Source organism: Lagenorhynchus albirostris, chromosome 4 (assembly GCF_949774975.1).
Source record: "Lagenorhynchus albirostris chromosome 4, mLagAlb1.1, whole genome shotgun sequence".
NCBI lineage: Eukaryota > Metazoa > Chordata > Mammalia > Artiodactyla > Delphinidae > Lagenorhynchus > Lagenorhynchus albirostris.
This window is the reverse complement of record NC_083098.1, coordinates 114425022-114569200: the sequence shown is the minus strand read 5'-3', so window position 1 is coordinate 114569200 and position 144179 is coordinate 114425022. Positions and strand designations below refer to the sequence as shown.

The 144179-nt window shown below is 37.4% G+C and overlaps 1 protein-coding gene and 1 pseudogene across 8 annotated transcripts; both read left to right on the top strand.

Annotated features, from left to right (window-relative positions):
* Positions 1–53810: 53810 nt before the first annotated feature.
* Positions 53811–138480, top strand: PPA2 (inorganic pyrophosphatase 2). Of its 8 annotated transcripts, XM_060148544.1 has the most exons (14): positions 53869–54002; positions 54638–54828; positions 70344–70408; positions 74324–74368; positions 78676–78729; positions 80174–80293; positions 87727–87813; positions 95191–95317; positions 115332–115459; positions 117079–117164; positions 123199–123252; positions 124911–124980; positions 137171–137207; positions 138275–138480. In XM_060148544.1, the coding sequence occupies exons 2-14, from the start codon at positions 54702–54704 to the stop codon at positions 138301–138303; spliced, it is 1029 nt and encodes a 342-aa protein (XP_060004527.1). In that variant the 5' UTR covers positions 53869–54002; positions 54638–54701; the 3' UTR covers positions 138304–138480. The 8 variants fall into 8 exon arrangements, with proteins under 8 accessions (XP_060004523.1, XP_060004524.1, XP_060004528.1 ...); XM_060148540.1 differs by lacking the exon at positions 54638–54828 and having other exon boundaries at positions 53811–54002; XM_060148548.1 differs by lacking the exons at positions 53869–54002; positions 54638–54828 and adding an exon at positions 72016–72114.
* LOC132519442 (26S proteasome regulatory subunit 8-like) lies at positions 59268–60492 on the top strand (annotated as a pseudogene).
* Positions 138481–144179: the final 5699 nt, after the last annotated feature.

Here is a 144179-nt window from a genome sequence, read left to right as displayed (position 1 = left end):
CCTTCAATGCAGTGCTGAGTTTGCATCTTTGATTTTTCTATTGTCTGTGCTGTTTTACAGCTGTGTAGATGCAAAGGTTAACTTGTAGCTATTTGTCTGGTACAGGTGAAAGTAATTTCTGTCCAGTATAATGGAATCCCAAAGTATAGTTTATTGCTCTGTAGGATGTTAACCAGTTCTGGACCTAACCCAGCAATCTTATCCTAAATTTCCTTTATTAAATGAACTCTGAAGTATTCTTTGGACCAGTTTTAAATATTCCTCTTCCCTTATTAATTAATGAGTTAAATAAAATCCTTGACATACATCCATTTTACATTTGCATGACAGCTATGATTTACCCTTTTGACAAATACACTTGAACAAGAAGTCAAGGATGGCTGTAATTACTGCTTCTATTCATCATATACTAGAAGACCTAAATAAGCAACTAGTAAAATAAATAATATGTCTGAGTATTAGAACAGAAGATTTAAAAAATGCTGTGATTTTCAGATATGGTTGTCTATATAGACAATCCAAAAGAATTCAAAGGACAACTATTAAAGCAAATATGTGAATTTAACTAGCTTGCTGAAGACAGAAAAGCTAATAGTCTTCCTATACGTTTAGCAACATTCATTATAAAATTTAACTTGAAAAGATACAAATTACAAAAGCAACAACAGCCAAAAATGTACCTAGGAATAAACTTAATAGAAGGTGTGCAAGATCCCTTTGGAGAAAATTCCAGAATATTATCGAAAGATATGATAGAAGACCTAACAATTATATTATGCCAATAAATACGAATGGTCAAATCAGAAAGCTGCCTATTCTGTGAATTACTCTGTAAGTTAAATTAAGTTTCATTAAAATTCTGTAGAATAATTTTTGTGGAAATTGATTTTAATATTTATAGGGAATAATAAAGCATCCAGAATAGCCAAGACAATTTTGAGGACTTGTCTTATCGGATATGAAGAGGATATCATAAAATTTAAAAGACAATGTGACATTGGCTCAGAGACAAGCAAACAGATTATTGGAATAAAATAGGAATTCCAGAAACAGATGGAAGCATATAAGGAATTTGGTATGTCATAGAGGAAGCATTACAAATCAAGGAGAAAAGTGTTAGTGTAATTGGTTTATTATATGAAAAAAATAATTTCCCTAATTTACATCTTAAGAAAAAAATAAATTTCAGATGGATTAAATATTTAAAATTGAAAAAACAGCACTTTAAAATTAGTTTTGTTTGTTTGTTTGTTTTTTGTTTATTTATTTATTTTGCGGTACGTGGGCCTCTCACTGCTGTGGCCTCTCCCGTTGCGGAGCACAGGCTCCAGACGCACAGGCTCAGTGGCCATGGCTCACGGGCCCAGCCGCTCCGCGGCATGTGGGATCTTCCCAGACTGGGGCACGAACCTGTGTCCCCTGCATCGGCAGGTGGACTCTCAACCACTGCGCCACCAGGGAAGCCCTATTGTGTTTTTTAAAAATGAGAATATATTTATTACATTGGGGTAGGGAAGGAATTTTAAACTAAAACCCAAAAAAGGAAAAAAACTGCTCTACAATGAAGAACATCTAAATAGTAAAATTTACCATAAACATACCTGAAAGATAATTGTCAGACAAGGAAAGACATTCATGACATAAAAAATGAAGGATTAGTATCAAACATATATGATAAATTATTACATACAAAGAAGAAAAAAAAATTTTAAATCCACCCCCCCAACCCAGAGTTGGCAATAGGCAATGGATTTGAGCAGATGAGTCGTTGAAGTGTAAGAAAACATACTGATCATTAAATACATAAAACGATCATAATGTCAATAGTTATCTGGGCAAAAATATTAAAATGATAATAAAGAATCATTTCACATCCAACAGATTAGCAGAAAGGTAAAACTTCTAATAATTCCAAGTGTTAACAATGATGTGGATGAATGATTACTCTTTTAGATTATTGGTGAAAGTACAAATTGGTACAACTACTTTGGAAAACAATTTTATAATACATAAAAATTTGAAAGTTTGCAGCCATTTTGGAAAGAAGGGAGTTTGGCAATATCCAGTACACTTGAAAATGTGCATACCCTGTGACTATCAATTTCTTGTTTAGGCCTGTTATCATAGAAGAGCTCTCAGAGAAGACATAAACAAAGATGTTCACTGAAGTATCATTTAATAATGAAAACTGGAACCAATGCAAATCTCCACTAATAGGTGACTGCATAAATAAGATGTGGTATCTTCCTTTGATGAAAAACTATGCAGCAGTTAAAATGAATGAGCTATCTATATGGATTAACACTGGTAAATGTCAAGAACACATATGCTGAGTGTCAAAAAATAGGTTGCCTAATATTATATATAGTATAATGTTTTTGCATACATTTTTAAAACTATACAAAAGAATATTATCCTAAAAACTTGGTCTGCCTAACATGGCAGGTAATGATAATTTTTTTGGATAAAAAGAGAGAAAAATTAGGGAATATGCACTACAAATATACATGGATTTATGTGGTTTTCTGTATTGTTTATTATAAAAAGAATCAATGAATGAAGAAAAACAGTGCATAGTAAGTGGAAGAAATCAACTAATATAAGGTCCCTTGACAGCATAATTACTTCTTACACATTCAGCAAATACCTGAGGCGTCTAAACCCTACTGGCACTATACTGACTGAGTATAAATTGGTATACCAGGTAGATACAATTGCTGCTTAAAATTTAAAAAGGATACAGACTAGTGAATTGATAATCACAATACCACAAGAAAAGTGCAGACATAGAGAAGTACATAGTACTAATGCAGGTATGTGAGAGGACCACTGTGCTGGTCAAGGTGTCTTTGGGTGTAAGTAACAGAAAAAAGCTTACACAATTACAAGGATGTATTGGTTTAAATAACTGGTAAGTTTAAAGATAGATCAGCATAGGTTTGAATCAGCAACTAAAAAACATCATCCAAGAACACGTTTCCCTTCCTCAGTTCTACAATTCCCCAGGGGTCAGCTCAGCTTCACTCTACTGTTGGCTCCCTCTTGTGGTGCCACATGGTTACCAAATACTCCAAGTTCAATGTTTCTCCAGTTCATGACCAGGGAGAGAAACAGAAGGCTTTTTTTTTTTTTAATTGGAGTATAATTGCTTTACAATGGTGTGTTAGTTTCTGCTTTATAACAAAGTGAATCAGTTATACATATACATATGTTCCCATATCTCTTCTCTTGCGTCTCCCTCCCTCCCACCCTCCCTATCCCACCCCTCTAGTGGTCACAAAGCACGGAGCTGATCTCCCTGTGCTATGCGGCTGCTTCCCACTAGCTATCTATTTTACGTTTGGTAGTGTATATATGTCCATGCCACTGTCTCACTTTGTCACAACTTACCCTTCTTCCTCCCCATATCATCAAGTCCATTCAGAGAGGGTGTGGAGAAAAGGGAACCCTCTTGCACTGTTGGTGGGAATGTAAATTGATACAGCCACTATGGAGAACAGTATGGACGTTCCTTAAAAAACTAAAAATAGAACTACCATACGACCCAGCAATCCCACTACTGGGCATATACCCTGAGAAAACCATAATTCAAAAAGAAAAAAAAATATATATATGGTTATGATAAAAAAAAAAAAGAGTCATGTACCATGTTCATTGCAGCTCTATTTACAATAGCCAGGACACGGAAGCAACCTAAGTGTCCATCATTGGATGAATGGATAAAGAAGATGTGGCACATATATACAATGGAATATTACTCAGCCATAAAAAGAAACGAAATTGAGCTATTTGTAATGAGGTGGATGGACCTAGAGTCTGTCATACAGAGTGAAGTAAGTCAGAAAGAGAAAAACAAATACCGTATGCTAACACATATATATGGAATCTAAGAAAAACAAAAAAAAGGTCATGAAGAACCTAGGGGTAAGATGGGAATAAAGACACAGATCTACTACAGAAGGCTTTTTGTAAGAAATGAGGACGCTTCTTTCTTTAGAAGCCTCCAGAAATCTCTTTATCACAGTGCCTGTGTACTGCTGTATTCCCAGCACTGGGTAAAGTGGAGGCCCTTGATTAAAATTGTTCAATTGACCTGAATCTCCACAGATAATAAATTCACAAAACACTTGCAGGATATCAAAAAACCCAATATTTGTTAAGAACAAAATACTTTTATATTCATAAATATTAGCAAATATATGCTAATTTATTCATAAGTTTTCTAAATTGGCACCTTTTTTTAATAGAAATATTGTCTATTTCTCCAATGATGCTTTTAAAGTATTTCTCTATTTTGAAAGTTATAATCACAAATTACATATTCTGCTATTATGTTACTTGGATTTTTATAGTGATTTACTAGAGAATAAATGTGTAAGCAAGATTCTTTTAAAATATGAACTTACAATGAAAAATGAAAAGAATAAGATGCTAGGGGGAAATATGGTTAAATAATTTTATAACTCAGTTGGTAAAATTCTACCTAGGCCTGACATAAAAATCAAAAATTATAAAAGAGATAAATTTAACTACCTAGAACTTAAAATCTGTGTATAAAAAATAACCTAAAGAAGGTAGATATAGAAGCAATGAATTGGGAATTAATATTTTAACATAGGGACTTCCCTGGTGGTCCAGTGGTAAAGAATCCACCTTACAATGCAGGGGATGCAGGTTCGATCCCTGGTCAGGGAATTAAGATCCCACATGCCACAGGGCAACTAAGCCCTTGTTCCACAACTACTGAGCTCACGCGCATCAACTAGAGCCCACATGCCGCAAACTACAGAGCCCACACGCCCTGGAGCCCATGCACCACAACTAGAGAGAGAAAACCTGCATGCCACAGCTAAAGAGAAGGCCGCGCACCACAACAAAAAAAAGTTCCTGCATGACTCAAAGAAGATCCTGCATAGGCAGCCAAAAATAAATTAAATAAATAGTAATTAATTAAAAAAATATTTTAACATATGTGATTGACAGGTTAATTGCCATAAATTACAAGGAATTCTACAAATCAATACCAAGTAATCAAACAAAATAAGGAAAAGGCAAAATTCATTTTAAAAAAATCCAAAGAAAAAGTGCAAACAACCACCAAACATATGAAAAGAAGTTCCAGCTGACTATTAATGAAAGAAATGTGAATTCAAACAATGAGATATTTTTCTTGGAAAAAGATTAAAAGATTAAAGATTAAAAGATTAAAATCAGTGATGATCTTGGTGGACCATTTTAGGAGATGGGAGTGTAAGTTAGTATAACTTTATCAAAAGAAATTTGAAACAATCTATTTATTTATTTATTTTTAACATCCATATTGGGGTATAATTGCTTTACAATGGTGTGTTAGTTTCTGCTTTATAACAAAGTGAATCAGTTATACATATACATATGTTCCCATATCTCTTCCCTCTTGCGTCTCCCTCCCTCCCACCCTCCCTATCACACCCCTGCAGGCGGTCACAAAGCACCAAGCCGATATCCCTGTGCCATGCAGCTGCTTCCCACTAGCTATCTACCTTACGTTTGTTAGTGTGTATATGTCCATGACTCTCTCCTCCCTGTCACAGCTCACCCTTCCCCCTCCCCATATCCTCAAGTCTGTTCTCCAGTAGATCTGTGTCTTTATTCCTGTCTTACCCCTAGGTTCTTCATGACATTTTTTTTTCTTCTTAAATTCCATATATATGTTAGCATATGGTATTTGTCTTTTTCTTTCTGACTTACTTCACTCTGTATGACAGACTCTAGGTCTATCCACCTCATTACGAATAGCTCAATTTCGTTTCTTTTTATGGCTGAGTAATATTCCATTGTATATATGTGCCACATCTTCTTTATCCATTCATCCGATGATGGGCTTTTAGGTTGTTCCCATCTCCGGGCTATTGTAAATAGAGCTGCGATGAACATTGTGTTACATGACTCTTTTTGAATTTTGGTTTTCTCAGGGTATATGCCCAGTAGTGGGATTGCTGGGTCATATGGTAGTTCTATTTGTAGTTTTTTAAGAAACCTCCATACTGTTCTCCATAGTGGCTGAACCAATTCACATTCCCACCAGCAGTGCAAGAGTGTTCCCTTTTCTCCACAACCTCTCCAGCATTTATTGTTTCTAGATTTTTTGATGATGGCCATTCTGACTGGTGTGAGATGATATCTCATTGTAGTTTTGATTTGCATTTCTCTAATGATTAATGATGTTGAGCATTCTTTCATGTGTTTGTTGGCAGTCTGTATATCTTCTTTGGAGAAATGTCTATTTAGGTCTTCTGCCCATTTTTGGATTGGATTGTTTGTTCTTTTGTTTTTGAGCTGCATGAGCTGCTTGTAAATTTTGGAGATTAATCCTTTGTCAGTTGCTTCATTTGCAAATATTTTCTCCCTTTCTGAGGGTTGTCTTTTGGTCTTGTTTATGGTTTCCTTTGCTGTGCAAAAGCTTTGAAGTTTCATTAGGTCCCATTTGTTTATTTTTGTTTTTATTTCCATTTCTCTAGGAGGTGGATCAGAAAGGATCTTGCTGTGATTTATGTCATAGAGCGTTCTGCCTATGTTTTCCTCTAAGAGTTTGATAGTTTCTGGCCTTACATTTAGGTCTTTAATCCATTTTGAGCTTATTTTTGTGTATGGTGTTAGGGAGCAACCTAATCTCATACTTTTACATGTATCTGTCCAGTTTTCCCAACACCAATTATTGAAGAGGCTGTCCTTTCTCCACTGTACATTCCTGCCACCTTTATCAAAGATAAGATGTCCATATATGCGTGGGTATATCTCTGGGCTTTCTATCCTGTTCCATTGATCTATCTTTCTGTTTTTGTGCCAGTACCATACTGTCTTGATTACTGCAGCTTTGTAGTATAATTTGAAGTCAGGGAGCCTGATTCTTCCAGCTCCGTTTTTCATTCTCAAGATTGCTTTGGCTATTCGGGGTCTTTTGTGTTTCCATACAAATTGTGAAGTTTTTTCTTCTAGTTCTGTGAAAATTGCCAGTGGTAGTTTGATAGGGATTGCATTGAATCTGTAGATTGCTTTGGGTAGTAGAGTCATTTTCACAATGTTGATTCTTCCAATCCAAGAACATGGTATATCTCTCCATCTATTTGTATCATCTTTAATTTCTTTCATCAGTGCCTAATATTCTGCATACAGGTCTTTTGTCTCCTTAGGTATGTTTATTCCTAGATATTTTTTTCTTTTTTGTTGCAATGGTAAATGGGAGTGTTTTCTTGATTTCACTTTCAGATGTTTCATCATTAGTGTATAGGAATGCCAGAGATGTCTGTGCATTAATTGTTTATCCTGCAACTTTACCAAACTCATTGATTAGCTCTAGTAGTTTTCTGGTAGCATCTTTAGGATTCTCTATGTATAGTATCATGTCATCTGCAAACAGTGACAGCTTTACTTCTTCTTTTCCGATTTGGATTCCTTTTATTTCCTTTTCTTCTCTGATTGCTGTGGCTAAAACTTCCAAAACTATGTTGAATAAGAGTGGTGAGAGTGGGCAACCTTGTCTTGTTCCTGATCTTAGTGGAAATGCTTTCAGTTTTTCACCATTGAGGATGATGTTGGCTGTGGGTTTGTCATATATGGCCTTTATTATGTTGAGGAAAGTTCCCTCTATGCCTACTTCCTGCAGGGTTTTTATCATAAATGGGTGTTGAATTTTGTCAAAAGCTTTCTCTGCATCTATTGAGATGATCATATGGTTTTTCTCCTTCAATTTGTTAATATGGTTTATCACATTGATTGATTTGCATATAGTAAAGAATCCTTGCATTCCTGGAATAAACCCCACTTGATCATGGTGTATGATCCTTTTAATGTGCTGTTGGATTCTGTTTGCTAGTATTTTGTTGAGGATTTTTACATCTATGTTCATCAGTGATATTGGCCTGTAGTTTTCTTTCTTTGTGACATCCTTGTCTAGTTTTGGTATCAAGGTTGATGGTGGCCTCGTAGAATGAATTTGGGAGTGTTCCTCCCTCTGTTATATTTTGGAAGAGTTTGAGAAGGATAGGTGTTAGCTCTTCTCTAAATGTTTGATAGAATTCGCCTGTGAAGCCATCTGGTCCTGGGCTTTTGTTTGTTGGAAGATTTTTTAATCACAGTTTCAATTTCAGTGCTTGTGATTGGTCTGTTCATATTTTCTATTTCTTCCTGATTCAGTCTTGGCAGGTTGTGCATTTCTAAGAATTTGTCCATTTCTTCCAGGTTGTCCATTTTTTTGGCATAGAGTTGCTTGTAGTAATCTCTCATGATCTTTTTTATTTCTGCAGTGTCAGTTGTTACTTCTCCTGTTTCATTTCTAATTCTATTGATTTGAGTCTTCTCCCTTTTTTTCTTGATGAGTCTGGCTAATGGTTTATCAATTTTATTTATCTTCTCAAAGAACCAGCTTTTAGTTTTATTGATCTTTGCTATTGTTTCCTTCATTTCTTTTTCATTTATTTCTGATCTGATTTTTATGATTTCTTTCCTTCTGCTAACTTTGGGTTTTTTCTTGTTCTTCTTTCTCTAATTGCTTGAGGTGCAAGGTTAAATTGTTTATTCGAGATGTTTCCTGCTTCTTAAGGTGGGCTTGTATTGCTATAAACTTCCCTCTTAGAAGTGCTTTTGCTGCATCCCATAGGTTTTGGGTCATTGTGTCTCCATTGTCATTTGTTTCTAGGTATTTTTTGATTTCCTCTTTGATTTCTTCAGTGATCACTTAGTTATTAAGTAGTGTATTGTTTAGCCTCCATGTGTTTGTATTTTTTACAGATCTTTTCCTGTAATTGATATCCAGTCTCATGGCGTTGTGGTCGGAAAAGATACTTGATACAATTTCAATTTTCTTAAATTTACCAAGGCTTGATTTGTGACCCAAGATATGATGTATCCTGGAGAATGTTCCATGAGCACTTGAGAAAAATGTGTATCCTGTTGTTTTTGGATGGAGCATCCTATAAATATCAAGTAAGTCCATCTTGTTTAATGTATCATTTAAAACTTGTGTTTCCTTTATTTTCATGTTGGATGATCTGTCCATTGGTGAAAGTGGGGTGTTAAAGTCCCCTACTATGAATGTGTTACTGTCGATTTTCCCTTTTATGGCTGTTAGTATTTGCCTTATGTATTGAGGTGCTCTTATGTTGGGTGCATAAATATTTACAATTGTTATATCTTCATCTTGAATCAATCCCTTGATCATTATGTACTGTCCTTCTTTGTCTCTTGTAATAGCCTTTATTTTAAAGTCTATTTTGTCTGATATGAAAATTGCTACTCCAGCTTTCTTTTGGTTTCCATTTGCATGGAATATCTTTTTCCATCCCCTCACTTTCAGTCTGTATGTGTTTCTAGGTCTGAAGTGGGTCTCTTGCAGACCACATATATATTGGTCTTGTTTTTGTATCCATTCAGCCAATCTGTGTCTTTTGGTGGGAGCATTTAATCCATTTACATTTAAGGTAATTATCAATATGTATGTTCCTATTCCCATTTTCTAAATTGTTTTGGGTTCATTATTGTAGGTCTTTTCCTTCTGTTGTGTTTCTTGCCTAGAGAAGTTCCTTTAGCATTTGTTGTAAAGCTGGTTTGGTGGTGCTGAATTCTCTCAGCTTTTGCTTGTCTGTAAAGGTTTTAATTTCCCCATCAAATCTGAATGAGATCCTTGCTTGTTAGAGTAATCTTGGTTGCAGGTTTTTCTCCTTCATCACTTTAAATATGTCCTGCCACTCCCTTCTGGCTTGCAAAGTTTCTGCTGAAAGATCAGCTGTTAACCTTATGGGGATTCCCTTGTGTGTTATTTGTTGTTTTTCCCTTGCTGCTTTTAATATGCTTCTTTGTATTTAATTTTTGACAGTTTGATTAATATGTGTCTTTGCATGTTTCTCCTTGGATTTATCCTGTGTGGGACTCTCTGTGCTTCCTGGACTTGACTAACTCTTTCCTTTCCCATATTAGGGAAGTTTTCAACTATAATCTCTTCAAATATTTTTTCAGTCCCTTTCTTTTTCTCTTCTTCTTCTGGAACCCCTATAATTCGAATGTTGGTGCATTTAATGTTGTCCCAGAGGTCTCTGAGACTGTCCTCAGTTCTTTTCATTCTTTTTTCTTTATTCTGCTCTGCAGTAGTTATTTCCACTATTTTATCTTCTAGGTCACTTATCCGTTCTTCTGCCTCAGTTATTCTGCTATTGATCCCATCTAGAGTACTTTTAATTTCATTTATTGTGTTGTTCATCATTGCTTGTTTCATCTTTAGTTCTTCTAGGTCCTTGTTAAATGTTTCTTGCATTTTGTCTATTCTGTTTCCAAGATTTTGGATCATGTTTACTATCATTATTCTGAATTCTTTTTCAGGTAGACTGCCAATTTCCTCTTCACTTGTTAGGTCTGGTGGGTTTTTATCTCGCTCCTTCATCTGCTGTGTGTTTTTCTGTCTTCTCATTTTGCTTATCTTACGGTGTTTGGGGTCTCCTTTTTGCTGGCTGCAGGTTCGTAGTTCCTGTTGTTTTTGGTGTCTGTCCCCAGTGGCTCAGGTTGGTTCAGTGGGTGGTGTAGGCTTCCTGGTGGAGGGGACTAGTGCCTGTGTTCTGCTGGATGAAGCTGGATCTTGTCTTTCTGGTGGGCAGGTCCACATCTGGTGGTGTGTTTTTGGGTGTCTGTGGACTTATTATGATTTTAGGCAGTCTGTCTGCTAATGGGTGGGGTTGTGTTCCTGTTTTGCTAGTTGTTTGGCATAGGGTGTCCAGCACTGTAGCTTGCTGGTCGTTGAGTGAAGCTCTGTGTTGGTGTTTAGATGGAGGTCTCTGGGAGATTTTCGCCATTTGATATTATGTGGAGCTGGGAGGTCTCTTGTTGACCAGTGTCCTGAAGTTGGCTCTCCCCCCTCAGAGGCAGAGCACTGACTCGTGGCTGGAGCACCAAGAGCCTTTCATCCACCCAGCTCAGAATAAAAGGGAGAAAATGTAGAAAGAAAGAATTAGTAGAAGTAGGAAGAAAGAAAGAAAGAAAGAAAGAAAGAAAGAAAGAAAGAAAGAAAGGAAGGAAGGAAGGAAGGAAGAAAGAAAGAAAGAAAGAAAGAAAGGAAGAAAGAAAGGAAGGAAGGAAGGAAGGAAGGAAGGAAGGAAGGAAGAAAGAAAGAAGAAAAGAAGGAAAGAAGGAAAGAAAGAAAGAAAGAAAGGAGGGAGGGAGGGACGGTGGGAGGAAGGAAGGAAGGAAGTAAGGAGGGAAGGAAGGAAAAAAGAAATAAAGAAAGAAGATGAAGTAAAATAAAATAAAGTAAAATATAATAAAGTTATTAAATTAAAAATAATTATTAAGAAAAAAAACGGACGGATAGAACCTTAGGACAAATGGTGGAAGCAAAGCTATACAGACAAAATCTCATACAGAAGCATACGCATACTCACTCACAAAAAGAGGAAAAGGGGAAAAAAATCATAAATCTTGCTCTCAAAGTCCACCTCCTCAATTTGGGATGATTTGTTGTCTAAAGGAGGGAAGGAAGGAAAGAAAGAAAGAGAGAAAGAAGATAAAGTCAAATAAAATAAAGTTATTAAAATTAATTATTAAGAAAAAAATTAAAAAAAAAAACACGGACGGATAGAACCCTAGGACAAATGGTGGAAACAAAGCTATATGGACAAAATCTCACACAGAAGCATACACATACACACTCACAAAAAGAGGAAAAGGGGAAAAAATCATAAATCTTGCTCTCAAAGTTCACCTCCTCAATTTGGGATGATTTGTTGTCTATTCATGTATTCCACAGATGCAGGGTACATCAAGTTGATTGTGGAGCTTTAATCCACTGCTTCTGCGGCTGCTGGGAGAGATTTCCCTTTCTCTTCTTTGTTCGCACGGAACCCAGGGCTCGGCTTTGGATTTGGCCCCGCCTCTGCGTGTAGGGCGCCGGGAGGGCGTCTATTCTTCACTGAGACAGGACGGGGTTAAAGGAGCCGCTGATTCGGGGGCGCAGGCTCACTCAGGCCAGGGGGAGGGAGGGGCATGGAGTGCGGGGTGAGCCTGCGGCGGCAGAGGCCGGCGGCACGTTGCACCAGCCTTAGGCTCACCGTGCGTTCTCCCTGGGAAGTTGTCCCTGGATCCCGGGAACCTGGTAGTTGCGGGCTGCACAGGCTCCCCGGAAGGGAGTTGTGGATAGTGACTTGTGCTCGCACACAGGCTTCTTGGTGGCGGCAGCAGCAGCCTTAGCGTCTCCTGCCGGTCTCTGGAGTCTGCGCTTTTAGCCACGGCTTGTGCCCGTCTCTGGAGCTCCTTTAAGCAGCGATCTTAATCCCCTCTCCTCGCGCACCAGGAAACAAAGAGGGAAGAAAAAGTCTCTTGCCTCTTCGGCAGCTCCAGACCTTTTCCCAGACTCCCTCCCGGCTAGCCGTTGCGCACTAACCCCCTGCAGGCTGTGTTCACGCCGCCAACCCCAGTCCTCTCTCTGCGCTCCGACCAAATCCTGAGCTTCAGCTCGCAGCCCCGCCCGCCCCGTCGGGTGAGCAGACAAGCCTCTCGGGCTGGTGAGTGCCGGTCGGCACCGACACTCTGTGCGGGAATCACCCCGCTTTGCCCTCCGCCCCGGTTACTGCGCTACTCCTGTGCGGCTCCGAAGCTCCCCCGCTCCGCCACCCACAGTCTCCACCCGCGAAGGGGCTTCCTAGTGTGTGGAAACCTTTCATCCTTCACAGCTCCCTCCCACTGGTGCAGGTCTCTTCATTATCCTTTTGTCTCTGTTTTTTCTTTTTTTCTTTTTCCCTACCCAGGTACGTGGGGAGTTTCTTGCCTTTTGGGAGGTCTGAGGTCTTCTGCCAGTGTTCAGTAGGTGTTCTGTAGGAGTTGTTCCACGTGTAGATGTATTTCTGGTGTATCTGTGGGGAGGAAGGTGATCTCCGCGTCTTACTCTTCTGCCATCTTCCCCTCGTCCCTGTTTGCTAGCATTTTACACACAGTAGAATTTCTTTCAATATTGTAGTCAATCCTCTGAAATCCCTGGTGCTGATTTATCAACTAAGTTTACGTAGTGTTCTAAATCCTTTCTTATCATTTCAACAATCTTCACAGCATCTTTACCAGGAGTAGGGTCCATCTGAAGAAGCCACTTTTTTTTGCTCATGTGTAAGAAACAACTCCTCATCTGTTCAAGTTTTATCATGAGATTGTAGCAATTCAGTCACATTTTCAGGCTCCACTTCTATTTCTCTTGACGTTTCCACCACATCTGCAGTTCCTTCATCCCTGAAAGTCTTGAACCCCTCAAAGTCATCCATGAAGGTTAGCATCAACTTCTTCCAAACTCCTGTTAGTGTTGATATTTTGACCTCTTCCCATGAATCATGAATGTTCTTAACGGCATCTAGAATAATGAATCCTTTCCAAAATGTTTTTAATTTACATTGTCCAGATCCATCAGAGGAGTTGCTATCTATGTCAGCTACAGCCTTATGAAGTGTATTTCCTAAATAATAAGACTTAAAAGTTAAAATTACTCCTTGATCCATGGGCTGCAGAATGGATGTTGTGTTAGCAGGCATGAAAACAACCTTAATCTCATTGTACATCTCCATCAGAGTTTTTGGGTGACCAAGTACATTGTCAATGAGCAGTAACGATGAGCCCCAAAACAATTATAATAGTAACATCAAAGATCACTGATCACAAATCACCAAAAAAAAAATACAATAATAATGAAAAAGTTGGAAATATTGCAAGAATTACCAAAATATGACAAAGAGACATGAAGTAAGCACATGCTGTTGGAAAAATGGTGCTGATAGACTCGGTTGACGCAGTGTTGCCACAAACCTTCGATTTGTAGAGAACACAGTATCTACAGAGAGCAGTAAGGTGAAACATAATAAAATGAGGTATCCCTGTAATAGTAAATGATAAGAAAATCTTTGTTAAACTAAAATCTGTGGGTATTACACTTAGATTGCCTGTGATTGTTCAAAAGTAGGAAAAAATGTGGGGATACATTGTGATGTATTGCTCAAGTTGATACTTAGATTGTAACCATATAATGCTTATATCTTACAGTAAAGACCCGCAGTCAAGAACAAATCACAACTATATAGCAATTTTCAGTAATTGAAAGGTCAGAATCTTTCATTTCATTTCAAAGTCAGAGCCCAAAACACCAAGACTGATAATTCCTGAAATTATTCTTTGGAATTCCAAGAGAAATACTATGTTTACATACTGTACATAAAATAATTTACTAAAGTTAGTAATTTCCACTCTTTGTTCTCATAAGAGGTTAGGCTGAGCAAAGAGTCACCAATTTTATTATTTTATTGAATAGAAATTTAAAAAATGGAAATTGTTGCAGCAATTGCTGCTGTTATGAATTAAGCCAGCTCTTATTTTTAACAGACCCTCTAGATTTCTGAGACACCTTCCTAATCTGGATACATCATACTCTCTCCCTGTCTTCTCTATCATAGCAGCTTTTGTTAACAAAGCAAAACTTGGGTCCACTTGCTCAATGCACAGCAAAGCCAATCTACTGATACCAGATTGCAGTGAAGGAAAGTATAGCATTAATTGCAAGGCAACCAATGTGAGGCCAAGGAAGGAGAATGGGCAGCTCACGCTCAAAGGATCCAAACCCCTGGATGGCTTTCAGAGAAGGGTTTTTAAAGGCAAGGTGAGGGAGAGGGTCGCAGGGTGACTGATCAACCCATGCACATTATTCATATTGGTTGACGGTGAGGTAACCCAGTGGTAGCTCAGGAGTCAACATCAACAACCTTCTGGTTCCAACCGGTCTGGGGTCTGTGTGCTGGTATTTAGCATGCAGTTAATTTCTTCCACCTGGCAGGGGTTTCAGTATCTGCAAAACAACTCAAGGTTAGGGTTCAGGATATTCTCTATAGCCCTTGAGGGGAAACGAAAGGTCCTTGACTTTGTTTTATGGCTAAACTATTATTATTTTGTCTTGCTTGACTATTTTCCTTTGTTTCTCCATTTTCTCACTTCTCTGATTAAATTTGCTCTTTGGAACTCAGGGAAGGCCTAGGATGCTGGAGATTTTTTACAAACAAGAGGCAGGGGACACCAGTGAGAGGTGTCTGTCCCTGGGAAGACCCCTCAGTGGAAACACAAGATAGTGTTTGGGAGTGGTAGGAAATGAGACCAGAGGGGCAAGGCTGGACCAAGTCGTGAGGCTGAAGGATCTAACCATGCTGAGGAGCTTGGACTTTATAGTGAGAGTTTATGTTTTGGAAAAGAAAAGGAGGAGAAGAAAAAGAAGAGAAGGGGAAGAAGAGAAAAGGGATTCTTGTTTGTCTGATAATGCATTCTAAGTGCTATCCAATTTCTCTTCCTCTTTTGGCTGCCAAACTTCTCAAATGAGTCCTCTATACTGAGACCTATATAATAGGATGTCAAAGTAGGATAGTTGCTATTTTCTCAACTTTGGGTGAGGCTCTAAACTTGAGAACAAAATGTTTTATTATCCATAAATTATAAAAAGAGGTGACTAGAAAGAGACAGCCTAAAAATTAATCAGGTAAATTCATCCTTAGCTTACATTGAAGATACTTTAAGGAGAGGCTTGAAAATTAATAGAAATGGGTGAGTAGAACTTCCTTAGTGAGAGAATCATGAGAGAATGAATATACAAATGAACAGTGACTAGATCATATATGTCAAAAGAACTCTCACCCACATCCTCTGAAGCAACCAGCTGTGAAAGCCAAACTACAACCTCTGTAGCAATCAGCCAGAACAGTTAGGACTTGATCCGTGACTGCCAGCTTCCTAATTTTTGACCTTACTTCCAACTCAGAACCAGCCAGAAAAAAAAAAAAAAGCCAAATATGCTTCTCAAACCCATCACATAAGTTGCTCCGCTTCTAGTTAGAGCTCCTCTGACTTCCCCACACCAACAATCTCCAAGCAAACCTGAAGGCATTCCTCTCTCTATACTCTGGAGCTTTCCTACTCCCCTGCCTGCCTTTGATTCTCTGCTAAATGCAAGTGCTGGTGATGACTTCCTTATTACAAAAGGCTCTGAACAAATAGCTTCAGTTCTCATTAAGGTGGTCTTTATTGATTTTCAGAGTGCTACGACATTTCTTCTCCCCTCTGCCTGGGCGACAGGACAGTGGCACTTCCCCCTTACCGATAGTCAAAGACTCAGGGACCAATATGCTATTCAGTTCCAGCAAATGTCTAAAGGGGAGGTTGGTTGAAGGGACCTGTGATGGCTGAAGAAAAACAGCACAGCTATGATGGCACCATTTGGTAGGGCAGGGATGTATGCAAATATCACATAGACCAAATGTGGATCACTTAGGCTATCTTGAAAAGGACCCTCCCAAGATGACTTCCCGGGAAAGTGAGTTGACCCCAACAGAAGGTCTCTTAAAAACCCACAAAAGCACCCAGTGAGAGAAATCATCAACTTTTTGGTGGACCAATAGCAAAAACCATACAAGCGAAATAACAGTTTCTGTCTTTATTTCTTTTCCCTCCCGCAATACCATATTTAGAAAATCCGTGGGTAGAATAGTGAGTAGGAGAGGAAGTAATGAAATTTTCTTTTACCCTCAAATTTGATTATTTCAAATAGTATTTTTATTGGAATATTATTTCTTTATGCCAACACTTATTTTTGTTTTGCTGAGGCTTCTGAAAGAGTTGCTGAGAAAACTACCCTGCATCTCCTCTGCCGTGGGCCATGACACTCTTCTTGGCTAAATTATGAGTAAAGAAGTTTTCTATAAAATATTAAAAGCTTAATATTAGAGATAAATTTGACCAATCTGCTTTCTCCCATTGTGTTGTTCTAATGCAATTAAACAATGCATTGTGAAGTTGCTTTGAGGAGACCACAAATTAACTTGCAATTTTGAACAAAGCCCTGTGATTGCTCATCAGGCCACTGTTATACCCACCCATTAACCTCTACTGACTCCAGAAGAGAGAGGAGAAAAAACCAAAACAAAACAAAAAACTTCACTGGCGTTCCATCGGGAACTTTAGATCAGGGAGCCCTACAGTGCTTCTCATCTCACTGACCTGACATCACCACCCCAAAGACAGGCCTCTCTGCACTTCTTCCTGAATTCATCCCCCCATTCTTGTCTTTCCAACCACTCAGTGGGCTGTGAATAAGAGCCATGGTAAAGAGTAGGAAATGCTGGCAGTGAGGGGAGGGGTTTCTATTTTCCATAGAGTAATCAGGGGTGGCCTCACTGGAAAGGTGATAATTGAACAGAAAACTTCAAGAATTCAGAGAATAAGCTATGTGGATGGGGGCGGGGTGGGGAGGATGATAACATTTAAGTCAGAACAAGTGCGATGGATATGAGGACATGGGCTTGAGGATTCTAGCAATAGCAACGGACAAACACACTGGAATGAAGTAAGTGAGACAGGAATTATGAAGAAAAAGAGCTAATGAAGTAAGAGGTAGTGTGTATGTGTGTATGGGGGTGGTAGGATTGTATCATGTAGGGCTTTGTAGGGCATTGCGAGAACTTTGGCTTTTATTCTGTGTGAGATGAGAAGCCAGTGGAGGATGTTGAACAGAGGAGTGATTTCTCTTCTCTTGTTCAAAGAGAAAGGATGACTCTTGCTGTTCTCCTGATAGAGGAGTAGTGGTAGGTAAGGACTGATGAAAAGGAGACTATTATAACGATAGAGCAAGAACTGGGTGGTGGCTGGTTCCGGGTAGGTAGTGACAAGGAGTTGAATTATGCATATATGTTGATACAAGCAGTAGGATTTGCTGGAGGATTGAATATGCGGAATGGGAGGGAAAAAAAGGAATCAAAGATGATTCCAAAGTATTGTCTTAGGCAACTGGTGGGCCACTTACTGAGAAAGAACTGAGAACACGTGGGGGGTGAAGTAGGAGTCGGTAGTTGGCAGTCCATATGGGGGGTAGAAACAAAGATCTAACATTCACAATAAGGAGGTAGACACTGCCCAAAGGTTCAGGAAGGATCCATAGGGTACACGCTTTTAAGCTATGCTTTAATATATGGATGAGGTTTTCACAGAGGAGAGAGAAAGAAGAGTATCCTGTTTCTTAAGCCAGAAAAGCCATGGGAAAGCATGGGCCATTATTTGGAATCGTGATCATTGTGGTTTGGTTGCAACATATGATACACGTAGGAAATTGCAGAGATAGTTTTGAGAAAGCGGGATGGAGCAAGATGGTGATGGCCTTGCATGCTTAGTTTAGGAATTTGGACCTGACTTGCTAGGCAACTGGGATATGCTGCAGAATTTTAAGCAAAGGAGGGAAATTATAATATTAATCTCTACTTTAAGATGTCAGTGGAATGTGGGATGGATTGGGGGGGCAGGTAAGGGAATGGAGTTGAAAGCAGGAAAGTAATGAAGCCGTTGTGATGGACAGTTTCTATTTGCCCTTCCAGGTTCACTCTCTATCCTTCTTCAACCTGCATTGTGCCCCTGGAGTCTGACTGTTACAGACTATTTATATAGGTTACCTTTACCCTCTAATTTATGATTAATTTGTCCAATAGGAAACACAGCAGGAGAAAAGAGAGCAGGTGTAGAGTGAGGCCAGAGTCACTCACTCCCTGCCATGCGTGTCTGCTTGAAGACACAGCTCCTGTCAGGAGGCCCTATTCTACAGCAACCTGGGGTCCAAAAACTGCTCTCTTCCTTTTTTAAAATTTTTTTATTGAAATATAGTTGATTCACAATGTTTTGTCAGTTTCAGGTGTACAGAAAAGTGATTCAGTTATACATACATATGTACAAATATACTGTTCTTTTTCAGATTCTTTTGCATTATAGGTTATTACAAGATATTGAATATCATTCCCTGTGCTATACAGTAGGACCTTGTTGGTCATCTATTTTATTTTTGGTGATGTGTATATTTTAATCCCCAACTCCTAATTTATCCCTCCCCCCCACACCTTTCCCCTTTGGTAACCATAAGGTTGTTTTCTAAGTCTGTGAGTCTATTTCTGTTTTGTAAATAAGTTCATATGTGTCATTTTTTAAGATTCCACATATGATATTTGTCTTTCTCTGTCTGACTTACTTCACTCAGTATGATAATCTCTAGGTCCATCCATGCTGCTGCAAATGGCATTATTTCATTCTTCTTTATGGCTGAGTAATATTCTGTTGTGTATATATACCACCTCTTCTTTATCCATTCATCTGTCTGTGGCTCTCTTCCTTGACTCCTTAGGCCTAGAGACCAAACAGGTTTCTTTGCAGTTGGCAAATGTGTTATAATGTTCCTTAACCCTGCTCACACTCTTGTAAAAAGTCCCTTCACCAAACTGTCCTTAGTAACCCTATTCAAGCCTGCCATTCATTTGTCACTAAAACTGTATCTGTGTGCCACAGAAAAAACTCCAATCATGGTATTTAAAACTTGGTATTTTACTTTTTTTTTAAATGACATCCAGGGCTAGTGTGGTACTTTTTTGGTCATGCTGTATCTTAGATTGTATAATTCTTCACCACACTAACACTGGGTACAACCATGGGAACACTGCTCATCACTCCCACTCTACATCCTACAGGCAGCAGGAAGGAGAAAAAAAGGGGTCCACTTCCCAACAACTTCAAGAAGTCTTACAGGAAGTCTCCTTCAACACTTTTGTTTCCATCTCTTTGGCCAAACTTCATCACGTGGCTCTGCCTACCTACAAGTGAGACTGCAAAATGATTTTTCTAGCTGGGCATGTTGCAGCTTTGAATAAATTTGGAGTTTTGTCATTAAGAAAGAAGTAGAAAATGGTATTGTATAGGTAATTACAAGCCTCAATTCTGGTTAAATAATCCAAAAAATTGAATAGGTAACAAGGGCCAGAGAATGTGTTGAGGGAAAGGTGAAGTAGTGATGGATACTGTGAAAGATGTACAAGATATTAATGTTGGAATGGCCCTGATTAACATCCTCTTTATTTGACAATATTTTACTTAAGCCCTTTGATCTAATAAAATATTATTTATCTGAATACACAACTCTCTAAAATCTTCTTGTTGACGCCTTTTATAGAGTATAACCAAGAAAAAAGAAATGGACTTAAGTCTGAAGAGAAGTGACTAGAAAACAAAAGAATATTGGCAATTTCCATTTCTACAACTTTGGTAATGTTAAATGATTCTGGAGCCATACCAAAGGATACAATGGCAGAATTTCCATTGACCTAAATAACCTCCTGAAAATAAAGTGGTCAAAAAATTAAAACTGTTGAATTATGATCATCACACACATACTTTTTGCAAAGCATGCCACTCAAAAGGAGAAAAGTTCAGTGTTACTGATAAACATGAACAACTGTTGATGTGTTAAAGGTCTAAACCTGTGGGACATAAGCTTCCTTGATGAGCTGAATCTTAGGAAAAGTAATACCTTAATTTTGTCTCTCAAACTTTAATTAACACACAACATGTTCCAGGATCTTATGTTTTTTTATTAGTCTGTAGAAAGTACAGAAGAACTATATTTCTTCTCTCTCTGAGAGTTTATATTCCTTGAGATATGAAACTGTACCTCTGAAAGCTGTGTGCATTTTATGTACAATATACTTGCAGATATTTGCAACACATTTATCTTTCCAAAGCCCTCATGGCTGAGTTAGTCACTAACAGAACGTTGCTCTGAATGTCATTATATAGAAAACAATTCCCACCTTTAAATACATTGTAATTTATGCAGTTGTTCTTGATTTCCAAACTAAGAAACAAATTTAGAACTACGTGAAAAATGTAAACTGAATTTTTCATTGAAATATATATGTTAACACCATCATGGTGACCATCTTTTTGAATGAAGTGATAAACATATATTCTGATTTAGTCCAGCAAGTGCTAGATTTGGTATTGGGAATCTTACATCTGTTCTTCCCAAGGAAACCCATTGTCTCTTAATTTTTATCACCATTAACTTGTAATTTGCTAAATATAAGCTAGTCACATTGTTCTTCATTTGTAAAAAAATAATTAGCATTCTAGGGTGGGGGGAAGGGATAATTAGGGAGTTTGGGATTGACATGTACCCACTGCTATATTTAAGATGGATAACCAGCGAGGATCTACCATATAGCACAGGGAGCTCTGCTCAATGTTATGTGGCACCCTGGATGTGAGGGGAGTTTGGGGGAGAATAGATACATATATATGCATGGCTGAGTCATTTTGCTGTGCACCTGAAACTATCACAACATTGATAATCGGCTATACTCCAGTATAAGAGAGTTTAAAAAAATTAACATTCTAGTTTGTCTTCCCTTTGCTATCCATCATGCTCTGTGGAGCCATTAGAAAATATACATTTATGAAACACGTCATGGCTTGTAAACCTAGAATTCTGTTTGTAATTCAATTCCCTCTCCACAGTTTACCTTGTGTTATTTATTTAACCAATATTTACCAGATTCAAAATTTTTTAAGACGTTTCCTAACTAGCCATGTCAGTCTCTGTGCTAGGAGCTAGGTGTTTAACCTTGAGCTTTATGTGTTGATTAGCTCTCTATAAATTTGTGGTTGATTATATGTCTTTTGATGCCCAGGAGTTTTGTCTATGGAGAGGAACAACCCAAAGTATTTTTACTTCATTTGATTTTCAGCTTACTAAATTCATAATTTTACTTACTAGACTCGTATAGTCATATTGATGGTAAATTTGGTTAACTAAATTTACTTTAAAAAGATAAACATCAATTCCATGTTAAGCATGACTGAACACCTTAAACAGAAAATAGAATATGTATAAATACAAGAATTATACAACTTATTATTACATATACCTTTACATGTATTCTAAAATAGTAACATTATAAGGTTGGTTAACATCTTCAATATTCCTAGTGTTGTTGTATAATATTTTTACTCTACTTAATTTGATATGTGCCTAAGGTTTTAGTAATACTATGTTTAAATAGTGTTTCCCGGGGTGATAAATCTTTCCTGATTAAAAAAAGAAAAAAGACTTTTCCTAACTAGCCATGGTCACAGGATCTAGGTTATCAATCAGTTGATTATTGGATGGAGATTTTGGATATAGAATTTAGCTGTTTCTCTCAAGCAGATTAAAAATCAAGATAATTACTATCAGGCTATTTCCTTTTATGGTTAAGTTTTGCAACCATTTGTCTTTTAATAAATGATGTATTTTGAAAGTTAGTAATTTCATCTATGTCTTGTCATCATAATATATTGACCTGGTCTGTTAGCATTATTACAACATTTTTTATTCCTTAACTAGGATCTTATTATCATTTGTAGAACCACATAACAGTTTCATCTCTTAAGAGATGCAAGAACAGGAACATACATTTCTCTTTAAGACATTTTGCTAATTCAAATACTTTTGAACACTCCTACTTTGTTATAATGTGCTCGTTTCTATTAGAACGATTTTCTACTTGATATTACATGTGGCTATGAGGGTTGATTAGTTCTCCCTGTTATTGATACCATTGTACCATTTTACATTTCCTGCAGCAATGTATGAGAATTTATGAGAATTTAACTCACATCCTCTCCAATACTTAAAGTTGTCAGACTTTTTAATTTTAGCCATTTACTGGGTATTGTAGTGGTACTTAATTGTGGTTTTCATTTGCATTTTCCTGATGACTAATGACATTAAGCATCTTTTCATGTGTTCATTAGTTATTTGTATATCTTCTTTTTAAAGTATTTGTCCATGTTTATTGGGTTGTTGTTCAATTTACTATTAATAAGTTGCAAATGTCCTTTATTTCAAATTCACATCTTTGTCAAATACATGTAACATGAATATATTCTTCACTCTGTGGCTTACCTTTTCATTTTCTTGACAGTGTTTATCAAAGAGCCAACATTTTTTTTGTGTGAACACCAATTAATCAATTTTTGTGACTCATGACATCCCAGAGTAAACAAAATTTGTTCCTATGTTTTCTACTAAAATTTTAAGTTTTATTTCTTAAGTTTAAGTGTATGTTTAAGTCTAACTTTGACATTTGGTATGAAGTAAGGGTCCAGGCTCTTTTTTTTTCATATGTATATCCAACTGTTTGGGCACCATTTTTTAAAAGACTGTCCTTTCCCCATTCAATTACCTTAATACCTTTGTTGAAAACCAAATTGTCATATATATGTGGGTCTATTTCTGAACTTTCCATTCTGTTCCATTGATCTGTGTGTCTATTCTTTCACCAATAGCTCACCCTTGGTTAACTTTTTTTATAATAAATCTTAGTCCTCTAACTTTATTCTTTTACAAAATTACTCGATTATTCTAGGTCCTTTGCATTTCCATACAGATTTTATAATCAGTGTGTCAGTTACTGCCAAAACAACATGTTGGGATTTGATTTGGATTAGTTTAATTTATAAATTAATCTAGATACTGGGAGAATTGCCATTTTAACAGTGTTGGATCTTCCAACAAATGAACATCATATATTCCTCCATTTATTCAGGTCTTTTAAAATTTGTCTCTGCAATGTTCTGTGGTTTTCAGTAAAAATATATGCAAGCACATATTTTGTTATATTTATTCCCTAAAAATTTCATGGTTTTTGATACTATTGTAATAGAAATATTTTATGATTTATATTTCCAATTGTTTGTTGTCAATATATAGAAACGTAATTGATTTATTTCATGTTAGCTCTGATTTGGGGACCTTGCTAAAGTCACTCATTAGCAAGTAATTTTTTTTTTAGATTCTTTAAGATTTTGTATGTAGATGATCAGCTTTCTAATAAATAGAGTTTTTATTTCTTTCTTTGCAATCTCTGTGGTCTTGCTTAATGCACTGGCTAGGATCTCCAGTAAATGTTGAAAAGGAGTAGAGAGGGACTTCCCTGGTGGTCCAGTGGTTAAGACTCTGTGCTCCCAATGCAGGGGACCCCGGGGGTCAACCCCTGGTCAGAGAACTAGATCCCGCATGCCGCAACTAAAGATCCCACGAGCCACAAATAAGACCTGGTGCAGCCAAATAAATAAATAAAATTTTTTTTTAAAAGAAAGAAAGAAAAGGAGTAGAGAAAGTGAAGACATTCTTGTCATGTTCCTGATCTTCAAGGGAAAGTGTTGAATCTTCATTGATGCCCTTTATCAGGTTGAGAAAGTTTCCTCAGCTCAGTGAGATCTCTGCTTTGCTTGCGATCCCCCTATCAGTACAAACAAGTGGAATGTCTTCAGGCAAAAAGCCAGGTAATTGTAGGGCTCATCTCATTTGTTTCTCTTTTATATCAGAGATAATAGTTCCACTGTTCCTGTTATCCCATGTCTGAAAACACTTTTTCTTATATTTTATCCAGTTTTCTAGTTATTTATTGTGGGCTGGCAAATCTGGTCTGAGTTATTACATTATGGTCCCATATTCAGAGGAAATAGATAAACATCCATATATTAATACTGTCTGTTTATTTAAATCAATAAAATTAAAAACAGCTCTGTATATTCATAATTTTTGTTGTGACTTTTATTATACACTTCAATTAATTTTTTAATTTTTTGTTTTTTAAATTTTTTATAGAAGTATAGTTGATTTACAATATTATATTAGTTTTGGGTATACAGCATAGTGATTCAATATTTTTATAGATTATATACCATTTAAAGTTATAAAATAATGGCTATATTTCCCTATGCTATACAGTATAAGTATATCCTTGTTGCTTACCTATTTTATACATAGTCGTTTGTATCTCTTAGTCCCCTACCCCTATCTTGACCCTCCCTTCCTTCTCTCTCCCCACTTGTATCCACTAGATTGTTTTCTATATTTGTGAGTCTGTTTCTGTTTTGTTATATGCATTAATTTGTTTTACTTTTAGATTCCACATATAAGTAATAACATACAGTATTTGTCTTTCTCTGTCTGACTTATTTCACTAAGCAAAATACTCTCTAGGTCCATCCATGTTGTTGCAAATGACAGAATTTCATTCTTTTTAATGGCTGAGTAATATTCCATTACGTGTGTGTGTGTGTGTGTGTGTGTGTGTGTGTGTGTGTGTGTGTAGCACATCTTCTTTATCCACAAATCTGTTGATGGACACTTGTGTTGCTTCTATGTCTTGGCTGTTGTAAACTATGCTGCTATGAACATTGGGATTCATGTATCTTTTTGCATTAGTGTTTTCAATTTTTTTTCCAGATATATAGACAGGAATGGAGTTTCTAGATAATATGGTAGTTTTAGTTTTCTGAGGAATCTCCATACTCTTTTCCATAGTGGCTGCACCAGTTTACATTCCCACCAACTATATAAAAGGGTTCCTTTTTTCTATATCCTCGTCAACATTTGTTATTTGTAGACTTTTTATGATGGCCATTCTGACTTGTGGGAGGTGATATCTCATTGTGGTTTTGATTTGTATTTCTCTAATAATTAGTGATGTTGAGCATCCTTTCATGAGCCTGCACTTCAATTAATTTTTAACTTTTGAATATCTATTCAATATATCTATTATAAATTGAAGGCTTTTGAGTAACTCAATCTCTTCAGTTAAAAATAATCCTACAATGCATAGAACAACCCCTTTGTAAACACAAAGAATTAAATTCCAGGAAGTTTTGGGTTATCCTACTGATGGGCTGACTAAGCTTCGGTAACATTGGAGAAAGTCCTCAGAAAGAAAAGCCAAGAGACCAGAATCCTGAGATAGAAAGCTGTTAGTTTATAGGAAAAGCGTCCCATATAGCTTGTCAGCCCAATGGTTCTGTCTCAATAGCTTCCTCTAAAGTTGAACTTCCATGCAGCTTGGGACTGTGTCTTCTTCTTGTCTGGATTTCAGCAGATCTAAGCACAGTGCTTTACACACTGTAGTGCCCAGTACTTTTTACTGAATGAAATTGCAAAACTTTATAATGCATAGTAAAACATCATTTTATAAGAAAACAAATTTTAAATGAATTGCATAATCAAATTTTCCCTTTTGGTAATTTAGATCATGAAAATCAATATTTTCAGTCAGTCATCCATATAACAGTTACTGGGCACTTCCTATAGGGCAACAGATATCTGTCCATTATGACAGAAGTTGCCTCAAAGTATCTATTCTCCCCTTCTTTTTGGCAATAGAACCCTGTAATTTTTGTTTGCACCTTGTTATTTAGCTAAAAGACTGTATTTCAGTCTCCTTTGCATCCAGGTATGTTAATTTGACTTAGTTCTGGCCTATAAAATCTCAGCAGAGATTCTGTGGAAATTCTAGGAAGTCTCCTTAAAAGAGAGAGCATGTACCATTCTTCCTTTTATTCCCCAGTCTTCTTCCTGTCTTTGATGCAGAAGCTCTCCTAGCAATTTTAAGCCATTAAGACAAGGGTCATATCCTGAGGATGGTAGAGTCATGCACAGGAAAGAGCCTAATGACCACAGAGAATCACTAAATGATTAGTGTGAATTGCCTGACTCTAGACTGCATTTACTGAAGAAAGTAAAATTCACTTTTGATTAAGCCATTGTTATTTGAGTTTTTCTATTATATGCATATGAATCAAATTGCAGCCAATTCAATTTGAAAAAAATATTTGAATATTCTACCTTTGCTGATCTTTTATGAGACTGTATTAATCTGATTTTTCACTGTGATAGTACTGTATAACAGATAGCCCTCAATATCTCAGTGGCTTAAAACAGCAAAGACTTTTCTTGCTTATGAGTTGGCATGTGGGCTGCTATTCATCTGATCCTGGACATGATGATGTTTGGCTGGGCTTGCCTGGACTCTAGACTCCAGCTGTGCTCCACATGCTGTCATCATCTGGGTCCAGTGGCTGCCCATTTCTAATGATGCAATGGCAGAAGTGCAAGAGGATAAACCAAATCAGGCAAACACATTTAAAGTTTAAGCTCATATTTTATTGGCAAGTCACATAGCCAAGCTCAACGTCAATGTGATGGAAGAATATACTTCCACCTACTCTACTGAGAGGAATTACAATGACACCTAGTCATGTTGTGTGGATGAATAACTTTTCAACAGGAAGAGAGTAAAGAATCTGTTATGGAGAACTTGGAAAAGTTATAGAGATCTTAGAAAGGTTACTTTGACCTCTCTGTGTCTCAGTTTTTTCATTTGTGAAACAAAGTGTCAGGTTAGATGATCTATACCCTTTAGTTTTAAAGGTTTGTGGCCATAATTCTAGATCATCTTGTTTTCTTCTTGGTTCTTGGGAGACAGAGATATACCAAAGCATAATACTAAAGAAGACTTTTTATTTAAGTATAGATTAGGGTTATTGAACTTTAATATAAATGAAGGAACATAAAGCAGATATCAGCAGGTATATCAGGGATTTTTCTCCGTGAAATATTTCATTCTCTTCATCTCATCCTACCCTTAAAATAATAAAGGGCAGGGCTTCCCTGGTGGCGCAGTGGTTGAGAATACGCCTGCCTATGCAGGGGATGCGGGTTCGTGCCCCGGTCTGGGAAGATCCCACATGCCGTGGAGCGGCTGGGCCCGTGAGCCATGGCCGCTGAGCCTGCGTGTCCAGAGCCTGTGCTCTGCAACAGAAGAGGCCACAACAGTGAGAGGCCCGCATACCACAAAAATAATAATAATAATAAAGGGCACAGTCCATATAAATGTTCAGATTCAGATGGTAAAGTTTTGTTATCAGAAGGTCATTAACATCACGTATCTTGATGACCATATCTGGCTTGAGGGTATGGATATGCTGAGAATCTTCTAAATTGGGACCAGGAGTGGAAGTCCATAGGGAGGAGGAATCATAACCTTTCTATGTTTTCTTTTTTGCTCACTGCCCAATACAGAAGACTCTTTTCCTTTTTGAAATGACTGTTTAAAGAGTACTTAGTTCAGTTAAATCGTAACAATAAGCTGGAAAGAATTGATGACATCTGAGCACAAATTAGCCCCAAAGTCATTCCCCAATGATTATGAATATTTTTTCTAATATTTAATATTCTACTTTAACAGAAATTCTTAATGCAAAGACCACAGACACTTAGGTCAGTGAACAACCTAAAGTTTTAAGCAAATTTATATATATTGTGCACTTGGTGGGGGAAAGGGTCTATAGCTTTCATCAGATTCTGAAATGGGTCTGTGACTCAAAAAGGACTGACCCCCATTGACACTAAAACAAGCCATAGACACCCCTGATTTCTCTCCTTTGGGCTTCTTTCTGGCATTAAGAATCATATATGGTCTTAAAATATTAAATTCATTCATCGCTAAAGTTTTGTTGAGTCTGCTATGTGTCAGACTGTTTGAAGCACCAAGAATCTGGTGCCTAAATGTCTCCTCTGGGGATAGCAAGCCTTACAGCAAAGCGGCTGGTTTCAGTAACATGGGGAGATGCTGAAAGTTGCATGTCAAGTTTTTGATCTCCCATCAACAGAAAGGAGAAAATAGCATTATAAATGTGCAAAAAGTTGAGAGACTCCTGCAGGGAAACACAAGACAAGGTTTTATGGAACATTGTTTGGAAAAATCAGTCTCATTTGGAGCAACAGTATTAATCACTTGTGAACTCTGGCTACTTACTCAGCCCTAAGTAGTCAGAATGAAGAGATCTGATTTTTATAAATATTGGTGGCTCCCCCTCCCTGCCTCTAGAAGTCTCCTGATTAGCAGAAATCAATGAGGGAGATAACATTCCTGGCTTTCAGATTGCAAAATCAAGCAGAGCTGTTGGAAGGCACCGACCAGTTCATATTTGTGGAACTACATTTGATACAGACGTAATTCTATCCCTACCTCTCTCCACCTCCCTCATCCTCTACCCCCTTCTACAAAATAAGTCCACATCCCTACAAGCAGAGTTGCAGAGACTGAGGACAAATAATTTCCTTTATCCTTGGTCAGTAGGCTCCTCAGACAGGCTTGGGGCTCTGGAAAGAGAATATAAACATTTATTTTCTTCCCACAGACATTCCTGGCTGAGAAACAAAAATCAAAATATTGCTGAGATCTCTGAGGAGAAAAATGCATATCTATTAGTTTTGTTTTGGGTGATGATTGGTGTCTTGGTGCTTTTGGGCTGCTGTAGCAAAATACCACAGACTGGGTGGCTTACAAACAACAGATATTTATCTCTCACCGTTCTGGAGGCTGGAAGTCCAAGATCAAGGTGCAGCAGGGTTGGGTTCTGGTGACAGCCCTCTTCCTGGTTCATAGCCAGTGCCTTCTCACTGTGTTCTCACATGGTGGGAGGGGATAGGGAGCTCTCTGGAGTCTTTTTTTATTAGGGCATTAATCCCATTCATGAGGGCTCCACACGCATGACCTAATCACCTCCCAAAGCCCCCACTTCCTAATATCATCACATCAGGCATTAGGATTTCAACATATGAATTTAGGGGAGACACAAAAATTCAGATCACAGTGAACAAAAACTTTTGGAAGAGTGCACATCATCTTGAGAACTCTTCCGAGAAATTAAAGTCCCTAAACAATGAAGTGGTGAAAGGGCTGAAATGAAGAATGACTTCAACATTATTAAGGAGAAAACCTCAGAAGGCAAATCATTCTCCTCGTTTGAAACAAGTTGCTGATTATAGACGGAGGACCTTAGGATTCATGTTAGATTAGACAGTGCAGGTGGTCAGATATGTGAGTGCGGTCCCTGACTTCACTAAGGCTAATAGGTGTGACAGGGGAAAAAATGTGGGGTTCTGAACACTCTGAACCTTGACACTGCTTGTTTGACTCAATGACAGCCACTTGCTTTCTAGGAAGTCAGGACTCGATTGCAAGTGACAGAAATGTAACTCAAGCTAGAGTAATAAAGAGGATGTGTTGGCAGGGTACTGATGAAGCTCCCAAAGCCAATATAAGATGAACAACCACCTCTTGGAAAGTTGGGGATTAGAGGAGCTCTAGGAATTTCAATAACTGGAACAAAGGGCTCAATCTGTGCCTCTCGCTGTTTCTGCTGCTCATGTTTGCGGACATGTTTCTTCATATTGTGGAGTGGTGGGGTATGACCCTGGACTCGCATATTTATTACTTACTGCTCCAGTTTTTTTTGTTTTTTTGTTTTTTTTTTTGCGGTACGTGGGCCTCTCACTGTTGTGGCCTCTCCCGTTGCGGAGCACAGGCTCCGGATGCGCAGGCTCAGCGGCCATGGCTCACGGGCCCAGACGCTCCGCAGCATGTGGGATCTTCCCGGACCGGGGCACGAACCCGTGTCCCCTGCATCGGCAGGCGGAATCCCAACCAGTGCGCCACCAGGGAAGCCCACTGCTCCAGTTTTAACAATGTCAGGGAAGGACTCTGGCCTGCTTGAGTCATGAGCCCATGTTTGGCTTCTTGTAACCCTGGAGACAAGATCACATAACTTGCATTGGACCATATGCTAGAGTGAGAGGGGGGACAGAAGAATCAGTCCCCCAGAGAAAAGGAGCATGAGACACTGACGACTGGGAAGATCATTGTGAACCAGATAATCACCCCAATTAGTGTCTACTCCATCTATTTCCTGAAGATCCTCTATAAGTTTCTCTGACTGGAAGAAACTTACCGTTCCATGCTAACGTAATTCTAATAGGAAGGAAGGGCAGAAAAATCTTTCAAGGTTCTAAATGAACAGCTGAAGATATAATCCCTACAAAACCTGAGTTTCAGACTATCCCCAAATTGGCTCTCAGAGAAAAGTCCTATCCAACTCATAGTGAAAGGAGAAGGGCAGAAAAGTTGGGTCCTGGGTCACCAAAGTTCTGAATATTACATTATCTTCTCTTCACCCACCTCTTGGAGAGAACTAGACAAGGTGACCAAGATTTCCTCAGGGGAAGGTGATATTTAAAAACTGCTTGTTATTTATAACATCTGTTTTTCTAAGAGGGGATAGGAGTGAAGTCTGATAATTTGAGGACCTTTTGTTTACTTGCTACTGTTTGGAGTATAGAAGTTTATCACTTGGGAATTTTCCCCACAATTTTTTAAGTTGGAAAAAGGGCAAGTTTCTTTCTTTAATTTTTTTCTGAGTATGTTATGTAGAAAGATACATCTTCTAGTATATGATCTGTTTTATTGCAATATGTATAATTTACCTTCTAAGTCGTGTACAGAGAGCTTAGTGTGATTTATTTAAGTAGAATAGACACAAGACACTATTTGCTAATTTCATTTGTTTCTGTGATAAAAGGTACATCAGGTCTGTATTAGTCAGGGTTCTCCAGAGAAACAGAACCAATAGGGTACAGATATATATATATATATAGATTTTTTTATGAGGGACTGGCTCATATGATTATGGAGGCTAAGAGGTCTCGCGATCTGCCATCTGCAAGCTGGTGGTTTGGTTCCAGTCTCAACCCAAAGACCTGAGAATTCTGATGCTGATGGCTTAAGCCCCAGTCAGAATCGGAAGGCCCATCCAAAGGCAGGAGAAGATAAAGTTCCAGCTCAAACAGAGAAAGCGTATTCACCCTTCCTCTGCCTTTTTGTTCTATTCAGGTCTTCAGCAGATTTGTTGATGCCCACCTGCACTGGTGAGACCATCCTCTTTACCCAGTCTACTGATTCAAATGTTAATCTCTTCCCAAAGTGCCTTCACAGACACATGGAGGAATAATGTTTTACCAGCTATCTGGTCATCCCTTAGCCCTAGTCAAGTTGATACATAAAAGTTACTATCACAAGGCCTGTAAAGGGAATTTTAGCCAACGGTGTCTCAGAAAAAAAGAAAAATCCCAAGGTTTCACTGACTTGTTCAAATCATACATTATCATGAAAGGTCTATTAATGTGCTATATAACACTTGAGCGGAAGGTGAATGCCAGTAGAAACTAATATTAGGCTGCTTTGCAATCATGGGTTATAAATTAGGCATATGGATATTAGACAATGTACTCAGTGATGATTATTGACAACATTGAATCATTCAAAAGATGCTAATATATGTTCTGCTTTTACCATAAACTAGCCACTGTGCCAAATGATTTGCATGTAAAGTAGCCATCGAAGGAATTCTTTTACCACTACTCCCACCTTTTCTGGGTCTAGTGCCTCTTTCTAATGGAATCTACTTTTCTCTTGTACATACTGCCATGTAGTATGTACAAGAGCTGCCATCTTACAGACCATGCCCATTGGCCACAGTTGGTTTGTTCAAGGTAAGTCACCTGACTCAAGAACATCCAATTAAAGCCCATCACTGAGAGTTCTGAATTTAGGAGCAGAGAGAATATGGCAGTGGGGAGCACAAAATCTCAAACTCAGGAGCAATTAGCAGCCATGGTTCTGTTTTCCAGAGAAGCTGGTAAGGAAGAAGAAAACTGATATGTCAAGAAAAATGGGCGGAAAATTTGGGTAAAGAGCAAGAGTCCTTGACTTATTCCAAGACATGAGCTTCAATTGTTTTCAAGGACCAGCTGTGTCCTTGTGGCTCAGTTGTTCAATATTTCCTTCTACTATATGAGATATCTTGTCAACTAATTTCCATTTTTGCTTAGATTAGTTTGAGTTGTAGTCCTGTTACTTGTAACAAAAGCATGGAACTAACACTGTGGATTATCTCATTTAATTCTCTCCATAATCCTATGTGGTAGGTCCTATTATTTCCTTTTTATAGATGAGGAAACTGAGTTTAGAGAGGTTTAAATCTTGCCCAGGTTAAGCAGCTTGTGAACAGCATAGACAGGAGTCACACCCCAGGTAACTCCAGACACACTTTCTAAAACACAGGATTAGTGAATTATGGCTGTAAGATAGGAAGGCTGATTTTTCAAAAAAAAATTAGACCTTATACATAATAGTACATATTTTTCTTTTTTGCTTGTCTTGAGAGGATATATATTTTCCAAAAAAAGGTTGGTGTATCAATTAACCACTCCTGCAAAACAAATCACCCCAAAACTCTATGGTTTAAAACAACAATAATCAATTTTCCACGCTTCTGCTGGTAGGCAGATATACTCTGTCTGGAGAACCACAAAAACATGTGAGAGAAGGCATGGATACAGGGAGGGATAAAGAATTTGGAGCAGTTCATGCAATCTACCATGCAGACAGTTATCACAACTGTTTTGGATTTTCCAAATGATAGTGTTCTGGTTAATGATTACTCTGGATTAGGAACTGAGAAAAAGTTTCTCATGCAGTTGCAGTCAGATGATGGCTAGGGTTGGAACAGAGGGAGTGTTGAAGCCGATGGTGGCTGGCTGGGTATCTTGCTCTCATGGCCTGACCATGTAGTCTTACTATAAGACTTAGTTTGAGTTCCTTACTGCATGGTGGCCTCAGGGCACATGGACTGCTTACTTTAAAAGCAAGACTTCAATAGCAGATATTCTAGCTCGTAGCCTTGGAAGGCAATGTAACTTTACTTCTGCCACTGTATTCTATTAGCTACAAGTGCATCACAGCTTGTCTGGATTCAAAGGAAGGATAATTCTCTATTTCAACTTCACTTCTTGACAGGGCAGTAGCAAGCTTCTAGAGCATGTGAGGTAACAGATATTGTTGGTGATTTTTATATTTTGGAATATATCATCTACCACAGGCATTATGATATAGCAGAAAATTGGACTTGTGCTGTAGTTCTGGTTTGGCACGTATTAGCCATGTAACTTTAGACATATACTCTGATCTTCCAGTGTTGGCCAATAGTAAACATCACATAATATTTATCAAATGAATGAATGAATGACTTCTTCAGCATTCAGTTTCTTCCCCTGTTTGGGATTAATACCTAAAGAAAGTCATAAAGAATAAATGAGAAGAGAGACTTGAAGATGTTTTGAAAATTTGAAAGGACAACTGTCTATGGGTATTCTTGTCTTTTTTCTTCAGTGCCTATGACATTCTCTTTGGAATATTCTCAATAATGACAAATTTTTGTCCTCTGAATAATTTGGCTTTTGAAAAGAGTCATTTGAAGCAGGGAAAGGACTTATGATTTCACTGAGTAATAGCATTTTGGGGTCTAAAATGAGATACCATCGTGATATGATAAGACTGATATTTTCAAAGTAGCTGGTAACCTGGTCTGAATGACTTTTCTAAGAAAAGATTACTGTAAGTGTTTTAAGCAAAGGCAGGGGAATTGAAATAACCATATGATGGCTGCAAATAAGGGAAAATGTTCATTTGAATGTTTGTTTTAAAATAGGATTAGGGCTTCCCTGGTGGAGCAGTGGTTGAGAGTCCGCCTGCCGACGCAGGGCACATGGGTTCGTGCCCCGGTCTGGGAAAATCCCACATGCCGCGGAGCGGCTGGGCCCGTGAGCCATGGCCGCTGAGCCTGCGCGTCCGGAGCCTGTGCTCCACAACGGGAGAGGCCACAACAGTGAGAGGCCCACGTACCGCAAATAATAATAATAATAATAGAATAATAATAATTAAAAAAATAAAAAAATAAAAATAAGATTAAAAGTTTATCATCATCACTCTTGTCCAGTGTCTGAGGAAAGACTCAAGCTTCCTTTCTCAGATGGGGAAATTTGAATTTTACTGGTGATCAGTTTTAAAAAAAAAGCCAATAGGAATTAAGTGAAATAATTGTATTTGCAGGTAAGGACCAGCTGTAGATTTCCAAAAGTTACATAAAAAGCACCTTAGTTCAGTCACCTCTATATTCATCTTCTTAAGGTTAAATTACCTTGCTATTCTTACTTATATGTGCTTTTTTCTTTTTGTAATCTTGGTGATAATGAATGGGAAGTTATTTTTAAGTATTACTTCTAAAGGTTTTTTTTTTCTACTTATAAAAAGCAAATTGTTTCTCAGTCACTAAAGCAAAAATAATTAATAAGAAGGAAAATTATTTCAGCAAATAGGGCTAATCAGTTACCAGCAGTTTTTTTCTTAAAGACATATGGTAGTAGTTGGCTTTCTCTAGGGAAACCTTATTTATCCATGATTAAAGTGGATAGCACTGTGCCATTAAAGTCAGCCAAGAAAAGCGTGAGCAGACTACTTAGGTAATTTTGATATTATTTTCACTTAGAGTAAAGTTTAAAAAAAATGTTTTAAGAGAGAGAAAATGTAAAAGAAAAAGATTTTAGAATAAAATTATATATAATAAATATTATTCTATATGTTATATATATTTTATAATAGTATAGATATATTTTATAAGCATACATAATAAAATTAGGTGAAAGCTTTTAAAAGTATATATACTAGGATCATGCACTGGATTAACAGTCTAGCTGATTGCGTACGGTCCTAAAAAGATCACCAAAGAACATTGCATGCTCATTTCTTCTCAAACCTGAAAGGTAGTGAACAGCTATCAGAGATTTTTTGGTGGCTTATAGTCTTCCTGACTTTATGGGAAAGACCTACACTTAAGTTCAGTTACCCACTCCCCTTTGCCCTCTCTCAGATGAGGCCAAACTCAGTCCTAAACAGTTCAGACAGCCCACAGGCCATTTTTGACTGAGCCACTGGCTGGTCCAGAAGACAAGGAGGATATTTTTGACATTAGCCTGAAAGAAAGTTATAAGCCCTGAGTGGTCTTATTTGAGAAGGGCTGGGGAACACAGGACCCACGAGTGGCTCTGATAAATGATGCTGGTTTCCATGGCATGAATAGGATGTATAATTGCTGCTGCCTTGTTCCAGGTCCTTAGAGAGTACAGATGCTAAACTCAAGTAGATCTCTCCTTGAGGGGCTTCTAATGTGAGACACAGATGGGGCTGCAGAGAGTAATTTATTCCACAAAATTTATAACTCTGATTGTCTTTTAATTTAATGAAGTCATTCTTCTTTGTGTTAGAGGTATTAGTATTTATCTTGTTTGCAATGGAAAAGTCCCTTATCTTAAAGAATACAATATTGTCTCTATGAGAAGAAAAATTTTTTGAAGTAGCTTAGAAGGCAAGTCAAGAAAGATACGATAAACTAGCTTCAGAAGTATCTTCCTCAACCACAAAGTCTGTTCAAATGTGCTGCATCACACCAAGCACCACTGAGCAGATGTTACACAACTTTGATATTTTGTAACAAAAGAGATACTTTTTCAATAACAGGAAAATAACTGAAACCTGCTTAAACATAGCAGCAGATATTGGTTTTCCTAATTAAAAGTTAAAGAGATATAACATTTAGTTTTTTAAAAAAGTACACAATCATTTTAATTTTTTATTAATTGGTGCTCAAAGATATAGATCACTACTGTTCTATGGCCTCCAAATTATAGCCCCACTCATTTTCCTAACTTTTTTTCCCATGTTACATTTTGCCTCATTCTTCCTCAGCTGCACAGTTCTTAGTTCCTTTCTTCCCCTCCATGTCCAGTCATCTTTGTCCTTCTTTCTCTCAGACTCTCCTGTCTTTCTGTGTGCTGGATTTGTTCTTTTCTTCCCCTCCATGTCCAGTCATCTTTGTCCTTCTTTCTCTCAGACTCTCCTGTCTTTCTGTGTGCTGGATTTGTTCTTTTCTTCCCCTCCATGTCCAGTCATCTTTGTCCTTCTTTCTCTCAGACTCTCCTGTCTTTCTGTGTGCTGGATTTGTTCTTTCTCCTCCACTCTGGAAATCTTTTCCTATTTCAGCTTCTCTACCTTTCCTAGAGGAAAGGACCACAGGAGAGCCTTGTGTTTTCCACCATTTTTGCTGCCATTCCCACTGTTCCCATTGTTTCTTGCTTGGATTCTTCCATTGGTCTCCTAATCAGACCCCTAGATGCTATACTTGCACCCCTCTAGTTGATTGGTCACACTCCAACCAAGGTGATAGCTATAAAACAAATTGAATCACGGCATCTCCTGCTTAAAACACCTCATTGGGTTCCCACTGTATTTAAGATAAATTCCGAAATCTTTAAAATGACCCATAAGGCTCTTCATGATCTGTTTACTACTCTCCTCTGTTACCCGCTGTGATCCATCCAGTGTGGGCTGCTTTTTGTCCTATCTTCCTCCCTTGCTTTCTTTCTGCCTAATTTTTTTTTTTTGGAAGGGGAGGGAGTCAGAGTGATGGTTATTCTTAATGTCTTAGGCTTATTAAAAAAAGAGAGAGAGAAAGAGAGAGATACTGTCCACATAGGGGTTGGATGAAGCTCTGAAAATTGTTAGCTATTGGAGGGCTCAGAAAACGCTTACTATAGTGGGAGGCATTACTTTTGCTGCAAGATCATCTAAAGCCTTTTAAAAATACTAAAATAATACATGCTATTGTAACAAAAACGACTACTACTACTGCTACTCAGAAATAAGCTTCAGAGGTGTCTTTCCAGATCTTTCTCTGCATTTATTAACGTATACATAAACACAGGTAAGTTATTTCTTGGACAAACAAACAAAATTATAACTTCTCACCCCAAAATAGCTGAACCTCAGGATAGAAGGCTAGAAATTGAGATATATTTATGATGAACCCCTATAAAATTTTCTGCTTGCTTTTCCTGTGGACTGTAGAGACAGTTAAATGAATCAGTCCATTTAACAGTTTAATTTTCCTCTTCCCCCTGCCCCAACCTAGTGTGGAAATTCACCTTGGTTACTGCAAACTCTGATACACTATCTAACAGGGATGCTCCTTCACTGAGGAAGGTGTATCACGTTGAGAGGGACCATTGTTCAGGAATCCCGGGGTAAGCAGCAGTGTAACTAACCACACCTTCATCTACTATGGGTATTATCATCATTAAACTCTTGACAATGCAATGCACAACCAAACAAAAAGCCTTCTCATTCTAGTTTGCATTTTCCTTGTTGCTAACAATGGCTGAGCATGTTTTTATACATTTGTTGATAACTTGTGATTTTTCTGTGAATTGCCTACTTTTGTCTTCTACTCTATTGGTTATTGGGTTGTCTTCTATTGATTTGTAAAAGCTTGTTATAACATTGAATATTGTGATGGATGTGGAGATGTCCGCCCCCCCCCAGAACCCCCCTTCAAGGAGGGGTTTGTTGCCTCAGCTGCAGAAAGTACTATTGGCAGAGAGCCTTCAGCTGTCAGGTCCTTCAGGGATGCCGTCAGCTGCAAAGCCACCTAGCTCAAAGACACACTCTCACCATAGTAGCTTACACCCAAAGACTGACGTGATGGACGGAAGGTTATAAAGGTCCAGCCATTCTGGCCCACTAGGAGACAATCCTGACAGGCCAGTTTACCTCTAGATCTCCCTGTGTGGTCAACCAGAGCTGTTTGGGTCTGTGTTGCAACTGGACTTTTCCCTTGGCCCAATCCTGAATCCTTCCCCTGCCTTCACAGGGATTGATCTTAAGGGCACTTCCTAATAAATACTATGTCTCAGGTTCTACTTCCTGGAGAATCTATCCTGCCAAAAATATATATTTCATATATTGTGGCAAATGTTTTCTCAGAAAATGTTTTTCAGACAAATGTTGCCTCAGGACCTTTGCACATTCTCTTCCTTACGTCACTTTACCCTTGGCTCTCTCCTACTTACCCTTTAGGTACCAACTAAAATGTCACATCCTTACCAAGTCCTTCCCTGATCTTCAACCTAAATCAAGTCTCCCTATTATTTTCTGTCATAGCTTCCTATATTTTCCTTCATAGCACTTATCTCAGCTTTTAGTCCTATTAATAGGCTTATGTGATTATTTGTTTATGCCCGAATTCTTCACCAGACTCTAAACACCATAAGGGCAATGATTTTCCTAGTTTTTCCATTCTTCATCCAGTTACTATCATAGTTCCTGACACATGGTACATCTTTAGTAAATATTAGTTAATGAATGAAGGAGGGAGAGAAAGGACGAGTTCTCTTTCTAAAAACATTATTTTCAAACAAGGAAAAATCCACAGCTACTGAGTTTCTAATACAAGAATCATCAACTGAAATCATGAAACTATTCTGCATTCTTTTATTAGGCCATGAATTCTTTTGTGGTGTGAGCATGAGGTTTGATGTAAATTAATCCTGTTCCTATTTTCTTGCAATAGGTAACTTTAAATTTATTTCAAGGAATTGCCTTTGGAACCCAGGGTTCTTTTGAATCCAATCGGAAAACCGTTATTCCATATAATTAGAATAGCATAAAAGAGGAAAAAAATAAAGAAGTTCTATGGTTAAGCCATTTAAAAACAAAATTAATTCCCACTGCTCAAGGCCTAAAGGGAAAATCTAGAAAGAGGACAGAGAAAATGGGTTGTCTCATTAGATTTTGTTCAGGACCTATTATTACTAATTTAGTAGCTCAGCCTTGAATTGCATTAGAGTATTACTATGATTACTAGATTTATAATATTACAAGGGATTTATAATGTGTCATTTGGAACTGAAATTTCTCATGATTATTTTAGCCTAGAAGCAGTAATAATACTTAATCAAGCAAAACTTTCTATTTCTTCATGCCATTTAACAATGCGTAGTTAAAGCACATGTGATTCTTGTATGATGGATAAATTTTATTACATCCAATTTAGTAAATAGCCAGAAAGACTGAAAGTTTAATACCGATGTATTCTGCACATCACTGGGACTTGGTTAAAAACAACTTGATTGTCTTCTACTCTATTTTTAAGAGGTGTATGGGCCTCAGGACATGGACTTATTTTCACATATATATGATCATTCAGAAAAGAATTTCTACATGTTAACAACAGCAACTTTTTTTTTTCAGACAAAGGGGAATAAAACTAATTTCTCATCTTTCAACCAATTATGTCTCTACTTCCTGGGTGAGTCTGCTTCTTGGGCCATTTGTTTCATCAAAACTTGGATCAATATCTTTTGTAAAATAGGAAAGAAAAACGTTAAAAAGAAATGAGGACAGACAGATGTCTCATCTGCTCTTCAGTCATGACAGTTTTAAAGAGGAATCCAATATAACAACATACTTTTTTTTCTTTGTCCTCTATTCTTCTATCCAGCTCTTCTTAACCACTTCTACCAACTTACTCCTAAGGGCAAAGGGGAGAGAATATATGCCCCTTCCCTTTACTAGATGTTTACCGCCAGCAATTCTGAGGTAGAATTTAGGGGGTCAGTGAACTTGGATTTTTAAAAAAATATTATGTCTTTATTTTCACTTACTTTAATTAAAATTTAGCATTTATGAATGTAGGCAACAAACCCTATAGTAGTGTTAGTATTATATATGATTTTTGCTTCCAATAGAAATGGTATATAATTGTTATATTATTTTCGGATATCGCAGGTATCTCTAAATATCATTTATATCTGTCACTACTTCAAAATTAGGGTAGTTACTAGATCTATTTCACTTAATGCTTCTGTGAAGAAGCATGTATCTTATTAGATCACGATGTTTTTTCTATAATATTTTTGTAAATACATTTCAGTGTAATTGGTTTTCTTTGTAGCTATGTATTTTATTTTATGCGTTTACAAACATAATTTTGAGAAGAGTTTCATAGGCCTCATAGGTGGCTAGTGGGGTCCATTGAACAAAAATGGTCAGGCACCTCTAAAGCATTTATTTTCAAACCTATTAGACCTAACTTTTCCCTTTTTGAAAATTGAGGTAAAATTGACACAATATACATTTAACCATTTTAAAGTGTACAGTTCAGTGGCATGTCATGCAGACAAAATATTGTGCAACCATCACCTCTTTCGTTTCGAAATATTTTCATCACTACAGAAGAACACCACTTACCCTTTGAGTAATCACTCCCCATTCCTCCCTCCCCCAATCTCCTGACAACCACTAATCTTTTTTCTATCTCTAAGGATTTGCCTACTCTGGATATATCATATAAAAGGAATCATACAACACAAGACCTTTTGTGTCTGATGTCTTTCACTTAGCATCAATGCTTTTGATGTCCAACTCGTAGAATATTTCAGAACTTCATTCCTTTTTATGGCTGAATAATATCCATTTGTATGTATATACCACAACTTGTTTATCCAACTCAACAACAAAAAGACAAATAACTTATTCAAACAATGGGTAATGGACTTGAATAGACATTTTTCCAGAGATCTACAAATGGCCAAAAAAAAAAAACCACAACCCACAGGAAAAGATGTTCAACTTCATGGTCATTAAAGAAATACAAATAAAACCCACAATGAGATACCACTACACACCCACTAGGATGGCTCTAATAATTTTTTTAAAAAACAGGAAATAATTATGACAAGGATGTAGAAAAATAGGAATCCCTGTACATTGCCGGTGGGAATGTAAAACGGTGCAATTGTTATGGAAAACAGCTTGGTGATTCCTCAAAAAGTTAAATATAGAATTGCCATATGACCCAGGAGAAATGAAAACATGCCTACACAGAAACTTACATAGGAATGTTTGCAGCAGTGTTATCTGTAATAGCCAAGAGATGGAAATAATCTAAATGTCTATCAATGGGTGAATGGATAAACTTAACTTCCCTTTTAATAAGAAATCTTTTGTAACAGCATCTTTACTTTCTTGAAATGAAATTGATAGATAATAAAGCTTATTACACTGATAATTTTCAAAAAATCAATGTAATGCCTATCATATAAAAGACATAAAAGAAAAGTAGTTTGTAATAAAATTATGCATATTTCAATATGCAAATACTCAGGTACCAGTACTTGAGACTTACTAAGTAGTCCTATGTTTGCATCCACATATAGACTCACTGTGAATTAGGAGTTATAAGTGCAGACTGATACAGTATTAGAGATTTGAATATCACAAACCTATTAAAACAATGCAAAAAGCACTTTGTGTTATATACAAAATGACCTTAGTTTTTAGGCGGAGATAATTTTGGATAAAAAAAACAGATTTGCAGATTTTGCACCTACTTGAATGTCTGATGGGAGATTTGAGAGCAATGAAGGACATAAGACAATACTTTCTTGGGTAGGCCTATCTAAGTGTTGTAGGATGGTCAGCACCCCTGGGCCCTATACACTAAATGGCAGTAATGCACCTCAATCTTTGTGACATCAGAAAACACCCTGACAATTTCAAAAATGCCTCCCTGGGGGCAGTACTACCCCTTTGAGAACATGTGACCCAAAGTTTACTCCTTGAATCTTGAAGTTTCTCTGAAGATTCATATTTTATCCTTAAAATTGAACGCATATCTGCATTCTATGATACGGTATAAGTGTGCCTGTTTAAATATATACGTAACTCTCATGTATCTGAACTGCATGGAAGCCAGTCTCAGTATATTTCATCTTCCTTAAAACACTAACTTAACTCTGAAAGTGTTAATGAGTAATATAGATGTCCCTGTATCCTTCAAAGGACGTCTCAGGAAAGAGGTACACTTCACCACATATGGCAAAACTTCTTTAAAATCCGTTTTAAGACTCTCTCCTCTTTCCACAAAGTCCCTCTGTCTCCCCAGATGTCTATCCTTCAGCTTTTCTAGCCAGGCTGGCTTCAGATCTTTTCACAGTTCTCTCTAAATGTTTCACCTTAACATGCTCCGCCAAACAGAACAAATATTAGACAATAAAAGCCAGTGACCAAGTTTCCTGGTCCCTCCCTCCAAATGGACACAGACTCTGCAAGGAAGTTATGATCATATTTCTCTTTTTGTCTCTTTACAGTAGAACAAGGAGTTCTGGCATTTGAGTTTTTGTTTTAAAGGCTTCTGGGCTTTAGGAAGGGACCTATGGAAACACATGGGCCCTCGGATCTGCTCTCTGCAGCCCTGGCCCTGGCTTCCTCCTAAAGTGGCCCTGATTCTGATTGTGCAAACTGTTGTGGTGTTGACAGTCCCAGTGCCTTCCTCCAAGTAGCTGCTTAACAATTGCTTTACAACAAATTGATTTGTTCTCAGGGACTCTTCTGAGAGTGTAGAGTTAGGAAAAGAACTGTGAAACAGTGTCACTTTAGAAAATAAAACTTACTATTTGTGTTTAGGCATCCTGAGGTCTAAACCACCAAAACTGAGGTTCAGAGACCCACACATTGCTCTTGGTCAGGTGGTTAGATGTGTCACACAAGATGGAAATCTCTTTTTCACTTCAACCAAATATATAGGATACTTTCTTTATTCAAGATACCCAGAGCTATGTTCTAATATTTACATGTCTACAGGTACTATCTCCACTTTTTCATATTCTTCCCTCATCTCACTCCAAACGGCTTCCTCCACCTTCACAGGGTTATCAATGACCTCCTTGTCAAATATGAAGGTCAATTCTCATAACAAATCAGAATGAGAGAATCCAGAAGAGAGCATTAAATAAGACACTTTTTAATTAGAAATTAAAACTTTTAAAGAAAATCAAATATTTCAGTTGTTTCATCTGTAAAAGTGCAAGCAAGAAGAGTAGTAATTTTATGTTGTACACCTGAAACAATACCTCAATACATGTTTTAATTAAAAATAGATTGAAAAATAAAAAGAGAAGAGTAGCAATTTTACAAGAAGTGGCAAAAAAGTTCACTTATGATCTTTGCAAAAACTAAGTGAAAGAGTTTTAATTAAAAGAGAAGCCATTTTTAAAATAATAAACTACGGTAATAAAAATTAACTAATAAATGAAATGTTAATAAGCACAATGAATACACAAATTCATGAAAAATATAATTCTAACTTAAAATTCTGGCTCTTGCAAGAGAAGACAAACATCTTTATGTAAATTATGTCAATTAATTTATAGTAATTAAGTCACAGTTACAAGATCTGATCCAATTCAAACTAGTTAACCTCTCTCTGTTCCATGGCTACAAACAACATCCTCTGGTTATTAATGTTAACAAGATAGACAAGATTTTTAACAATTGGTGGAAACAAGCTTTTACTCACAAAAATCTGAAAGCAGAAATCTTACCAAGATGACTCTATAGTCATCATGCAACTTTATTTAGAGAGGATAGTACTTACATCTACCTAGGCAGTGGTCAGGATTTTGATCAACACCAATGTCTGGAGGTAAGTGATACAGGGCTTTCCTATATGAGGGAGCCACCTTATTTCTATCCTGTTGCTCTGATGTATTCAATCTCCATTGCTGAGGTAACCTTCACAGTTCAAAGTGACTGCTACAGCTCCAAGCATGGCATCTTCACTCTACCTAGCAAGAAAGAAGAAATAAAAGAAGGATATATCCTTCTCTTAACAACACATCCCAGAAATTGCATACACCACATATACTTGCATCCCATTGAGCAGCACTTAGGTGACTGTCCGTCACTAACTATAAACTAGCAGTCTTTTTTCAGGGTGGTCATAAGCCCAGATGAAAATTAGGAGCCATACTACTACAGAAAAAATGGAAACTGAATATTGGAGAATAACCAGCAGTCTGCCATAAATGTCATTTTCTTTTCCTATATCCAACTTCCCTGGAAATGTTGGTGAAAGGTTCACATATTTCTACTCCAGTTGTGAACAAGGTTCACATTCTTGGGCACCTGAGTTCTTTCAGCATCTCCAATTATTTCATGACATTTAAAATTAGGAGACTGGTCTACCCAAGTTCCCAAAAAGATCTCTAGGAGATATCATCACTAGTTAGTTAGACTCCCTCCTTAGATCGTAGATCCTAAGATGTTTTTGTCAACAGTAGTGGCTTTGTAATGTGTCAACCTGATTAGGCTACAAACTATAAGGCAGACTCTCCCATAAAAAAGAGGGAAATTTCTTTTGTGCATATACCATGATGGTTGTATCATTTTATTGTTTCCTGACGTAGAAAAAAAGCTTAATTGTTCTTTTAACCTTTGAAATTCAGATGTTTCAACAAGACAAAATCCTATTAAGATAAAGTTGTGGGCTAATTTCTAATGATCTATATATTCCTAGAATGAGACCAAACATTCCAGGTGTCTGATTCTTAGACATATTATTGCTCCATAGCATTAAACACAATGACTTTCTTCTTTAAAAAAAAAAAAATGAGGTATAGTTGATGTAGAATATTATATAATTTTCAGTTGTACAGCATAGTGACTCACAATCTTTAAAGGATATAGTCCATTTGTAGTTATTATGAACTATTGGCTATATTCCCTGTGTTGTACAATACATCCTTGTAGCTTATTTTATACATAGTAGTTTGCGTCGCCTAATCCCCTACCCCTATCATGCCCTTCCCGTCTTCCCCCTTCCCGCTGGTAACGACAAATTTGTTTTCTAGATCTGTGAGTTTCTTTTTTGCTATATTCACTACTTTGTTGTATATTTTAGACTCCACGTACAAGTGATATCATACAGTATTTGTCTTTCTCTGTCTGACTTATTTCACTTAGCGTAATGCCCTCCAAGTCCATCCATGTTGTTGCAAATGGCAAAATGTCATTCTTTTTTATGGCTGAGTAGTGTTAAAGTAGCTTTCTTTAGAAAATGATGAAGAGAAGAATTTTCCCCAGAGAATTCTTCCTCAAATTAACACCATAAAGTTTCCTAATACTTGTAGTTACCCATTGGGAGAATCCAGCATATAGTTCTAAGGGCCCTCTTGCCAATGGCTTTCCTTAACTCTGGCAACAGATTTATCCATAACTGCCAACAAGTTATGTGCATCCTGATTTGAGAAAACCGGCAAACGTATTAAGCATTTTTAGAATACGAAATGTTTACTCAAAATGAAATATTGACACTCGTTATTTTGTAAATTACATTTTAGAGTGTTACCTAGTTTATCTTGCATTCAGAAAAGTAAGTAAGGAATTTTATTAAATAAGTTTTCACTTATTGTTAATCATTTAAGTCCTCATCTTTCATTCCCTACAATTTACTGAAGTATTTAAGAATCAGATTTAAGAGTGTGTTATAGCAATAAGAAGAAATAATAGGTAAACCAGGTTAAAGTTCTTTAAAGATTTTCAATGTGCATTTCCGAAGGTAATATTTATTACATAATATTTAATTATTTCTAATTTAGCCCAATGATGGGCTTGCATCATTGACATCCCCTGCTATTGTCAGGCAGCAAGTCTCAATTCTAGGAGTTTACAAGTTGGAGAGTAAAGACAAATACACACGAAACCATTAAATAACATTGCCAGAGTTTATATTGATAAAACACGCCAGAGGTTCTTGAATAGAGGATTGATTCTATAAACTGATGGTTTAGGAAAACGTTTAGAATAGCACGCAGGAGGAACCAGAATAGGAAGTAAAAGACAAGGTGTGTCTAGATATTGACAATGACGCAAGTATCAGGTGATAAGGACCCAGACGTTCGTCCTGGCAGTGGATATAGAAAGGAATGTTGGATTCGAAAAAATTTACAAAATTTGATGCCTGATTGGAAGTAATGGAATAATGAGAGAAGAGTCAAAAAAAATCACTCAATTTTCTCTACAGAAGAACAACAACAGCAACAAAAGAAAACAACATGTGATGTTATTCTCAGATAAAAGGAAAGAAAAGTGGGAGATTAACTTGGAGATAAAATGATAAATTTGCCTTGGGACATGTTGAGTTTGAAACAGTGCAGACAGCTCTTATTGAAGATGGAATTCTTTTCACTGGTTGGATTCTCTGAAGAGCAGACTTTGAGATCAAGTGTGGTATGTACAGTGTTTACTAGGTTGCACCCTTGGGACTGGTACGTGGAAGTGAAGGCAAGAAAGTGATACTGGGTAGAGGGAGAAGTTGAGCTGTGATGCAGGCCCAGCAACAAGTTCAGCTGACCCTGCAGGACACCCTAGAGCATAAAAGGCCAGTTAGATTCGCCCAGTGTAGGCTCAAAATCATCGACCTTTATAACCCCAATGATTGGATGGGCTTCCCTGGAGAGGGGCATGACTTGGACAAAGCAGCTAAGGCTGTTCCTGGAGAGGCTGACAGCCAAAGCAAATAGCCTTTCATTAAAGGGGGCACATCCCAGTAACTCCCACAATTACAAAACTGTGGTGGAGATGAGAGTTGGAGCTAAAGCAAAGTTAGTTAATTAGTGAATCCAGTTCTGCTTCTGCTTCTAACATTGGTAAACGTAACACAAAATCTGCCATGGTTGTAGTTGTCATTTTCTGAAATGCTGGATTATCCTAGCAGGAAATAAAAGAATTTTAGAATGGTGGAGTAGTCATTCATGTGTTGACTTTTATAAAAGCACATATGTCTCTAAAATGAATGATTATCCTTACCTACAACATAATAAATAAGCAAATTTAAAAACTGCTAATTACCGTTGCTCATGCTTGCTAGCCAATAGCTAGCTTCGGGGGCTGGGCCATGAAGTACAGCAGTAGTCAATAAAAGGAATGAGAATTTTAAAACAATTCTGAACATTTCCTAACTTATCTGTTTAGAGACACATAGACTGTGATATTTCACTGGTTTTTGAATACTTTATCTAAAGGGGTAACTTTAAAAATATTTTTATGTTACCAAATGTTTAAATTTTTGTCATATTAATGACAAATAAATGTTCACAAATATTTCTAAATATTATCTAGAGTTCATGTTCATCCACTATTTGTCAGCCACACTTTTTCCTTCTAAATACATGTCAAAGTTCTGTATCATTTCTCACTTAGATACTATTATTCTATTGAGAAATCTTAAGTAGACTGGTAGAAAATCTTTGCAAAACACACATCTAATAGAGGACTGGTATCCTATTCAACCCTCCCCATCCCCAAACCAAGGCAACCACTCATCTTTTTACTCTCTCCACAGTTTTATCTTTTCCTGAAATCATATAGTTGGAATATGCAGTATGTAGCCTTTCAGATTGACCTCTTGCACTTAGTAATATGCAATTAAGGTTCCTCCATGTCTTTTCATGCCTTGATGGCTCTTTTCCATTTGAGCACTGAGTAATAGTCCATTTATTTGTTCATTCACCTGCTAAAGGACATCTTGGTTGCTTCTCAGTTTTGGAAATTTTGAATAAAGTTGCTATAAACATCCATGTGCAGGTTTTTGTGTGGACATGTTTTTCATTCATTTGGTAAGTACCAAGAAGCATGATTGCTGAATCATATGGTAATAGTAGTTTAGTCTTATAAGAAACCACCAAACTGTCCTCCAAAGTGGATTTAGCATTTTCCACTCCCATCAGCAATTCATGAGAGTTCCTTTTGCTTTCCATTCTTGAAGAATTTGTTGCTGTCCGTGCTTTGAATTTTAGCCATTCTAATAGGTGTGCAGTGGTATCTCACTGTTGTTTTAATTTGCAATACCCTAATGACATATGAACTTTGAACATCTTTTCATATGCTTATTTGCCATCTGTATATCTTTGGTCAGGCATCTGTTCAGATCTTTTCCACATTTTTTAATGGGGTTGCTTATTTTCTTATTGTTGAGGTTTTAGAATTCTTTGCATATTTTAGATACCAGTCATATATTAGATGTGTGTTTTGCAAAGATTTTCTGCCAGTCTGCTTAAGATTTCAACTTAACTTCCCTTTTAGTATTATCTTAGTCGATTTTTAGAGTTGAACATATTACATTTTTTTTCTTTCAAGTACAAATAACTTCTTACTTTAAATACATCATAATGATAGGTCATGTAACATTTTTACAGCATTTTTGAATAAAATTGTATAGGTAGTAAAGAGGGGGCCTTAAGTTAGTCAAAACTTACCCTAAAATATTTTCTTATGCAAGAAGAAAAAAATTAAGATTAGAATAAAGTTCACCTGGGAGAACCAGAAAACAAAACCGAAACAAGAATATTAGTGGCTTAAATAAAATAGATGCTTATTTCTCTCTCATGTAAAGATCCAAAGGTATGTATACTAGATAAGTATGGCAGCTCTGCTCCACAAAGTTTCTGTGTTGTCATGGTGATAACCTTGTTTCTCAATAGAATAATAGTATTTAAGTGAGAAATGATACAGAACTTTGACATGTATTTAGAAGGAAAAAGTGTGGCTGACAAATAGTGGATGAACATGTACTCTAGATAATATTTAGAAATATCTGTGAACATTTATTTGTCATTAATATGACAAAAATTTAAACATTTGGTAACATAAAAATATTTTAAAGTTACCCCTTTAGATAAAGTATTCAAAAACCAGTGAAATATCACAGTCTATGTGTCCCTAAACAGATAAGTTAGGAAATGTTCAGAACTGTTTTAAAATTCTCATTCCTTTTATTGACTACTGCTGTACTTCATGGCCCAGCCCCCGAAGCTAGCTATTGGCTAGCAAGCATGAGCAACAGTAATTAGCAGTTTTTAAATTTGCTTATTTATTATGTTGTAGGTAAGGATAATCATTCATTTTAGAGACATATGTGCTTTTATAGAAGTCAACGCATGAATGACTACTCCACCATTCTAAAATTCTTTTATTTCCTGCTAGGATAATCCAGCATTTCAGAAAATGACAACTACAACCATGGCAGATTTTGTGTTACGTTTACCAATGTTAGAAGCAGAAACAGAACTGGATTCACTAATTAACTAACTTTGCTTTAGCTCCAACTCTCATCTCCACCACAGTTTTGTAATTGTGGGAGTTACTGGGATGTGCCCCCTTTAATGAAGGGCTATTTGCTTTGGCTGTCAGCCTCTCCAGGAACAGCCTTAGCTGCTTTGTCCAAGTCATGCCCCTCTCCAGGGAAGCCCATCCAATCATTGGGGTTATAAAGGTCGATGATTTTGAGCCTACACTGGGCGAATCTAACTGGCCTTTTATGCTCTAGGGTGTCCTGCAGGGTCAGCTGAACTTGTTGCTGGGCCTGCATCACAGCTCAACTTCTCCCTCTACCCAGTATCACTTTCTTGCCTTCACTTCCACGTACCAGTCCCAAGGGTGCAACCTAGTAAACACTGTACATACCACACTTGATCTCAAAGTCTGCTCTTCAGAGAATCCAACCAGTGAAAAGAATTCCATCTTCAATAAGAGCTGTCTGCACTGTTTCAAACTCAACATGTCCCAAGGCAAATTTATCATTTTATCTCCAAGTTAATCTCCCACTTTTCTTTCCTTTTATCTGAGAATAACATCACATGTTGTTTTCTTTTGTTGCTGTTGTTGTTCTTCTGTAGAGAAAATTGAGTGATTTTTTTTGACTCTTCTCTCATTATTCCATTACTTCCAATCAGGCATCAAATTTTGTAAATTTTTTCGAATCCAACATTCCTTTCTATATCCACTGCCAGGACGAACGTCTGGGTCCTTATCACCTGATACTTGCGTCATTGTCAATATCTAGACACACCTTGTCTTTTACTTCCTATTCTGGTTCCTCCTGCGTGCTATTCTAAACGTTTTCCTAAACCATCAGTTTATAGAATCAATCCTCTATTCAAGAACCTCTGGCGTGTTTTATCAATATAAACTCTGGCAATGTTATTTAATGGTTTCGTGTGTATTTGTCTTTACTCTCCAACTTGTAAACTCCTAGAATTGAGACTTGCTGCCTGACAATAGCAGGGGATGTCAATGATGCAAGCCCATCATTGGGCTAAATTAGAAATAATTAAATATTATGTAATAAATATTACCTTCGGAAATGCACATTGAAAATCTTTAAAGAACTTTAACCTGGTTTACCTATTATTTCTTCTTATTGCTATAACACACTCTTAAATCTGATTCTTAAATACTTCAGTAAATTGTAGGGAATGAAAGATGAGGACTTAAATGATTAACAATAAGTGAAAACTTATTTAATAAAATTCCTTACTTACTTTTCTGAATGCAAGATAAACTAGGTAACACTCTAAAATGTAATTTACAAAATAACGAGTGTCAATATTTCATTTTGAGTAAACATTTCGTATTCTAAAAATGCTTAATACGTTTGCCGGTTTTCTCAAATCAGGATGCACATAACTTGTTGGCAGTTATGGATAAATCTGTTGCCAGAGTTAAGGAAAGCCATTGGCAAGAGGGCCCTTAGAACTATATGCTGGATTCTCCCAATGGGTAACTACAAGTATTAGGAAACTTTATGGTGTTAATTTGAGGAAGAATTCTCTGGGGAAAATTCTTCTCTTCATCATTTTCTAAAGAAAGCTACTTTAACACTACTCAGCCATAAAAAAGAATGACATTTTGCCATTTGCAACAGCATGGATGGACTTGGAGGGCATTACGCTAAGTGAAATAAGTCAGACAGAAAAGACAAATACTGTATGATATCACTTGTACGTGGAGTCTAAAATATACAACAAAGTAGTGAATATAGCAAAAAAGAAACTCACAGATCTAGAAAACAAATTTGTCGTTACCAGCGGGAAGGGGGAAGACGGGAAGGGCATGATAGGGGTAGGGGATTAGGCGACGCAAACTACTATGTATAAAATAGATAAGCTACAAGGATGTATTGTACAACACAGGGAATATAGCCAATAGTTCATAATAACTACAAATGGACTATATCCTTTAAAGATTGTGAATCACTATGCTGTACAACTGAAAATTATATAATATTGTACATCAACTATACCTCAATTTTTTTTTTTAAAGAAGAAAGTCATTGTGTTTAATGCTATGGAGCAATAATATGTCTAAGAATCAGACACCTGGAATGTTTGGTCTCATTCTAGGAATATATAGATCATTAGAAATTAGCCCACAACTTTATCTTAATAGGATTTTGTCTTGTTGAAACATCTGAATTTCAAAGGTTAAAAGAACAATTAAGCTTTTTTTCTACGTCGGGAAACAATAAAATGATACAACCATCATGGTATATGCACAAAAGAAATTTCCCTCTTTTTTATGGGAGAGTCTGCCTTATAGTTTGTAGCCTAATCAGGTTGACACATTACAAAGCCACTACTGTTGACAAAAACATCTTAGGATCTACGATCTAAGGAGGGAGTCTAACTAACTAGTGATGATATCTCCTAGAGATCTTTTTGGGAACTTGGGTAGACCAGTCTCCTAATTTTAACTGTCATGAAATAATTGGAGATGCTGAAAGAACTCAGGTGCCCCAGAATGTGAACCTTGTTCACAACTGGAGTAGAAATATGTGAACCTTTCACCAACATTTCCAGGGAAGTTGGATATAGGAAAAGAAAATGACATTTATGGCAGACTGCTGATTATTCTCCAATATTCAGTTTCCATTTTTTCTGTAGTAGTATGGCTCCTAATTTTCATCTGGGCTTATGACCACCCTGAAAAAAGACTGCTAGTTCATAGTTAGTTATGGACAGTCAACTAAGTGCTGTTCAATGGGATGCAAGTATATGTGGTATATGCAATTTCTGGGATGTGTTGTTAAGAGAAGGATACATCCTTCTTTTATTTCTTCTTTCTTGCTAGGTAGATTGAAGATGCCATGCTTGGAGCTGTAGCAGTCACTTTGAACTGTGAAGGTTACCTCAGCAATGGAGATCGAATACATCAGAGCAACAGGATAGAAATAAGGTGGCTCCCTCATATAGGAAAGCCCTGTATCACTTACCTCCAGACATTGGTGTTGATCAAAATCCTGACCACTGCCTAGGTAGATGTAAGTACTATCCTCTCTAAATAAAGTTGCATGATGACTATAGAGTCATCTTGGTAAGATTTCTGCTTTCAGATTTTTGTGAGTAAAAGCTTGTTTCCACCAATTGTTAAAAATCTTGTCTATCTTGTTAACATTAATAACCAGAGGATGTTGTTTGTAGCCATGGAACAGAGAGAGGTTAACTAGTTTGAATTGGATCAGATCTTGTAACTGTGACTTAATTACTATAAATTAATTGACATAATTTACATAAAGATGTTTGTCTTCTCTTGCAAGAGCCAGAATTTTAAGTTAGAATTATATTTTTCATGAATTTGTGTATTCATTGTGCTTATTAACATTTCATTTATTAGTTAATTTTTATTACCGTAGTTTATTATTTTAAAAATGGCTTCTCTTTTAATTAAAACTCTTTCACTTAGTTTTTGCAAAGATCATAAGTGAACTTTTTTGTCACTTCTTGTAAAATTGCTACTCTTCTCTTTTTATTTTTCAATCTATTTTTAATTAAAACATGTATTGAGGTATTGTTTCAGGTGTACAACATAAAATTACTACTCTTCTTGCTTGCACTTTTACAGATGAAACAACTGAAATATTTGATTTTCTTTAAAAGTTTTAATTTCTAATTAAAAAGTGTCTTATTTAATGCTCTCTTCTGGATTCTCTCATTCTGATTTGTTATGAGAATTGACCTTCATATTTGACAAGAAGGTCATTGATAGCCCTGTGAAGGTGGAGGAAGCCGTTTGGACTGAGATGAGGGAAGAATATGAAAAAGTGGAGATAGTACCTGTAGAAGATGTTTTCATAAGTGTTTCGGAAAAGCCAATAAGTAGAATTTCATACGCTCGTGAGAAAGGTCTGGTAGAGAAGGAGTTCCAGGAACAATTTAACTCAACACAAAGGAGCCATTATCTATGCAAGACATGATGGATGTTCCATTCTTCAAGAATGCTAAATCTCAAGTGCTTGGCACGTAGACAATCCAGTGGGCCGGTCAGGGTGAAATGGGGAATAAGATAAGCTCACAAACATATAGGCACAGTACCCAGTGCCATTGTAGGAATGAAAATGTAAGAAAAAGGAAGGATAAATCACCTCTACTTGGGTTAAACAGAAAAAGGCTTCATGGAGGAGAAGGCATTTGAGGAAGTTACCGTTTTTTGGCTCTATAAGTCATGTCAAGGTCAATTCCTCACAAGGAGGCCTGATCATTATGTCTCAAAGTGATGTTTTTACGTGCGTGCATGCTTTTCTCCTACATTGGACAGGATCTAGAGCAGTGCTTGGGACAGAGTAACCATTCAATATTAAATCACTATAATAAAAACAATATTATGATAGTAAATACTGTCTGGATGAGTAAAGGAGTGAATGCATGTATGCATTAATAAGTGGCAGTGAGCTCCTCAGGGGCGGTGGACCTTGTTTTGATTATCTCTGAACCCCGATGTCGCTGCGTGTACCGTGTGTATTACTGGCAGTTCACCGGGCGCTCTAATTTCAAAGAGCAGTCTCCAGGGCCAGCCTGGCTGGGGCGGGTTCCAAGCCCCGGGCCGGGAGCGACGACTCCGGGCGGTAGGGGGCGCCGGCGTGCGGCTGGGCCGGTCCCCCGGCACCACCCGCGCGAAACCGGACCCGGGTCTACGCCATGCGCGTGCGGCTACCACTGCTGCGCACCAGCTGGGCCTGGCGCTTGGGCGCCCCGGCTGCCGCTGCCGCCGCCCGCCTGCCGCGGGGAGCGAGCGCAGGGCCCGGGCCGCGCCGCGCCATGGCTTTTTACCGCACAGAGGAGCGCGGCCAGCCCCACTCTCCCGGTTACCGCCTCTTTTTCAGTAAGTAGCTCGAGGGGGTCCCACCGCGCGCCGCGCCGGAGGCTCGGGATGGGAGCGCGGCCTCCATCCCTCCCTCTTTCGGGCCCGCCGCGATCGCCGCGCGGTTCTGGTCACTTTCCCGCACGCGGGGGGCAGCGCCGAGCCATGGGAGCTGCCAGAGATGGGGGCGGCGGACTAAGTCCCCAAACGCGGAGCGCGAGACGCAGGGCGGCCGGCTGGGCCGCGCCCGGGTCACCCTGGGCGCGGCCAACCGCCCTCCCCGAGCCGCGGGCGGAGCGCGCGTGGGAGTGCGCCCGGACACCTGGCCGGGTCGGCGGCCGTTAGCCCAGCCCGCGTCACTGTTCAGGGTTCGCGTTAGCTCCCAACGCGAGGAGCAGAGTCCACTGGTTACCCGACCTCCCTTACCCTACCCCCCTTACCCTCCCCCCTCCCCTCCCGTCCCCCTCCCCTCCCCTCCTTTCCCCTCCCCTCCCCTCCTTTCCCCTCCCCTCCCCTCCTTTCCCCTCCTTTCCCCTCCCCTCCCCTCCTTTCCCCTCCCCTCCCCCTCCCCTCCCAGTGGATGTAACAAAACTCCTGCTGAGGGCCGCCCATGAGGCGGGACTTCGGAGATGACAGGTCCAGTGGTTCTTTTTCAGGGCAGGGACTCTGATGAAGGGCCTCCCAGCAGCGTGAATTTATACTCACGAGTTTGCACCTTGAATGCGATCCACGATCAAGAGCCTCGCCGGTTGCAAAGTAGCTCATTCAACTCCGCAAATTGAGCAAACCCAGAGGGCGAAGCGACTTGGGGCACTGACCTGGCCGACTAAGATGGGAAAACACCCAGGTCTTCATTATTCTCATTTTTCTTTGCATCCGATATTTCACTGTGTAGGTTAGCTATGATGTGAAATAGCCAGGTTGGTTGAGTTGCTTTCATGCCTCACTGATTTCAGAGCCCCGAGGGGAGTAGTACCTTTTTTTCTGTAAAGTCGACCTTGCCTTATCGCCCGCCTGTTAGGAACACCAGCTCTAGAGAATTTCAGATCTCAGCTCGAATCCTGGATTCTTTAGCTCTTAGCTCTGGGACCCTGGACGAGTTTCCTAACTTGCTGAGCCTTAGTTCTTCTCATCTGTAAAATAGGGCTGTAAGACTTACATGGCATAGTGTAAGCAAATGATTAGTCACCAGGTCTAGAATATAAATTCTATTGTTAATAATACTTGTGATCATTATTGATACCTGTAATTTATAAAATGTTTATATGTATGCTATCAGAGCTTAGGGTCGAGGAGTATTTTATGGAAGAGAAAGCTGAATTTGAATAGTTTTGTGGTTATAATGCAGTTGATACTAAAATTCCCATTTTCTTCAGAATTGACTCCATATTCTTTTCCATCCTAATTTGGTCAAGACTGATCAGGTAGAAGGGGACCATTAACAAGAAGACCCAAATTTCTGAATGGATTGTTCCAAAAGGTTACAAAGCAATGGTTTGAGGAACAACTTTCCATAGAAACAGTGTTACAAAATGGCAGTTAGGTTTTTAAGTAGATAAAAGCTGTCTAACTCATAAAATGGTGAAAGTAATACAGTAATAAATGATTGACCAAAAAGTCAATAAATATTTATAAAATGTGCTGGACACTGTTAGATGTGGCACTGAGGAAATTTTAGTTATGGGCCCTGACCTCAAGAGATTGGTGATATCAATATAATTAATTAAGGAAAGTATAAAAACACTAAAAAATTCAAATAAAATTATTTGAATGTTGGCTGAGAAAAAATAGTCTTGAGGCTCCTAGAGCATATGGTGTAACCCACTGAGCACTGACTTTGGCATGGGGAGTCCTAGGCCTTGGTTCTCACTCTGCTGTAACTCACTGTGTGCTGATTGGCCAGGTGATGGCTTCATTTCTTACATGTTCAGTTTCTTTAGCTGTAAAATGAAGCAGTTGACCTACCAGTGATCTTAAAGGTCCTTCTTAGTGATGATAGTCCTTGGAGACATTGGATGAATAATAGATACTCTTAACATTATGTATTGGGACCGGGCCTCTGTTAGGTATTTTTGAGGCTATATTGGCCTCTCGCTGTGGTTTGTTTCTTTAGCTGCAAGTGTATTTCAGACTCATGATTTTCTTTAACTGGAATGCCACAAATAAAATACATATATATTTTTTTCACTCAGTTGGAACAAATGACAGAAAAGAAGAAAAAAGGTTTTACTGAGGTAAATGGGCAAAAATTGGAAGAAAGGAGAATGTGGTTTGGGGGAGGGGCCAGGTGGTGAGATAGTCATTGGAAGGTATTGTTGGGTTGAACAATTCCTGAACTAAACGCCAGATGGCATCCTTGGCCCAAGACTGTTTACTGCCTGCTGGAAGGGGTAGGACAAAGTGAAAGGAAGCCCCTTTAGGATTAAGGGGTAAGGGGTAACAATGAACAATTTGCTCTTTATAAAGGTGGTCACAAATTGTATATTTTATACTCTGGCAGTATCTATGTGCAGTAGTATGGTGCAGTTCGCTCCCTTCAAAGAAGAACATGAATATAGCACTACTTGGCTGAAAAGTATTATTTAGCGTTATTACAGTGGAATCATTTCCCACATTTCCAAATATATCCCAAGCCTCTGAAATATGAGTGCAGTTGGGAGGTAGACTTTTTGGCATTTCATTTCTGTAAATGGTTCTCTTTACCATCATTCAGAAGAATTAGAATAAATGATAGATGCAGTACTTTTCTTTTCCTTTTAATTGGTGTTGAACTTTGTGGGAACAGTATTGAAGTGAGACAGGGTGACAGAGGAGAAAAAACATCCTGGTGGGAATCATGAGGCCTCCTGGCCCTGTAATGAACTTTTTGTGTGGCGTTGCATGAGTAATTGAACCTCTCTGTACCTCATTTTATTAAACCATGGAAAGAGGAGATTGGACTTGATCATTTCCAAACTGCTTAGTTGAGCACAAACATCCCATGGTATGTTACTAGGCTTTCTTTAAAGGAAGAGCTTCATGGTTTAATAAATTAGCAAAACACTTCTCATTTTATCACCTTGGGGAGTCACAATGTGCATATTAAAGTTGTTGGAAATTCTTATGTAAAGTAACTTGTCCCAAACTTTTGAATCCAAGAGCCCCTGTTTCTCAGAACATTTGTTGACATCTAAGTAACTCTAGAGTTTGATGGAATTCTATTTGAGAAGCATTGGGTTCTACACTAATAGTCAAAACACTTAGGTTGTAGCCCTGACTTGACTATTTTAGGCATCGCTTGACATCCCCTAGCTCTGTTTCTCCATCTGTAAAACGGGGATAGCACTGATGATTTTATAGAATTGCTGTGGCAGTTAAATGAGACCATGTTTGTAAAGACTATCACTGTCTCACACATGGCACATGGTTAATGTTTAGTATGAATTATTTCTTTTTCCCTTTTGACTTTAAGACCAAAATTCTTGTTACGTTTTGTGAAGGATGAGAACAATGGGATATGGATAGAATTGCATACTTTGAGTAAGTCCTGATTTATTAATTCCAAGTCTTACAGTTTTCATGGGTACCAACTTGCAGTCTTTTGAATTAGTTGTGAAATCATAACGAAGTAAGACTTGTTCATATGGGACCAAAGACATAGCACTGCATGCCAATATTCTTTGGTAGTCTACATGTTTTTGTTTTGTTAATAACTTGAAAATTCATTATTTTAGATTTTTTAACTTTTCCTAAAGGATGAGGAGAAGCTACACTTTTCATAGTTTGGATTTTTTTTTTTTACTATGGGATAGGTGACTGGTTCACTTAGAGAAATAGTGCTGTAGATAATTCAGATTGCTTTTATTTAGTGTGAGAACGAATCATGCAGTTCTTTAACAATGAATTTATCATTTTAGTAAGATTATGCTTATGTTGAAATTACTATATGTTTTGTTTTTTAAGTATGTCATTTGAATAGTAGGAGGAATCTGCCACTGAATGTACCACACATTTGGACTTAATAAAATTTACTGAATTACATGAAACGTGTGTTTGAGTCTTAAATATGAGTTCCTGTAACTTTTTTTTTTTATTTGGCCCATATCATAAAACTTGAATTGACACAGTAGATGATAATGGTTATTGTGTGGATGTAGAAATGTTAGTTATATTTACTTGGTTTTTGTCATTGCTACAGCTTCCAATAAGAATCTCTATAAATGCTTTTAGTAATGATACGTAATAGTATGTTGGTACTTAGCATACATGTAACTATTTGATGTGTATAACATATATAATCAGGTATAAGTTTTGCAGTCCATTCAGTTTCCTCACTTGCTAATACAAGTAAAAAACTTTCATCCTGATACAACTTGCTGTTATAAGAGAAAAACATATAGATTACTTACAAAATGATAGAATAAAATCTCATTTCAGTCCAGTCGAAGGGAAAGTTTTGACTCTGTTTGGCAATGTCTAATGTATATTGATGGGCTGGATAGAATTCATTAGCTTATGCCCAGTAGGTGTGTAGTCTGATTTTTGACAAAGTGAAATACCAAAACAAGATGGTAGGGTGACTACAGTTGTTTGTCTTATCTCCCTCCTCATAAATATCCTATTAAAGTGATAGTAGGTGGATAAAAAAGGATAACCCTGAAACAACAAATAAGGAGGAGCCATCAGAGCCGGTGATTTCAAGATATTTATAAAGGAAGAAAAGCAGATGGAGATGTGGTTATTGATGAAGCAGCACGGAGGCAGTCCCAGCTGAAGTCTATGTGCTGAGGGGGCTGTAGTTTCGGAAGAAGCTGAACTGCTTTGCAGAACCTCAGAGAGTTTGTGGACATGTTGATGTCAGATTGGCGAGAGAGTAAGAGACGTGTGGAGCCTGACACAAGGGGGAGCAGTTTAAGTTTTATCATGGAATAGCACACAGATGTTTACCATGCAGGCCTGGGGCTTAGGCGATGTGCTGGTTCCTTCTGCAGAAATTGAAGAAGGTGTTTGGAGGTCAGTAGCCCAACCTGATGGTGTCGCTGCTCAGCGGAGCTCTGGGCTCTGTGACATTCAGGGAACGCCCCAGTGTCACAGCCAGCTTCTTACCCACACATCTCCAAGGGAAGCTGGCCGTTCAACAAGCCTCGCTGCATGCACATCAGTCTTTTCTAGCCTCTTATTAAATATAAGCCAAATTGTCAGGGATCACTTTCAGCCAGGGTTTCATCCTCTGTCTGCCAAACTGCTTTGCCAAAAGGTGTCCTTGGCCTGGTGCCATGGCGGCTCTGATGCCCGCGGTCTCCGCGGAAGAGGGAAGATGGCGCTTGATGGACCAGAACAGATGGAGCTGGAAGAGGGGAAGGCAGGCAGTGGACTCCGCCAATATTATCTGTCCAAGATTGAAGAACTCCAGCTGATTGTGAATGACAAGAGCCAAAATCTCTGGAGGCTGCAGGCACAGAGGAATGAGATTAATGCAAAAGTTCGCCTGTTGCAGGAAGAGCTACAGCTGCTGCAGGAAAAGGGCTCCTATGTGGGGGAGGTAGTCGGGACCATGGATGAGAAGAAAGTGTTGGTTAAGGTACATCCTGAGGGCAAGTTTGTCGTCGACGTGGACAAGAACATCGGCATCAGTGATGTGACACCCAGTTGCTGGGTGGCTCTCAGAAATGACAGCTACACTCTGCACAAGATCCTACCCAACAAGGTAGACCCACTGGTGTCACTGATGATGGTGGAAAAGGTGCCAGATTCAACTTAAGAGATGGTTGGTAGACAAGCAGATCAAGGAGATCAAAGAAGTGATCGAGCTGCCCGTTAAGCATCCTGACCTCTTTGAAATGCCGGGCATCGCGTAGCCCAAGGGAGTGCTGCCGTAGGGACCCGCAGGCACTGGGAAGACACCGTTGGCCCGGGCTGTGACTCATCATACAGACTATACCTTCATTCGTGTCTCTGGCTGTGAATTGGTATGGAAATTCCTTGCGGAAGGAGCAAGAATGGTGAGGGAGCTGTTTGTTATGGCCCGAGAACATGCTCCATCTATCACCTTCATGGATGAAATTGACTCCATCGGCTCCTCACGGCTGGAGGGAGGCTCCAGAGAGGACAGTGAAGTCCAGCGCACGAAGCTGGAGCTGCTCAACCAGCTGGATGGCTTCGAGGCCACCAAGAATATCAAGGTCATCATGGCAACTAATAGGATTGATATCCTGGGCTCGGCACTGCAACGCCCAGGGTACATCTACAGAAAAATTGAATTCCCACCCCCAACGAGGAGGCCCGGCTGGATATTTTGAAGATCCATTCTTGGAAAATGAACCTGACCCGGGGGATCAACCTGAGAAAAATTGCTGAGCTCATGCCAGGAGCGTCAGGGGCTGAAGTGAAGGGTGTGTGCCCTGAAGCCAGCTTGTACTCACTACGGGAACGGTGAGTCCATGTCACCCAGGAGGACTTTGAGATGGCAGTAGCCAAGGTCATGCAGAAGGAGAGTGAGCAAAGCATGTCCATCAGGAAGCTATGGAAGTGAGGCAGATGTCCTTTGTGTGGATCCCTCAAAGCTCTGTAGGACAGGAAAAGAAAGAAAAGAAAAAAAAAAGGTGACCTCCACGTGGCAAATTTAATGATCAATTTAAAATTCTCATCTCATGTGAATTCTCAACAGTATTTTCACAATGAAGCCCTCTTTCTTTCTTGAAATGTTTTCTTTTTCCTTCTGGGACGGTGCTTTTATCTTCTTTTGATGGCTTCTCCTTCAGCAGTCTCCCTTGCTGGATCCTCTGATCTGAACTCTAACCTTTGAAACGGCTCAGGACTCAGTTCTTAGCCCACTTATCTATCTGTTCTCTCTCTAGAGCAGGGGTTGGCAAGCCCTTTCTGAAAAGGGCCAGATAGTAAATAGTTTAGGCTTTGCAAAACCTGTGGTTTCTTACAACTACTTATCTCTGCGTTGCAGGGCAAAAGCAACCAGAGAGTAAAAGTATGGGTATGGCTTTTGTTCCAACAAAAGGTTATTTATAAAAATAACAACAGGCCATGTGCTGGCTTTGGCCCATGCTCTGGAGTTTCTGTTGTTGCTTTTGCTGTAGATGATCCCATCCAGTCCTGTAGCTTGAGATACCATCTATGCCTCCCAGATGTGTAACATTAGCCCTAGTCTCTTCTTGAGCTCAAGATTTACAGATTCAGTAAATGTACTCTGTATTTCCACTGAAACGTCTAAGAAGCATCTAAAGGTTAACGTATACAAAACAGAGCTCCTGGTCCCCTACCCCCACCCAACTATTTCTTTCTGTCTTCTCACCTATAAGCAGTAACTTAGGAATCACTGTTGTGGCCACCACTACTCTTAGCCCATATCTAGTTCATTAGTTTCTCCCTTCAGTCCAGCTTTTTTTTTTTTTTTTTTTTTTGCGATATGCGGGCCTCTCACTGTCGTGGCCTCTCCTGTTGCGGAGCACAGCCTCCGGACGCGCAGGCCCAGCGGCCATGGCTCACGGGCCCAGCCGCTCTGTGGCACGTGGGATCTTCCCAGACTGGGGCACGAACCCATGTCCCCTGCATCGGCAGGCGGACTCTCAACCACTGCGCCACCAGGGAAGCCCCAGTCCAGCTTTTGAAATGTATGCAGAAGACAATTCTCTCCACTCCCACCCTTGCCACTATATCCATGTCACCATTGTCTTTCACTTGACCAATTGCAGTAGCCTCCTGATTCTTCACCTTGCCTCCACCATTGTCCCCTGAAGTCTGCTTTCCACCAGAAGTCGTCTTGATTCTTTAAGATGTACGTCTGATCATGCCAGGTTCTGCTCCTCGTATACAAGTTCCTGTGTGGCCTGATACTGGGCTTCCCCTCTGAATTCATTGCTTACCACTCTTCCTTTTGATCACTGTGCTCCAGCCATCCTGGCCTCCTGGCTGTTTCTCAGACACGCCGTGCATATTCTTGCCTCTGAGCTTGCTCTGCATGCAGTGTTCCTGTCTAGATGTCTGCTTGACTCACGTCCTCACTTCATTCAGCTCTGTGCTGAAGTGTTACCTATCAGAGAGATCTTCCCTGGCATTTCCATATTTCTCTTTTTCCCTCCTTTCTTGCCCTATACCTGCTAGAGTTAAAAACATCTTCATTGCTCCTATGCATCGCCTCCCCCACCAGAGTATAAGTTCCGTAAAAGCAAGGAATTTGTATACCTAGTACCTAAAACAGTGCTTGGGATACTGTATGTGTTCAGTAAATATTTACTGAATGAATGATTTTAAGAAAACCTCATAAGCTAAATGGGAAAAAAGAAAGTAGAAAGAGAACTTGAATTTTTCAAAGTCGCATGGGTGTCCTCTGAGATTTCAGAAGCGATGGCGTCCATTAAGAAGGAAGAGGAGGCTGTGAAGAAAAGGCAATCAAAGAACAAGAACTCTTGGAAATTAAAATTGTGATTGTTAAGACAAAGAAGTCAGTGGACGGTGTAGTGGGTTGAATGGTGTTCTGTTGTTTTAAGCCACCAGGTGTGTGCTAATTTGGTATAGCTGTCCTAGAAGGCTGATACAGAGAAGTTAGAACGTAAGGTAAATAAATCTACCAGAAAGTAAACAAAATGTCTGAGGCAGCAAAAAAATGAGGAAGAAAGAAGAGACATAGAGATTTAATCTAGGAAGCCTAACATTTGGCTAATATGAGTTCCAGAAAAAAAAGAACAGACAAAACGAAGAAGAATTTTCCAAGGAATAGTGGAAGAGATCTAAGAATTTAAGTACCCATGTGTTCTGAGTCCCAGACACTTTCTTGTGAAATCTCTGAAAACTGAAGCTTTTATAAAGAAGACGCTAAAAGTCCCTGGGGTTGGGGTCGGGGGTGGGGAGGGAGAACAGGTCACCTGCAGAGGACTGAGAATCAAACTGGTATCTGACTGACCCAGCAGCGCTGAAAGCTCAGCAACTGGAGTAATGCCTTTGAAGTTCTGAGAAAATGATTTTCCTCCTATAATTTACCCAGGCAACCATTAATCTAGGGTAAAGACTGAATCCAGACGTTTCAGACGTTTAAGGACTTGGGAAATTTACCTCCCATGCATCCTTTCTTACACAACCCAAGTTAGGGATATGCTTCTGCAAAACATGTAAGTAAACCAAAAAAGGTGAATACATGGGATCCAGAAAACAGATCTAAGCTGGAAACCAACAAAGCAGAGTCTAAGGGTGCCAAGAAAGCTTCCAATCCAGATTGCAACAGGAAGAATGAGATTTCCAAAGGGAGCCGCTTGGGTAGAGAGAGAATTCCATAGTTTTTATGGAAACTGTGAGACATTTGAATAATTGATAGATATGATTATGACTGACAATGGAAGGAAGAAAATTAGAAGCACAAGTCATAGAAGCTGAACAAGAAAGGAAATTTTTTTTTTTTTTTTTTTTTTTTTTGGCCACGCTCCGTGACTTGCAGGATCTTAGTTCCCCCGACCAGGGATCAAACCGTGCCCCCTGCAGTGGAAGTGCAGAGACCTAACCACCAAGGAATTCCCGAACTGTTTTTTGTTTGTTTGTTTTTGCGGTACGGGCCTCTCACTGTTGTGGCCTCTCCCGTTGCGGAGCACAGGCTCAGTGGCCATGGCTCACGGTCCCAGCCGCTCCACGGCATGTGGGATCCTCCCGGAGTGGGGCACGAACCCGTGTTCCCTGCATTGGCAGGCGGACTCTCAACCACTGCGCCACCAGGGAAGCCCCAAGAAAGGAAATTTATTTATGACATTCTACCTGGCCAAAAATCAACACACAGACAGTGTTTCTTAAACTTGCCTGACTATATGAATTATTTGGGGGTGCTTGCTAATAATACAGATATCCAGATTTCTCTCCTTAAGATTTTGATTAGATATGGGGGTCCAGCGATCTGTTTAACAAGTAATTCAGATTTTTCTTAATCTTAGGAAATATACTAACAGGAAAAGCATAGAAAACTCAGTGTGATTATAGAACATTTTATGAGCCTTGAAAAAATAAAAGTGCAGAAGATAAAATTAGAAGAGAGAAGAATGAAGAAAGAGAGGTAAAAAGCCAGTTAGCTGAGTCAAGAAATACTGTATATGTTTGGTGGAGCAAGGAATAAAGCTGTGAAGTATTAAGATTGGCCAATAGAGAATTTAAAGGGAAAGATTGGGGTCAAATAAACTAAACTTACCTCTCAGAGCTGAAATCAGTAGACAGTATTCTAAAATTGTAAATTAAAAACTAACCATATAAATATATTATTTAGGGAGATGAAGATAACATCTAGATCTAAAGTAAGTTAAGGAGGCCTAGGTGGGTTGCTCTGGAGTGGAGCTGGGTTGGAGAGAGGTGGGGACTTTTTTTAGCCATGCACATGCATTGCTTTGTTTAAACAACAACAAAATAGATATTTATAAAAGTAAATTGGCAACGACTTGGTTTCAATTGTAAAGAAGCAACCAGTCTGAGCTATAGATAATGAAGTTCAAACTTAAGATTTATTGCTAGTTTTCTCTGAGGCTCTAAGAAAGGGCTATTTCTAATCTGTGCTTCAGTTGTATCTTTACAAGGTGATTACCACAGTGCTTGCTGCATGTACCGTGTCTCTCTGTCTATGCCTCATAGGTATAATATGGATTACCCTGTGCATTTTATAGTTGATCAGGATAGGTAGTACAGGTTTCTCCACTATCCAGAAAGGGAGCAGTCCTATGAAACCATCGTAAGCCGAAACGGCATAAAGCAAAGAAGCAATACCTTAGGATACATCTTGCTAATGAATGCACAAAATAAATGGAGAGAAAGCACAGGCGCTCACAGACACAGTTGAAAGCTATGGCAGCTTGCTGCTGAGATGATGAGTATATAGTTCCCAGGGAAGGAGCTTGGCTGGCCACTCTCACTGCTCAGGGGTGCTCGCTGCCTCTATAAGAGCTGCTGAAAAACACACCGAATGCTGTTTTCGATTTTTGCCTTTTTTTGTAAAAGTGAAAATCGTCTTAGGATTTCTTTCTGTTAGCAAAAACAGGTACTAATGTAGGTCTTTTGTAAAAGTGAAGTGGCATAGAGCAAACTTTTCAAAAAGCAGGGGATGCCTGTACCTATCTTTAAATCCACCTTTAGAGAATCTTAATACCCTTGAAGTAGAGCCTAATAGCATACTTATATCACTGACTCTAGAAAACTTTGAATGGGTTCTCAGCCTTCCTTTGTGTGTTAGGTCAATGGTTAGCTCTCTAATTGTGCCAAGAGGACTCCTTTATTTTTTAACTTTACAGGATGATGCTGATCCTGATAACATGTAGTACTCGCCCTGTCTTATCTGTGGGCATTGCTCACATTTTAGCACTTTCGTATTCTGGCATCTAGTATGTTGCCTTTTACACAGTACTAAATTGTATCTTGCTTAATTGAAGAAAATTGAGAAAATTAAGTTTCAGAGAAATCGAGTGACTTAAGCTCAGCAAATAACGTGGCAGATTCTTGGCCTCTGTGTTCGTTGCTCCTGTGCAAATTTATTGGCATGTTGCTCATCAAAGCATTATGATTATCAGATATCTAAGGCCCTATTTTATTTTCCCAGAAATTATTCTTTTTTTCTTTATTATTATGTTTTTATTTAAACTATTTCATGATCCAAATGGCTTCTAGTAGGTTTGGTTATCTGAGTCAGACCATTCACTTACATTTATATATTTCTTACCTTCCAAAATGGCAGTTAGAAAACAATTTTAACGTATATATTGGCATTACCTTAGTGTTTGAATATATTTAGATCCCAATTTAAAGAAAGAGATATCGCATGCTTCTCACAGATCTTTAGATTTTAGTGATCACAGCCTAGTCTAGTCCTGTTTTTCCTCATACTTGAGTAGCATGTGCTCCTCTTAACATCTTAATAAGTTTGTTGGGGCTTGTCCCCAGTTAACGAGAGCTTTAGGGAAACTTAACACAAAATCAGTGTGCCAAAGGTATCATTTACCCTTAATTACAAAGGCAGCCTAGCTATTCTGTCAAGTTTCCTGTACTTCATTAATTTTAATAACAAACTTTCTTGGTTTGTACAACTTCCTGAATTCTTAGAGCTGAGATTATTGTTAATTTCCATCACAATGATAGGTTCCAAATGTAACAACTGAAGTAATATGCTAAAGATTACATCTTTCTTCTCTTCAGAATTCTACCTTATCTTTGTGACTTAAAGTGGAGAAAAGGATCACAGATGGTTGATTGTTATTTGGAATAAGTGTTTCTATTTATATGTTAATATACTATATTTTTCTTAATTGCCATCTTTTTTTAATTTGCTCCATATATACTTATTTTAGAAATTACATAGGATAAAATTCACTCTTCTTTTTGGTGAACAGTTCTGAGTTTTAGTAGAAATATAGATTCATTTAAATATCATCACAATCATGATACAGAACAGTCTATCACTCCCCAAAATTTCCTGTGGCCCCTCTTTCAAGTCAACTCCACCCTCTACCCTCATCCTCTGGCAACCACTGGTCTGGTCTTTATCCCTATAGTTTTGCCTTTTCCAGATGTCATCTAAATGGAATTGTTTGAGTCTAGCTTCTTTCACTTAGCACATTACATTTTAGATTTTTTCATTTTCTTGTGTGTATCAATAGTTCACTCCTTTTTATTATGGACTAATATACTATTCTGTAAAGTGCCATTGTGTGGGTGTAACAGTTTATCCATTTACCAGTTGGACATTGGGGTTACTTCCAGTTTTTGTGGTTATTGAGTAAAGCCACTATAAACATACACTTAGAAGATTTTGTGCAAACATAAGTTTTCATTTTTTCCTGGTTAAGTACTTAATAGTAGGATTTCTGGGTCATATGTTTAACTTTATAAGAAACTGCCAAACTCTTTTCCAAAGTTGCTGTACCATTTTCATTTCCTGCCACTACATTTTATTTTAATAAAAAATATGTAAATGTGACCCACTTAAGTACCCTTGTTATTTATAGAAAAGTAAATAATCAAGCAACAAACTGATAATTTTGTTCTTTCTGTTCTTGTGTTGCTCATAGAAGACTTTAAAATCAGGCACAGAATTTGAAATTTGATGTGGTATGCAAAAGAGAAGATTTTTTTTTTTCGAGATGCATCCTTTTTAACTGATGGAAAAGAGCTTTACAGATCATAGTGAGTTTTATACCCTTTGCCACTTGTGTGCTTTTTCTCATCTTTATCCTACTTTGTGCACCGGGGTCCTTCATGAGTTAGCTTGTTGCTAGTGTGGGAAGAGAAAAATTACATTAACAGCTTGTACAGAAAAATGAAGTAGTAATAGAAGTATTTGCTCAGCAAATATTTACTGAATGCCTACTAAGTGCTGGAAACTTTTCTGGATGCTGGGGATCCAGTAGAGAGCATAACAGAGCAAACAGCAACAAACAACAACACAAAAATCTTCAAGAACTTTAGTCTATTGTTAAGTGCTAAGGAAAACTCACACAGCATGAGAAGAGGAAATAAAATTTTGGTGGAGTGGAGGCCATTATTAAGTTATATACTTCTGATTTTATTGGACTGAAGCCATGGCTTGTTTTTCGTTTGTTTATTTAAATAAACTTTATTTTGGAATAGTTTTAGATCTGGCAAGGTTGCAACAGTAGTACAGAATTCCAGTACATCTCTTACCATGTTTTCCCTAACGTTAACATCTTTCATTACCACTGTACATTTGTCAAAGCTAAGAAACCAACATTGGTACATACTATTAACTCAACTCCACGTTTTATTTGGGTGTCACTGGTTTTTCCACTAATGTCATTTTTCTGTCCCATGATCCAATTCAGGGTACCACATTGCATTTAGTCATTATATTTCCTTAGTCTCCTCTAATCTGACAACTTCTCAGTCATTCCTTGTTTTTTGTTTTCTAATGACCTTGAAATTTATGAACAGTATTGGTTAGGTATTTTGTAGAATGTCCCTCAGTTTGGGTGTGTCTGATGTCTTTCTCACGATGAGACTGGAGTTCTGGGTTTGGGGGAAGTGTACGACAGAAGTGAAGTCCCCTTCTCATCATGGCATATCAGGAGGTACATGCTATGAACATGACTGGTGATATTAACCTTGATCACTTGGTTAAGGGTACTGCTTGTCAAGCGTTCTCCACTGAAATGTTTTTCCCCTTCCATACTCTATTCTTTGGAAGTGAGCCACTAAGTCCAGTCCACAATTGGGGGGACAGGGTAAGCTTTACTTCTTGGAGGGGAGGACATCTACATATATTGTTTAGAATTTTTCTGAAAGTAAGATTTGTCTCTTACCCCTCATTTATTTATTTATACAATCATTTATTTATATTACTGTGGACTCATGTATATTTATTGTATACTTTGGGTTATGATTCAATACAGGCATACCTTATTTTATTGCACTTTGTTGTACTTCAAAGATATTGTGTTATTTACAAATAGTTTTGTGGCAACACTGTGTTATACAAGTCTGTTGGTGCCAATTCCCAGCGGCATTTGCTCATTCAGTGTCTCTGTGTCACATTTTCATAGTTCTTGCAATATTTGTTATGATGATATGTGATCAATGATCTTTGGTTTTACCAGTACGACTCACTGAAGGCTCAGATGATGGTTGGTGTTTTTTTAGCAATAAAGTATTTTTTAATTAAGGTATATATATTGTTTTTTAAGATATAATATTGTTGCACACTTAGAAGACTACAGTGTAATGTAAGCATAACTTTTATATGCACTGTGAAACCAAAAATTTGTGTGACTTGCCTCATTGTGATATTCACTTTATTACAGTGGTCTGAAACCAAGCCCACAGTATCTCCAAGGTTTGCCCATACCCATTATTTATTTTGTCACTCAACTTGTTCCAGCTTTGGCCTTTGGGAACTCTTTCAGGTTGGCTCCATTTCCCTTTGACATACCTCCAGCCTTTTGTTTTGAGCACTTGGTTGGTTTCTGGTAGTACAGGATATTCCAGGCTCATCTTGTATATTCTTTGCCCCAGCCTTAGAATCAGCCCATTCTTCAAGAAGCCCTAGTTCTTTTCATTGGAGAATGGTATTTAGAAGCCAAGATTTGGGTGCTAGGTATACTCATTGCTACTGGAGTGTCAGCCAGTCCTCATTTTATTTATTAAGATATTTTTAAAGTCTGAATTTGAAAATTATACCAAAGAAGTAGCAGGCCAGAAGTAGAACATACCCTGACTTAAGAAATTGCAAAGTGAAAATTTTCTATGGCTGTATTAAGCCCAGCTTTTAGAAACATTCATTCCAGCAAAAGTATTCATTGGGTTATTGTATTTTGTTTAAATAATATATACTTTTAAAGGTATTTTATATATACATTTCAGTATGCAATGAGGATAAAATAGATTCTGTTATTGAAATTTTTGTTTTAAGCTTACCTTAATATTAGCATCCTTATCACTTTGAGTGGAACAAATGATTCGTTTCTTTTAATTTGGTAGGACCTTTAATCCTTTGTTCATGTAAATTGTAGGTGGAAATTAGGAATTCTATTGCTAGGTTTCTCTTGGGAAAATTGACATCAGTTTTAGTCCATTTTACTTATTAATCAGTCTCTTTTCGAAAGTAAGATTTTTCATATTTGGGGTTTTCGTCTAATTTAGACATATTTTGCTTTGGATGTTTAAGCCACAGGAATAAGTAAATGGTTTCAGCAACTCAAATATGGTTGATTTGGTGTGTACAGCAGTCCCACTTGTCTGTGGTTTTGCTTTTCACAGTTTCAATTACCCTTGGTCATATGTGGTCTGAAAATATTAAATGGAAAATTCCAGAAGTAAATATTTCATAAGTTTTAAATTGTGTGCCACACTATTCTGAGTAGTGTGATGAAATCTGGTGCTGTTCTGTTTTGTCCTGCCTTGTCCCTGTCCTGGGCATGAGTCATACCTTTGTCCAGCCTTAGTAGATATCTCGGTTGTCAGACCCACTGCCCAGGCACCACAGAGCTTGTGTTCAGGTAACCCTTATTTTCCTTAATAATGGCTCCAAAGCACAAGAGTAGTGATGCTGGCAATTCGGATATTCTCTTACTGTGCCTAATTTATAAATTAAACTTTATCATAGGTATGTGTGTATAGGGAAAAAAAAAAAACATGTAGGGTTACTATCCACAGCTTCCGGCATCCATTGGGGTCTTGGAATGTATCCCCCGAAGATAAGGGGGGACTACTGTTTTTCTCTTTCGTCATCAGATTGGAGCAAGTTTTAAAAGTTGAATTAAACTTTAAATTGGGAGTTAAAGTTAATTTTGAAAAAAAACATTAAAAACGTGTTTAAAATTTAAAAGTGGGTAAGGGTATAATTGCTCTAAAGAACAAGATAGTCCATTGCTTTAATTCTGTGTTTTTGTTTATTTTCCTTTGCAGAGAATGTAGCTGGTCACTACATTTCCCCCTTTCATGATATTCCTCTGAAGGCGGACTCTGAAGAGGTATTGTTTTAACTTGTTTGGGGCATGAAAATATGTACTTCTCGTATCACCAAAAAATGCTTTTTGGAAGCATCTTGAAAGGAAAGAATGTGGTCGGAAGCTGAGAAGGGCAACGGAGTTATCATAACAGGATTATAAGCCTCCTTCGTGAATTAGAATTTGGATAAGAATAGGATTCTTCCAGGAGGACTTGAGGAGAAAGAGATGTTAGTAGTCGATAAAGCTTAGAATTTGGTCAGAAATAAAGATTTAAGGTATAGAATTTAAGAGGTTAACAAGAGGCTTATTTTAAGTAGTAGTAACAGTAGTAGTAGAAGTAATAACATTTGTGAATTATTTTGTTTGCTAGCCACCATGTGAACATATGACATTTTATTTAATCCTTATGAGTTGCTATTATCATCTCTAAGGACACCGGAGCCGAAGGCATGTTATTGACTTGTCTAAGGTCATGCAGCTGGTAAGTGCCAGAAGCAGGTTTTGAACTAGCATTTCTGACCACAGAGTTCATGCTCTTTAACTACTCTACGAGACAGATGCTAGAAAGATAAAGTTGGGAAGATTGTAGTCCTTGAATAGTTATTCTTTTAGAACCTAAAATTACTTGACAGGTGTGAGGGTAGAAGGGGTGTAAGTCAGGTCAGAGGGAGATCTGCTGCTGAAGGTGGAACTAAGAGGGGCTTGGAATATTGGAGCCTTCCGAGGACTCTCCTGACTAGCTGGCGAGATGGCATAATTGGCAGTGGATGTTAGTAGTCACCATGACGTTGGAAGTTCTTTTCTTGAAATCTGAGTAGTTACAATAATTGGCTGACTTCATCTGTTAAGTAAGTTAACCAGGACTATGTTCCTGGTTGAGATTATATGGGGCTAGTTAGTGGGGTGGGGTTTTCTAGAACTGTGGGGAGATGAGTGTGAGGGCAGAGGCCAGTGAAGAAGTGGGAAGCTGCTTCAGATGCAAGGCTGGTTTGACCTTTTTGGTGTTACCTCAGGGGCTGAATTTCAGGCATCATCCAAAGGTTCTGGAACTCTGGAGTAGGACTTATGCTGCCTTGCAGCCCTTCACAGGGCTGGACTGTCCATAACAGTGGCAGCGGGGAGAATAATAGCAAAGATTTATTGAGTGTTTGTAGTGCTTAGGCAAGCACTGTGCCCAGAGCTTGACTTGCATTATTTCAAAATGTGCCGGGCTACTATTATCATCCTTATTTTGTTAATGAGGTTAAGTACCTTGCTCATGGTCACAAATCTAGTTTGCTGTGGAGGTGAGATTTGAACTTAGGTGCTCTAACTCCACAGACTGTATCTTTTTTTTTTTTTTTTTAAACATTTCTTCAGGCTTTATTTTAAATGATAGCAGGTTTGAGGTCAAGAACACAATAGGTGATGGTGACTTGATATAGTAAAAAAAAAAAAGCAAAAGGAAAGGTATTTTATTCTAAACTATTATTTACAAACACATTTAAAACTATAGTCATTTCCTATAATGTCTGTAGAATTTTCTATAAATAATTTTCCCAGAAAGAGCGAGGAAAAGGATGTTCGGCAACAGGGGTACCCTTTTCTACAAAGCCTGTGTCTTAACTGCTCTTGTGTAATTCTTCTAGCTCATTACTTCCGAGGAGTATTCAGCTACAGGACAAGGAGTCATGTAATCTGGAGAGAGAAAGAAACCAATGAGAGGGCAGAAAGAACTCCACAGTACTCTGTGTGTGTGTGTGAATGTGTGTATGTGTATGTGTGTGTGTCCATGTGTTTTGTTTTGTTGTGGCCAGTGAGCTATCCAACCTAGATATCTCACGTCTCCCAAAAATTCTCTTTGATTTTGGCCAAAAGAGCGTGCATTCATCTATTTATTTATTCATAGACTTATTCATTCAGTAAACAGTTATTGCATGCTTATTAGGAGGCTGACAGTATTCCAAGCACTAGAGTTGCAGTGGTAAATAAGGTGAATATAGTTCCCACTCAGCCGGAGGAGACTAACAACCTGAAAATAAACAAGTCAATCCGATAATGTTATGTGCTCGAAAACTAGAATAGGGTAAGGAGGGTAGGAGTGACTGGTGGGTGCTGCTTCAGGTGTACTGTGACAAAATCTTTATACCTGATCACAGTAACAGTGATAATAATAATATTGGGAGGAATCATGTAGTAGGTAGGGGTGGAGGTGGAACAAAGAGTGGGCTTTAAACATCCCAGTGGGCATAATATTCTGCCTAAGGAGGATGGGTTTTGGGGAACATGAGATTTGGGGTTATGAAAAATTGAGGATAGGGCAGGACAAAGTATAACAGGCTATACTGGTGAATTCTGGGCCTTTTGGAGACTGGTACACACAGTGGTTATGTAAATAGGTTTCCTGGTTCCCAGTCCTAATGGGTTGAATGGTTGCACCTTATACTTTGGGTGGTGGTATTTTAGGAACAGGAATAATGTTTCCGGGCCGGCTTGTAATAATTGTTTTTCTGTTAGTTTTTGTTTCCTCCACTAGTTGTTTTTGGTGTGTAAAAGTTACATATAATGTGTGAGCATTTGTGAATGGCATAATTTTTCTTCTCAACCCACCATATACTCTTAATTTAAAAGTGCTTGATGGAGGCGTAGTAATCACACCTCGGTGGAAATCACAGGCAGGAGGTGCAGCCGAGTACTTTCATGGCTTGTTAGTTGTACTCCCTGAAGTTGCATTCCAATAATGAAATGACTGTTTTAAGCATAGTCACTGGAAACTGCCAGTCTTTCCTTAAAGACTGAACAGAGCCTTTGCTTGTTTTATAAAAACTAGGAAAATATACTTGAAAGAGATGTAGCTTTTCTGATAATTTGTTTTGTGAAACACTTTGATGCTCATGCACTGGGGATGCAAATGCTGAGAGAAAAATGAAGTGGGCATTTGGTGGATTCTCTGTTGAATCAGGTTCCTGGAAGCCTCTGTAGTGGAGTGTTTATTCAATAGGCATATTTTCATTGCTCTGCAGTCAATGCAGCTGTATTCTTTCGTGAAATGTCACAATCATAAATACTTTCTTTTTTAAATTGAAGTATAGTTAATTTACAGTGATTCAGGTGTACAGCAAAGTGATTCAGTTTTATATGTATACACACACACACACAAACACACTATATATATATTCTTTTTCAGATTCTGTTCCATAATAGGTTATTACAAGATACTGAATATAGTTCCCTGTGCTATAGAGTAGGTCCTTGTTGTTTATCTATTTTATGTATAGTAGTGTGTATCTGTTAATCCCAAATTCCCAATTTATCCCTCTTCCTCTTTCCCTTTTGGTAACCATAAGTTTGTTTTCTATCACTATGAGTCTACTTCTGTTTTGTAAATAAGTTCTTTTGTATCATTTTTTTAGATGCCACGTGTAAGTGATACCGTATGGTATTTGTCTCTCTCTGTCTGTCTGTCTTCACTTAGTATCATGATCTCTAGTTCCATCCATGTTGCTGCAAATGGTATTATTTCATTCTTTTTTATGGCTGAGTAACATTCCATTATATGTATATACCACATCTTCTTTATCCATTCATCTGTTGATGAACATTTAGGTTGCTTCCATGTCTTGGCTATTGTAAATAGTGCCGCTATGAACATTGGGGTGCATGTATCTTTTCGAATTAGAGTTTTTGTCTTTTCCATATATATGCCCAGGAATAGGATTGCTGGATCGTATGGCAGCTCTATTTTTAGTTTTTTAAGGCACCTCCACACTGTCCTCCATATTGGCTATATCAATTTACATTCCCACCAACAGTGTAGGAGGGTTCCCATTTTTCCACACTCTCTCTAGCATTTATTATTTGTAGGCTTTATGATGATGGCCATTCTGACCAGTGTGAGGTGGTACCTCATTGTATTTTTGAATTGAATTTCTCTGATAACCATCTTTTCTTTTATAGGAAAATGGCATTCCTACAAAGAGAGCACGAAATGATGAATATGAGGTATATCTAAAGGTTTTTATTTGTGTGTCTCACTTACATTGTCTTTTAAAGACCTTGATGATAGTTTGCATTTGTAAAATGATTCTGAATTATTCTCCCTTGCAAAACTTTTGTGTGCATTCTGATGTTTTTCTGCTTCTAGTAACTCTTTAAGGCAGCTAGGGACAATATTACCATTTTACTTTTTTTCCCTTGTGGTAAAATATACATAACATAACACTTAGCATTTTTTTTATTGTACACTTTTTAAGTATACTTTAAGTGACATGAAGTACTTTAGCATGTTGTGCAACCATCACCACCATCCATCTCCAGAACTTTTTCATCCTCCCAGACTGAAACTCTGTACCCATTATGCAAAAGCTCTCCATTCCCGCTTCCGTGCAGCCCCTAACCACTATTCTACTTTCTGTTTATGAATCTGACTATTCTACGATCCAGGAACAACTCTTTTGGGGGTAGAGAAGAAAAAAAAAAAAGTTATACCAACTATACACTAAAATAAATACATTCTAAATCAATCTTTCAGGTATGTGACTGTCAAGCTTTTAATATTTCTTGGCTTGGGATCAGAACATTTGACATATTTCTTGACTTAGGATCATCCCATTTCTTGCTGTTGATACCTTTTTATCTTGCTGTTTCCAGGCAGCTTTTCCTGCCACTTCCTTAGCCTTCTTTTCCCTTTCCAACCTTACTGCTATCTAGTCTCTCATCTGGCTGAAACTTATGACCCCAGCCTTTGAATCCACTTCCAAACATAGCTGTGGGGCTGTTTAATTCCTGTCACCTTTGCCTGCCCTCCATCTTGTATTTTCCTAAACTGGCGTTTGTCAAAATGGTCCTAAGCCATCTGCATTGGAACTGCTTAGGGCCCTTGTTAAAATTTCTGATTCCTGGTGCATTCCATATCTACTAAATGAGAATCTCTGCTTGCTGGGGACTGGCTAGTCTACATGTTTAACAAGTGTTCCAGGGCATCCTATACACCTGAAGTTTGAGAACCATTGCTCTAGATGTTGGGTGAATAGACATTCAGGGGCTCAAGTCTTTGTAGGTTCCTAGAGACTTCAAATGTTAAACTGGAAACAGTTGTTTCTGTGGGAGAAATGTATTCTGAGTACACACAGCCAACTTAACATTTAATTCTTAGTTACATAGTTTGTGTGTCAGAGACTACCTGATTTGAGGGTTTTTTTGTATTTTGTTTTTTTAAATTCTCTCCTATTTCCCCCACCCCGTAGGCCCTGGCAACCACTTTTCTACTCTCTTTATATGAATTCAGCTTTTTAAAATTTTTAAGATCCCACATATAAGTGATGCCATGCAGTATTTGTCTTTCTCCTTCTGGCTTATTTCAGTGAGCATAATACCTTCCAGGTTCATCCATCCTGTCACAAAGGGTGAGATTTCCTTCTCATGGTTGAATAATATTCCCTTGTATGTATACAACATCTTTATTCATTCATTTGTTGACAGGCACTTAGGTTGTTTCCGTGTCTTGACTATTGTGAATAATGCTGTAATGGGCACAGGAGTGTAAATAGCTGCTCAGTATCCTGTTTTCATTTTTTTTTGGATATGTATCCCAAAGTGGGATTTCTGGGTTATATGGTAGTTCTATTCAATTTTTTGAGGAACCTCCATACTGTTTTCCATTGAGGCTGCACCAATTTACATTCCCACCAACAGTGCACAAGGGTTCCCTTTTCTCCACATCCTTGCCAATACTTGTTATTTCTTGTCTTTTTGATGATAGTCATTCTAACAGGCAATGAGCATCTATCTCATAGTGGTTTTGATTTGCATTCCCCTGATGGTTAGTGATGCTGGCCATCTGTATGTCTTCTTTGGAGAAGTGTCTATTCAAGACCTGTGCCCATTTTTTAATCGGATTGGTTTTTTGCTGTTGAGTTACATGATTTCTTTATGTATTTTGTATATTAACCCCTTAACAGATTTATGACTTATTTTCTTCCATTCCATTGGTTGCCTTTTCATTTTGTTGATGGTTTTCTTTGCTGTGCAGGATTTTTAGTTTAATATATTCCCATTTATTTATTTTTGCTTTTGTTGCCTTTGCTTTTAGTGTCAAATCCAAAGTTTATTTGATATTTTAAGAGAAAGAGAATAGAAGGGTGATTTCCTCTCATTTTTTTCCCCAAGTATATAAAATCTACTGACTGCTTTTTCATCTTTTTTTTTCCCCTGCAATAAAAATAGAAGAGAATAATAGAAAGAAAAGAACTGAAGGAGGAAGTAAATGCCCCTGACCCATACTCAACTTTCTGAATTTGAAATGTGTCCCCTTGTATCTTTGTGATTTTCTAATAAATTGCAGCAGGCCATTTTTGGTTTGTAATTAACACTAATCCTAGGATAACCAGACTAACATTGGCTTTAAAAAATTACAGGTCGTATGCATTTTAGCCAGAGAGAAGAAAAGAGGCTGGAAATACACTCCTAGTGATCAGAAACAAATGATGAGGGAGAGTGTAGTTTGCAGGCTTAAAATTCAAACCTGATCCATTGTTCTTTTGGTGTAATTCAAGTCTCCGTGAGTGCTTTTGGTAGGTGTCCTTGTGTAAAAGGATTGTCACTAGCTTTGTCTTCTCTGTCACCTCTGAGTATTCATCTGCATGCATTTGTTCTCTTATAGCCAGACTTTCAGGGATGAATAAATTATGTGAACATCTGTCATTTCCTTAGGTTTTTCTTTTTAACAGCTACTTCAGACATATTTAAACAGGTGCTGGGGTACCTCATGAAAGAGCATAGAAAATGAAACATAACAGCAGGCCTGTGTATAAGGTTGCTAAGATAGGTATGAGACATACTTCTAAGGAGCAATTGTTGAGAATTCATTCTCAGCTTTGTTCCTTATCTCGTTATGAGTATGCAGTTTTGTCACTGGTAAACTTTAGTCTTATCTAGAAGAGCTTAAAAACCATCATTATTTTTGTGGCTTGATTTATATTTAATTGTATAAATGGCATTCTTTGAATTAATAGCATTCATGTTTCACTAAGAAAGCCCCAGATATTGTTTACCAGTGCTTTAAACCAGAGGTTCTCAACTCTGGCTGCATATGAAAATTGCTTGGAATGCTTTTAAAAATAAGCAGTGCCCTGGCTCCACCTGCGAACCATTGAATTCAAATATGTAGGAGATGGGGCTCTAAAAATCTTTTTCTTTTTTTTCACTCGGTTACAGCTCTCCAGGTGATTTTGCTGTGTGACACAGTTGAGAATAAGTATATTTAATCACTGCTCTCAAATGATCTGTGGTGAAGGACAGTTTTTTTGTTTATTTCTAATCTGTTGTGAACTGATACTTTAAAAAAATACAATCAAAATGAATTATTAGAAAAGTGTAATTCAAGTGCCAAATTTTTATTATTAGGTTCAACAGTCATAAAAAGTACTCTGTCAGATTGTTATAAATATTTCTAAATGAACCAGTAACAGTCAGATTACAGATTAGCCCTGGTCCATGACCACACTTGGAGTAGGACTGTTTTAAACCATTGCTTTGATAAGTTGTTGGTTACTGATATCAGAATGGCATACAAGTCAACTTTACCTGTAAGACTTTCTCTTTGTGAGGCCATTACTGTAGGAAATTATTTTTACCCATCACTGATGTAGAGTCTCCTTTGTTTTAAGTACTCTGCAAAGTTCAGAAATGCTAAAAAGAAGCAGTGGTCCTTTTATAACTTTAGGGAACCAGAGATCACTAGATATGCAAGCTAAGCTTTAAAACTCTTTGTAAGCTTTACAACTACCTATACCAGTAGCCTTAATTTTATATTATATCATAATAACTTGGATTTAAATATTGTTTTATAATTTTAAAAATACTTCATAATTGTCTGTATTTTCATTTAAAATATGTAATTCATCTTCACAACAACCTTGTGTGGGGTGAGGAAGGAGATTATCACACTTACTTTGTAGACTGGAAAAGTGACACATTCAGCTCTCACTCCTATTTTAGCTGGAAAATAAAAGTTTCCTGGCTCCATTCTGGTTCTTTCACTACCCTGCAAAGGTATTTCCAGAAATGTAGCAACTCCTAACACTGTACAGTAGTGGGCAAGTGACACGATCAGGTTTAAATTCTGTTGTGTTTTAAACAACTTCTATAATTTTTTAGAAGGAATTTAAGGCATAGGCAGACATATGATGCAGACGCTTGACATTTTTTGTGGGAAAAAGACTAAAGCATTCTCATGCAGGAGATAAGTGAAAAGATAAAGGAAGGCAAAATTTTAAATGTTTTTTCTTTGTTGTTTTTTTAAATTGCAGAATTTGTTTAATATGGTTGTAGAAGTACCTCGGTGGACAAATGCTAAAATGGAGGTATGGATATATCCTATTAATATCAAATGGAAATGATAATAATGATATAAAAACTTGGTTTCAAGTTGTTTGCCATAATATTTTGAAATTGGGATGGTTGACAAACTTCTTTATAATTAAAGCAATGGAAAACATTCTTGTGAACTTATTTTGAATCTAATTTCAAAAAGGAAAATATTATTCAAAGCTGAATTTATACTTTAAAGAAAATGTTTTCCATTTTTGCCTCCCTAGTTTGTTATACACGTATTTATTTAATTTTCCTTGACTCCTCTGTCTTTGAAAATGACAAATATTTTCAAGATTTTCTTAAATAGATTCTGAGATGTATTTTGTTCATAGACACAACTGAAACATATTATCTGGGGCTGATGATAATTTTGGTTTCTAAGGACTTAATTTTCCTTTAGATTTTATTTTAGTCTACTAGGAATGAAAGCATTTTGCTGGCCAACTTGGTTTCTGAGCACTTTCTAAGAGCATCTGCTGTTCCCCTGGTTAGCTTTTTTTTTTTTTTTTAAGTTTTTCCATGAGACATGAACCTATCAAGAACTTCCCTTTTGCTTTTCAGAATTTTATGATTTCATCTTCAGTTAGGTAAGATCCCTTATAGTTCCGAATGAAATTTGATTTATGGTACTTAGTTTGTTTAGTTATTTAAGCCTTCTCCTACAACTTTGGATGTGATGGCAAGTATTATTTCAAGTGTTTAAGGATTGTTACGTCAGTATATATTTCTGAGATTTTATATTTGGAGGATTGTCAGTAACTTCACCAAGTCCTGGTAGTATTTTGTTGTTGTTGTTAATATTTTAATAGGAAAAAGTAAAGATATTAGATTCTTCTTTTGTTCTTGCTTTAAATACAATGTTTTATCATTCTGGCTACTCTCTACCTCACTTGGGTATAGGATCAAGATTCTGTGAGATTCTGCCTAATTTAAGCAGTGTTTATTCATTCAAACATGGCTTCAGTTATTTTTTATTTACTTTATAGGATAGTTTTTTTTTTCTTTTTGCATGGCAATTTGGATATGTTTGATTGAAAGGTAACTTTGAAATGAAATCACTTGGTGAAAATCTTTAGGTTAACTTTATTATAAGATTGATGGTAGAAAGTCCGAGATTAGTAACAAAGAGGAAGTTGATTAATCCTTATCCTCTTGCCGTTTCAATAAGCTTTCTTATTTGTGTTAGAAATAATGAGTTTATAAGTAATAGAGTGCCTAAAAATATAGTCTGATGTTTCTTTTCCAGACAGTTTTTTTTAATACAGAACAGTAAATTAGAAACAAGAACTGGCTTAATTTATTTTAAAGTGTCTTTGATCAGTAAGTTGGATTATGAATACTTAGTCTGATAATGGCAGATTTAAAAAATACTATTTGAATATAGGATTAATCGTTTCTTATTCCCCACCCCTCTTTTTTCCATGACCTGCTTAGATTGCCACGGAGGAGCCATTGAATCCCATTAAGCAAGATGTAAAGGATGGCAAGCTTCGCTACGTGGCAAATATCTTTCCTCACAAGGGTTATATATGGAATTACGGTGCCCTCCCTCAGGTAACATTTTTGTTATAATGGTAAAACTTCTCTGTCTTCTGAAAAAATTGCCTTGTAAATCCTGTGAACTACTAGAATTTAAATTGGTTCTGAGGACATGTCAGTGTGAGAGATTTGTGAATATAAATTTTTTTAATGTGGAGTTTTGTTGTATCAGTAAATTTTTTTTTCAAAGTATATATATGTCTGTACTCAAGTTCTTAGAGTTAGGTATATAGAACAATCACATTTGGCATTTTGAATGTTATTTCTTTTTCTGGGCTTGGCTATTAAGAGTCGTGAAAAATGTTTTATCTCCTTTATCTGCAGTCATTTCTTTGGATATGACAAGTTATGCTTTTATATGCATTCATATATGACAGCATGAATTTTGTTTTTTAAATTTTAACAGATGAACCTTTTAAATTGTTACCTCTTTCAGAACTCATTGTGAATTGAGTAAAGCAACTTAATTATATACTATTATGAATTTATAATTTTTAAGTGGGAAGCAATGGAAACAATGACTAAGTAATGGTAAAGCAGCATTCCTATTAGAGAGTAACACTATTTGCTTTTCTTCCTTTCTTCTCCCTTTTTGTTTTCTTCTCATGTTTCCTCACTCCTGGGAAGTGGTAACTCCTTCCAGATAATTTAGTGAGTAAAACTCAGAATATGCAGATTCAGAAGTCTAGGTTTGGGGACACAGAGAAGCATCTGCCTTTATGTTTATAAAAGCCATTAGAGCATCTGTCTATCTGAATATTTAATTTTGATTATTTAAATTTTATTTATTAATTTTAATATTTTGCATGAAATTCCAAGATGCTTTTTGGAAATTATCTGAGAAAAGGAGGTCTTGCTTTATCCAACTCAGAAAAACAGCTGCCCATGTAGAATAAACATTCACAGGAAAAGAAAAAAGAAAAATGTTTTCTAAAGAGTCAGGCTGTCTTTGATGCAGTTAGACCACCCAAGTAGATACATTCTTGGTTAAAACAGGCATTTCTAACATGGTGTGCTAAGAATGAGGATGTCTGTTGAAACCAAGAAGGCAGGTTTTCTGACTCCCCAGGTGCCTAAGTAGAGACCCTGTTTGACCTAGCAGTGAAAGAGCAAGAATATTTTTGTTAAGCTTGGGGGATAGGTCTGTACGAGAAGACATAGATGAGGGGAAGGCCAAAGAAGCCGTTGAATTAGAGAAAGACAAAAACAGAGCCATAAAAAGTATGTATTTGTTTATTTCATTAAACATTTATTAAGGATTTATGTGCTATGCTGTGTATTAGGTGTTGGGAAAACAAAGAAAAATGAGAGATACGTATAAGGTCAAGGCAGCATAATCGGTGACTAAGAATGTTGATTTTGGAGCCAGCTTGCCACTTCCTAGTAATGTGACCTTGGGCAAGTTCCTTTGTCTTTCGGTACCTCACCCTCTTTATATGTAAAATAAAGATGATAAAGTACCTACTGCACATGGTCCTGTTGAGGGTAAATGAGTTATTGCACGTTTATGTTAGAATAGCGCCTAATAGATAGTGATCCCATTATTATTACTGTTGGTACTTTTATTATTATATGGTCTTTATATAGACTCTTGGGGGTGGGGTGATCATCAACCAACTAGTGGTTACAGTGGAGCCTAATAGATGCTACTAACTCATCTTTTGTAGTTTATCTATTTAAAGTCCTGACAAATTTTTGTGCTCCTCTGCATGTGTTTGAATGTGCAAGATGCTCTTGCTGCTATTATATTGGTCTGTTAGGTGCAGTGGTTCTTATATTAGAGCAGAGTTCGACTGCAGCTGGCTCTTTGCCCCCTGCCTTCACCACTGCCTACCAAGATTTCATACTCGACCTAGTATCCAAAATACCATTTTGCCCATAAGAGAACCTTTTAATGGTCTCTTGTTGCTAAAAGGATAAAATAAAAAGTTCCTAATATGGCTCCCCAACCCTTCATGATGTGGTCCTGCTTCTCCAGCCTCGTTTTGCAGCCTTCGTCTTTCCTCACTTCCATCCCACCACAGCAGCTTCTTCAGTGTTTCGAGTGTCCCTTGGCGTTTCCACACCAGCCCTTCCTTCACAGAGCTGTTTATTCATTCTGTACACATTCTTTGAGTATCTAACGTTTGCCAGGCCATGTTCTAAGTACTGGAGGTAAAGCAGTGATAAAAGGGACAAAAATTCTTCTGGGACTTGTATTCTGGGCAGAGAGACAGACAAAAAAAAAAGTAAAAATGTACAGTACATCAGATAGTGGTAAGCGTGTTAGAGAAAAATAAATCAGGGAATGGGGCTGGGGTGTGTTGGGACTGTTGCGGTTTACACAGGGAGAAGGCCTCAGTGAGGTGGTATTATCTGGGGGGAGACCTGAAGAAAATGGGAAGGTGTTTATCTTAGTAAAGACCTGAGGAAGTGAGGGCCATCTAGGGCCATCTAGGGGAATTCATCAAGAAACAAGTATAAAGGTCCCGAGGTAGAAGGAGGCTTCTAGTGCCTGAGTAACAGAAAGGAGGCCAGTGTGGCTAGAATGGAAGTGAGGAAGAGGAAATCGACCTGTATTCTCTCTGCTGTTTTCAACCAGAGATCTTTAGTATCTTTTTACACCCAAACTGACGTTGTAGCGTGTGTGTGTATGTGTGTGAGAGTCTTCAGCAGAAGAATGTACTATAGACTGCGTAGAGGTGAAACACCAAACAAAAATAGCTACATAGATTCATGTTTATAAAAAGTTGAAATTAGGCCAGTTGATGGGCAAGGTACCGTACCCAGTATCTCTTTGCTTCAGGTTGATGTTAAGACAGAGTGAGCCTGTTAAAACGCAAGCCAGCCCCCGGTTCCATTTATGTTTTTGGTCTCGTGTCTAGCTTCTCTTCCTGCTCTCTCACCTCCACACTGGCCTTCTCACGACTGCTCTACGCTCCAGGCACACTCCTGCCTCAGGCCATCACACTGACTGTGTCCTCCAGCCTCCAGCCCGGGACGCTCTCTCCCAGTGGTCACATGTCCTGCCTTCTTAAATGTTTGCTGGTCGGTTACCTCCTTCACGGTGTCTGCCCAGAACATCCTTTACAGCTTTAACCCATGTACTCCCATTCCTCCTTCCATACTTGTTTTTTTTTCCCTTTTCCATTACACCTACCAACTTCTGACATGCTACATAATTTAGTTATTTACTATGTTTATTTTTAATATCTTTTAGCTAGAATGCAGTCTCCATAAGGGCAGGGATTCTGTCTGTTTTGTTCACTGATGTCTTCCAACTGCCCAGCTTAGTGTCTGGCACCAAGTAGGTGATCAGTAAATATTTGGGGATGAATGAATCCATGAATGCACGGTGTATGTTGCATTTGCTTCGTAGGCATGTGTGGGTAATTGGATTTTGCTGTTCTCTTACGATTTGTCTTGTAACAGCAGGAAGTTTGTCCAGAGCGGTTACCAAGCCAACCACGCTTGGAAGAACATTTAAGCAGCAGAATACTGTTTAAGTAGCAGCTTCTCCATTTAGCTTGTAATCCATCTGTGTGCCCTCATTTCAGACCTTCATCTGCCTTGACTGTCTAACCTTAATAACTTCCCTTGCAACAGCAATAATGCCTTCCTCAGAGTTTGAGTTTGGACTGGGCAAGAATCATCTTTGTCTTCCCCCGATTGTGCATATTTCCCACATATTATTCAAGTGTAATAACTTTCTGTGTAAATATTTAGAGGACCTGTCTGAATAATGTTAAAGGACTAGAATCACTAACTTCAAGATTTCTTCAGTCTTAATGTAATATCATTGTATTTATTACTTTGAACTTCATTATAAATTTGGTTCAGTGACCCCAAGTTTCATTTAGTACCGCTTCTTAGCTTTATAACCTGGGACCAGTGACTAAATGTCTCTAGGCCTATTTGTTCATCTGTATCATCCTGCCACCTACCCCACAAGGTTATTGTGGATATTGAATGAGATGATCAAAGCAAGTTTAGCCCTGTAGTGAGTGTTCAATAGTATTATCTCGATGATGACACTGTTGCCACTGATTGATATTAGCGGCTAATAGTAAATAGCTTTTGCTCCAGATTGAAGCTGGTGAACTTCAGGTAGCGGTTGAGTAGATCTTACTTCCTTTGACTTGATTATAGGAATTCTGATTGATCAGGAAGTAGTTCTCAAGAAGCATCTGTATACCCAGCTCTGTACCATTCAGTGATTTTTTTGAAGAGACTGAAGTACAAGATCATGGTGATTACAGATGTATTGGTTAATATTTATAAGATTGTAAGGTAATGATCTCAAAACCTTCATGAGGGTGAGTAAGGTTTGTTTTAGGCTAGATCAATAATCTATGTATTCTGATTTTTTTTCATAGCTTTATAGCCATCCTTTATATGAGTTTAGCATTATTTGTATTCTTCTTGATAGGTTTTTAAACTCTTTTTAAAGATTTTCGTGGGTCCCTGCTAAAATTTTTCTATATACTTAACATATATACGTATATACTACTAAATATATGCCTATGAGTCAGATTGCTAAGTTCTGAGTTACATACCTATATACTTTACTAGGTATTCACAAATTGTTTACAAAAGAACTTGTAATAATATATACTCCTACCAGTAGTAGTAGGGTTCCAGGTTTCTTACATCATTACCAGTATTTAGCATTATCAGATTTTTAAGTTTTTGAAATACCATCTCATTTTGGTTTTAATTTGTATTTCTCTGATCAGACTGGGTATCTTTTCATATATTTGTAAGTCATTCACGTTTCCTCTTTGAATTACCTGTTCCTGTCTTTGACCCATTTTGTATTGCATTGCTCTTTTTCTTATTTAACTGTAGAAGTTATTTCTAAATTCTGGATCTAATCTTTTGTCACTTTTGTGAAACAATTATTAAGATTTGGAATTTCCTCTTCTGGATATTTCTTTTCTAGCCTGACTGTACTTTTCTAGTTGTTTCTCTGCCTAGTTAGATACTTAAAGCTACACTCGAGGGCATAAAGTTTTAAATTTGTCAAGATTTCCTCTCCTAGTGATTGTTTGAAATTATACTGTATTTTCAAGTTAAGTTAGAAGTCATTTAGTATGACTCTCTTTTTGTAGTAAAAAACTGAGCCCTGAAGGTATAGAGTGTTAAAGGCAGGACTAGAGATAGAAAGAACTCGTATGGTCTTTTTTTCTGGTGAGGGAAATCATGAACCACTCACTCACCCTAAAATTGACAGCATTGTTATAGCTTAAGAATTTTGCCTGTATGTACTTATTTTCTCAAGAGAAGGAACTAAATTGATAGGTAATGTTGAAAGTGGAGTTTCTGAAGGGAATGTAGACCAATGAACCAATCAACAAACAAACACTCACAAAAACCAAATGGAATACCACTTATATGAAGACAGTTTTTGTGTCAGTACCAGAAAGGACTTCTGTAAATATTAAATCCGACCAAAATGGGCTAAGTTATCTCATGAATTTGTGAGCTTCCTGTTCACTGGTAGTATTTATGTAGATTATGAATGACCACTAACAACCATAGAATTCAGGGCTGGGATGTATCTAGCAATTGTCTTATTTAAGCCATTCTTTTTGTAGGTGAGGAAACTGAGGTCTGGATGTTTTGGCCAAGGTAGTTTGTGGCTAAAGTAGGACTAGAATCTAGGTATCTTCCTTCAGGCCGGAGTGACTTCTAGCTTATCACATTTGTTCCCTTCTGAGAGTGGGAGTGAGGTTAAGGAAGGTTCAAGAAAGGATTCCTGCATTAGGAAGGAAGAACCTCTCAGATATTTTCTGATTCTGCCTCTGGGTTTTCTAATTCCACTTATACTTCACTTCCATCTTGGCTTCTCCAGCACATTAAGATTAATTTTGTAGCATTTGTGACAAATGCTACACCATTTATCAGCATGGTGTTCTTCAGGGTGTTGACTGTGTCCTGTTGGTTTCTGTTCCTAACTCCTGGTCAAGAGTAGGTAATCAATAAATATTAACTCAATGAATGGATGCCTGGTAATAGAAAACAAGAAGCAGTAAGGTCAACCGTAGGAAAATATACTTAGGAGATTCTGAGAGTAAGAGAACTTAAAAGAAGAGAATCATGAATAAGGTTATATCTGAAAGTAATTGCCATTCAATTACCAAATATTTGTTATCAAAATCTGGGCATCATAACATAATTTTTAATAGCATGTGTTCTAATCTCATTGCCACCATTTAGAATCTGAGCTTGGCAAGTTTAAACTCTGTGCTGCAGTTTACTTATCTGTACAATGGGGTTAATAGTGGTACATTCTTCATGGGATACATGTATGTATATGTGTGTGTATATCACTGGGAAGGTATCTCTCACCTATAACCAATATGTAAGGTTAACAGTTATTTTTATTATCCTTATATTTTATTAGTAATGCTAGTATTGGGGGTAGTGAAATGTTAGTCGTGGTTTACTGATTTTGCTTTCTGGTAAGGATGGGTCATTTTATTCCTGAATATGCTATAATTATGATCAGAAGGGAAATACTAGAGTTTATCTAGGGTTTAGCTGTAAATAGGGTTCATTTTAAATTATCTATATAAAATTAGAGGAGCCAATCTTGGATAATCTGAAGTTCTAGGTAACATTCTTGAGATGACACAGTCTCTGCACATCTTATAAATCTGAGAGAAATAATTTCAGGGAACTTCTACAGTTCCACTTAGAATCAGCTAATTATGGAGCTTTTGGGGAAGGATAGTGCCTAAGGGATATTGAAGCTTGATAACAAATTTCCGTTATGCTGTTCGTTTATAAAAATACTCAATGTGTATAGTTTATAGCCAACAGGGTATAATCTTTTCAGTAAACTAAAGAGTTGATACCTTTTCATGGTTTTGTCAAATTTTCGAGATTTGATGACAAATGTAGAGGATTTTTAGAATGGAATGAAATGGGACAAAAATGGGTTTTTCTTTCGTAGATACTTGCTCTTTGGTTTATGAAGGGAAAACTGGGTTTGTTCTAGTAGAAGTTACTTAGAGTATAGGAAGTTTATTTTCAAACCTGGAAAGCCAGACCCAGTGCTGTTCCATGTCAAAGGAAGCAGTGAGTAGTGGAAGCAGCAGTCCAGACAGTTAGTGGAAACAAGGGCACAGACAACGGGAACACCTGAACTGAAGCTCTAAATAAAAGTGAGCATGATTTTAGACACTGACTAAACTTGGAAGAAGAGTGTATTTGTAAATACCACCCACTTTCAGATGTGATTATACAGACAAATGAAAGACAGAAGGGAGGAAATAGTATGAATCTGTTTTAATTATTATGATGCTTAGGGATGTACTGGCATGTTGGCATTGAGCCTATTTAATTTCTGAGAATTTTCCCCTCGGATTATGGCTATCTGTAAAACTTCATGGACATGTGGAAAGATTAAGATACATTATAGAGAGTATTAACCCGTATTCCACCCCCGCCCTTCTGTTTTTTAGACTTGGGAAGATCCCCATCGAAAAGATAAGAGCACAGACTGCTGTGGAGATAATGATCCTATTGATGTTTGTGAAATAGGCTCAAAGGTTTGTTGCATAGACTGTTATTCTAACATGTGTTCAACTTTATTCATGCCATAAAATTTCAGTTCTCTTTGGAAGGCACCGATTCTTCAACTCTTCAAAGTTCTAGCCTATTCATCCCTCTGATATCAGTTCTTTTTTGTCTCTTTACTTCCTTCTCTTAAACTAGGGGTTGGTAAACTACAGCTGGTGGCCGGTCAAGTCCAGCTCGCCACCTGTTTTTATAAATGACACAGCTCCAGCCGTTCATTTACATATGGTCTACGGCTGCTTTTGCACCACAGCAGCAGTTGAGGAGTGTAGCAGAGACCGTACAGTCTGCGATGTCTAAATATTTGCTATCTGACCTTTTACAGAATAAGTTTGCTGAGTCCTGTCTTCATCGTCCTTGCCCATTATCCAGACAGGAAGTTCAACACTGATGAAAGCCAGCTGGTACTCTTTTTTTTTGTGCCTGTTTCCAGGGTGCAGGGTCCCACTGGGGACAAACAAAACCTGAGCTTTCATAGGTTACTGCTACCCATAGAATACTGTGTGTCTTTGCTCACATTCTTCCTTTCTCCTATTTTCTACTGCATTTATTGCCAATATTTATTGTTCTCTGCAGACATTAAACTCCTTGTACTTTGTTCTCACTCCCAGCAGAACATGTTGTCTTTAATTTTGTAGAGCTCGTAGAAACCAGCATGTAGGAACCCCCTAACTTTCCCCGTTAGAGCACCAGACACCTGTGCCTGCAGACACTCCTTCTTCCCTTCCTTCTGTTACTCTGAGACCAGGGCTTCCCCCTGTGCTCTAGATCATGTCCCTTCTTGCCTCTTGAGTGACACTATTTTCTTAGCTCTTCTCTGTCCTGTATTTACAACTTCTCTTTCTTTATTGGCTTCCTCCCATATGCCTCCTCTCTTTTTCCTTTTCATAGGAAGACTTGTAAAAAGAGTCAACACTGACCTCTATCTCCTCCTTCCCGCTTAATCTTCAACCTATTTCAAAATTGTTTCCGTCCCCCCATTATTTCAGTGAAACTGCTCTTACTAAGGTTACTGGTAACTTTCTTTTAGCCAAATCCAACTGGCCTGTTTCACAGGTTTTGTCTAACTTGAATTTACCTTAGTATTTTATACCTTTCACCTCATCTTCCTTCTTCAGTCTCTTTGCTTGGCTTTGATTATATCATAGTATCTTGGATATCCTCTAATCCTCATTCCTCCTGGGTTTCTTTGGCAAGCTCCTTTCTTCTGCCTGCTCCTTAAGCATTGCTTCGCTTGAAGGTTGTGCCCTGGTTCACCTCTTCTTCACTTGGTGTCGCGACTCCCTTGGTGATCCAGTCCCAAGCATTCATGGTTTTGCTCTCAAATTAATGTCCAGCTCAGACCTACGTTCTCAACTACTACACGTACACTTGAGTGTCTCCCAGGCGCCTCAAACTCATTGTGTCCGAAACTGAATTCATTGTTTCCTCCTGTCCACATGAAGGACGTCTCTCCTCCTTCCCTCCTCACCTCCAGGTTCTTGAGCCAGAAACTGACGGGACATCCTTGATTGTCCTTTGCTTCTCTTTATCCTATTAGTCATGAAATACTGATTCTGTTGTTCTAAATGGCCTTTAAATCTCTTTCTTTCCATTATCACTGCAGCCAGCTTTGTCTAGTCCTCAATTATATTGCACTTGAATTATTCCTACTACTGACCAGTTTCCTTGCCGAGTCTTATTTTCCCTCCTGATTCCAGATTCTTTTCCGGCTCTACTCTTTTTGAGTCCCTGTCCCCTCCTTTTCTGACTTCCTCTCCTGCCACTGTTCGTCTGCAGCTGTACCGAACTTCCAATTCCTATAATGTATCTGCTGTCACTCGTGTACAGGCCTTCACACAAGCTGTTCCCTTCATGTAGAATGGAATATTCTCTTCCTTCACTTTATTTGACTTTCCCCTTCTTTTCACTTTACCTCCCCCTGCTCATCCTTCGGATCTCAGCTGTAATATCACTTCCTCTCAGAAGTCTCCCTTTGCCCTCTGTACACTAACATACTTGCTCTCTGGTCTGTGCTTCCTCAGTACCAATAGTGCTGTGTTTTTGGTCTAATTGTCTCCTCCGAGATGGCAGTGAGCTCTGTGAGGATGGGACTCACCGTTACAGCATGTAACTCAGTGCCTGGCACCGGGCGTATGCTTAATGTAAGACGTTCCAAATGCAATCATTACTTGAGTCATATTCTTCTAGCTGAGGTTAAATCGGTTTTCTCTGGAAACTCATATTAGCACTTTTAGGCTTCCAGAATGTTATTCAGTGAATAGTGTCCTCTGATTCTTTGTCACTTTGTTTATTTACTGTATTCTTCTGTTACTCTTTTTTCTTTCTCATCTTCTTCCTCATTCTCCTTTCTTATTCCTCCTCCTTTCCTCCTCTTCTTCATCCTCTTCTTTGACTTTCTGTTCCTTCTCTTTTTGCTTTTTCTCCTTCTATTCTTCTACTTCTTTTTTTCTTCCTTGTACTTTTATTCTCTTCCACCACCCCACCCTTCCCCCACCCCTCCCCCGGCTTCTTTTCCTTCCCTCTGTCTCTTACTCCTTTCCTGCAGGGGAGATTCCCTTCCAACTTAGATTTCTAGTTTACACCCAGATAAGGACAAATAGGGGCTAGAGTTCATGCTTGTGTTACTCTATAATTCCTTTATCTCTCCAGCAGAAATATGGCCAAATTGTTTGCTTTATTTCAAATTTAAGCTATAGTTTACAAATTTATTTTTTGGCCTTTTTTCTCTAGAGGGGGTAGTGAAGTGTGTATAAAATGAATAGATTAGAAGGAAGAATATAAATATTTCAATGAGTACCTCCTTTGTTCCAGATGCTATGCTATATACTTTGGGTCAGTTTCCTGTGTCTTATTTTATGATAAGAAGAGTCACTAAATTAAATAACATTACATCGATGGAAAGGTTATATAGTAGAAAACCCTAATTCTTTTTATTTTATTGAAGCATAGTTGATTTACAATATTTTGTGTTAATTTCTGCTGTACAGCAAAGTGATTCAGCTATACATATATATACATTCTTTTTCATATTCTTTTCCATTATGGTTTATCACATATATTGAATATAGTTCCCAATGCTATTCAGTAGGACCTTGTTGTTTATCCATTCTATATATAATAGCTTACATCTGCTAATCCCCAAATCCCTATCCATCCCTCCCTACCACCCCTACCCCTTGGCAACCACAAGTATGTTCTCTGTGTCTGTGAGTCTGTTTCTGTTTCGTAGGTAAGTTCATTTGTGTCATATTTTAGATCCCACATATAACAGATCATATGGTATTTGTCTTTCTCTTTCTCACTGACTTCATTTAGTATGATAATCTCTAAGTCCATCCATGTTGCTGCAAATGGCATTATTTCATTCTTTTTTATGGCTGAGTAATATTCCATTGTATATATGTGCCACATCTTCTTTATCCATTCACCTGTCAGTAGACATTTTGGTTGCTTCCATGTCTTGGCTATTGTAAATAGTGCTGCCATGAACATAAGGGTGCATGTATCTTTTGGAAATTACAGTTTCGTCTGGGTATATGCCCAGGAGTGGGATTGCTGGATCATATGGCAACTCTATTTTAGCTTTTTGAGGAACCTGTGTACTGTTTTCCATAGTAGCTGCATCAACAAACATTCCCACCAACAATGTAGGAAGGTTCCTTAGAAAACTCTTACTCTGAAGGTGTAATCCTTGGGGCCACTCAGTTTATACTAAGTGCAGATTATTAAGTTAATTTAAATCCTTGTGCAGATATTAAGTGTAAGCAAAAAGATTAAATGAAAGTATCTTATTTTCACTGATGTAAAAATTTGTCAGTGAGCATGTAATTAACGAGATTGGTAACTGGAAATCATGAAAATCTTGGTACCTGATAAACTGATTTGACTTAGTAACACTAAGTCATTATTGACAAAACAAGGAAATCTAAGAAAACTTGATATACAGGCTTTTAAATAAACATATCAAAGTCACTAAATATGTGGAATAAAATTAAAGGTTTTAAATGTAAGTGATTTGTAACAAGGTATACATCATTAATCTTGAAAGCATGTAGAGAGCAGTCCCTGGTTGACAGCCAGCAAATTTAGGGGGACCTCAGTCCTACAATTGCAAAGAATTGCATTTAAATGGGTTCTTTCTTAGAACCTTCAGATCAGAGCCTAGCCTGGCCAACACCTTGATTTTGGCCTTGTCAGGCCATGAGCAGAGAATCTAGCTGTGTTGTGCCTAAACTCCTGACCCATGGAAAATGTGAGATAATGTACACTATTTTAAGCCTTTTGATTTATAATAACTTGTTACACTACAGTAAAAACCTAATACACAGGATAACAGGCTTTAAGCAGTTTTACTTTCCATAGTTTTTTATATTGATTGGGTCCAGTTGAAGTTTTACCCCTCATTCTTCAAATTCTAGATCAGCACAGAAGTTTTGTTGTAGACCACTATTACATTCTGCCCATTCCAGGTTCCCAGGAGTTAGCAGTTGACAAGTGTGAGCAGATAAGTACAGGTAGAGCCCAGAGAGAAAAAATATTAATATCTGTGGAAGACCTCTTGTGTTCTAGTTCATGCATCTGTTGTTTCCTTTGCTCTTTATCTTTACATCAAGGAGTAAGTCATGTGATCTCCATTTTACTGTGGAGAAACCAAGTCCTAAAATATTGTGTGAAGTAGTTGGCCTCAGTCACCTCTAGGAGTGGTGGAGGAAGAATTTGACCCCATATATTTGTGACTTAAAAATCCTGTCTTTTGAAGTATTTTTATAATAGCTAGAAAAGTCTGTAATAACCCTAGTCTGATTCTGCCTGAAATCTTTGAGGCATACCTACATTCTTGTTTCATAGTGTCTACTCATTTTTGAAACATGGTCAACTGTATGATTCCCAAGGAATTAGTAACAGAATCTTCTGTGTACATTAATTTCCTCGCAGGGTAGACTGAGAGTTTTATAATGGAACTGAGGCAATAGGATTTATCTTATATCCAAAACAATTTATTCTTTTAGTTAATGAGGCCCGAAAAAATATTTAGTAAACATGAAGTAAGTACTTAATTGCCATCTAAACAATAGGCCTTTGTTGGGACTACAGCTCCTTTATCTTGCTTCGGGCTATGCCTGGCTAGTCCTTAAATCATCTATAAGGAACATCATAGAAGAAAGCCGCTTTTAACACCACATATGTAAATGGGCAAAGGAAAAGGAGCAGAGTCCTGGAAGTTGTTAATAGACTTAGAATCACAGATACAGAAATTTTTAAGTTAAGTTCTTTGAGAAGTGTTATTCATTTGGTATCTAACATTATGTGTTCTGCAAAATTTGTTGAATTGCTTTAGACTGAATTGAATTGTGGGGTATTCAGAAGAATTTTGCCATCTGTTTTTAAGCATCTTATCCTGAGTTTTTGGTTTGATTGAGAGAATTTCCTTTCCAGTTTTTAAAGTGTTATTGCAAGGCAGTGGTTTGTCTAATCCCTTTCTGTTGCTTATGAGATCAGAGGGCATTTATCATTCTGATGAAATTTGGTAATTCCCAGACATGCTTCCTGCTTGCCCTTGTAACCATAAATGTCTCAAATCTGCTCTTATGTTGTATGAAATTTCAAAGTAAATTAATTCTTGTGAATAAAAATAAAACAATTTAGAAGGTGCCTTTAAAAACTATATATGATTCCCAGTAATTCTGATAGACACCCCTGTCACCAAAGTCTGCTGCAGGCTCCTCAGCTTTGGCACTATTGACATTTTGGGTGGATGATACTGTAATAGGAGACTGTCCTGTGCAGCATCCCTGGCCTCTTCCCCGCTAATGTGCTAATAATACCCCCCCAGTTGTGACAACCCCAAATGTCCCCAGCATTGCCACATGTCCTCTAGAGGGCAAAATTGCCTCTGGCTGAGAAGCAGGGATGCAGTTCATCACTGAGTTAACCAATGGAGCCACCTTTCATTGATGATTATGTGATAACTTTGAACATTTTTGTTTTATAAAGGACCTCCTGGCATGAGGTGTGTAAGTCTCCCCAACAAGATTGTAAACCTTTAAGAAAGGGGATGCTTTCTTTTTGTATACATAGTGTCTAATGTAGTGCTGGGCACTAAATAGAGCCCAAACATGTGAGAGTCTGGCTAATATAATTGTGCATATTCTCCTAAAAGTGGTATTTCAGTTTAGTTTATACAGTCACATTAATCTGTTGGATAAACTAATTTCACTTTCATGCAGATTTCTATTAAGATTTCAGATTCATTTTGCAAATGTTCTGAAAGGATTTATTTGACTTTCTGGTTTAAGATCTGTTTTTTTCTCTCAAATAATTTCAAGATACAACAGTGACTTTCCTTTGCATACCTTGATTTCCAGATGTAAAGCTGAATTTTGAAACATGAAGGAATTATTCTGAAGCATGTGTTCAGATTTCAGCTTACAGTGAAATTCTATAGCCGACTAAACCTTTAAAAATAAAAGGCTGTAGAAAGAATGCATGCATATAAACTTGGCATTGGCAACTTGAGGGAACCACTGAAATAACTTTCTTTAGTACAAGGAACATCTGCTTCAACGTCATGCTGTTTCTTGGTTTCACTTAAAATCTTTTTAAAGCATTTTATGAAACCTGCTTTGTCTCTGTCTTTAACATTTTAATAATTCTTTCATTGTCATTCATTATCTTAAGGCTGTATTCAGATATGATAAAAATTTACTTTTCACTAGTAACTGATAAATATAGTTTGCAAAAAAGGTACTATAGGGCTTCCCTGGTGGCGCAGTGGTTGAGAGTCCGCCTGCCGATGCAGGGGACACGGGTTCGTGCCCCGGTCCGGGAAGATCCCACATGCCGCGGAGCGGCTGGGCCCGTGAGCCATGGCCGCTGAGCCTGCGCGTCCGGAGCCTGTGCTCCGCAATGGGAGAGGCCACACCAGTGAGAGGCCCGCGTACCAAAAAAAAAAAAAAAAAAAAGGTACTATAAAGCAGTTTCAAAGGATTCTCATGTCTTTTTACCCCCAAGTTTCAAAGGATTCTCATGTCTTTTTACCCCCAAGCAGCAGAAGCCAGATTTATATTATAACATGATATACATGACTTTATTTTCTGCTTATTAGTATGAGTTTCTAGGCCTAGTACATTAAATTTTAAGATCTATAAATAATTTCAGTTTCCAGAAAGGGATCAAGACATCTATTCTAAGAAGGATATCATAAAAGGCTTTAGGACTGTGTTTACAATAATTTTAATTATTAAGTTTCAGTCTATAGTGCTTTTAATCTTTCATATAGATTTTTATGATATATGAGTAAATTTCTCCAAAGCCTGGCAAATGCTGAATTTCTTTCCTCTTTAAAGGTTCTTTCTCGTGGAGATGTTGTTCATGTGAAGATCCTTGGAATTTTGGCTCTTATTGATCAGGGTGAAACAGATTGGAAATTAATTGCTATCAATGTGAATGATCCTGAAGCCTCGAAGTTTCATGGTAAGTCTGTAACTTTCCAGAAACAGAAGTAAATCAGTGTGTCATTGGAATTCTTAGAATTTAAAAGAGGCTCATGTAGAACACAGTGTATATTTTGGGAGTTAAACTTATACGTTTTGTTTTCTAATTCTCTCTCCATGGACTATAAAGGGCAATTCAATATGATTGTGTCTGAGTTATGTCGTACTGCTGGGAGGAGCAAGAGAACGAAAAGGAGTGCAGACAGACAGACGATACTTCAGATTAAGAAAGTACAATCTATGGGTTCCCTTCCCCCTCACCTCCTTCCCTCCCGCCCTTCATTCTTTTCTTTCTTAAGTCTCTCTTTTATTCACTTGAGTAACAGGAAAAATAAAAAAACAAAAAGGGGAGTGTTCATCAAAGACATAAGCTGTCTTTGCGGTACCCGGGCCTCTCACTGTTGTGGCCTCTCCCTTTGCGGAGCACAGGCTCCGGACGTGCAGGTTCAGCGGCCATGGCTCACGGGCCCAGCCGCTCCGCGGCATGTGGGATCTTCCCGGACCGGGGCACGAACCCGTGTCCCCTGCATCGGCAGGCGGACTCTCAACCACTGCACCACCAGCGAAGCCCCATAAGCTGGTTTTATACCTAGTTTTTGTTCTGTCTTGTACAGGTGAAGGGAAAGATAACGGCCCTCTAACAAAATTTTGATGTCCCAGAAATTTAAGTTCCAGAAGTTTGGTATGATAAAGAGTTAACTTTCTTTGGTGTCGGACGGACTTCAGTTTGCGTTCTGGCTGTGCTACTTTCTACTTGAGTGACTTTGGATAGATCATTTAACCTTTCTGAATTTCAGTTTGCTCATCTAATAATGTAGGTAATTATACCTACTTGTGAGCTTGTTGGCAGTATAAGAGATGATTTACTTAAGCATCTGGCTGTCATATGAAGTGTTGGATATATGGCCACTATTATTATTCTCTGACCAATTTTTTTCCCCTAGTTTTCTAACCTTTTTCCTTTCAGTTTCATCCTTATTTGGGATCCTGGTCTTTTCTAGACCTCAATTCTTATCTCAATTTGAAAATATACCATTTCTGAATTGACTGAAACTCATTAACACTTACATTTTAAACTGTCTTAATTTATGTGCATTTAAAACCTTTTCTTCACCATGGAGCAGGAAGGAGAAGTACAGAGAGGGAAACTCCTGATGCAGAAAACATACTTTGCAGACTTTCTAGTTTTTACACAGAGCTGCACTAGCAAGAGGGATGTGTAAAAGCTGTTCTCAGGGATTTTTTTCCATTATAATTGTGCATGCTCAATTTAACATAAGCATTACCACTGATCAACATTGCTTTTTGAAATGCACCAAAATGTAAGCATAGCTGCATTTAATAAAGGAAGTGTTTTCTTAAAAAAAACAAAAAAACAAAAAACTTTTCTTGCACATGGAACAACAAGAGAGATTTTATGCCATTCTTGCTTGTAATTGAGAAAGGGAGGGGTCTGATCGGGTGAAGTACATATAACCTCAAGGTCAAAACTAAAACATGAAAACTACAATTAAAATATGAGACTCAAGCCCATAAACCATATATTTTTCTTATCTATTTCATTATTTTGCACTGGATTTCTTTATTATTGTATTTCTCACATATATATGTATGCGTGTATATATGTATACATATGTAACAAGAGTAAATCAGTACCCAATTTAAAAGTTTTTTAATACATAAGCTGCTCCTCAGATGAGAACTGATAATATAATGATACAACAGCCAGCAAAAGCAAACTGTTCAACTAATTCATTTGTGATGTGGCACACTAAAGTCACGAAACTCTACTGAGGGATGTCCCTTTAAACTGGAGAGGCTGAGAGTCTAAGGAAACTAGTCTTTAGCTCAGTACTGTTGGAGATGTGATTTAACACCTCAAATTCCCTAACATATGTCAAACACTGGTGCCTGTCCTAGTACATATTATTATTCTTAATTTAGAAGAATCTCAAAGGATTTAAATAAATTGCCTAGGGACTTCCCTGGTGGCACAGGGGTTAAGAATCCACCTGCCAGTGCAGGGAACACGGGTTCGATCCCTGGTCCGGGAAGATCCCATGTGCCGCGGAGCAGCTAAGCCCGTGCGCCACAACTAACTGAGCCTGCGCTCTAGAGCCCGCGAGCCACGACTACTGAAGCCCGCGCGCCCAGAGCCTGTGCTCCGCAAGAAGAGAAGCCACCACCATGAGAAGCCCGCGCACCACGAAGAAGAGTAGCCCCCGCTCACCGCAACCAGAGAAAGCCTGTGCAGCAACGAAGACCCAACGCAGCCAAAAATAAATAAATTTTAAAATAAATAAATAAATAACTTGTCTAAGTTTGCACATTTAGTAAATAGTGGAACCATGATTTGAACTCATTTCAGTCTGATGAGAAAGTCCATTGTCCCATCTACCATGCTATACTGCACAATTCATATTTGTGTAATTTACAGTATTTGTAACTAGCAGTATTGAAACCAGATTACACAGTATAAAGTACCTTACTCCTACCGTTTCCTAAGAGTTAGAATGAAAAAATACAACTGTATTTTCACTTTTTTTTCTGTTTATACCCCAAATGGAGATGGCTTGCACTTTGGGCATCCTCTTCTAAATTCTTGTTGTGTATGCTTATACAGAGAGACATGCAGAAATACTGAAACCATGACATGCAGAAATATCGAAGCTTATTTTGGTTGAGATGAAATTATCAGACTAGAATAATTAAAATTATTGTTTTGAAAGGCAAAAAGTACTTTTTTTTCCATTACACTAAAAGGGAACACATACATTATCTTCATCTTAAGAAATACAGCAGTGCTTCTTTATAATAACTTTTTTAAATCTTAAAAGACTAGATGAGTAATTATTGACGTATTTTGCTCTGAAATGGTAGCTGACATTGTGCTTTGTGTTTATTTCCAGAATGAATAAGGTATACAGGGGAAAATGGATTATTTAAGGATATTTGCATATTATTTACACTGAGTAGTTCCAATGCTTAAGTACTCTTATATATCTAGATTTTGTAAGATAAGTTCTGTAGTTTTAAGAGTTATAAGTGTTTTCTTTTGTGACTTCTCATTTCTTTTACCTCCACGTTACTGTACATACTCCACATATTCCACGTTTCTTCTCTCCTCTTTTATTCGATAGAGACCCAAGAAAAAGAATAGATGTAGGCGCAAATTGAAAGGCTGAAGAGTCTGCAGTATAAATTTTTTTTTTAATCCTAAATCATGGAATACTAGGTAACCCTATGTAGCAGCTTTTATTTTTCATTGAAACTGAAGTTTGGTTTATATTTATCATATCTAACATCATCCAGCTCTCCTCTGAAACGATTTCAGACAAAAGACAGAGTTTCTGTTGTCCTGCTGCTCAAGCAAATATTAATGGACAGAAATCATTCCTAACCTTACTTTTTTTCTTCACTACTTAGCCTGGTGTGTTGTTTGTGTTTTCATTAGCACCTGTAAAGGGGGGAATTGGAGGGGATGAGAACTGAAAGATGCTCACTAATCACAGGGGTTGAAAGCTTCCTAAATGTGTGAAGGAAATTTTACAAAATTAGTTTCCATGAAAAGTTTGGTGCTATTCTCTATCTACTATAAATCTTTAAAAATTAATCAACAGTATTTAATCTGAAACCAAGCAACTTTTAAACGTTTTATTGTGTCCCTCCCATGTGTACCTTCTGAAATCACAAACAGAAGACTTTGGATGGCATTTTTTTAATTACAAAAAATAGTCATATATTTGGAAATAAAAACTCAGAAGTATAAAAAGCGTATATAAAATGAAAAGTAATGTTCTCCTTCCTACTTCTTCATCCCCAGCCCCCAGTCTTACTTCTCATATCTTCTTCCCCATATGTTTTTAGTTGTCAAGTGGTTGCTTCTGTTCTGTAATCAGTGTGCTCACACCTCTGTTTCTTTTCCCTGTTAACTTAAGTTGCTGCTTTCAAAGATTAGGAATTTAACATCTTATACATCTCTCAATTTTGTTACCATATTTCTTCTTCTGTTATCTTAATAACTCTAGGTATTACACTTTGAGCTGTATTTATTGCTTCATTAATTTTGAACGGTAACTCGTGGCTGCCCAGTGTAAAACCAGGGCATTCAGGTTTCTGTACTTCTTTCCTTCTCTGCCCCTTACAACCCAGCTTCCCTCAGCTACACTATGAGTTCTACAGTGTAAACATTTGTAATGCGTAGGTTCTGTTCTTTAACCATAACTGTTTTTCATGTTTTGTCTCTTGAATCTGAAAGTTGAAAAGTAATAAATAACATTTACAGTATTTATGTAACTATCATTCACTTCATTTATCATACTGTTTATCGAATGACTGGTTTTAGACAGGCTGTACCCTTGAGCCTGCTGCATAGCTATTATCATGGGGTTTCTTTTCATTGCCTTTCTGGGTTATTAGTTCTATTCTTTCTTAGATTCTTTGATGCCGTCTACTTTACTTTCCTTTTTCATTGTTGGCTGGTGTACATTTTCCAAAAATTTTTACAGAAAATGCATGGGAGGTTGATTTCATACGTGTCAGAGTCCATACATGTCAGAAATGGTTTGTTTTGGTGGTCAACTTCTCCTTAAATAACTTTAAAATATCGAATGCAGTAACTTTAAATATAAATTACTGTATATCAGTTGAAATTTCTATCACAACGGAGTGATTTTTTAACAGTTTAAACATTTGTCATCTATACTTGACATTTTTATTCAATGGGAAGAAGAATTAAAAACATGTAGGGAAGGGTAACTATCTGGACATTCTTTAAAATTCTGTAGTTTTCTGAGGATGTGTGTAATACAGAAATTTATAGAGAAATTTTTTTATTATTTCCTATGTATAATTGTTATTTAGACATTTAAAAAATAAGGCCCTCCTATTAATTTCTACTACCTTAAGAAAAAGAAGCTGTTTTTGACATGGTCAGTACCTGTTTCTTCTTTTCTGAAAACAAAAAAGTGTGTTTTAATTTACAGACAGTATGTTTTATCTATCTATCTATATATTTTTTGGTGTATTCAGACACATTTGTATTTCTGTAAGGAAGTTCTGGGGTTGTGGGGTTTTTTTAAGCAATTTTTATTACTCTTTAATTTTTATACATGTAGTTCTAGATGTATCATGCTTGAAGCGTGATACCAATATTTTAAAATTTATTTATTTATTTTTGGTTGTGTTGGGTCTTTGTTGCTGTGTACAGGCTTTCTCTAGTTGCGTGAGCGGGGGCTACTCTTCCTTGCTGTGAGCGAGCTTCTCATTGCGGTGGCTTCTCTTGTTGCAGAGCACAGGCTCTAGGCACGCGGGCTCAGCAGTTGTGGCATGTGGGCTCAGTAGTTGTGGTGCGTGGGCTGTAGGGTACACGGGCTCAGTAGTTGTGGCTCGCGGGCTCTAGAGCGCAGGCTCACTAGTTGTGGTGCACGGGCTTAGTTGCTCCACAGCATGTGGGATCTTCCTGCACCAGGGCTCGAACCCGTGTCCCCTGCATTGGCGGTTGGATTCTTAACCACTGCGCCACCAGGGAAGCCCTGTGGTGGTTTTATTTGTTAGGAAATAACTTCTTTGATCCTAATGAACATGTACAGACTTTGGTAGACTGTAATATCCTGTTTTAATGTTTATAGTTTTTTAAACTTTGACTTGACTGAACTAAAACTAGCCATTGCATCAGAGAATACATTTCAGTTGGAAGGAAACTGTGGTTGCTGGCTATATTTCTGTAATTTTAACATTATTATTTAAATATTCAAGTTTTGCCTTCTGAAAGTTGAGTAGCAACTTTGAAAATTTAAAAAATGTCTAAACAGCATTTGAGAACAAATTCCTCATACGCCCTGATAGAAAATTGGTCACTTTGGCTGGCTCATTAACACTTGGTGAGCACTAAGACCATTTAATGCACTGTAATTAGGTTCCAGCCCCTAATGCTCTTAATGGTACCTTAATGACCTGAAAGAGTTAATAAGACTCCCAGGGCACCTAAATTGTTACTAGAGAATGCCGTGGCTGTTAGGGATAATAGCGCTTGGTTCTGAAATAACCAAGTTCAGAGCTTTTTAAGAAGATGGAAATGCTAGGGCATATGTAATTTCTCTCTTGGTTAAACTAACCACCTTCTATAATATCGAGCTTCAGATATTCACCAAACAGATGTTTGAGCCTCTTCAGGATCACCAACGATGCCTAAGGCCCTTATGTCAGGAGAAGTAATGTCATGAGGTAATTTAAGCCTAGAAGCTATGTCAACTTGCAGAGCAATAAAGATTTCTTTTGATTGGTATTAAATAAATGAAAACTCTTGTCTGATGTCCTGTAATAAATATTGCCTGTGCAGTGATGTTAAAGTTTTCAAAAATTGAAAATCAGAACAATTATATTGATGTAGATACATTCTGGGATGCATAAATTACATGAGTAATAAGGGAATTATTTTAAATGAGGCAGTTGGGACTTTTTCAAAGGCCAGCATTGCCCTTGTCCTGAAATTATCAGAATTTATATGTATTTCATATCTGTAGAATTTCAACTTACATTTAAAGAAATTTGAAAGTCAAATAAAACTATGTAGTTTCTTTTATATTCTTTCAAGGCAGGAACAAACACATGGAAACCAAATCTATTTGACTTAAATTTTCATGTGCTAAATAAACAATTCTAGTGCCCCTGCAATTATTATTTTAAAAATAAGCCAAATTAATAAGGTATTTAATTTCCTTACTTCCTAAAACACAAGTTAACCTTATCATTTAGGGAAAAAATAGGGCACAGCATATTAATCTTAAGGGAAAATATTCACATTAACCTTTGTAACCGGAAAGAATGGTGTTCTCTTTGCTTTCCTTTGCGTGTATTCTTTGGCACAGAAAGGGGCCGGCATGTCACCATTGTCGTCCTAAAAGCTGTAACATTTCTGGAACAATTACTGTATGTCGAGGAACTATGCTGAGTGCTTCTTTTGGAATATCTGTTGAATGTTTACCTAAGTTCAAGCAAGATGTGCTAGTGTTCCCTTTTTTGTTTCAGATTGGGAACCTGAGGCTCTGGTGGTTGGGGGTGGGCATTGGTCAGTGACTTCCCTAAAGGCTGTGGGAGCCACTGCATCGCATTGATGCTCGGAAAAGTATTTGTGGCCTTGGACTGTCTTGCTTTCTGGGAGCGCTGACCACTTGCTCTTCAATAGTTGAGGCATCAGTGGGATAATTATGATTAGAAGTCCCAGTAAAAGATGGCTCTTTTGATCTTCATTCCTTTGATTTCATTAATAAGTATGGCTTAATAGGCGTGGGTGGGTAGGGATGGGATGTGGGAGGAGGCAGTTGAGGAATGGGGACAAATCAAGTAAAAGGTACTATAATTAAGAATAGAATTAAATTACTGGGAATCACTTGCCTCTTTTTTTAAAAAAATTTATTTATTTATGGCTGTGTTGGGTCTTCGTTTCTGTGCGTGGGCTTTCTCTAGTTGTGGCAAGCGGGGGCCACTCTTCATCACAGTGCGTGGGCCTCTCACTATTGTGGCCTCTGTTGTTGCGGAGCACAGGCTCCAGATGCGCAGGCTCAGTAATTGTGGCTTACGGGCCCAGTTGCTCCGCATCATGTGGGATCCTTCCGGACCAGGGCTCGAACCCGTGTCCCCTGCATTGGCAGGCAAGCTTTCAATCACCGCGCCACCAGGGAAGCCCCATTTGCCTCTTTTTTGAACCTTGACCTCTTCCAGTGTTTTTTCAGGCTTCAGTCATATTCCTACGATGTGAAGAGTAGGGGAGGCCTAAATTCTAAAATCCTCTCTTGTATGTATTAGTTATCTGACCTTGGGAAAGTCACGTAACCTCCTTTTTTTTGTTTTTAATTTCCTTTTTCCCTCCAGCACATGTTCCCAATACACGAATAAGCTTTTTCTTTTTTTTTTTACAAATGTATTTATTTTTTTATTATTTATTTATTTATTTTCGGCTGAGTTAGGTCTTTGTTACTGCACGCGGGCTGTCTCTAGTTGCTGCGCACGGGCTTCTCATTGTGGGGGCTTCTCTTGTTGCAGAGCACAGGCTCTAGGGCGTGCGGGCTTCAGTAGTTGTGGCTTGCGGGCTCAGTAGTTGTGGCTCGCAGGCTCTAGAGTGCAGGCTTAGTAGTTGTGGCTCACGGGCTTAATTGCTCCGCGGCATGTGGGATCTTCCCGGACCAGGGATTGAACCTGTGTCCCCTGCATTGGCAGGCGGATTCTTAACCACTGCGCCACCAGGGAAGTCCCTCACATAACCTCTTGAAGCTTTCTTCATTTCTAAAGTTGTGGGATTGATCTTCTAATCAGTAAATGACCCCTAGAGCTTTTCTTCTCTAACTTTTGGTTGTTTTAGGAATATTTCAATCCATTATTTAGACAGGCTAAAGCCTGTCTTCTTCTAAAATAGAAAGACCTAAATTATCTTCAGAGTTAGTGCTGAATGAAACGCAGTTTAAGTTAAAGATCATGAGATAGATTTCTTGGGGACATTGGCACATTTTTAGGTACTTTAGGGAAGCTGTTAAGTGGTGGAGCTGAAACTTCAGTGAAAGTCTGGCTGACCCAAAGCCTTAGCTTTTAGCTACTTGGTTATGTGGTTCTAGTTAAAATTAGATTAGAAAACCATTCGGATTTCTGTGTTACAAGGCACCTGGATGGTTTTCATTTTACTGGTCATGTAAAATTTCTTGTGAAATGGTAAAAAATATTTATATTTTGGGAAAGAAATCTACCAAGTCTTTTCCAAGAAGTTTTTCTGATACAATACAAATAGGCTTCTATCTTTGTTTGGTTTTAACTTATTTTGAAGTATATTTCCATTTTTCATGATGTTAATATATTTTTAGTATAGATGATGATAAGAGTAGAATTTGTGGAAAAGGAGAATAGAGAAAGAAAAGGCAACTAAAATGAAGGATACTATTCATTAGTCTGTGTGCTATTAAGCTTAGATATGCAGAACAGCGTGGAAAACATGAGAACCTTTTAGGGATCCCATGTAAGTGTAGCTATTAAAACATTTCTCTGAGCTGGAACCTCTATTTGTGATGATACAGTAAATATTATGGAACAGAACTGTTACTTCTTGTGAATGTTTATAAAATGTCATTAAAAACGTATGTTCTCACTTCCCACAGACTTTGTTTGGAGGCTGGTCTTGCACACATTTAGCTCTGTGAGAGCAGCATCTACAGCATTGGAACGAGAGCTTTGTGCATTTATGTCACTTCCTTTGGTGGCATCCCTTAGAATTGGAAACTCCTTTTTTACTTTTTTTTTTACTCTCTTTGGACAGAATTTCAAACATGAGCACATTTTCTAGTATCTTTTTTTTCTTTTAAATAATATGGGCAAGGAGATATGGCACTACATTTGTGTTACTGTTTTTTATCTAAAAATAAAAACAGAAATCCTCAGCTGATTATATGCTTTCCTTACTTCCTGTTGTGGTCTGGTGGAGATAATGCCAGTGAAAACAGCATTTTCATTTTTTTTTTTTCCCTCTGGATCATTTTCATGGAAGTACAGGTGGTTCTCTATATGGGGATGTGGATAGGAAGTTAATGATGTGACTGTATATATAGTTTGATAAATATCCCTGGGTGACCCTGATGGGTTCCTCCAAGTTGAGAACCATTCTGTTAATCTATTCTTCTTTGCTGGTTGGATAATCCAGTCTTGGAACTAGAATAATTGATAACAATTTTGATATATGTTCAGTTAGGAGATGTAATCACCTAATCAAATTTGATGATGTTCTTCTCCCCACACATACCCCTGCCACCCCATATTTAAAGGTAGCACAGGTGACGCTTGAACAACGCGGTGGTTAGGGGCACCAACCTGGCACAGTCAGAAATCCACATGTAACTTTACAGTTGGCCCTCCATATCTGCAGTGCGGGCATCCTCAGATTCAGCCATCCATGGATCACTAGTACTGCAGTACACACATTGAAACGAATCCAGGTATAAGTGGACCTGCACAGTTCAAACCCATGTTGTTCAAGGGTCAACTCTACATTGAGTTACTCTATTCCCTTTAAGATCTTGAGCCAATTACTTAACCTCATGGAGTCCCAGTTTCCTAATTTACATAAAGGAAATAAATAATGCCTAATTTACAGGTTTTGAAGCTTCAATGACGTACTATTACTGAGCCTTTAAAAGGTTTTTTTTTTGCCAATCTAATAGATGAAAATGGTATTTTGTTTTAATTTTACATTTTTCTGCTTAATGCTTGGATGGAGCATCTTTTTCATATATTTATTGGCTAGTTGTATCTTCCCTTCTGTGAATGGCCTATGCATGGTGCCCTCCATTTTTCTATTGAGTTGACATATTCTTTTTTTTTTTTTTTTTTTGTGGTACACGGGCCTCTCACTGTTGTGGCCTCTTCCATTGCGGAGCACAGGCTCCGGACGCGCAGGCTCATATTCTTTTGATATTTGGGAGTTGCTTAGATATTTTGGATATTCTTTATTATTTAGGTTGCAAATATTTTCTCCCTATCTTCAGAGAAGCTGTGTTGCCTTTTGTCTTACAGGCATTTTAAATTCTGACGTATTGCATTTTGTCAATCATTATTATATGTGACTTTAGCATTTTGATTCTTATGTAAGGATTTCTTACCCCATAGTCACAAAGTTGTTTTTCCTTATTTTTTTTAATTCTTTTATGTTTTAATTTTTTTACACTTGGATCTTTAATCCATGTGGAATTTATTTTTTCCATATAAATAATTTTTTCATCACCTCTTAATAGAAAAATCTTTTCTCTTCCCCCTTTTTTGAATTGTCTCCTTTATTGTATATTGCATTCTCATTTATACAGATAGTCTGCTTCTGGATTCTCTTTGGTGTCAGTGATTTCTATTTCTGTGCTAGTGCCACATTATTTTAATTACAACAGCCTCATAATAAAACATATAGAAGGCAAATCCTCCTTTTGTTCTACATTTTCCAAGTTGTTTGGTTTTTTTCTAATGCATATATTCTTCTGGGCAAATTTTTGGAATTAATTGTCAGGGATTTCTGCTCTCTTTAAAATATTAACTTTTGCAATAATGAGCATGATATGTTTATATATTACTCCAGTTATTCAGGTTTTCTTGTTTATCTTTTAGAAAATTGATGTAGATTTACTAATGAAGGTCTTACATTTTATGTTCAGTTTGTTTCTAGGTATTTAATTTTTCCACTACAAAAGCTTTGTTCAGTGTCTGGCATGTTATAGGTGCTTGGTAATTTTTTTTAAATTGATGAATAAATGAATGTATGCATATATATATTGATAAAAACTGAATGTTTTGAGCAAAGTTTGAAAATACCTTCAAAATAGTGCATTTTCACTTATTTTAAAGTGAGAAAACATTTGTACTTAAATTTTTGGCATTTTTAACAATTGTAGTTATGTTTCTTTGGAGTTACCTGTACATTGCTAAGGACAAGTATTTTTTGGTATTTGCAGTGCTGTAGGGATTCATGCATATTGTGTGTGATCAGTGTAGTTTGTTCTATTTTGTCGCTGAATAGTTTCCATTGTGTAGATACACTGCAGTTTATCCATCCACCTGTTGACAGAAATTTGGGTTTTGAGTTTGGGGCTAATACAAATAAAGCTGCTATGAACATTCAAATATATAGGTCTTTGTGTGAACCTATGTTTTCATTTCTCTTGAGGAAATACCTGAGAATAGGGTTATAGGTCAGTGGGTAATTATATGCTTAACATTGTGAGAAACTGTCAAACTTTACTAAAGTGACTTTATATACCATTTTGCATTTCCACCAGCAAGTTGTATGAGAGATCCAGTTGGTCCCAGAACCTCCATCCATTGTGCTTTGGTTTCATATTGTCTTAAACAATAAAATGCCTTTTAAAAAAATTAAGAGGAAAAACGCACACACACATGTATTCTATTATATTTACCCATGTTTTGCCATTTTTTTACCCATATATTTTATTACTTCCTGAAGATCTGTAGTTTCCATCTGGTGTTATTTCCCTTCAACTTTAGCATTTTTTGTAGTGCAGTTCTTTTGGCGATGAATTCTCTCCATTTTCATTGATCTGTCTTTTCTTGTCTTTCTTGCCTTTGTTTTGGAAGTATACTTTCACTGGATATAGAATTTTGAGTTACAGGGTTTTTTGGTAAAGATGTTCCATTTTCTTTTGGCCTGCATTGTTTTTGATAAGTCAACAGTGTGTTGTTAACTTAGTATATAATATATTGTTTTTATTAGACTGTTTTAAAGGTTTTCTCCTCATTTTTGGATTTCAGCAATTTTTCTGTGATATGCTAAGGTGGTCTTTCCTTTATATTTATTTGTCCTCCTTAGGATATCCTGAACTTTGCAGATCTGTAAGTTCATGTTTTTGCCACATTTGGGAAATTATTTACTGTTATATTTTCACATTGTTTTCAGGCCATATTTTCTACCTTCATTCTGAGACTCATAACATATTTTAGACCACTTTAAAAATTATTATTATATAAATTTCAAGTGTACATCATTATAATTTGACATCTGTATTCACTACAAAGTGATCACCATGACAAGTCCAGTTGCCATCCACCACCAAACCGTTGACCCTCTTCACCCACTTCAGTCACCCCTCAACCCCTTCCCCTCTGGTAACCATTAACCTAATCTCTGTATCTATGAGTTTGTTTTTGTTTTATTTGTTTGTTTTGTTTTGTTTAGATTCCACATGTCAGTGAAATTATACAGTATTTGTCTTTCTCCCTCTGACTTATTTACTTAGCATAATACCTTTGAGGTCCATCCATGTTGTTGCAAATGGCAGGATTTCATTCATTTTTATTTCCAAGTAGTATTATGTTTATGTTTATATATGACATCTTTATCCATTCATCTGTTGATGGACACTTGAGTTGTTTCCATATCTTGGCTATTGTAAATAATGCTGCAGTGAACGTAGGGGTGTATATGTCTCTTCAAATTAGTGTTTTCATATTTTTTGGGTAAATACCCATAAGTGGATTAGCTAGATCATATGGCTTTTCTATTCTTAATTTTTTCAGAAATCTCCATACTGTTTTCCATAGTGCCTACACCAAATTACAGTCCTACCAACAGTTCACAAGGGCTCCCTTTTCTCTACATTCTCTCCAACATTTGTTATTTCTTGTCTTTTTGAGAATAGCCATTCTAACAGGTGTGAGGTGATATCTCATTGTGGCTTTGATTTGCATTTCCCTGATAATTAGTGATGTTGAACATGTTTTCATGTGCCTGTTGACCATCTGTATGTCTTCTTTGGGAAAATGTCTATTCAGATCCTCTGTCCAGTTTTGAATTGGGTTTGTTGTTGTTGTTGAGTTTTATGAGTTCTTGATATATTTTGGATATTGGCCCATTATCCGATATATGACTAGCAAATATCTTCTCCCATTCATTAGGTTGCCCTTTCATTTTGATGATGGTTTCCTTTGCTGCACAGAAAAGCTTTTTAGTTTGATGTAGTCCCATTTATTTATTTTTGCTTTTGTTTCCCTTGCCTTTGGAGTTAAATCCACAAAAACATCATTAAGGCTGATGTCAGTGAGGTTACGGCCTATGTTTTCCTCTAGGAAGTTTAAGATTTCAGATGTTATATTCAAGTATTTAATCCATTTCGAGTTAATTTTTGTGTGTGCTGTATTTAGACCACTCTTAATTGTCTCACAGGTCACTGAAACTCTCATGTCTTTTCAGTCTTTCTTCCTTACTGTTCTTTAGACTCCATGATTTCTATTGATCTGACTTCTACTTACCTGACTTATTTCTGCCATATCCAAGTTCTGCTATTAAATTCATGATTTTTCATTTCAAATACTCCCTCATTTGTTTTTTTTTGTTGTTTTTGATAGTTTCATAGTTTCTATTCCTCAACTGAGATTTCCACATGTTCATGCATTGTGACTATATTTTCCTGAACGTCCTTGAACATATTCATAATAACTACTTTAAAATCCTTGTTTGTAGGGGTCCTCTCAGGATTGATTTCTTTTGATTTTCTTTTGTACCAAGAAGTTATTTACTAATAAGTAAGAGTGTGTTTTTCCTTTGTTTGTTTTTAATATCCAATATTTAATTATATCAAAAATTGGGGGGACTTGGCATGGTTCTTTCTGGTAGGCAAGAGAGTAATTTAAATTATTTAAAATATTTAATATTAATTAATTAGAATATTAATATATAGTATTAATATAATATAATATAATAATATCAATAAATATCTTAAAGGTATTTATTATAGAATGTGTTAAGATTTTCTCATGATTAAAATTTCTTATTTTTTTTTTGTTTTTGGTAAATAATTACTTTTAAAGTTCATTGTGTCTTTGATAGGTCTCCAGAGTAATAATATGTCATAGGTTAGATTTGTCTCTCTCTCTCTCTCTCTTTCTCTCTCATATTGTTCATGGGCTGTATGTATAAAATGAGCCTTATCAACTGAATTTTTTACCTCATTTACATCATTACTGTTTGCTTATTTGGCAAAAATAGAGTATTAAAGTGTGTTTAAGTCTGAAATCTGGGTAAAATGGAAGTCTTGACAAATACCTGTGATTAGAAGCTACTCCTGGCATAAGAGAATGTATTTTCTTATAATAAATATTAGAAAGAAAGTCAATTATCAAACCTTTTCTTTTCTTAATAGATTACAGTTTGTGATATTCAGTTACGTTTTAGAAACAAGTGAATTGGTTTATACTGAAAAGAAACTTGATTACATGTTGAAAGGTATACAGTATCTCTAAAGAAAGAAAAAGATAAGTCATAAAGATTGCTTTTAAAAAGTGAAAAGTGTTATGATCCTCTCACATCTACACAGATAAAGTGGTAGGTTTTGACTAAGATATTTCAGCTTAATTTCTCTGCTTTTATAAATTTCTAAATCAAAATTAGTTAAGACAAACTAAATTAAAATGGAGAGCTCTGGATTTTGAAAAGCCAAATTGAACTTTAAATTTTGTTATATTGTATCATTATTTTCTGTTTTGCTTTTTACGTAGCATTTAATAAAGAAATTTACAAAATTTCCAGTGGTTTTATATAGAACTATGGTTATTTATAAATCATGTATTTTTAGTTTTAATATAAAAATTCCCTTAAGGAGACTGTATATAATCTTTGTTAATTAGACTTTCAGATTTGGAAACAGCTCTTTTATAAAGTAAATCATGGCTGTACACTATTTGTCAGAAGTTATGACACCTTTTATGAAACTAAAAAAATAGGGTAATATATATTAGGTGACTGCATTTAGTTGTATTATAATTTAAACTGCTACTTAATGTTACAGACTAGTCCTTCTTAGCTCTTTGATACTTTAAATTTTACGTAAGTCTGATCTTTACTGGGTTTTGTTGTTTTTAATTTTTTCTTTAACTGGTAATTCGTCTCAGTTCTGCTTTCTAATAATATCCAAATCTGACCATTTGTCACCACCTCCATACAACTACAATAATCAAAGCCCTCATCACATTTCGCCTCATATTGGATTTCCTGCTTCCACTTCTTCCTCTCCACGGTCTTTTCCCTACACGGCAGCTAGAATTCTTCATGCAACACATACTCTGCCCAGAATCCTGTAGTGGCTTCTCATCGCAAAGCCAAGTCCCTAGTCTGGCCCTTAGACTCCTATGTGACTGCTTCTATAATCTCATCTCCTAATACTCTTACTTCACCCTGCTCTAAACGCAGGGTTTTCTTGTCTTCCTCAAACGTTTGATGCACACTCGTACCTCAGAGTATTGATTGGCACAGTCTTCCTCCCAGAACTCCTCTTCTGCCTATGTGAATGAGCTGCTCCCACACTTCATCTAAGAATTTACTAAAATACTTTTTGTCAGAGGCTGTCCCTGATGTCTCATATCTAAAATCCTCTTCCCCACCTCATTTGCAGATCAATCGACATGTTTAATTGTAAATTTTTACATCTTTATCTCATCTTTAACTGACCCAGGCCTACTTTGACAGCAGATTTTTTTTTTTTTTTTTTTTGCTGTACGTGGGCCTCTCACTGTTCTGGCCTCTCCCGTTGCGGAGCACAGGCTCCGGACCCGCAGGCTCAGCGGCCATGGCTCACGGGCCCAGCCGCTCCGTGGCATGTGGGATCTTCCCTGACCGGGGCACGAACCCGTGTCCCCTGCATCGGCAGGTGGACTCTTAACCACTGCGCAACCAGGGAAGCCCCGATAGCAGATATTTTTAGCAGTCTCTTTTATTGAATTCTTTTAAAAACATTCAAGTTACTTTCATAGAAACAAAATCTCATTTTTTTGTACTGATAAAGTCACTGCCTTATATAATTTTTATTAAATCTCATAATTATAACAACAGATGCAGTTGGCATGAATGTTTTGGGAATAAACATACCTGCTTGCTAAGGCTAAAACTTAACTGGTGGGAGCCAAGTGTGGGCTTCATTCTAGAGCTGTCTATCAGACTCAGCAGACAGACCACTGTGGACATCAGGCAGAATATTTACAGAAGTGGAGAGTCTTTGTTAATCGTCTGGCTAATTGATCAAGTAGATCTCGATTGAGAGAGTTTAATTGTAGTTAAAAACTGAAACTGAAATAAGCTTAGCTTGATTATATAAAAGAGCTCTTCTAGATTATTCTGACTTATTGTTGGATTAGTTCATCTTGAAAATAAATTATATAATTATCTCTAGTAGAAACTTTCGTATAAAATTAATTCCAAGAGTGGAAATAAATGACTACTAGAGAATCGCTGCTTTTCTTAAAATAACATATATTATAAAAAATATATCTAATGAAAAAATTCTGGAGTTAGATAATAATGATGGTTGTGCAACATTGTGGAGGTACTTAATGCCCTTGAATCAAACACTTAAAAATGGTAAATTTTATGTTATGTATATTTTCCCGCAATAAAACCAAAATAAAAATACATCTACACATAAAAACTAATATAAATAAACCTGTGGCAAATTATTAATGTGCAATATAGAAGAAAAGTCAGAATTCATGGAATTAGAGGACTTGTATTTATATAATACTAGTTCTACCATGAATGAGTTGGCAACATTTTGACAAATCTTTTACATTTTCTTTTTTTAAAAATTAATTAGTTAATTAATTTTTGGCTGCATTGGGTCTTCGTTGCTGCGCACGGGCTTTCTCAAGTTGCGGCGAGCAGGGGCTACTCTTCGTTGTGGTGTGCGGGCTTCTCATTGCAGTGGCTTCTCTTGTTGCGAAGCGTGAGCTCTAGGTGCGCGGGCTTCAGTTGTGGCACGCAGGCTCAGTAGTTGTGGCTCACAGGCTCTAGAGCGCAGGTCAGTAGTTGTGACTCACCGGCTTAGTTGCTCTGTGGCTTGTGGGATCTTCCTGGACAAGGGCTTGAACCCATGTCACCTGCATTGGCAGGCGGATTCTTAACCACTGCGCCACCAGGGAAGTCCCTTTTACCTTTCCTTAGCTGTAGTTTTCTTAAGTTTAATGTGAATTTACTTACTCCTCACAACTCTCAGGAGTTTTATGAGGAAGAAATGAGGTTATTTATATAAAAATCTTTTATGAACTGTGTAAGTCAGTTTATAGACTTCAGGTGCAATTTTTCATATTTTTGGTAATTCATTGAACTGACTGTTGGTATTGCATATAAGGTTTTGGCTTGAGGCATTTGCTACTGAGGTTTTAAAAATATTTAAATTGTGTATTTAAAATGTTTTATTTTTTTGTGAAAATGCAGCTGTTTATTCCCCAGGGTTTAATTAATTGAGAATGGAAAAGTTGAGCTTATATTTGTAGAGTTACACTTCTTATTGGCATTATTAAATGTTCAGGTTTTTTATTATTGATGTCTTTTCTTAACAGGTTCCCTTCATAACTTCTGAAGGGAAAACCTTGCCAGCTGAGGTAGATACTGGATAACTTAGTTTTTCCTTTCTTATTTGAAATCAGTGTGTTAAAAAGCAATTATCAAAAAAAAAAAAAGGTTTATGCAGTGGAACAGGAAATGGTAGACTGGGCAAATATAATGATGTCAAATCAGATTTAAGTAATAGAAAATTATTTATTTTGGACATTGATTAAAGTGCATTTCTGGTTGCTCACCTTCAGTGGACTAAGAGATATTTTTTTCCTCTGAGTAAGAAAACAGTGAATTGGAGGAACTCAGTTAATTTCAGAGATTTATTTTTGTAAAAATGAGATAGGATGTCGGAAGATGGTCAATAGAAAGCTCACTTTAGAAGGAAGCTCTTTTTATAAGGTAAAGAGGAAAAATAATCAGAATTTAATTAGCTGAAATCTTTATTGAATGTTCCATTTGGGGCATAACAAAGAACTCTGTACCGAGGATACAGTGTATAATATTAAAAAGATGTGATCTTAATCTTTAGAATTCACTGTTTTAAACATCTTCCATCACTTACTTAACCTGTGTTCAGTTTCAAGTGATTCTTTTTTCCCTTAGTTAGTTGTAACATTTCTGCAGTTTGCTCCAGAATTACTTTAGATAGATGTGTGGCCCATTGACATATTTTAAAATTTTAGATTTGCGTGCCTTTAGGCCGCATACTCAGTCTTTTATTTGCCATAGTCTCTGCCATTTCTATGGTCTCTGCCTTACCACACTTATTTCACTTATGTGAAACACCTGGCCTTTGGAGACATCTGTCACTCTTGCTAAACCTTTACCTAACAGGCACAAGGCAAGGATAAAAAGGAAAAGGATAATTCCTATCTGTTCAACCCATGCCTGCAAAGTTCTTACCTTTTCCTGTCATGCCTAGTGAGTGGGGATTCCCACAAGGCTTGCATGAGCATGTCTGAAACCAAGTGATCTTTAAATTACCCCTATGCTTGGTGTCATCTCCTGGTTTTAGTTATAGCTTTCTAATGCTCCAAGTGGTGCTAAGTCTGTTTGTCATTTGCTATAATATACTGTGAATGAAGGACTATGCTAAATTTCCCTTAAGCCACAGTCTAGTGGAGAGTAAAGACTTCTAGTTTTATCTAGTTATTTCTCATACTTTTTGAAATGATATTTTTGGAAATGATACATTCGTTGGGGACCTCTTTGGGGGGAGGGGCCTATTACTAATACAGTAGTATTTCCAATTATATTTAAATGAATGTCTTCAAAATGTAATGGTTAAGGTGTTTACGTGGTAATAGAACTTAAAAGTAAATCCTATAGATCATTACTAATTTGAAATGAAAAATTCTGAACCATCCAGTTAACACTGTTTAAAATTGCCCTGACCACATTCTCTGTCTTCCTTACTCTGATTTATTTTTCTTCATCAGACTTTTCACCGCTTAAATTGTGTATTTGTGTCTTTATTTGTTGTCTGTCTCTTCCTACTATGTAAGCATGTGAGCAGGGACTTGTTTCTGATTCCTGTTCTATTTCACTGCTTACAACAGTGTCGGATACATAATGAGAAACTTACTAAATATTTGGTCTAGGAGTGCATGAAACCCTTCTCATCCACCTGTAGTATGTTCTCTTCTGGGTGCTGCCCTCTCCATTCTACTGTCAGCATCCTTTGGCTTAGTACATATAAAACACGGATCCTGATGTTGTAACTCTCCCTACTCGAAGCCCCCCATTGTCCTCAGAATGACATCAGTCCTTAAGTATATCTCACTTAATCTTCTCACTTTAATACAATTTGTTGTCTATCTGCCTGTTGTTTTGTATGTTTGTTTTTTTAATTAAACCTTTGAGCTCCTTGAGGAAAAGAACTTTGTTGTCTTCATCGACTTATCCCCTACTCCTTACATGGTATCTGAAGGTGCTCAAGAAATGTTTGTAGAATGAAGGAGTAACATTTTACATGGGGAAGAAAAGGCAAGTCCGGAGGTGATACGATACATGCTGACGAGTATGCAGCTAGTGAGCAGCAGGGTTGGACTGACTCCCTCAGGCCAGTGCTCTGCCACTAATAGGAGTAGATTTTGATTTTTAACAAAAAGTATTTTTGTTTCTTCACTTACAGATATTGAAGATGTTAAGAAGTACAAACCTGGTTACTTAGAAGCTACGCTTAATTGGTTTAGATTTTATAAGATACCAGAGGGAAAACCAGAAAACCAGTTTGCTTTTAATGGAGAATTCAAGAACAAGGTGAAGTTCATAATCTTTATTTTAAAATGTGCCTGTGATACCTGTACAATATTTCTTTCACTTTGGGGGATTTCATATGTGAACATTTGTATATAGTATGATAGCAAAAGTGCTTTTCACTGACTTTCATATTTAAGGACATTATTTTATCATTTTTATTTTTAAAAAAGTTTTAGGAGATCTCTCTAAGTAAATCAGTAAGGCTGATAAATACCTATATGCATCTGTTTATCTGTCAATAAATCCTTTGTCTCAGAAAATGAAGGATTTCCATGATCAGTCTAAGTCTGCAAATTGTATATGAAGAAAAGCCTTCCATTTACTTACTCCAGAGAAGGGAAAGTTACTTACCATTAATGCAGATCCAAAGGGGCTTCCCTCCTAAGTGTTCATCCTACCATGGCTGAATTAAGCTGCTTAACAATTAAGACAGCACTTGAATTATCTTACTGTCAGAGGATTTTTCTATTAGAAAACCACAAAGTTACCAGAAAGTGGCTCTAATATGACACATATGGAGGAAATAGACCAAAGAGTTAAAGTCAAAAACATGGACTATGTCTTTTAAACTTACTGCCACTATATAAACTTCACATTATAAACCAACCTTTAAGTGGTACTAATAAATAAAGTATGTTTTGCAGGTAAAGTAAGCCATGGTCGTGAAAACTTTAAAATTATAAGTATTTTGTTATACAAGAGTTTATTGCTGAACCCAGTATTTTTTAAAGGTACATTAAAAGAACACTTAAGATCTTGAGGGCTTTGTCTAGGATTTTTAAATATAAATATAAAACTATTATTTTAGACTGTAATCTCTCACAAGGAAAATTAGGAACATTTGGGGGGAAAAATATAAAGAATTTTCTGCTTTGGAAAAATAAAGCAAGTTTTCCTTAGATGGTATTACTAGATCTATATCTATTGTTGATTTTGCATTTTTAGACACTATATGAATTCATACTAAGAAAAAAAATTAGAAGATGTTGAGGTTTACTACCTTCAGACAGTGGATAATCTAAAACGACTATGCAGTTGGACTACTTACGCCTTTGATGAGGTGAAATTAATAGGTATATGCTTATTTACAAGCAAGAAACTGATAGTAGGCTAACCACTTTACATTCAACATCTTATTTATTCTTTCAACAACTCTATGATTTAAATCAGGGGTTGGCAAACTTTTTTGTGTAAAGGACCAGAAAGTAAATATTACAGACTTTGTAGGCCATATGGTCTCTGTCACAACTACTCAACTCTTCCATTGTAGCACTAACGCAGTCAGAGGCCATGCACAGATGAATGGGCATGACTGTGCTCAGTAAAAACTTTATTTACAAAAACACATGGTGAGCTGGATTTGGCCCACAGGCCCAAGTTTGCCAACCCTTGATTTAGATGATCTTCATTACATTGCATATTATAGATGAAGAAATTAATACAATGAGATGAAGTAATCTGCATAAAGTCACACAGCTGGTAAATAAGGATGTGAGAATTTATACTCAGGTTTGCCTGACTACAGAGCTCATGTTCTTAATAATTAACTGTCATACTATGACTAGTTCCATGTTAGTATAATGATGTGATTTCTGTGTCTGTTTTTGGTTTTTAACTAGGCTTTTGCTCTTGAAGTTATTAAATCTACTCATGAATGTTGGAAAGCATTGCTTATGGAGAAGTGTGCTGGAGGGGCTATAAATTGGTAAGGACTTGTCTTTTCTATGTAGAGTTATTTTATTTTATTACTAACTGGTACTAAAGAGCCGTATGATACTGCTCAGATCTGATTTTTTTTTTAAGAGAATTGAAATGTTTTTTCATTTAAAAAATGTTTACAGAGCACCTATTTGAAAGGCATTACCAAGTGCTGGGCACTATGAAATCAGGAATTGACATGACCCCTTTTCCCAAGGAATTTATAATTTAGTGCGGTATACTGTCAAGTAAAGAGGCATTTCATTATAATGCACTGTGAATATATGCAAAGGTGGATTTTCAGCGACTTTTCAACATGCAGACATATGATTAATATATGTAATAAGTACCACATCATTTCTTGGTAAGAACAGTTAAAAGCCTTCTTATCCAACATGATCTGGGTCACCAGCTAATTGATTAAGGGGAATCAAACAATAGTAACATATATAACTCAAGCGTTTTAATTTTTACTTCAAAACATTTAAATGTACATTCATTTATCAATCTGTGGATATAGGGCTAAGACATTTTCTGTTTAGATTACATATAGATTATATATAGCCTAACTTAATATATAATAGAAAGTAAAGATCAAATCCTGTAATCTTTAAACTCCTTACACTTAAAAACCCTTATAAATTTTTAGGGTTCTTTTTTTCTAACCTTTTACAGTTGTCTTACCACACCTAATTTGATACCAAGTTTTTATAGTGATTCACCTTTATGGAGGCTTTTTAGAGCCTCGATAGTGTGTACAGCCTCAGTGGTTTTAGAGCCTACTTGGTGTTCATAGAAACAGTTCTCTTTCCATACTCCCTTCATTGATGGGCGTAATTACAGCTTTAATTATGAAATTGTAATACCAAAGACCACTGACATAAAAAAAGTTTGGAAACAAAAACAACTGACTCTCGGTAAGCCTAACTAGGAAGCAAAAGTACACAGTCTTTCTGGAGAGCAGAATCCTACCCATCTTCATTGTCCTCTTTGAATCAGGAGAAAGTGGGAAGCCATTTACTCTTCAGCAAATACTGATTGAGGGTCTACTGCCAAGTACTGTGCTGATGGGAGGGTTGCTGCCGTGAATACAATAAATAGAGTTCCTGTCCTCTGGGGCATAAAGTCTGGGCATCAAGAGGGACATTAAAGAAATCATTAGAATAAAGTAAGATGGAGTAAAGAATTAGGCAGTCTCAAGGAATATTTTATCCAAGTCATCAGAGGCTCATCTTGGAAATGCTTGGGCATTATAGCTTCCGATTCTGTTTCTCCTGAGTCTAGAGTAACACTGTGGACTCCATCTTCTCCTCCCATTTTTCTTACCTCTTATGTATTGATAGAATACTCTGTTTTTTCAGCATAGTCTTAAAATTTAGGTAATTGTTTCTAACATAAATAGTACAACTTACTAACAAGAAAACTGAGTGTAATGAAATGTCATCTAGCCCTGACTATCCTAGTAACTAATAGACTGAATTCTTCTTTATGGTCAGATATTCTAAGTCAGATATTAATGTGATGGGCTCCTCTAAAAAGAGGGGCCTCTGATTGTCCAAAGAGGTATTTGCTTGCTGTTTGCTTTCCTCTCCTTCCTAATGGTACTTTCAGAAAAGCTTTTGCCGTCTTTAACGGGACTTGTATGGTTCCCAGGTTTCCTGAGCTGCACAGATAGAGAGCATCTCTGGTTAGATTTTCTATAGCTTGATAGCATTCCTTCTATGTTGATTCTAATTATCTTTACTGTGAAGGTAGCTTTATTTCTATGCTCTGTGGAGTCATTTTGCTGTAGCCTCCTAGGTAATGATAAGGATTACATTAGCAATAAGAATTGACATTTATTGAACTCTAGTAGTTTTCAGGTTCTAAGAGTTTTATATGTATTATCTAATTAATATTCACCAGAACCCTATAAGATGTGTATCATTACTATATCCATTTTACATATGAGGAAATTGAGGCCACGTAGAGATTGTGACCTATCGAAGGTCTCACTGTGTGATGGATTTAAGCCAGACTTCAAACCTACTCTCTCAACAGCTTTACTCTTCCTCTGTGTTTTCAAAGAATACAACAAAATTAATTTTTTTAGCTTGAAAATTTTTAGGATATAAGTTTCTGGTTATGAATTTTACACATCTAGATAATTTCAAGTCAAAATATTCCGAATTTTAACTCATTTTTGTCCATATTTTCTTTATTTTTTGTCACTACTTGATTTATAAAATATATTTATATTAATAAAATTTTTCTTTCCTTTGTCTTACCTAATGAATTGCTTCTCTCTCTCAGTTCCTTACAGTGTACTCTGTTATTGATTACCAAACCATCCCCCCTTCCTTTTTAACCTGTTCTCCCCACGCAAATCAGTTTAGGTCTGACCTGAAGACATTATCACAGCAGTTCTCTCAAACAACGTATAGTACAGCACAATTACCCAGGGAAACCATTAGAAAATTCAAATGTGTTGTCCTTTTCTTTAAACCTGGTGAATTAGAATCTCTGAGGAGTAGGGTCTAAGCATCTGTATGTTTTAAAAGCTCCCTGGCTTCTGATGAGCTTCTCTGCTTAGAACCATTAAATCCAAACTTCTCTTAGAAGAACAAACAGGGCCTTCCAGGATTTGACACTTGCTACCCGTCCAGCCTCATTTTCCGTCACTTCTTGCCTCTTTTTTCATGTTCCAACAACTTAGAACCACTTGTCACTCCTCACAAACACCATGTTCTTATTGACCTCTGGGCCATACTCATTTTGTTTTCCTTTGCCATGATTTTCTTCTCACTTCTTGAAATGGATGACTTACTTATCTTTTAGGACTTGGTTTTGACTTTGCTTTCTCTAGGAAACTTTCCCTCATCCTAGCCTTGTGCTTGCTAAGGTGCCATTACACTCTATTCCTTGCCCCCCTGTGTAGTCCTATCACTGCATTTATTAATTAACGGCTTGTTTTATGAGTTTGTCTTCTCCTCTAGAGTATAAGTTCCTCAAAAGTAGATGAATAGGGCTTCCCTGGTGGTGCAGTGGTTGAGAGTCCGCCTGCCGATGCAGGGGACACGGGTTCGTGCCCCAGTCCGGGAAGATCGCGTGAGCCATGGCCTCTGAGCCTGCGCGTCCGGAGCCTGTGCTCGCAACGGGAGAGGCCACAACAGTCAGAGGCCAGTGTACCGCAAAAAAAAAAAAAAAAAAAGTAGATGAATAAAGATGTTGTGTTCATCTTTATATTCCTTATCCCTGACATGTAGTAGTCACTCAATAAATACTTGTTGGAGTAATTGCTGAATAATATTTTCAAACCAACAAATAGATGTTTCTTTTTAAATAAATTTATTTATTTATTTATTTATTTTTTGACTGCCTTGGGTCTTTGTTGCCGCGCGGGCTTTCTCTAGTTGTGACGAGTGGGGGCTACTCTTTGTTGCAGTGTGCGGGCTTCTCATTACAGTGGCTTCTCTTGTTGCGGAGCACGGGCTCTAGGCGCACGGGTTTCAGTAGTTGTGGCACACGGGCTCGGTAGTTGTGGTGCACAGGCTTAGTTGCTCCGCGGTACGTGGAATCTTCCTGGACCAGGGCTCGAACCCATGTCCCCTTCATTGGCAGGCGGATTCTTAACTCCTACTGTGCCACCTGGCAAGTCCCTAGATGTTGTTTTTTAAATCCAGTAGTGACTCTACTGTTTCCAGGAACCCTGCATTTATTAAATTATTTAATTGATAATCCTCTTTATCACAATAAGTTTTGTCATTGTTATTTTTATTCCTTTTCCCCACTGCTTAATGTTTACTCTGGAAGCTACGTATTTTTTTTAGCAGGGATAATTTTGTTATTTCTGTTTTTACCAAAAACAATTTTAAATTCCTTGTAGGAGAAATACAACTTCAACTCCTCTTCAACTCCTCTCACCCTTTCTTCATCATGGTTTATTTCAAATATATATATATTTTTCCATATATATATTCTTCCAAACTGTTTATGTCTTGAAGTTGTTTCCTTTACCTTTCTAGAGGAAGGTGTATCTGATCCATATATGGATAGCTCCAGTTCTTTTAGCTTTGTATAGATTTACTTCAAAGTCAGTTTTCTTTGACAAACTCTGGAGGTTATGGACCCAAATCATCATTCTTACCTCTTTAAATTTTCTCTCTCCTTTTCTCTTGAGTACTTTGCTTTAGAATGAAAAGCCTTGAGCAATCTGAATCCTGAGCACTGTCTTTGAGGATTCTCATGAGTGTGGGCCTTTGTCTGATTTGAAATTGTCTTGAAGAAAATAATCTTCTCTTTACTAAAATTTCATATTGCTGGCCCTGTAACTTTCATCTTTTAGGTATATGTTTATTATTTGCAGGTAATTTTCTATTTCTGTTTCTTTTTTTTTTTTTTTTTTGCGGTACGCGAGCCTCTCACTGTTGTGGCCTCTCCTGTTGCAGAGCACAGGCTCCGGACGCGCAGGCTCAGCGGCCATGGCTCACGGGCCCAGCCGCTCCGCAGCATGTGGGATCTTCCCGGACCGGGGCACGAACCCATGTCCCCTGCATTGGCAGGCGGACTCTCAGCCACTGTGCCACCAGGGAAGCCCCTGTTTCTTTTTATTTAATCACTTATTTTGCTCTTTATATAGCTATTAATATATCTTTATTATTTGTAAATGAAATTTGGTTTGTTGTGCATAGAAATTTTGGTATTGTTGATCTTTTGTTCTAATTTCGTATCTGCTTATTTTGATCATCAAGATTGTGTGTAGGGTACACAATGTTTATAAATTTAGAACAAAATATTTAATATCTTATTATAAAAAGGAAAGCAGCACATTCTTCCCAGTCAGTATTTTTAATCTCATTTATAGTAGGCACCATCATCTTTAAGTGGTTATACTGCTTCTCCTTTTGTATGCTATAGTCATAGTTTGAAAGCTAGAAAGAACCCTAAATATTACAATGTTCATGGGGGGCTCCATGGTTCAACATTGTATCCCCAGCATCTAGAAATGTCCCTAACACATGGCATAAGAATAATTTTTTTGAATCAATAAATAATATGAGTCAGTGTTAACTATTTTTGTATAAGGGACAATTCAGATAAAATTAAAATGTTTCTTGATAACATGCCTTTTATTACACCTTCAAACATTCAAAGTAAAAATCACTTCCTTAAATCCTGAGGAAAGTATATTGCAACCCAGATTGCATTCTTTAATAACTAAAAGAATATTAGTGAGGAGGATGGCACTGTTTGTAGAAATAAAATGCTATAAAAAAGGGGGGGGCTACTGGAGAAATAGTAATAAGGGGTTTTGTAATCTCTCCTCTTTTATATTTTATATATCATTCAAGAATCTCCTAAGTCCATTTGTATATACCTTTCATTTAATTCTTGAAACAGCCATACTAATAATTTGTCCAAGGTGAAAAATGGTAGAGCTTGTTGGCTTCCTAGATTCTAGCTGGTTACTTGTCAAGATATTTTATTGGGGATATTTTAAAAGTTACTCAGTTTTTTTAAATTCACAGAATATTTTAAAAGTTATTAGTTTTTGAAATTTACAGTGCTGGCTTTAATATTTTCTTTCTTTTCTAATATTTCTGCTGATGGTTTTGCTTTGTTGTGGAAATAGAGGATTACTTTAGAGATAGTTTATTAGATTTAACAGGTAAAAATAGAGAACACCCCCTTAAATCTAAATTTCAGATTTTAATGTAAATGTCTCGTGGCACGTACTTATACTAAAAAAAATAGTTTGCTTGGGACATACTTATACTAAAAAATAATTTGCTGTTTATCTGAAGTTCAAATTTAACTGGGTGTTCTATGTTTTATCTGACAACCCTATTTACAGGACTCCCTGTTCTCTCATCACCATTTTCCTAGAATTCCCAAGGAATGTTTCACTTTGGTGTAGTTTTAATGTTAAAAACATTGTGTGTAGCAGGGGCCCCCAACCCCCAGGCCACGGACCAGTACCTGTCCGTGGCCAGTTAGGAATTGGGCCGCACAGCAGGAGGTGAGCGGTGGGCGAGTGAGCGAAGCTTCATCTGTATTTACAGCCACTCCCCATCGCTCGCATTACTGTCTGAGCTCCGCCTCCTGTCAGCATTATGGTGAGTTGTATAATTATTTCATTATATATTACAAAGTAATAATAATAGAAATAAAGTGCACAATAAATGTAATGTGCTTGAATCATCCCCAAACCATCCACCCCCACCCCCCAACTCCAGTCCATGGAAAGATTGTCTTCCACAAAACTGGTCCCTGGTGCCAAACAAGGTTGGGGACCGCTGGTGTATAGCATATTTAGTATTATACACCATGTTTTCTTCAGAAGAGTAGCACTTAAGACTTTTCAGTATCTGTTTTTTTGCCTTGTTCCTTTTAAATTTAGTTTTGACTTTCTTTAGAGAAACATCTAACTTATAAAGCCTTACCTTTTTCAGTTTTTAGCTTACTTAAACGTGGAGTATGAAGAAGAGAGTATAACATAGTTTAGTCTTAAAGATGATAATGCCACCTTTCATCAAACATCATCACTTATGCCAAGAATGAAAACAAATTCCACATTTTGAGTCTGGATAGAGAGCAAAATGACCACTTTCATAATGCTATGTACCCAGTGTCTGATTACGGGCAGATGTAGCTGAAAAGATAAATAAATAACTACAGATCTTTTTATCATATATATCCCAGCATATTTCACAAAGCCATTGCCAAAATAAATTTGATAATGTACATCCCTTAGAACCACTTGGAGAGCACACATGCGTGTGTGTGGGTGTGTGTGTGCATGTGTGTGTTTCATCTATTAATTATCTCCTTTAGAGATCTGCTAATCAATTATTTCTTCAATTCTGAAAAATTAATTTGGCTTTAATGCCCTTCTCTACTACCTTTTTCTATATCCATTTTAATCTGATTTCTTTGATGAAATTTTTAAAAATCAGACTTAATACATTTGAGGGGAATGATGCATTTGCTTTCATCTAGGAGGTAAGAAATACGTGGTGGGCAGCATGTTTGTGGAGATAGCATGCTAGTCCCCACTGTGTGGGAAGACTTTGGACTTTATAGAGCCTTTACTGGTCATGGGAGGAGCTGCTGTCTATGCCTTGCTAAACTTCCTTACTTGTACCAAAACTGAGCTTTCATGTTCCTGTGGTTTCCTCTCACCACTGTTAGCTTAGTTCCATACCTGTCTGAGAAAGAGATTCTACAGCATCTTTCAGCAGCCAATTACAGTGTTTATCACCTCACTTGGAGGAAAATTCTTCCTCGTGGTCGTTGTTCTATGGGTCAAATTTGTTTTTTCTTTTCTTCAGTAAAGGTGAAGAGTAGTGGAATAGCCTTTTATGTACCAGGAGATTATTTAAATTTGTATACTATCATTTGATTTTTTTTTTTTTAATTCTGGAGGGTGCAATGCTATGGAGCACTTTATATTTATAACTTTGCCTGAAAGAATGTACAAGACCCCAGTTGTCCTAATTTATATTCATCCAGGTCCTTTTTCAGGGTATCTTCATCACATTTCTGCAGTGCTCTAGCATTCTGCATTAGAAGGTCTCTTGTCTCCTCTTGAGTGAGTGAGTGAGAGAGAGAGAGAGTGTGTGTGTATGTGTTATTATCCACTGAGATCCAAAGACTCAGCAACTGTTGGCTGGGATCATACACTCAAATGTAAAGCATTTGAGAGCTGGTTTTCTTTTTGGTAATTGCTCCTTTTTTATCCTGTTTAATAATAATATTCTCTTTTCCTTTCCAGCACAAATGTGCAGGTATGTGATAGCCCTTTCCATTGCTCTCAAGAGGAAGCAAGATCATTAGTTGAATCGGTAAGGAACAAATGTCCAAGACATCCTTTATTCTTATAAATGTCATGGGGAAGTCTAGCAGAAATTCTGAAAAATCTAGCAGTGAAATGTATCAAGACTTTTGGGGAGCATAAAGTTTAAAAATAACATTAAAATTATTTTTTCATGCAGGGAATTTAGATTAAAAACCTTAAAACCTTTTAGTTATATTTCTGTTTTCTAAAGTACATTAACCACTTAACTTGATTTCATATGATACTGTTTTCACCAGTTTATTGTTGTGTGAATGCATTTGCCCTCCTCTGTACTGACCTGTTCCCATGAGTTATCCACAGTCCAGTGTCTAAATTGTGACTGGCTGCTGGCACAGGTGCATTTCAGCTCAAAAAAAATGAAATAAATACATCTCTTTTCCTTTTTTTTTTTTTTTTCCATTTAGTTTGGTTACCTCACAAGCTTTCCTTCTCTTAACTAAGAAGATACCCTCAGATTTTTACATGTCTTAGTGATAATACTGCCTGGAGGCAACTGAATTTATTAGCAAAGTAATGCTTGATTTGGAAACCACTAAATAAGGAAATTCACATTCAGATAATCAAGTAACGCTGCTGTGTAAAGTGTGTTCAGGAGTGATCTTAGGCTAGAAATCCCATTTATAAATTGAGGGGTTTGGGTTTTTTTTTCTCTTAATTATCGGATAGAAACTAGTGAATTTAGATCTTAAGGAACAACAAAAATGTTTGCTCACAATGGCTGCTTTGAATTTTTTTCCATTAATTAATCAGTTATTTAATTATTGCCTGCTGCGTGTGGTTAGAATCTAGGTGCTGGGGATGCAGTATTAAAAGACACAAAAATCTCTTTCCTCGTATAGCTAACATTCTAGTTGGGGTGATGGATAATAAATACACAAGTGAAATATATAGTGTTTGTGAATGCGATAAATGCTATGATGAAAAATGAATGAGGGAAGAGGGGATAAAGTGCCAGGAGTGGGATGGGAGTTGTAGTGATTGAAAAGTAGTAGGGAACAGCCCCACTGAGGGGAGAACGGACCTGAGTCAAGATTTGTAGAAGGTAAGGGACTGAGCCAAGTGACTTGTAAAGGAAGAGAATTCCATGCTGCAGCCCAAAGGCCATGAGGCAAGTGGGTACCTGACATGTTCAAGAAATAACCGAGGAGCCACGGTGGCTTGTGGAGTAGAAAGAGTCTAAGGGAGAAAGGAGGAGATGAGATCAGAAATGCATGGATCTGGGGGTGAAAATGGAGGCAAATTATTATGAAAGACACTGTAAAATACCCTTAGGGACTATTTTAAGAATTTCATTTCTTATTCTGAATAAGAAGGAACCATTGAGGGAGTGATATGATCTGACTTAGATTTTAACAAGATCATTCTGGCTGCGTTGGTGAGAACGGGCTAGGGAAGCAAGGGAAGATGCAGGGGAGCCATGACAGTAATGCAGGCTACAATATTGGTGTATTTTCTTCAAGTTTTCAGTTTTATATCTGTGTCATTACATTCTGAGCTTAGTTCTCATCAATATTTATTATTAATTCTTTAAGAAAAAAATTAAGGAAAACAAATTAAAAACTTTATTCACATAGTCTCCCACTAATCTCAGATTAAGACTATTTCATTCATTTTAGTTTGGGTTTTATAAATGATAGATATAATAGATACTTGTCTTAAAATTAGCTGTAAGAATAAAGTTTCAATCTTACATCTTTTTTAAAAAGTTTTTTCCTAGCATATTAGTAGGAAAAGTCCTCTTGGAAAAAAATAATAATTGGAGAACATGGATATGATCTGGATTGTTTGATTTGGGAAACAAGATTAGAATTCAGAAACATTAACATCCAGCTTTAATTACATGGTTTGGTAGCTTTGTTGTGTTTCGTAATAATGAAGAAGGTGCTATACTGATTTTTCACTGAGGAAACTATGATAGAAAATCAAAATGCAGAGAAAGCAGTCCCTCATCATCAGCTCTAGTGGAACTTACTGTATATGGGATTTCACCATTAAAAATTTGTAAATCAAAGAATTGCTCTATTAGCAGCCTCATTAGTGATTCAGAAGCTCAGATTAGGTAACAATTTCTCCTGAAAATTTTATCAACTTGTAATAATGAAATTCTTTGTAGTCAGAGCATTTTGGCTTGGCATTTTATCTCTTCACAACCACATTGAGATGTTTGAATCAGCATTACTTAGGTATATATTCCCAGATCTCTCTATTTTGCTATATATTGAATGTTGCACTGACTTCAAAGTACTGTCAGCTTTCGTTTGTCCTTTGCTTGCTCAGAATAACTTAAGACATTAAAGTCATCTATCAAACTTGATCATATTCAGACCACATCAATTTGTATGGAAACAAATTATAACCCCAAGGTTTATTAGTGGACTTAGAATAAGTGAACTCATTCTAACAAGTTAATCAACTTAGGTAATATTATCTTAAGACAGATGTGTAGATGTTAAATGAATCTGGGGACTTCCCTGGTGGTCCAGTGGTTAAGACTTTGCCTTCCAGTGCAGTGGGTGTGGGTTCGATCCCTGATCGGGGAGCTAAGATCCCACATGCCTCGTGGCCAAAAAACCCAGAAAAGTAAATAAAACAGAAGCAATATTGTATCAAATTCAATAAAGACTTTAAAAATGGTCCACATCAAAAAAATCTTTAAAAAATTAAAAAAAAATAGATAAATAAATGAGCCCGAAGTTATGCTTAAAACAGGGCCAGATAGTAATACAGGTTTTCACTTTCTAGATGTGTATTCACAGAATATTCAGAATGATCGTTAATTAGGTGAGATTTTAGGATCAAGTAATTGGTTTTGGTGAACATATACTTTTAAAGTATACAAAGAAAAGAAATGGACTAAACTCTTGAGGGATAAGGAGAACTGTTGCAGGAAGCATATACTGGTGAACATATATTGATCAAAATACAATTAAGTGTAGTAGCATTGAGGCCTCCCCCCAAAATCATTAAGTGGTCACCCAACAATATGTACAAATCAATTAAATTAGGAAAAATAGTGTCACCATAACCAAGAAAAAATAAAAGCCAACACCCTGATGACTATTATTTGGATGCATTTTAGAAACAAAAGAGAAAATATCTACAGAAGTAATTTATCAGACGTAGGTTAGAGATCTTAAGAAGGATAGCTGATCTGAGGAGGATAAGGAGAACTGAAATGGTCAGAAAGGTTATTGGATTTTGTTTATAAATACAGATGTTTGAATTATATACAACCATGAAAGGCATGGCTGTGTCAAAAACAAGGTTTGCTACTTAGATCTGAACACACTAGGGATCCACAGAGGCAGTTGGTTACTCTGGGCTACAGTGTGTGGCCACCAGCAACAGGAGTAACTCTCAGTGGTAGTTCAACCACAGGACCACCCAATTACATTTTTTTGGGTAGTGTGTCTTTTTTATAGCCAAAAAGGTAGGACTCTTTCCCAGTTTTTGAAGACTGTATGACCAGAAGTTGGAGCTTTATTTCAGGGAACAAGGTTCAGAGCCTTTATAGGGAACAAGGAATGTATGCTTGTGTATGTGTGTGCACACATGAGTGTGCGTGTGTGCACACACATGTAGTTTTCCTTTCAGATCTAATATCAGTTGATATTTAATGACAATTGATTCTGGGATTTAAGATGCTAGTTTTAGGATCCTTTACTGTATATAAAGTGTTATTTGGAAAATACATTGAGAAGATGGGAGCAAAATTTACAAGCTTTATCAATATATATAATTAGAGAATACATTGTTTTTTCTAGTACATGTGGACACTTCCAAAAATTGAGTATATGTTAGGCCACAAAGAGTTGGAAAACAAATACCAAAGAGTTGAGGTAATGCAGACCACTTTCTTTGTCAACAGTATAACAAGGTTGCTAATCAGCTATAAAAATATTAAAAGAAAAAAACCCCAAATCTGTGTTATTTGGAAACTAAAAATACATCTCAAGTCATGCCTCAAAAAAATGAATTATGAAAAATTATAAAATATTTAAAATTGAGTGACAACTAAATCACTCTATGTCAAAACTTGCATGATGCAGCAAAAATAATTTTTGAGAGAAATTAACTGTACAGCAGAAATGAAGAAAGAAAATTGAGATGCTGAACATTCAACTCAACAAGCACTCTGTTTTTTTCTATCTTTTTACATTATAAGAGAGAAAATTATAAAGAGTAGAGCAAATAATGAAATGGAAAACAAGGAGATAATGAAAAGGATCAATTAAAATAAAAGCTGGGTTTTCTTCTTTTAAGGCTAATAATATAGACAAACTTATTACAGGAAAGACAGTGAAATAGAGAAGCCATAAATAAAAATATCAAAAATTAAAATTAAGACATTATTACAGACACAGGAGATATACAAGTAATCAGAAAGGAATACTCGGGACTTCCCTGGTAGTCCAGTGGTTAAGACTCCATGCTTCCACTACAGGGGGGACAGGGGGCATGGGTTCAATCCCTTTTCAGGAACTAAGATCCCACGCGCCACGTGGTGTGGCCAAAAAAAAAAAAAAAGAAAGGAACATTCTAAATTGCTTTTGGCAATACCTTTCTAAACATAGATGAATTGACAATTTTTTAAAAATATAAATTACAATGTCAAATCAAGAATAAACAGAAAACCCAAATAGACTTATCAACAGTTTAAAGGAATACTTAATTATGAAAATGACAATTTCTCCCGTATTAATTAATGAAGTCAATCTATTTTTAATCAGAATTTCAATAGGGTTTTCACTGAACTTGGTAAGATAATCCTAAAATGTATATGGAATATTAAAGGGCCAGGAATAACCTAGAAAAGACTGACAAATTTAAAGTTTTTTTTCAAGCTGTAAACAATTAAAGATACCACAAAATAAGTCAAAAGGTAAGCCATTGATTGGGAGAAGGTACTTGCATATAAGTGACAAAAGGATTAACAACTTATTCAAATCAACAAGAAAAAAATAACCAGTAGGAAAAAAAATGGGCAAAAGTATGAATGGGCAACTCACAAGAGAGAATATTTAAATTGCCAGTAAATATGTGAAAATCTGCTGTATTTCCCCAGTGATCAATGAAATCAAATTAAGACATAGTACAATTTCATAGTTATCAGATAGGCAAATGTTTACAAGTGTTTTTAAGCAAGTGGAGAAGGGAGACCACTCGTACTTGTTGATATACTTTATAGGAGTATAAATTAGTACAGCTACCTTGAAGAGCAATTATGTGATTTCTAGTATAGTTGAAGATGCTTATAACCCACTACTCTGAAGTTACCTTTCTAGATGTACATTCTACAGAGACACTAATACATACGTTTTTATGATCAGACATGGGAAAGTTGGAAACTGGACAAATGTCTGTCAATAGAAAACTGGGTAAATAAACTGTAGTATATTTGTACAGTGGAATACGATACCACAGGTAAAATATGTGAATTAGAACTATATGACTGTACATGGATAAAACCTGAAAGTGCAGTATTGGGTGAAAAAAGCATTTGCAGCAGGATATAGTATGCATCGTTGAAGTAAATTTTAAAACACCCAAAGCAGCACCATATATTTTTAATGAATACAAACAGATACGTTGCTCACATTTTAGAAACATAAATAAGAACAATAAACACCAGTTTCAGCATAGTGGTTAGGAGAAGTTACTTCTGAGAGGGAATAAAAATAAATAAGGTCTTTATTTTTGATGAGTTGGGAGAAAAAGAGACTTCACTTGTAACTTTTCTGAAATAACAATGTTAACTCTAAAAAAATCTAGAGAGTAGATATTTGTTATAATGGTCTCTTCATTTTCTGTGTGTTTGAAGTATGGATATTTCATAATTAAGAGAATTTGTATGCCCAGAAAAACAACACAGAAAATTAATGAAACCAAAAATTGACTCTTTGAGACCAGCAAAACTGATAAACCCTTTAGCCAGAATGTTCAGGAAAGAAAAGAGAGAAGACAAATCTTTAATGTCAGGAATGAGACAAGTGGCATCACTACTGTTTTAGGAGCTATTAGGAGAACAATAGAGAAATATTGTGAAAAAACTGTATACCAGTTAATTTCACAAGTTGGATGAAATGGGCAGATTCCTTGAAATACATAAACTACCAAAACTCACTGAAGAAGAAATAGGCATAAACAACTGAAATTTGCACTTAAAAACCTTTCTGTAAATACAACTCTACAACTCTAGACCTCGGATCCCACTTCTTTTATTAAGCATTGTACTGAAGCTTCTAGCCGTGCAGGAAGGCATTAAAAAGAAGGAAAAGGCATCCAGGTTATAAAGGAAGATGGCATGAATGTCTATATTAAATATTCCATAAAATCTAAAGATACTAGAATAAGTGAATTTAGCAAGGTTGCAAGATATAAGCTCAATATACAATTAGCAATTGTATTTTTATAAGGAACAAAAATTAATGAAAAATAAATACATTATTTATAATTGCTTCAAAAATATGAAACACTTAGGAATAAATCTGGAAAAAAAAATGTGAAGAACCTGTACCCTGAAAACTGTAAGACATTGCCCATAGATATCAGAGAACTAAATAAATGGGAAGATGTATCATGTTCGTGGGTTGGAAGACTCAATATTGTTATGATGTCAATTCTCAAATTGATCTATAGATCAATTAGAATACCAACTTCGTTCTTTACAGACGTTTTATACAGCTACAGTAATCAAAATAGTATAGTAATGGTATAAAACTAGAGAAAGATCAGTTAAAACAAATCCAGAAATAGACCTACATATATGTGGACAACTGATTTTCCAAGTAATAAGTTTTCAACAAATAGCGCCTGAACAGTTGGTTATTCCGTACGGGGGCAGTTAACATCAGTATATACTGTGGCCACCTCTTTCATCCCTAAACTTTACCAGCAATCTCATAAACGCATGTTGGCGTTTACATAACCAGGAGAAGGACTTTAGGTGAATCCATCAAAGTGTCTGATGTGAGTGTGAGGCATTGTTACCGCTTAAAAGCAATAGCACTTAAAAAAATTCACACCAAAGCCATATTAACATTTTTTTAGAGGCCCACAACAAAGATAATCAATAAAGCAGCTAGTTTAGAAGTGCACACTTTGGGGTTCTGTGCTCTAATGGGAAACTACCAACTAATGAATATTTTTAAATAGTTTCAAATATGAAAAGTAATGACCAGAAGAAGAATGTTACAGCTCATTATAGTTGTTGGATAGGACTTTTAACAGCATGCTTCTCAGATCGTTTCCTTTGGGCATGTACTTCATCTCTGCTTAAAGCTATTGATGACATCAAGAAGAGTTTCCTTGCACATCTCAGAACAAGATGACAATCCTTGGCTTCTGGTTTTTTAAATCAAGCCGACTCAAAACTAAGTTCTGAAATCACTCTGTCTGGGATGCCGTCTTATTACCAGGGTTGCTTGGACCTCTTGGACTGCCTAGGCAAGAGACCCTTCCCTCTGTGGGCACTCACTTTACATCTCCATCAAAGAGGACTGTGTTTCCCTTTAGAGTGGAACCTTTCTGTGGATGTGATTTTTCTAATGAGGTCATGCTACAATATTTATGCCATACAGATTTGTTTTATTTGTGACTCTGAAAATGAACATCTTTGTGGCAGTTTACTATTAAAAAATTTAAATAATGTATTGGTAAATCAGGATCTGATTCTAGTATATCTCCCTCTTCCTTTCCCTTTCTTTCCTCTTAAAAGCTTCACTGCATTACCACTCAAAGATGAACAAAGGAGATGAAAGTAAAATAATTTTTTTCAGCTACTAGCCAATTGTATACATTCTTGAAAGGAAGAGGAAGTAGATTAAACTAACATAAACCTAAAATACTCTTACAGGGACTTCCCTGATGGTCCAGTGGTTAAGACTTCACACTCCCAGAGCAGGGGGCTGGGGTTCAACCCCTGGTCGGGGAACTAGATCCCACGTGCCGCAACGAAGACCCAGTGCAGCCAAATAAATAAACAAAAAAATGTTAAAAAAAAAACAAAAACAAAAAAAACTCTTACATTTTGTTTATGGATAACTAAGAATTGGTCACGTTTTGTTGATTTATAAAGCAGAAATCAGAAAAGAAATGTGAAAATAAAATGAATATAGATGAGGGAGATTAAGAGGTACAAACTTCGTTACAAAATAGATGAATCATGGGGATGAAGTGTACAGCAAGGGGAATATAGTCAATAATACTGTAAAATCTTTGTATGGTGACAGATGGTAACTAGATTAATCATGGTGATTATTTTGTAACGCATAGAAATGCCGAATCACTATATTGTGCACCAGGAACTAACCTAGTGTGGTAGGTCATTTATACTGCAGCAAACAAACACACTCAGAAAAAGAGATCAGATTTGCTGTTACCAGAGCGGTGGGTGGGGGGAGGAAGAATTGAATGAAGGCAGTCAAAAGGTGCAAACTCCCAGTCATAAGATAAGTAACTACTAGAGATACACAGTAGAGTAGGATAAATAGCATTCATGCCACTGTATTTTACATGTGAGAGTTGTTAAGAGAGTAAAGCCTGAGTGCTCATCACAAGGAAAAATGTGTTTTCTGTTTCTTTAATTTTGTATCTATATGAGATGATGGCTGTTCACTAAACATATTGAGGTCATCATTTCATGATGTAAGTTAAATCATTATGCTGTACACCCTAAACTTATACAGTGCTGTATGTCAATTATATCTCAGTAAAACTGGAAGAAGAAGAAAAATGAATATAGAGTAACTGCCTTATGAACCATGGAAACATAATGTAGGGAGAGAATACCCAAGGTAATTTAATTCAACTAAAACCCTACTGCACCTGAATGAAAAATCAGGAACTTTTTTCTCTTTAATTTTGAATCCTTATAATAAAGTAAAAGAACATCAATCTTCATATCATGTAGTAAAGCAAGCTTTTATGTTGGTTGAGTGTGTCATGTTTGTTAATTAATTTGAACACATGTAACCTGCAGGTGAAAATGCTTATAGGGACCTGGTGGGGTTATCTGAAGGAGTACAAAACAGTTGTTTAATAGTTCATATTCATTTAAAATACAGTTTCTACATGAGTAGGGACAGAAAAGAGTAAGCCTTCTTTGGTTGATAAAAGAGGAATACTTTGGTAATAAGAACACTAAATTTGTTTGAAAGAAATTAAAGATATGAATATTCATGAGAAGTATTTTTGGAGTGGGAGAGGAAAGGAGATAGCATTTTTAGAATGAGAGTATAAAGTAATACAATTTCCTGGAGAATTTATCTTAGATGAGTAGAGGGTGCCCACATTCATCCCCTACTGAGAAATTAGGAGAAGTAAGTAACTGAAAATCCTTCTGTTTCTTACAAGGAAAATGTAATGATGGTGACTTCTGAGAGTGAGGGTTGGGATTAGGTCACTTTAAAATGCTGCTCTGTGCATTTCTTTGTTCTTCCATTTTCTGTAAGCAAGTGTAATGTTTAAGAATCAGGAAGTCATTGACAGTAGGTGAAGAGTTAAATAGCTGATGTGTATCATGAACCCATTGTTGTTTTCAAATTTAAATGTTGGTCTCTTTTGACATATGTTAATATGGAAAAGTGTAAAAAACAAAAAAAAAACTTCCAGACTTTCATAGTTATTTTATCTCTGTTAGATTTACCTGTGATGTTTGTTTTCTTTTATATGAGGCTTTGTACAGTCTGAATATATTCTACCAACCAAGAAATAGATTTTAGGAATAAAGAAATAAAGCATTCTGGGAATTATTTTTAAAATCAAATGTAATGATAAATGTTTTAGCTAGAGTAGTTTGTCCATTTCTTTTCTGTAATGCTTTTTAGGTTAATGAGAAGCTGCTCGATTATTCTATTTCATATATCACACATTTTCTTCCCCTGAAATGTTTGACAGCTCCAGCAAGAAGCAGCTGCTAATTTTAAGCAGGAAACCTAAACAGCTACCTTTCCAACAAACTCTGTAATAGGCGTCCTGCACAATTTAAAGAGCATAAGAATTTCAAAGAATAAGCAAGTTATTCTGTTTTATAGTCTATATAGAAAAACAGAGCCATTAAATCCCAAAGGCCTAATCTCAGTTTTTATGTTGTAGTGTTACTTTCACACCCAGAATGATTTAAGTTCTGCCATCCTCAAAACCAACCATGGTTAAGCATTTTCTCTGTGCTAGGAAGCTGAATAGAATTTTCTTTCGGTTTTTTTTTTTTTTGAAAGTACTTGGAAAAATCTCAAGGATGTTTTACATAAAATTTGTACAGAGGTCTTCTTTATTTACATTGTTATATCATCATTTTGTATGATAGAAAATAAAACAAAGCATATTTGATTAACCTTTTTCTTAAAGAGTAGAAGGAAAACTAACTTTAACCCATTTATGATTCCGGGGAATGTATTAGCCAGTGTTTTTTTCAGAGAAACAATCAATAAGAGATACATATGAAGAAATTGTTAAGGCTTAGTGATTCCAAAATCTGCAGAAGGGGATGGCCGGCTGGAGACCCAGGAAAGCCAGGGATTCAGATGAAGTCCAAAGGCAGTCTGCTGGAGAATTCCCTCATGCTTGGGGAGGCTGGTCTTTTTGTTCTGTTCAGGCCTTCAGCTGATTGAATGGGGCCCACTCACATTATGGAGGGCAGTCTACTTTACCCAGAGTTCATCAGTTTAAAAGTTAATCTCAGCCAAAACCAACCTCCAAGTTGGCACATTAACTATCATAGAGAATCTTTTAATATTGCTGACATTTATATTTTCCTGCTGAGTTGTTCTTCAGGACTGTCCTTAGACCTAAGGAGGGCCCTGCTTTGGGTCCTTCCTTTTAGAGGGTCCTGCTTTGGCCCTCATCCAATCACGTCCCTCCTCACAGGGCAAGACCGAGGGACCAAAGTTGTGCGTTCACCAGGAGCCCAAGCCCCCATTCTAGACCACCTTTTAGTTACTCAAGTCCCTGGAATTCCTTACCCAGATAGCTGCAAGCCTGTTTCCAGGGCCTACGTGGGCATCTCCCCCCAAGTGTACGTTCGTGACTGTGTGGACTCCGCTCACCATTACTTCTACAGCGGCCTGTGGGTGGCTGTTAGGAGGCAGGGGATACCTAGATGTGTGAGCTACCCTTGTGCACGTGAGGCCCTCAACACAGAATGGAGCCTGGGGTAGCAGAAGCGGGGTGGGATGAAGGCCATGTGCCTCTTTTCCGTACTTTGCCATGTTCAGGCAGTCTCTAAGGTGTCCAGGATGCTAAACGAGAGCTTCCAAGCCAGTGCAAAGGTATATTTATCAAGATAGTAGGATGCAACAGTTTTTATAGTCACTTTGTTAGCTTGATTTATAACCTTTAAATACTCAGGTGTATGATATATGGCTCTCCATTTGTACATTTGCCCCAGACCTCAAATATCAGAGGCAGATCTTTCCCACTAAGGCTGAGCAAATTCAGAGAATTAGAAGTTGATTATTAAATTTGAAATCTGAAAAGTGTGTTATAAAATCAGGGTGGTGGTTATACCTCAGGGAGAAGAGGTTATGATTGGGGAAGTGCCTGGCATGTTCCATTTCTTGACTTGGGTGTTGGTTACATAGATGCTTATTCTGGTTATCTTGGGCTTTGTGCATTCTCTGTGGAGAATGGATCTCTCTTTAAATTTCTTTTTAAACCTTTAAAAATGTATTATTCTTAATTAGGAAAAAATCTTATATCTCAGAAAAACTTTTCAATCTTGTCTACCACAGGTTATGTCTGTTCTAGGAATCTTGGCCCAGTCATCAAAATAGAAAAATTAATTTAAACACTTTAGAAGACAGCTAAATACATTATATAATGTCTCTCTGTGTGTGTACCTACGTACATGTGTGTGCATGTGTCTATGAATATGTGTTTTGGATTTTTGTTCTCAAGGCCTCAGCCAAAGAAGAAACTGAAAGAAAACCCCTCTCCTCTCTTCACATTCTCAGTAGTTCCCATGGGTTAATGACAGAAAATTTTTTCAAGAATGTTTTTTTTTCTTATTTGACTCTTAAGTCTGTGGTTTGTTTATCTGAAAGAACAGGCAATAACAATAAAAGGCAAAGAGGAGTATTCCCTTTGTTCTATAATTTCATGTTAAAAGAAAACCATTCTGGATATAGTTTCCACTTCTAAACGTTCATTATAACAGAGACTCTATTCTTATCTTTCAGGTGTCATTTTCACTGAATAAAGGAAGTAATGAAGAAGGTATGGTATATGCTGGTTCTTGAGGAGCTAGATATGTAAATTTATTCATTTACAGTAGTGGAGACCCCCCAAAATACAATAGATTAATTTAAAAATTATATAAACTAAGTAAAGTACTTTTTTAGTCATTATAATTTTCAGATGAAATCAATTATTTCCTAATTTCAGAAAATAAGGAACATGTTTATTACTTTTAGGCTAGAAAGTAGTTTGATTGTGCAGTGACGGTTGGTGAAGTACTGAGGTTCCAGCTAGTCCTGATAAATTTTAAGCCTCCAAATGTCTGCATTTAGGAGACTTTATTTATTATCTATCATCATTTTAATGAATCACTCATTTTAACTAAAGATCTTAAAATCAAAATTTATAGTAGGATTAAAAATAGCATTTTTTTAAATTACCATTATTTGAAGCTGTTTTGAGAAACAAGTAAAAATGTTCTGTAGTAAAAATTTCAAAATACAAGCATGTGCATGTATCATTTGCCTTTTAAAATATTGCAAGGCTTTTTTGCCTCTTTGTTTTAATATGAAACTTTAGAAGAATATTCAACTTGCAAGTTTGGAGGAAAAACGAGAACTATTTACTATGAATCGAGTTGTAAGATGTTTAGAAAGGAGCAAATGTATAGACATGATTTCGTGGGAAAGCAAACGATATTCCTTATATGGGCAACTAACAGATTGTTTCTTTGCAATACTATCCCATTTTGGGTATTTGACAGACAGTCAGATTTTACAGTACAGGATTTTCCTAGACCTTTCATGCCGTAGCTAGGACACTAGCTTCAGTACTATTCAATAAAGACTAAAGTGACCCAGTAAGATGTAGGAAATAAGGTGGGAAGGCTCAAGAATATAAAGCCTTAGCCAAATGAGAGAACTTAGGCCGAGAGTTTAAAGGTGAGTGGCTTTAAATATAGAAATGTGTCATACTGAGTTCTGATTGTTTTTATCTACCTAAATCTTTCCGAAAGGTCTAAATTAAATTTGTCTTATCCTCCTTTCCTCCCCACCTCCCTCTCCACCCCTTCCCTAACACCCTGCTTCCCCCATTTTTAAACACAGATCAAGTATGGCACTTCCTTGGCAAGTGATGAGAACATTTGAAGTTCTGCCATCAGGATTCCAGTCTCTAAAAACGCCAAGACTCCATCTCCCCCAAGTGCTAGAAACAAGCAGATCTATGAGAATTTGCTAACTTCCTTTTGAAACTTTTTTTTTTCAAACTTTTTGAGATATGCAAAGTGTAAATAAACATTGAAATTTTTGAATTAGTCTCCTTTGGATATTTATTGATGTGGAAAGATGTTGTTGAATTTCATAGCAAAAATTTAGAAGCATTGAGTTTCACCAGTTGCAATTTGCATGCCTGAAGGAACCCAATGATTTTATTAACTTTTTTTTTTTTTTTTTTTTTGCGGTACGCGGGCCTCTCACTGTTGTGGCCTCTCCTGTTGCGGAGCACAGGCTCCGGACGCACAGGCTCAGCGGCCATGGCTCACGGGCCCAGCCGCTCCGCGGCATGTGGGATCTTCCCGGACCGGGTCACGAACCCGCGTCCCCTGCATCGGCAGGCGGACTCTCAACCACTGCGCCACCAGGGAAGCCCTATTAACTTTTATTTCTGTGAGTTAATATAAAAATGATAAATTTAGTAAGTTAATAAGATTTTTATAGATATTATTGCTCTCATTTTCGTACCATATTATGTTTTTTGCGTCCATTGCTGGTGGAGACTTCATTTAGGCAACCTTTGTCCTCTTAATAGTCCTGTGTAAGTGTGTTTACATTTATTCAGGCTCTTTCCTACCATTTATTTTGTACGTCCTAAACTCCATTTGATTCTCATCAGGTCCTCTTAGTTTTACTTCTCATCTCTATGGTGATCACTCCCAAGTCTACATAAGAAGCCCAGGTCTCTCTCCTGGGGTCTGTCTAGCGGACATCTCTTTAAATGCCTTGAATCCGTCTTGTCCAGAACTGAACTCATCATCTTCCCTTTTTCTTGAACAGCGGAATTAACATTCTCCTAGTTCCCCTGTCAGACCCTTGAAGCCATATTGAATCTCCCTTCTCCTCTCTTTACTCATGAAGGTCATCTAAATGTTTCTTTGCCCCCTCCATTCCTTTGCACCCTTACTATGCAGGTTTTCCCCCTTATTTCTCCCAGACTCTTGTAACAGCCTCCTAGCTCTTCTCCATGCCTCCAGATCCCTCCCTCTGCCTCGTTCCCATTGCTCCAGCCCAATTTCATGCCCTCTTGCCTCCTAACCAAGTTGATATCCTACCTCTGGCTTTCCTTCCTGCACATCATCTTCCACATTTCCAAATAGTTATGTTCCTAAAGCATGGATAGGGCCGTGTTAGATTTTTCTCAAAATGCCTTCAATGGCTTTTCATATTCTTGAGAACAGAAATCAGGAATGCCGTCTTTCAGCCATATCATGTTACCCCTTCTCCAAGCACATCTTGTGTTTTTCACATTCCTAGTACTGTGCTTCTGTGGCCAGTTATGTTCATATATTTTTTCTCCCCTTTTCTTTCTATTATCATAAGGAACACATTGCATTTACATAATATGTTTTGTGGTTTACAAAGCACTGCTATAATAGCATTTCTTGAGCGTCTATTGCATGTTGGGCAGTGTTTTAGACGTCGTGCATGCATATACCCTATAAGGTGGAAATTGCCCACTTCACGTTGAGGCTTTGAGAAGTTTAATAACTTGCCAGAGGTCACAGAGATAGTAAGTTTCAGAGCCAGAATTAGGACTCATGACTACATGGCTCTAAATGCTATGGTTTTTTCACCCTGCTATGCATGCTGCTTCCCTCCTCCAGCCACCTTGTGATGTGGGCAAAGCTCAGAGCATGCCTATTTTACAGATGAGGAAACAGGCACAGAGTTTGTCATTAGCCCAAGTGAAATAGTAATGTTCACTTGAGATGTCTTTGGGAATGTGTGAACCTCTTTGAGGGACATCAAAGAATGTAAGGAGAGAATCTATTTTTAATTTTATATATTGATAGCTTAAGCTGTGAAAACAATAAAACTTATAGCAAGATATGAAATAGAGAACAACTATTATTTCAATTCCGTTGGCCCTTGAACAACGTGGGTTTGAACTGTGTGGGTCCATTTATATGCAGGCTTTTGTCAATGATAAATACTGCAGCACTGCACGATCTGCTCTGCTACTTGGTTTAATGCGTGGATGCGAACCACAGGTACGGAGGAACCGCATATACAGAGGACGAACTGTAAGTCATACACAAATTTTCGACTTTGGGGAGGGTCTGCACTAAACAATAAGCAAATTATCAAAGGATGGCTTAACGGTTTATGGCATGTGGCATATTAATCTCCTGTGAGTTGGAGAAGAAGCCATGTCTGGTGGGCCTCGTGTGGGGTAACTCACACCTCGTAGATGGCTCCCCTCCTCCTAGCGGTCAGTGATACTTAGATGCTACCTAGTTAGTGAGCCTTGCTCACTATGGTACAGTTAGTCACAGTTGTCTTCATAGTATATGATTTTTTTTTATATAATCTTAAATACATCATTTTGAATTTTAACTCATAAGCATCTTTCTACATTGCTACGTAGTCATCAGTATTATTATGGTGACAATTATATTTCAGGGCTTCCCTGGTGGCTCAGTGGTTGAGAGTCCGCCTGCCGATGCAGGGGACACGGGTTCGTTCCCCGGTCCGGGAAGATCCCACATGCTGCGGAGCGGCTGGGCCCGTGAGCCATGGCCGCTGAGCCTGTGCGTCCGGAGCCTGTGCTCCGCAACGGGAGAGGCCACAGCAGTGAGAGGCCCGCTTATCGCAAAACAAAAACAAAAACAATTATATTTCAGCATCTATTTCATAATTGTTTCAGAATGTCTTCCAGACTAGCTAATCTGATCTTTGCTAGCTCATTCCCATGGAACAATTAACTGGAATACATACTTACAAAGGAAAAATCCTGCAAAAGAATAAAAATGAATCTTTGTTAAAAATCGCCTAAAACAAATTAGGAAACCAAAAGTGATCCATGGATGGGATTTTAGGTAACACCCACAGCTAGGTCCCATGGATATGAAAAATCAAAGGGGCAGACTGTCCAAGATTTATTTTTTCTCAAATGTCCTGTCTGAAATTTTTGTGAGCTTTTCTATATTTTTCACATACAGACCAAATCATTTCTTACATGATACATTTAGTATCACTCCGTTGTTCTGCAGAAGAAACATACTGAATTTCATAAAATGCAGTTCTCCATCAAGGACTACATGCATTTTTAGCCGTTTGTGTACTCACTAATAGCAACATTTGATGATTTATTCCCAGGAGGGGTTCACTGCCTTGTCATGACTAGAGATGTTTCTTGTGACTGCTGCTTAATCTTTATTACTTACTGCTTGATTATACAGTGGATCACATCTTTAAGTTCTGGGTCGGGTATGTTCTTTTCATCCTTCTTTCTATATTCTGTCCAAGGTGATATCAGTGTTTGCCGGTGGGGTCTATGAAACACCTGCTCCAGAATCACTTAGAATGCTTCTTAAAATACAGATTTCTGGCTTTCCCTAAAATCTACTAACTCAGAATTTCCGGGGTTGGGGCCATAAACTTGTTTTCCTCCCACCCCCATAAAGTTTTAAAACCATTGGTTTAGATAGTTGAGGGGTAGATCCTATTGAGAATTTCTTCATGTTAATATTCTGTTTGCGGTTATCTTCCCCCTTAAAAGAGAAGAAAGAAAACCAGATGTCTGCCTTTGTAGTGGACTTGTATATAATATTATCACTACTTCCTGTTAGAAAAAAAATGAAAGGCAATAAAAGTTATATGAAGTTTAGTGTTAAATATTAAAAGTGTTCTTCTGCATTTCAAATCAGAGAAAAATGTACACCTGATGAGAATCACTTGTGATTTCTAAGTTATCAAACTTACTAGGTAAAGTGAGCCCATAATAATTGGTCACCCCCGCAGACCCACCCCTGGCTTCTGTCTTCCTAAGGCACCTTGAGAGAGAAGTGGCTGCTTCTCACGCGACAGCCTCGAGGTGTCGAAACAATGAAGAGATGGCTCTACTCCGACGGGGTGGGGAAGACAGCAGTGAAAGCAGAAGATGGAAGAGCTCTGAGGAACGTGTGAGCCCTTGTCACGCACAGGCCAGTGTCTCTGTGGCTGACCTGACCTTTACCCTACTTAGATCACCTGTTGGGAACAAACTCCACTTCACAGATCATTCCCCACCTAAAAAGGAGCCAGGAACCCAGTGCAGCCAGGACAGAGGCATAAGCTCTTCTTTCCTTCAGTCAAAAAATATCCATTGAGCTCTCTTATGTCAGGCCAAACAATGCAGCTGTCAGTCCTTTCCTGAAGACCAGGACTCTCAAGGTATCCTGGTACCCCAAGAGGGAAGCTGCCGGTGCTTCATCTTCTCTGTTCAGATTCCCCAATGCAGAGAGGGGTCTTTCCCCTTTTTAAAGTACCTGGTTGCAAAGGGTTGAATCACGCAGAAAGATTAAGAGGTTTGATTACATCAGTCTAGAGTGCATTCCATTACCATGATTTTAATCAGCCAACCCTCTGTTTTTAGACATGCTTCCTCCTTTTTGCTATTTTAAACTTCATTCATTCAACAGTTATTTACTGACTGCCTGTGTGTAAGTGCCAGGTACTAGTCCAAGTTTTTAGGATACATCAGTGCAAAACTGACAAAAATCCCTGCCCTTGTGGACCTCGTATTTTGTGTGGGGAAGACAGATCATAGACATTGTAAGTAATTTCTATAGTACGTAGGAGAGAGAGCAGGGAAAGGGGGGATCAGCAATCCCGCTTTTATTCAGGGGTAGGAATGTGAATTGGAGTTTTAAACTGCGTAGGTCAAGACAGGCCTCTTGGGAAGATGACAGCTGGGCAAAAGGTTGAGAGAAGCAGAGTGGGACCTCGTGGGTCTCTGGGGGAAGAGAACTGAGGCAAAGGAAATACTCAGAACAAAGGCCCTAAGGTAGGAGTATGACCAGTTTGGAGGAACAGCAAGGAGCCTGTGTGGCTGGAGGGGAAAGAGCGAAAGAAGCATGACAGAGATGAGATCCCAGAGGCAGAAGGGAGGGCATAGGTGGCCTTGTCAGCCAACCTAAGGCTTGGCCTTATACCTTGGTCAAGTGAGGGTATAAGGGAGGTGCTGAGCAGAGGGCTGCGGTGATGAAAATAGATTGTGCTGGGGCTGAGTGTGCGGGGGGGACCGTGTAGGGCAAGGATGGAAACAGGAAGATTCCTTATGAGGTTTCCACAGTAATCAGATAAACTGTCAGAGTTTCTCCTTCTTTGAGATCATTTTCTCAGTATAAATTCCATAAGAGGGCATCACAGAATAAGAACATTTTATGGCCAAATAAATTCCAATTATATTGCCACCCGTAATATGTGAGACTTAGTTTCTTCTTTCCTATCCTTCCTAGGATAGGATATTTTGTTGTTATTACTATAATAGTTAATTATGTATATACATAACAGTTAATTGTATTATTAACTGTTTCCCTACATTTTTACTAGTTACAGTATCTTTTATGAATGTTCTGTTTATTTTCTTTGCCTATTTATCTACTGGATCTTGATGTTTTTATCAATTTATATAATATCCTTATTTTCAGATGCAAAATTTGGATCCTGGAGGCTGGATCCAAGTTTAAAGAGATTAGCCCACATTCAAAAATCGAAACCTGGGCCCTAAAAATATTCATGCAGAGCTAACCAGGGATGTATGGGGTAGTTCTACTGGTTTGAGGCAGGACTAGCTATAGGACTATCCTTGTTATGCTCCCTTATTACTGCTTCCTGTTCTCTGTTAAAAGTAGAAAATGAAAGATACATTTTTTAAAGTTAACACCTTAAATGAAAAATGGATAAAATAGTACAACCAGTACAGTTTTAAAAGAAATCATGGAAGAATGCCAAACAATGAGTTTATCCA

What these genes read in the sequence shown, in the direction of transcription:
- PPA2 (XM_060148540.1), top strand. Translation starts at nt 53,819, where the DNA reads ATGCGCGTGCGGCTACCACTGCTGCGCACCAGCTGGGCCTGGCGCTTG. An exon ending in CACGAAATGATGAATATGAG is followed by an intron (nt 74,369 to 78,675) that starts GTATATCTAAAG and finishes TTTAAATTGCAG; the next exon opens with AATTTGTTTAATATGGTTGT. An exon ending in TAAAGGAAGTAATGAAGAAG is followed by an intron (nt 137,208 to 138,274) that starts GTATGGTATATG and finishes TTTTAAACACAG; the next exon opens with ATCAAGTATGGCACTTCCTT.